Here is a 138,327-nt window from a genome sequence, read left to right on the forward strand (position 1 = left end):
AGAGGCCCTCCCGGGGAGGCAGCCGCGAGGACAAGGCTCTGGGAGTGAGAAAAGGGCAGGGGTACCCGGGGCGGGCAAGCAGGTGAAGGGGCACAGAAGCAGTGATGGGAAATCAGGGTGGGAAAGGCAGCCAAGGGCCAGGCCAAGGAGTTCCGGCTCAGTGCCCTCCGTTCAGAGGGAGGCAAAGGGTTTTTGCCCTGAGCATGATTGGTTGGTAACGGCTGCCCGAGGGCTGTGCTGAGTCGGATTCTGAGGCTGAAAAGGCGCAGCAACCACGGAATGATTTGCGCGGCGAATGCCTAGCAGTGGGCCGCGATGCCTGTGCCCTGGCTTTGTCACCCCGCTGGAGATGACGTTGCATCAGAGAAGGTTCGGGGAACAGGGATAGGACCCGGTCCAATTTGAATTCTGGAGCCAGAACTGGCAGTGATGTGGACAATGGCTTGGAGAGGCGGGAGCCCTTTGCAGCAACAAAAACGCCTGAGATGCCATGAACAGGGCTCTATTGTCTCATGTGTTTCCATTTACGTTCGAGCGGGAACTGCCTCTGGGGCTTGGTTGTTCTCCATAGGTGGTGAGAGCTGGTGTCCGCACGTCCTGAAGCCCTGCCTCTGTCCAGCCTTGCCCTGTTTGCCCTGGCACCCGTTTTGCCCCCAGCAGCCTCATTGCATTTACAGGGGCAGGGCCCGTGGCCAGAGCTTCTGTCCCCAGCTGGGCCCCTCCCGCCTCCCCTGGGCTCAGCAGACCGGAGCCACAGCCCCCCTTTCTTTGTGGTTCTCCGTATTTCAGACTCAGCTAACCCAGAAAAGAGAGACTGCAGAACAAAGTGTCCCTGGTGCCACTAATAAAGAAGAAGATTGCAGGGCTGATGGCTGCTTTAGGGAGAACATTTAAACCAAAGGAAGACTGTTTTCAGGTACCTCAGACACTCTACGTGCAAATAATCGCTGGGGTAATTCTGAGTCGTTCGTGGCTGTTCCTTAAAGTGCATCCAGCCTGGAAGAGACCCTCCTATTCAATGCCCACTCGCCCTTGTTTTGCTTCCACCAGAGGGATGGGCTTTCACATGCTGTGTCAGCTTCATTCCCCCTCTCCCACCCCACCACCTCCTCCTGACTCTGCAGTCCTGTCTCACGGCCCATCTGACCTCCCAGACACCCAGGCACCAGCCCATCGGTGTCCCCTTCTCCCTCACCCACTGCCCTCCATCAGCTGCTGGGTCCTATTGATGCCACTCCTCCGCTCAAGAACCGTCCTTGACTCCCTAGTGTTCATACACCCCCACCCAATAATCAGCCCATGTTTGTCTCTCTAGTCCAATCTGTGGCCAGTCTCCGCCTACATTGTGCTCCTTTTCTCTCAGTAAAATTGGGCTACTCACCTGCCCTGCCCACACACTGAAGTCTGACCTGTCACAGCCGCTCATGCCGGTTTGATATCTGTGTTCTCTGTTTCACACCACCCGTCTCCACCGCCCGCCCCCACACCCCCCTGGCCTACTACAGCATCCCTGCAGCTCCTTCCACCCTCCTCTCCTCCCACAGCCTTCTCAGTAGTTCTGCAGTTTGGTTTCTATGCTAACAGAATGCCTCGTGTGTGCTCAATGTATAATCCAGGCAAAACCACCTACTGGGACAAGTAATTTGTCTTCAAATGAGAAGTGAAAACAGACCAAAATGTGTACACCTGCAAAGGTTTCTCCCTGGCCACGATCATAAACCATTTGATTTCAATTCTGCAGGCGCTTGACAGCAAAGCTCAGAATGAGGCTCTTACAGAGAGGAGCTTTTGTGGGTTTCCAGCCGGGGAGAACCTTCCCCACCTACGAACCACACTGGGCAGCCTCACAGGCCGCCCATCCTCCAAGCGCACGCGCTGAAGCCAGCGGCTGCCTCCCACACCTGACCCTTTCCCAACATTCCCTGTCCTGGGGGGCGGCACCATCACCACATGGGCCCGGCAGTGGGCTGGAACCTGGCGTCTGCCCGGAGGCCGCTTTTGTCCTCATGTCCCATCAATCACCCGGCCCCACTGATCCCACTGCGCCGATTCCCTCCATCTTCACCACCGTCACTCCCGTTCAGGCTGCCACCATCTCCCACCTTATTCACATCAGCAGCCCCTAACGGGCCTCCCACAATCCCTTCTTCACCCAGAAGCCAGGTGGCCTTTTTAATATTAATGCATCACCCTAGTTAAGCATGTCAGCGCTTTCCATCGCACTTAGGATCGAGTTCACATCCCTAATGCTGCCTGCTGCCCCTTCAGGCCTCCCCTGAGCATGATCCCTTCTGCGTGCAGAGTGACACCTGTGATGCCTATGACACCTGTGATGCCTGGTGATGCCTGTGATGCCTGGTGATGCCTGTGATGCCTGGTGATGCCTGTGGTGCCTGGTGAGGCCTGTGATGCCTGGAGAGGCCTGTGATGCCTGGTGATGCCTGTGGTACCTGGTGATGCCTGTGATGCCTGGTGATGCCTGTGGTGTTTGGTGATGCCTGTGATGCCTGGTGATGCCTGTGGTGCCTGGTGATGCCTGTGATGATGGTGATGCCTGTGATGCCTGGTGATGCCTGTGGTGCCTGGTGATGCCTGTGATGCCTGGTGATGCCTGTGATGATGGTGATGCCTGTGATGCCTGGTGATGCCTGTGGTGCCTGGTGATGCCTGGTGATGCCTGTGGTACCTGGTGATGCCTGTGATGCCTGGTGATGCCTGTGGTGCCTGGTGGTGCCTGTGATGCCTGGTGATGCCTGTGGTGCCTGGTGGTGCCTGTGATGCCTGGTGATGCCTGTGATGATGGTGATGCCTGTGATGCCTGGTGATGCCTGTGGTGCCTGGTGATGCCTGGTGATGCCTGTGGTGCCTGGTGACGCCTCTGATCCCTGATGATGCCCGTGATGATGGTGATGCCTGTGATGATGGTGATGGCTGTGATGATGGTGATGCCCGTGATGATGGTGATGCCTGTGATGATGGTGATGCCTGTAATGTCTGGTGATGCCTGTGATGATGGTGATGCCTGTGATGATGGTGATGCCTGTGGTGCATGGTGATGCCTGTGATGATGGTGATGCCTGTGATGATGGTGATGCCCGTGATGATGGTGATGCCTGTGATGATGGTGATGCCTGTAATGTCTGGTGATGCCTGTGATGATGGTGATGCCTGTGATGATGGTGATGCCTGTGATGCCTGGTGATGCCTGTGATGATGGTGATGCCCGTGATGATGGTGATGCCCGTGATGATGGTGATGCCTGTGATGATGGTGATGCCTGTGGTGCATGGTGATGCCTGTGATGATGGTGATGCCCGTGATGATGGTGATGCCCGTGATGATGGTGATGCCTGTGATGATGGTGATGCCCGTGATGATGGTGATGCCTGTGGTGCATGGTGATGCCTGTGATGATGGTGATGCCCGTGATGATGGTGATGCCTGTGGTGCATGGTGATGCCTGTGATGATGGTGATGCCTGTGATGCTTGGTGATGCCTGTAATGATGGTGATGCCGGTGACGGTATTTGGTGCAGAGAGGCTGTAGGGGGCGGGAGCCACAGCCAGACCAGTGTGGGCATGGTGTGCTCTGGAAATCAGACAGCCAGTCAGCAGCTCGGACCCTGGGCTCCAAATGAAGGCATGTCCTGTGGGCTCTGTGGCCTATTTCAGGCATCCTGCTTCCCCAGAGGAGGGCTGGCTGGCACGTAGGAGAGGACCCTGGACATAAGGAAGCACCCAGCCCGTGTGGGGAGGGGTCGGGAGCCGGTATGAGCAGGGCTGCCGAGACACAGCTGCCCCCAGATGCCCCCCCACCCCGCCCCCGCCCTGGAAGGGCCTCTTCCTCAAGGCCCTCCGCTCCCCACTTCACAGCCTCCTGGGGAATTCTCTCAAGTTAATAATTTCTTCCCGTTTCCTCCCGAAAGCACTTCCAGATCCCCAGCCTCCTGGACGCTGCTGATAATGTGTTTCTCCTAGATCGGTGCTGATAAGGCCGCCCGGGTGGTCACTGGGATTTGTAGAGAAATAAAAATAAGGAAACGGAGGGTTCCGGAAAGGCAGAGTGCTGGGGCCAGAAGCCCCAGACTGGGAACCGGTCCCAGGCCCTGAGGGCTTAGCAGGGCACTGTCCTCTCTCGGGGCCTCTGCTTTCTCACGCGTAAGGAGAAGAGGCTTTAAAGAATAATGTGGACGTCTCTGGGAAAGGGGGGGGTGGCCCCAACAAAGCCCCCTCCTGGGCACACCCTGGAGAAACCACCCACGTGCGTGAGGGGAAACGTGTTCACCGCGGCCCCGTGTGTTACCGAGAAAAGGAAAGAAAACCTAAATATCTGCCAGTGGAAGAGTAGAGACATGTGGGCATTAAATCGAGGTACTTCCATCAATGAAATGCCATACACCATCTCACAGATGAACTGGACCTCCAGACCAAGCTATGCTATGGGTGAATCTCATCCTATGGGGCAAAAAGAGCAAATTACAATTAACTTTTACGATACAGTTAATAAATATAACATTAGAAACATATAAAACAACATGACACATTGTTCAGGAAATATATGCAAAAGCAATAAGTATGTGAAGAAATGCATGGGTGTGATAAATATCAGATTCAGTGGGGAGCGGGGATGAGGTAGAGATGGGGGTCCCTGAGGGGTTGGCTATATTGCTCTTAAGCTGGATGATGAGTATGCCAAGTTCATTTTTTTTATCCTCATCCAAGGATATGTCTTATTGGTTTTGGGGTAGGGGGGGCGGGGCAAGAGAAACATCTATCGATTGCCTCCTGTACATACCCTGAGCGGGGATTGAACCTACAACCTTTTGGTGTACGGGATGACACTCCAACCAACTGAGCCACGCAGCTACGGCCATTATGTTTTTTGTAACAACTGTATTGAGATATAATTTCATATACAACTCATCCATTTTAAGTGTACAATTTGATGATTTCTAGTATATTCAGAGAGTTGTGCGACCATCATCAAAATCAGAGAATTTTCACCGTTCAAAAAAAAATCCATGCCCTTTAGCAGTCATCCTCCATTGCCCCCAACCCTCCCACCCCAGGCAACCACTGATCTTTTTATTCCTGTGGGCTTAGTGTAGGGTTTTCAGGTTCGTCCATGCTGTAGCATGTACCCGTGCTTTATTCTTTTTTATTGTTGAATAATACATTATATTATTAAAAATATATACAGGGTACCTTTTTGAATGTCTAAAATATTTCAACATAAAGCATTTTTAATTCTGAAGTTGACGAGAGGATGCTTTGGGTGAGAGCATGTTGAACCAGCCTCCGGGCCTGACTCTATAGCACCCAATTGGCACCCCCCACCAACAAGGGTGTGTGATTGCTTGGAGCTTAGATCCCATGTGTGGGGCCTTCAGCCATCTCTGGGCTGCCAGCAACAGTTCCAGCCCTACCAGGACCCAGGGAGGCCAACCCTGCCGGGCTGGACTCCAACTCCCACCCCGCTCCTGACACTGGGCTGCCTCCTTCCCCTCCTCTGCCCTGCTCAGTGTCACCACCTCTGCAACGTCTCCCATGACTCCCAGGTACAGCTGGCGGCCCTTTCTCTGAGCTCCCTCAGAGTTGTGCTCCAAGGGCTGTTCGGCCCCACGGTGAGGGAGCACAGCCAGGCATTGAGGGCTGATTGCTCTGCAAGGTCCCTAACTTCTCTGAGCATCACCCGCCCAAAGGCCAGAGGCGAGGATTCGAGGAAACAAGCCATGTATCTACTGTCCACAGTCTTGTCTTGTTTAGGATCTGCTCTTATGTCTCTGATGCCCCTACAGGCAGGTGGTCCAGGGCAGGGCTGGGCTGTCTGCAGGGAGGTATGGTTGCCCAGTTTCAGGAGCAGTGGTGCCAGCCTGACCTGCCCGAGGAGAGGCTGGCTAACCCAGCAGTTACACGTCTGACTCCAGCAATCCTGGGTCAGATCCCAGGAATCCCATTCTACTCCCTATTAGTCATGGGAGTGTGGATGAATGACTCTCCTGACCTGGTGTGAAGGGAGGGGTTATGACAGTACCCACATTACTGGACCTGACACGTACTTGGCTCAAAACGATTCGTTAGTTGTCATAATGACGATAATTATGTTGCGTGGAAAGGGGCTTCTGGTGAAATGGGTTGTGAGGAGAAGTTACAGCCCTCACCCAGCTGCATCAGCCATGAGAGATCCGGAAGAGGTACCGGTTTGTGCCACCCAATGCAACAGGGAAATAGTTTAGGCTACAGAGGGCGCGGGCTTCCTCTCTGCCCTGTCAGAGGCTGTCATTCCAACTCGACGAAAAATCCCGGATGCCTCTACACTCAGCAGTGCCCTGCAGGAGATGCAGAATGGTCGCGATGCATGCCTACCCTCAGAGCTGGCCTCCCAGCTCTCCGTGTGTGGCTTTCGACATGGGAAACGCTGCTTAACCCCTCTGAATTTCCATGAGCTCATCTCTTACGCACACATGTCTTACAGGGTTATTGCAAAAGCTCTTGGTCAACTGCTGGGTACGATACAAATGAAAGCCATTAGGGAGAGGAATTAGACTTGCCCACAGTCCCGTTATGTAATAGAAGGTAGGCTGCGTTGAGGGCCGCACGATATGAATACAGGGCCGTGGACAGTGGGGGAGGGAGTGTTAATTACAAGTGGGGCGATGGCTGGCTCCTTGGAGGGGATGTTTGAGATCGCTGCTGATGCTCAGGGCCCGCGGGCCTTGGAACCCTGCTTAATGAAGCAAGACTCACCCGCTCTGCACTCCACTGTCTCCAGTCACAGCCTGGAGCAGGAGCCGCTGGGCAGTGGGGCTTTCCTTAAAGGTCGTGCCTGTGCCCTGTGTCCATTCAGAGACAGCACCCGGCCTCACTCTGTGCCCTGTGAGGGGAAGAGGCCATGTTTGCAGCAGCTGTTGGTGGGGTTGGGAGTGACTGAATTTTGCAGGAACTCCAACCACAAGGGACAGCTGTGTGTCTGGGTGGACTCGCAGGAGACGGCAGCACTGGCTGTGTGTTCATTTCCTCCTGTCCGTCCAGCTTCCAGCCTCAGAGAGGCCAGCAGAGACTCCCCAAGCCCCGGGAGGATTAGCCACTCTTGTGACGGTTCCACACGAGTGGATCACGCACTTACCTGTCAGAGCCTTTTCCTTAGCACCTGCCCCATGAGGACAGAAACTATGGCCAAAGCAAACCCCCACCTCCCACCCCCTTTATCCCAACCCAGGGAGACCAGGAACCAGTGGCCAGACTCTGAGCTGGCTGTGTGCTCGTCAGGGCTCCAGGCTGCCTGGACACTGTGTTGGCATGTGACTTGGGCCCTCCATGGGTTAACAGCAGCGCCAGGCCCAGGCTCAGTACCCTGAGGGTACAAGGAGCATCAGACACAGTCCCTCCTATCCAGAGCTAGGTCAGAGCTAAGCTGAAGCAGGGCATCACATTTGGGAAATGCAAGAGAAGGAGTGATTGCTTTAGAAGGGAGGAATCAGGAAAGGCTTCCTGGGAGAAGTGGCATTTGAAGCAGACTTCGAAAGACAAGTTAAGACGCCAGGAATGGAATACGTCCATAAGGTCATTGTAAGCCAAGGAAACAGTGTAGTAAAAGCATAGAGACCTAAGGAATGTGCTTTGTTAGTCCTCCTCACCCTGGGAGAGAAGGGATCATCTCGAATGGCTCCAGAAAGCTCACATGGAGGGATGTTGTCAGGGAGAAGTCTGGAATGAAGAGTTGGGGTACGGGAAACAGACCATGAGCAGAATTGAACACCGCCCTGGAGATGCCACGGGAGGTTTCTCCGAAAGGGTGTGGCAGCATCCAACTGTGCTCACTGCGGGGTAGAGGATAAACTCGAGTCAAGCAGAGGAGCCAGGAGGAGGCTGCAACAGTCCTGCTGAGAGGAGGCATAGAGCAGCGTGTGGACGGGGTTTCATTGGCAAGTGTTGGCCACATGGGAGGTGTGGGCAAGGGGGGAGGCGAGGCAGTGCGAGCCTGTGAGCCCAGAGGAGCCACCGTGATCATGGGATGTACTTGTTAAAGCAGCCGTGACTGTTCTACATTGTTTGTTAGGTAAACATTCACAAGCGTTCCATTGGTGGTAACTGGGGAGTGTTGCACCTTCTCTAGCTGCACAGCGAGCCACCAGTAGAGTCACGGCACTTGGGCCCTTTCCAAGGCCACGGCCGACAGAGGTCAGCCCTCACAGCTCCCAGTGCTTGCGGACGGCTTGGTGACCCACTGGTGTCAGGATGTCTGATGGCTTCATGGAATGGATCAATGAGGATAACCTCAAAGAGTCTGTACGTGGAACTTCACCCAACCAGTTAGAATTCAGGACTCTCAGGGCCTCCCAGCGGCGTCCAGCTGGCTGCTCGGCAGCAGACTGAAGGCTTCCAGCAAACTTTAGCTGGTTACCACCATGGTGGACAGGCTTGCCGTAGGCCGCACCCTTAGGAACAGGGCGTGTGCGGCCACCACTGTGCTCATGAATCTGATCTATGACTTGACCTTGCGTGACCTTGCATCCCAGCTTTATGAGGCCAGGTGGAGAGCAGAGAGCTGGCAGTAACGCCAGCAGCACACCCTGAGAGGAAAGCGAGTTATATCAGACTGTGTCTTCCTCCATGGCTCTTGGATGTACTTAAGTGCCCACTGTGGCTTACCTGATGGCTGCACTGGACGGACAGGGGGATCGTGGCTTGCATTTATATTAAGAGATGGCGTCATCCTCATGCTTTGCATACAATATGGCTTATATTACCATCAAGCACCCTGTGATGTAGGGCTGGGGTTATCCCCATTTCAAAGATGAGGAAACTGAGACTCTGAGATGTTCAAGGATGGCCCAAGGTCCATGGAAAAGAGCCAGAGCCAGGACTCAAGCCCAAGGCTCTGAGTGCCAGCACCTGTGCCCCGGGCACAGAGCAGATGGGAGTCAGGTGGGGAGGAAGGAGGTGGGGCTCTACTTCGGACAAGCTGGGGGGTGGGCGGTGGGGTTGCAGGATGTCTCTGGGGAAGTGCTGAGGGCCCTGGCGGGGAGAGTAGGGAGAGGGAAGCTCTGAGGCTGTGGCCTTAGAGGAGAAAAGCCTTACATGGAGCTGGCTGGCTGCGGAGCTCACTGCTCCGGGCGGAGAAAGGGCACGGCTGCATCTTGTTGGAGAGCCTGCTGGAGGCACCCAGGCCAGAGGTACCCACACAGCGCACATGGGGAGCCCTGGTCCCATCTGTGCTGCAGAGCTGAGAGCCTGGCACAGGCTGCCGAGGGCAGAAGGGCATTCTGCTCCAGACTCAGTAGAGGATCCCTGGTCTGTCTCTACCCACTCTACCCCCAAGGGTCCCAAAAGCAAGTCCTACCACCTGGGTGCCACTTGGAGGGAGGGGACAGTAAACAGCAAGGGCCCTGACCCTTATAAGGGACTAGAAGGTGGGCATGCTGGGCACATGGACACAGCTCTCCGCTCCTCCCGAGGCACCCTGGCCACCCACCCGCTCATGCTGCCCCGCTCCCAGTCTCACCTCAGTTTCTCCCTGGGGGTTCCTCTGCCACCGTCAAGACGGCTGGGTGGTCTCTGCCGGCAGCTAGCATGATCGCCTGCTCCGCACCCGGCAGGCCTCATTTCATCCTCGTCACTCCGTTTCCCGGATGAGGACCCGGACACTCAGTCCTTCACTAAGGATGCAGGTTAGGCAGTGGCAGGGTTGGGACTGAAAACCAGCTCCGAAACATCAGCAGGGACATTCGGAAACCCGTCTTCTGATATGCACCCTGCACGGCACAGCCTACCTCAGTCGGAGATGCCCGGGGCTCCGGGGGGAAGACTTGGCAGTGGCCGCGAGGCTGGTCTGGAGGACATTAGTGAGAAGTGATCATCACAGCTACGTGTAGGGCAGGCTGACTCGGTGCCAGGCACTGTTAGATGCACTTTGTTGCATTATCTCATGTAATCCTCATAATCACTTCATGTGGCAGATACTATCATTATCTTCATTTTGCACATCAGAACACTGAGACCCAGAGAGGTTATGTGATGTGGCCAAGGCCACGGAGCTAGTGGGTGCTGGAGCCAGAATTTAAACCCCAGCAGTCTGACTCGGAGCAAACCAGAGCCGTGTCGGAACATAGACGCGCTCTCCCTCTGTCTGTCTCTGCCTCTTTCATCAACTTACTGACCCAGCAAACAACTCCTGAGCCCCGCTCTGTGGCAGACCTGTCCTCGGGAAGCTGGGAGGAGCTCACAGCCCAGGGCGAGGGTGCCACAGGGAAAGCAGAGACCGAGGACCAGGGTGGGGGCAGGCCTGCAGGGGGTGGCAGGTGGGTGCCCCAGCTCCTGTGGGATGGGCCACAATCAATGCAGGGACCAAGATGGGGCCTGCAAGGCTGGCGTTTGTACCGAAGACCCCAGCTCCAGGGGCCATGGAGAGAAGCAGCAGAGACCCCAGCACAGAGGCAGTGGCCTGCAGGGAGGGGGCGGGCCGAGGTTGGTGGGCAGGCAGGCAGGGGAGGGCATTACAGACGGGTCAGACCCTCCAGGAGCTGAGTGGCAGCAGGGCTAGCCCAGGGCCTGCCTGTCATTCTTTTCAGCTCACTTCACACACTCATTTCAGCCTGATGCTCCCTCCCCATCACCACCCCCCCAACACACACACACACACACATACACACACCCAGCCTTTGCCATCTGTCCGTGTGTGGCAAGTATGGCAGGCAAGGTATTGCAGGAATGTCTCCGACGGGGCAGGTGTACAATAAAAGTGGAGGCCCAGGGAGGCTCCTAGGGGCTGGGATGAGGGTCGAGCCTGGGCAGAGGCCTCCAGCAGAGGGCTCCTAGCCAGAGGGCTCCGGCCCCAGTGGGGAGGAAGTGCCATGAGCCAGCCTGGCATGGAGCAGTAGGACATGCCCCACAGGCGGCCAGTTTTAAGCAGATGCCAGTTCCCCACTGAGTTACAAGCTGTCTCCAGGGGCCTAGCACACCGTGACAGCCCAGTGGGGAGGGGTGCAGGTCCCACACCTCCGGAGGGCAGAGTGGACCGGGCAGAGTGGCCGTGTGCCCCCGGCGCTGCCCACGAGCTCGCACGGAGGGCTCTTCGGGCTGCATCTCCAGGCTCAGGAACGCTCGGGGCCCAGGGCCTGGGCAGCTGCATGTCCTCTTCGGGTTCCTTAGCTGAGGACCAGGTGCCTTTCCCTCGTGGAGCTCCTGAGCCTGGACATGGTGGCCGCACCCACATCCCACAGTGGCCTGACCACTCCTCACGGCCGTGTGGGCTCTGGTCGGTGGGCCTCCGCATCCCTCTGGTCCCAAATATTTGGCAATAGTCCCCTGGCTGCGTCCCTCCTCGCCGGCCGGCCCTCAGGGGCACGGACCGGGGCTCCATGCTCTGCTTTGGTCCCAGGGAACGGGGTGACAACGGTGGGCGAGTCACGGACTGGGTGTGCACTGGCTCCGAGAAACAACAGCGGGAGATGGAAGCCCTGCTATGTTACCTTTTGAGGTCACCTGCCTCTTTCTCCCCAAAGCGTGGTCTTCTGGGTAAAAGGGTCCATTTGCCTAATGGAGGCTGTATGGTCCACAGGGCCCCGTGGGCCTGATTTTTTGCAGACACGGGTCCTTCTTTCTCAGCGCTTTGCTTCTTCTCCCCCAAGCATGAGACAGAACGTGACTTTGGACAGTCTCTTCAGCTCTGGAAGAATCCAGCTCCCATTCCTGACCATGATAATGCTGGCATCTGGCAGGCGTTCCCCAACGTAGCTGGGGAGCAAGGAGGAGCGAGCCAGGCACTAAGAGAGGAGGAGTGGGGGGCCTGTATGCTGAGGAGAGATGGTGGCCTCCTTCTGGCTCCTGACCAGAAATGAGGACGGAGCTCCTGCCTTCCCAGCCTCAGTCCTGCAGGGACGGAAGCGGGAACAGGCTCCCGCCTCACAGCTGCCAGATCCAGACTGCAACACCGAAGGGGTAGCAGAGGTCAGCGTGGGCAGCGGCAGGCCCTTTCTGTGCAGGGGATCTTCCATGCAGCCCAGCAAACGCCTCGTGCCCATGTCAGAGCAGAGCCCTCCTGTAGGATGGGGATGGGGCGGAGGGGATGGGGGTTCGGCGCCCAGGGTGTGTCCCACGGGGGTCCCCCTCTAGGCGCCTCAGAACTGGAGCAGCAAGATGCAAAGTCCTCTGGTGTCATCCAATCTGTCCCTTTTGCCGTTGGGGAAAATGAGACCCTCAGGGGGAAGAGGGAACGTGCTCCAACCTGCACAGCCAGATGGGAATGGCGGGGGTCTTTCCACCATGCCGTGTCCCCAGAATGGGTCTCAGAGCCATGTTGTCTCAGGGAGGCAAGAGAGTTATGGAGACTGAGGCCAGGCAGAGGGATGTGAGACAGCCCAGTGGCCAGTGCCGCCCAACGCCACGCCCTGATGCCTCCGGAGGCCAAGAGCTCGGGCCAGGCTGGGCGAGCGGTTCCGGATTCATCTGTTCGTAAGACAGCCCGTCCTTCCAACAGGACAAGAGATGCCGCCACCTCCCTAGAGCTGATTGGCCCCCGGAGCCACCACCCACTGCACAGCTATATCTAGGGATGAAGTCAGACCTGGTCCTTTCTGCGCCCTCCCAGCTTCTTCTCCCTTTCCCTCTCTTCTTTACTTCTTTACTTTCTCGAGAGTTAGAAATTGGCCCTGACTCTCACTTCTCCTCCACCCCCCGTGCCCACCCCCTGGTGGAATGGACATCTACACAGTAGGATCATGTTTCCGTAGAACAACAGTCTCAAAGCGTCTGCTAAAAAATATTTTAAAAGAAATAGACATATAGAGAAGAAGCCAGGTTTTATTATCCAAAGGAAACTCGGGCTGGAAACCCATTTCTGATGCTCATTTTAGCAGCTCTGCAGTGGGGCTGGATGTTAGTCACAGCATTTGCCCACCTTAAAATCCCCTGTGGGTATGAGTCATTTTCTTGGCCTTGGGAAACTGCAGCCTTTCTTTATTCCTGACTTGGTCATCCGGCCAGCACAGGAGGCCAGGGCCCTGTGGATGGGGTTCCCCTGGATTGCTTACACTCCATCCACGGTGCCCAGGGCAGTGTGGGGTCTGTCCTTGCTCCGAGGCATCCAGGCAGCCCCTTCCTCATGCTGCAAGGGGCCATTCTCTTCCCTTCCTTTCCCCTCCCTTCCCTTTCTTTCCCTTCCCTTCCCTTCCCAATGTGAGAGCCAGACAAACCTAGACAGGATCCAGCAAGAACTAGGGCTTCACAGACAGAGTCTAAGACATAGAGACGGCAAGAGGCACTTCCAGGGTCACCTAGCCATGTCTCTAGTAGCCAGTGGCAGGATTGTCAGCCGGCTGAGTTTTGGGATCCAACTGTGTTTCAATGGGCAAGCGGCTTAACCTCTCTGAGCCTCAGCTGGTTTTGTAATTCATTGTTTCACCAAAGTTCCAAGAACCTATCAATTAAGTAAGTGATGTGATCGCACAGGGCACAGGTGCTCAGTTGGATACAGGCCTTCCTAAAGGCTTCAGAACTGCCCTGGAAGATGCTGGGGCCGCTCGCGTGCACACTGCGTGGCCCTGCCTTTCCGGGCCTCAGCTCCCGCATCTGTAAAATGGGGCTATGGCAGCCTCACTGAGTGAGCCAACCATGCACAGAGTTAACAAATTATTTAGAACTTGAAGAGTTAAGCCTGGCATACCATAAAGCACTATAAAGTGTCTATTAAATACATTGATTAAATAATTAAAACAGAGGATAGCGAATGAGCATTCCAGTCAGCAAGAAGGTGCAAAGGCCCTGAGATGGAAACAGGCGTGAAGAAGAGAAAGAAGGTCCGAGCGGCCTGATGGGATGAGGGCAAGGGAGAGAGAGGGGAGGTCCTGGGCCAGCTCTGTGGTGCCTCCCATGACTCTGGCCTGTGGGGTTTGTAAATGTTGCCCTCGGTGAACCAGGAAGCTACCGGAGGGTTTTAAGAGGGAAAGCCACATGCTCAGATTACCTTTTACATTCCTCTTGGTGCTGGTTGAGAACAGGTTGCAGGATTGGGGGAGGGGGCGGGGAAGAGCCTGTGGAAGGTGTCCAGGTGAGAGGCGATGGTGACAGACTGGGGGCATGTTTGGAAGTGACGCTGGCAGGCCTTGCTGGTGGACTGCTTGTGGGGGCGAGAGACGGAGAGAAGCCAAGTAGGACTTGGAGGGTTTTAACTGGAGCCCTGGCCTGGTCTGGGCTCTGAAGGGGCTGGAGCTGCAGAATGGCTTCACCCCGAGGTGCTGGCGGGGGCAGGTTTCCTGGCGGGATGAGGCCGGGACTGGAAGCAGAGGCTGGAGGGACAGTCAGCGGCACTGAAGGAGCCTGGTGACTTAGGGGTCCTGTCATTTACATGTCAGTCACTTACACACACCCAGCTGTGGCCTCTGTGTGCTGGAGTGAGCAGTCCGCTGAACGGCCTACTTTCACTTCTTGCTCCTCAGCTCCTGCCTCGCCTAGTCCGGCACAGAGAGGGACTTGGGTTTGGGGAGAGGAAGGGACAGCCTGTCTGTGCTGCTGCGGTGGGAATACGCCTGGGGGGCTGATGAGATGCAGCGGCCCGGCCCCCGGAGCCAAGGGTGTCCTGAGTTCCCCTTCCCGCTGCGGCAGCGCCGGGTGCATCCGTCTCCACTCACTCCGAAACCCTAGGATGATGCCCCCGCTCTGAAACTTGAGCGAGGTAAGTTTAGGACAAATTAAAGGAAGTCCTGCTTCTTACAGCGCCTCTGGGGCTCAGGGCTGGTTACCCACGAGGTGGTCTAGCCTGGGAATGTCATTAGATCCCAAAGGGGGCTGAGTAAGAGCATAAAATGCGAGCCCTAAGTGGCTCCTGCGAGCAAACCTGGGATCTGTGTGACCTTTAAGTTGACGTCAGGGAGGAAACCAGTCCCGTGAGGCTTCTGCTGGCAACAAAGACGGGACCTTCCTACCCCAGCCCATGTTCCTCTGTCCCGTGGGTTTCATACCTCAGGCGCCTGAGCTGGAGGGACTCCAGTCTCTCCTTTTCCCCAGGAGGACAGGCCCTTGCCGCCCCTCTGCCTGAAACCCCACAGTGGCGCCAGCGCCTTCACAATCAAGTCCAACTGGGCCCATCTGGCCGCCTCTTCCCTCTCCCCAGCACAGCTCCTGGCCTCGCTATAGCTCAGCCCTCCTAGGAGTCCCTCCCTGCTGCACCCTGCCCTGCTCTGCCCTCTGCCAGGACGCCCTCTCTCCATCTCTGCCTGTTAACTCTCGCTTACCCGTCGGATGGGGCTTTAGTTGCCATCTCAGGGAGGTCCTCCCAGCCCCAGGCCACCCCCACCAAATGCCTCTGCTAAACACTTCCTGCTTGGAGCCAGCCTGTCCCCCCAGCATCACCTAATCTTATGCTATCGTGATTTCTTTGCATGCCTATCTCCCCTCTAGTCAGCCAGCTCTGCACCCTCCCCAGCACCTGGCATGGAGAAGACACTCTACAAATCATCATTTAAGGTATCAGGCCTTGCGCAAAATCACAATAGCATCCTTTTAGTTATCCATTTATATCTGCATTCCACTGTATTGTTGAGCACTCACTCTAAGGCAGACCTCTGCCACACCCTCACAGAGCGAGGGAGGGGACCTCCATCAGTCATACCAGCAAATGTAAACTTGCAATGGCGACCAGCCCTACCAAAGGGAAGTAGACACAGAATCCCATGAAAAGCTAGAAAAACATCACGAGGGTCAGGGAGGTCCAGGAAGGCTGCCCTGGGGGAGTTACCCTTGAGGCGTGGAAACTGACCAGGCAAAGAGGGAGGGCGAGCACTTCAGGCTAAGGGAACAGCATGTGGGAGGACTCCCAGGTGGAAAGGCGTGTGCGAGCATGAGGGACAGAAGGAAGGGCAGTGTGGCCCGAGCAGGGAGCGTGGGGGAGAGGGTGGCAGGGGACCAGGCTCAGAAGGTCAGCCGGAACTGGAACACGTGGGGCCTTGTAGACCATGTGAAGGTTTTGTTCTTTATCTTGAAAGCAATGGGGAGCCACCGAAGGGTACTGAGCAGAGCCATGCGCTGGTCAGATTGGTGTCAGGAGAAGGTCGCTGGCTGCTGTCAGCAGCAGGAACCAGAACCAGTCCTCACACTCAGTCGCCACGCGGTGTCCATATTCTGTAGCTACCCCCTCAGGGCTGCATCTGTCGGACTGGCCTCCCCCTCCCCACTCCCCGCCTCATCAGCCTATGCTCACCTGGGCACGAACATTATCCCCACTGTGAATGCCGGCTTTCCGTGAGACCATAGTCGTCTTTACACCTGTCTCCTGCGGTCAGGACAGGCTGTGGGTGCCCAGATGCTGACCGCAGTGTGCGCCAGGCCGCCAGGGTCTGCTTCACTCAGGGTTTATTCCTTCGGGGAGGAAAGAACCCTGACAAGGAGGAAAGAACCCTGACAAGCCCGCTGGGCCCTCCTGGGTGAGGGTTTCTGACAGCGACCCAGCAGTGGTTGGGCAGCGGCATTTACACCAGAGCAGAGGCCTTTATGTTCCTTGGGTTTGCACATATATGAGCTGGACCAAGCAGGCTTCAGTCCTCCCGTGGCTGGGCGGCAGAAATGCAGTGCGAGTAAATTGTTTATGTTCTCCAGCTGCAGAGCCTGTGACCAAAAGCCTCCTGCAAAGACATGGTGGCTGATGGGTGCATCTCCTCCACTGTCCACTGTTGCTGCAGTCACACTGCACAAACTGCCAGAGGATTCAACTGATGGTCAGGAGGTCATGGCCAACAGGGCCTTACCTCCCTTAACAGATGCTTGAATCTACGAAGTGCATATGCCGGGTGAATATAGACTGGAGGGAGGGGTGTCCAGACTACCAGTGACAGCAGCACTGGGGAGGTAAATGGAACTGGGCCTCAGCTTCTGGGTTGATTTACTGTCTGCAGTGGTTTGGCTCTGGAGGCCTGGGCTCCATTCTGGGAATCCCAAAGAAAGCAGATCTGCCTGGCCAGCATGGCTCAGTGGTTGAGCATCGACCTATGAATCAGGAGGTCACGGTTCGATTCCTGGTCAGGGTATATGCCCGGGTTGCAGGCTCGATCCCTAATAGAGTGTACAAGAGGCAGCGGATCAATGATTCTCTCTCATCATTGATGTTTCTCTCTCTCCCTCTCCCTTCCTCTCTCTGAAATCAATAAAAACATATTTTTTTAAAAAAAGAAAAAAAAAAGAAGAAGACTGTGAATCTAGAGAGACGAGTAGTTTACTGGAGGGGCCTGCAAGAGAACTATATTGTGGTTAGGTCTCATGCCTAATTAGGTATATGATTCTCTGTCCTACGGTCTCCTTATTTGCAAAGTGGGACATGTGGTGAGATGGCACCCAGGTCCTCTCTGAGACGCATCTTGGTTTGCTCCGTGGAAGGCTCAGGAGTTCCTCTCCAGGAAGGTGCCAGCCTGGGCAGACCACACTCTCCCCAGGGAAGGGCAGGCATCAGAGGACGGAGAAGTCCCAGGAGGGACACTCTCTCGGCCCCAGAGGGGAAGGATGAGGCCTGTGCAGCAGGGGCTGTGGCCCAGGTCTTTGGGGCTCTGGCAGCCTCTGAGCCACCAAGCACCTCCAGTCTCCAGCTCCCCACATCTGCCAACATTCAGGCCCAGGACAATGGCCCACTCAGTCCCGGAGAATCTGTGGAAAGTGGGGGCTAAAACTTCTTCCCCGGCCCCTAACAATCTGTCCTGCCTTGTGGCTGAGCTTTCTCCTACGCATTTTCCAGGTCTTAGTGGACACCTCCCACCCAAGGGGAACTGGCTCTAACCCCATGCCAGGCTAGGTTAGGACTCCCTGGGCTCTAGGCCCAGCATGGTGCCTGGCACATAGTAGGCCCTCAGCATATCATGATTCAGCGGAGCTAACAAAGGCCCTTGATCCTCAGCATACGTGTCCTCCTCAGCTCCAAGCAGATCTCCAGCACGAGCGAGGATGAGGAAACACATCGCTCCTAAGACCCCGAGAGACCACTGCGCTCCATGGAGATGGGGTAACAGAGGGGTAGGCTAGCAGCCCTCACAGGCCAGGGGTGAGGGGGCTGAGATAGGAAGGAGAGCACCACAGGTCTCCTTGGGCAAGTCCCCGACCTTCTGCAGGACTCAGTTTCCCTACCTGCAGCATGTCCCAGAGTCCCTCTGAGGCCGCTTCTTGTGTTGACCCTCCCTGAGTCTGATCCAGGGTCAAGGCTCCTTTGATCACTAGGCCATGCCCTGCTGGGTCCTGGGTGCTCTTCAAGCCTCATGCCACATGGCCTTTCTCTGCTAACCCCCTTTTTCCTCCAAAATGTCTCCTCTCTTCCAAGACACTGTCTCTCTCTCCTAGGTTTCTGGTTCCTTCCTTCACAGGGACCTTGGCTGCCTTCTCATCTTCCACCAGGCCTTTCCGTGTTGGGGAACCTACATTTGCATCCTAAACCCTCTCCCTAGGAACCTTATTCACCCCAATGACTTCCATTCCCATGGAGAGCAGTGTTTTTCAAATGGCAGATCAAAACCTATCAGTGAAATCAATTTAGTGGGCTGTGACCAGCACTGTTATTAAATTAAATGAAATCAAATGAAGAAAAATGAAGTACGAAATACCCAGTGCATTGCACATAGTAAGAGAACTGTTGTTTCATGAAGAGTTTTGTTTCTGTGGTTTCCAGCTGTGATTCTAATACTAGAAAAACTTGAAAGCCACAGACTTGGGTTCTGCCATCTCCCAAATCTACATCTCCAGCCCATTTTTCTTCCCTGGGCTCCAGATCTTCCAGTTCTGTTGCCTGCTGCCCATCTCTACTAGGATGGCCCACGACTCGACTAGGGGCTCCCAGGGACTGGGTCCGAGCAAAATGCCCACTTTCCTCTGGGACCAGCTCCTTTCTCTCATATCCCAGCCTCGGGGAGAAGCAGCCCTCCATGCACTACCAAGACTAGAAACTTGAGAATCATCACCGCTTCCTCCTCCTCCCTCGCTCCTCAGTCCACCAGGCACCATGTCCTGCAGACTCAGCCTCCTTGGCATATCCCATATCTGTCCCCTCCTCCCCGCCTCCCGCCATTGTCTTCCTCCCACCACCATGACTGCCCCTTCCTCCAGTCCGGTCCCCTCCACCCATTCTCCACTTTGCAGCTAGAAGGTCTATCAAAACTGCAAACCCAATCAAGACCTCCCTTGCCAGAGACATTAAACTTCTCCTGAATGCTCCCAAGACCTCACTTCTTGCTCAACCTGGTCTTTTTCTTGGTCCTCTCCCTCAGTCCGCTGCCCCCTCCCCAGCAGAAATCAGCTTCAGCCCAGCCAGCATGGAGCAGTGGTTGAGCATCGATCTATGAACACGGAGGTCGCAGTTCAATTCCCGGTCAGGGCACATGCCCGGTCAGGGGATGACGGGCTCAATCCTCAATGTGAGGTGTGCAAGAAGCAGCTGAACAATGATTCTCTCATCATTGATGTCTCTCTCTCTCTCCCTCTCCCTTCTTCCCTGAAAGAACTAAAAATATATTTAAAATTAAAAAAAAAAAAGAAATCACCTTCAGGTCACTTCCTCTGGAAACCTTCTCCCATCCCTAAACCCCTGTTTGCACTACCCCTGCTCCCTACATTTCAGCCTTGCTCCAAATCAACTCTGACATCCATCAGCACCGGAATCATCCTCTCTGCCCAAACATGCCGACGTCTAGTCCCCTCACCAGACCCGCAGCGTCAGAATCTCCAAGGATGTGGCCTAGAAATCTGCATTTGGATAAGCCTTCCAAGTCGTGCTTTTGCCCATCGAGTTCTGAAACCACGGCCATACGTTTTAGCATCATGGTGTTCTTTGCTCTTTCCCCAACTGGAGCCATTTCTGAGGGCAGGTACCGGGGCAAGGACAGGAGCGGTGCTTTGCTGTCTGTTTCCGCAGTGCCCGGCACAGGGCCTGGCCCACAGCCAGTGCCCGGCAGTTCTGAATGAACCATTCCTGGACATGGCGCCGTTCCCATGCCCCCCTCCTCCCAGCCCGTGCCGGAAATAACCTTTTATGAAGGCTTTTGCGACTGGTTTGTGATCTCTCTGGGAGGCCATGACTGTTTCCCTTGGTTCCAGGGGAAGCCTAGCTCAAGAGTGGCTCAGCCCTCGGTGACAAGGGGCAGGAGGTGGCCCCAGGACATGGGAGCCTGGCTGAGGTGGGGGTCTGGTTGGGCTGGAGGGGATTGGGGAAGAGTGTCCCGGTTCCTAATCAACAGGAAGGGCCTTCTTCCTCCAGGATCACTTTTCAGCCCAGCTGCTTGGACATAACCTGAGCTGGGGTTGGGGTGGTGGGGGAGGGGCGACGACAGACAGACAGACAGACAGGCTGATGTGGAGGCCAGAGTCAGGACAGACAGCCACAGGCCCTGCAAGCCCGCCTGACTCCTGCACCCCCCCCCCCCCCCCCCCCCCCAGTGCCCGGGAAGGCCTGTCCAGGGAGAAGGCTCAGCTGGTACGCGCATAACACCCTCCTGCTCCCCTCCCCCAGCCCTCTCCTCCCTCCTTCTGCTCTCTCTGAGCTCAGGGACATTCAATCCTTCCTTTGATGGACAGCCAAGAAAAGACTTCTTCCACATCCTAAATTTGTTAGCACCAGCTAATCATCTTAACCTTCCTCCTCCTGGGCTCCCAACAGGCGCCTCCTTAAAGACACAGGGTGCTTTTTTAATTCTCAGCAAGGAGCCCCAGGAGGGTCCAAATCCCTGGAGATCCGGCCTCTGTGCAGTGGGGGCTGGCGGAAGCCAGGGTGCAGGCACTTGGGCATTGCACCAGCGGCAGCTCTGCTGCCCGGAGCCCTCGGGTTTGTCTCCATCATTCCTAGCTGGGGCTTCCCTAGTGGGTGCGGCTAGAAAACTAGTGGTCACACCCCAGGTGGAAGCAAGCAGGCGAGTTCTCTTGCTCACTCCTCCTCTGCCATTTTCTCATCTTCTCTATGCCACCCCCGCCCTTGTCGTCTCCCTCTCCTCCTCCTTCTCCTCACAACAGCCACACCTATTGTGTGTTCCACACTGTGCCAGGCACCCTGCGCGGCTTTATTCCAGCTCCTCTAGAACCCCGGAAGCAGAAATTCTTATCCCCATTTCACAGATGAGAAACCAAGGCTCCGGCAAGGGAAGGAATGTGTCTGTGTGTATAAGCTCATCCCATAAAAGTCAGGGCTGGAGTTGGGACCCAGGCCACTGTACTGTCCTATCTCTGAAACACACACGTCCACGCCGCTCGCACACGTACACACATCAGTTGGGTACAAGGGACCTGCTGTGGTCTGTCCAATGAAGTCGCCCTGTAAGCACCTCATACAGGACCAGGCACAGAGTAGGCCCTCCGCACATGAGTGCTCCTTCCTCTAGCCCATCCCCTCATCTCTCTCCCCTTTCTCCTCCCCTCCCCGCTTCCAGCCCAGGTGAGAAGAGCCAGGACAGAAGAGAATGTGGCCCAGATTCATCCTGGCCCTAAGCCTCCCAATAAATTACGGGTCTGTGTATAAACCTCTGGCTCTGCAGCATCTCAGCCTGTGAGGACAGGCGTTCGCAGGGATTAGGAGCTCTGGGAGGGAGGGACAGGGGCCTCCTGCCAAAGAGGGAGGGGTGGGGGCAGGGACTTCATCACTCGCTCTTTACCCTCCCCATCTGTGACCCAAAAAAAGCCATCAGACAGGCCCCACAAAACCAGCCAAGAAACTTAAAGTTCAATAGGTTCTTCCCATCAAGGTCAGAGGGCTGGGACTGGCCCCCGGGAGGGAGGGAGGGGCCCTCTCCCTGCAGGATGAGAAGAATCAAGGTCAGAGGGCTGGATCCTGCCCCACAGGAATAAAGGGCCTCTGAGACCCAGGGTGCGTGGACGGGGCAGGAAGCACAGCCTCCTTGCGCCCTGGCTCCACTCTCCTTCTACGTCCCAGCTTGTCTCGGTTCCCCCCACCCTCCAGAGTGGGGACCTGTAGGCCCAATGGGTTCTAAGTCACAGAGGCGGGGAGGCCACTGGAGGAAGTGGGGGCAGATCTGAGGAGGGGGCAGTGACCAGAGAATGGGGCCGAGGCCTGGAAGTGCCTCTCCATCGGTTTAGGATCAGAAGCCTGTTCTTTGTAAGTTAAGAATCTTTTACACATTTAAGACATCTTTTAAAAATGATTTTGATAATTTTCTTTGTTTTTGGTAAGATTGTTAAGGCAATTCCAGTCCATCTGATCTGAAGGGGAGATGGAGATGAATAGCTTAGGCAGACAAGGGGGTTCAGGGGCTGTCCGTGATGGGGGACAGTGGTCATAGCAGGAAATCCCACGGCAACATGTCACAAGAGCAATGCCGGCTGGGCGTGGCAGCCCTGGCTGCACAAATGTCCCCTCTGCCTATGGCCGTATGGAGAAGGGGAGCTGTCAGAGGGGGCTGATCGGGGTGATGACATAGTCTTGCTTGTCTGAAAGCCCCACCCCAGTGCCTGTGTTTCTTCTCAATGCTTGTTCCCATGGCCCCAGGCAGCAATGCCATGCTCCTCATTCCCTCCACTCCACACAGAGGCCTACAGGCAGACCCAGCTCAGCAGTACTCCGCTCTGTCACTGGGGAGGATCGCAGGATCATTCCCCCTGGTGGCAAGTTTCTATTCTTACTTATCCTACATAATAAAGAGGTGATATGCAAATTGACCCTCACTCCATCACACCATCACAAGATGGCTGCACCCACAGCAGAGGCGGGGTTCCCGTAACGAGCCGTAAGGAACCTGAGGCTGCGCTCCCCTCCCGGCGGGGCTTGACGGGGGACCTCAGGCCATGCCCCCTGCCCCGGCGCCGGGCTGGGGGACCTGAGGCTGCGCCCCCCACCCAGTGGGGCTTGATAGGGAACCTGAGGCTGCAGCCCCTTCCTGGTGCCAGGCCAAGGGACATTGATGGAGGTGGGGCCCGCAGGGTCTGGATCTTGCCCAATGCGGGTGGAGCAGGCTGGGGCTGGGTCTCACGAGATTATGAGGTGCACACGTGTGGGCGGGGGCTTGACTCTGGTCCTGCGGCGTGCCCCAGACTCTGACAGGAGGAAGATTTTCCTATACATTTTACTAATTTTCTTTCGTCTCTGACACTTCTATTATAGAGAAAGGGCAAATAGCAATATTAAAATATTTCCTCTAATTAATTCCCTTTTAGTGTGCACAAATTTCATGCACTGGGCCACTAGTTTTTAATAAGGAGAGGATGCTGTTTCTCTTTTTTGTCACATCTCCTTTTGATCTTGACCCCAACCTTTCCCGGCCCCAATTCTGCAGGGCTTTCTGACCCTGGTAGCCTATGGGATGTTTCTTCAGAAGCCAACTGTGTAGTCTCATGTAGTCTTCAGGGGCTGGCCACAGGACGAAGTCTCCTGACATCTTCCTGGGCTGCCTCAACCTGTCCCAGGGCAGGTCACCATTGTCATCCTCAGGTCATACTTTTCAAAAAAAAAAAAAAATATATATATATATATATATATATATATATATATATATATATATATATTTTTTATTGATTTCAGAGAGGAAGGGAGAGGGAGAGGGAGAGAGAGAAACATCGATGATGAGAATCATGGATAGGCTGCCTCCTGCACGCCCCCTACTGGGGATCGAGCCTGCAACTCAAGCATGTGCTCTGTCCAGGAATCGAACGGTGACCTCCTGGTTTATAGGTCGAAGCTCAACCACTGAGCCACACCAGCTGGGCCCAGGTGACACTTTTATGGTTGTTTTTTTCCCCATCTGCTGAAATCACAATGTTCCTGGCCTCTTTCCAGGCCTAACCCACTGTGAGCTGCCTGGGGGATTTCAGATTCCCTGAATTCCAGTGCCTGGGATATAGTGGTCCCCCAGCCAGCTCCCAATGAGTAACAGGTCAGGAGAATAGCTTGGGTTGACCATCCTGGTCTCCATCAGGGGCTGTTATCACATCAAAGCAGTGTTTGTAGAGCCTGGGAAAGGAGTGACTATGACGGCATTAGGAGGCAGCTGTAGCTGCACCACGAAGGCCCCCTTGGGAGGAGAGCGTCGCTTTGGCAAAAGCAAGATGAGATCCAAATGTCCACATTCCTTAAAGGAATTTGTGCGCTGACTCATGAAATCCTAGAGTTTGGAACTCTGTGAGTTTAGGCTGCACAGCACAGTACAGGCAAGGGAGTGGGTTCCAGAATCAGCAAGGACTGGGTTCAAACCCCAGCTTCAGCCTCCGGGAGCTGTGAGCAATTGGGCTCGTCGTGAACTCGCTCAAAGCCTGGGCTTTGCTTCCAGAAAAATGAGAATTACAATCCTGCTTTCAGGGGCCCAGTGAGGGCACCTGGGACCGGATGTACAAACTGTGTGTCAGAAGGGGCACGCTCAGTAAATGTGATTTCTCACCCCAGGGGGCGTGTGCAATGTGAGGGCCCTTTGGGGACCTTCCGGCGGCCACCACCACTCAGAGGAAGCTGCCCCTGGTCAGGGTGTTGCTTGACTTACTGTTGTTACCATGGTGACTACTTCTTTTTTATGAGAGAGAGAGAGAGAGAGAGAGAGAGAGAGAGAGAGACATCAATTTGTTGTTCACTTATTTATGCATTATTGGTTGCTTCTTGTATGTGCCCTGACTAGGGATGGAACCAGCAACCATGGCATATCAGGGTGATGTTCTAACCAACTGAGCTACCGGGACCATGGTGACTGCTTTATCCCTGAGACAGGCTGTGTGTGACGCTGAGGGGCTGAGGCAGACGGGGTGCCCCGGGAAGATGACTTTAAGTGTGGGGAGGGAAGGGATTGGGCAAAGGGAAACATTGAGCTGTGGTGTGGCTTTAAGGAAGCCTCAGCAGACCCTCCAGGTAGCTCCGGGGCTGACATGGCCCTGCGGACTTGTCCCAAGTTTAGCGTGGGGGCCAGACCACCAAGGGGACCCTGGACCAGGTGGTTCTCTTCTAGGTACTTCCCGATGAGAACGGACAGTGAGGGTGGTGTGTTGGCAGCATTTTCAGCAGCTGGGGGACTAAGTCCTTCAGCCCTTGAGAGGGGAATCTGGTGGGCAGAGCACGGCACCCACCACCTGGGTCTTTCTACAGGTGCCAGCACATGGCCTGTGGCCTCAGGACCCGAGCTCACCTGTGCGTTCCCTGAGTGCATTGTGCCCCTTGTGAGCACGCCAGGTCCCGGGGATCCTATGGCATTTCTTTAAACTCTTCAGGACCTGCAGGCCTGTCACACTCAGGGAATGCATCTGTTCTCCTTCGGCGCTGCCTGCTGAGGATCCCTCCGGCTCAGAGAGTAGGCGATCGAGAAGGCGTTTTCTTCCACCCCTACGCCAAATGATTTTGCCAAAGTCTGGACACCCCAAAGGTTTCCCAGCGCACTTAGGACAAATGCCAAGCTCCTGGCTCTGGCCTTCAAGATACTTTGAGGTCTGGCCCTGCCTGCCTTTCCTGCCTTATCTCATGTCAGTCCCTCCTTGTATCCCAACGCTCAAGGGCACAGATGCTAGGAGAACTTCCTACAGCTACGAACATATTTCATACCTGTGCCATGCACTACAGAAGCCACGGGCACATGCGGGTCTCGTGGGTTGACATGTGGTGAGTGAGACTGAGGAACTGCATTTCTTATTTAATTTAAATGTAAATGTTTTCGTAGCTGGTGGCTACCGCATTAGACATCACAGCTCCAGCCACATGGGCCTTGTTCCTGTTTCCCAGATGCCCACGCTTGTTGCTACCTCAGGGCCTTTGCACTTGCTGCTGCTTGTGAAGAAGGGGGGTCCCTGGGATCTTCTCACACTGGCTGTTTCTCATTCTCCAGGTTCTGATTCCCACATCATCCCCTCAGAAAGGCCTTCCTCTGCCACCCACGCCAAAGCATCTTTGCATTTTCCCAAATTCCAACCCCCTTCTTTACATTTTTACATTATATTTTAACCTCTTCATACCAGGTATCCGTGCCGGAATTTTTCTCACTTACTTATTTCTGTTTATTGTTTATTGCCCAGGGCAGGTCGGGGTGATGGCAAATAGAAAGAAAAATAGCAATGTAAAAGCTAATATTTACATAGCACCTACTGTGTGTCAGGTACCAATTTAAACGCTTCACACATAGTACCTCCTTTAATTCTCACAACAACCCTACAAGGCAGGTGCTGTTTTAGCCTCCTTTAGGGATGAGGACACTGAAGCTCAGAGCGTTACTTGCCCAGGGTCACGGGTCAGCACTCACTCTGTCTCTTTCAACTCTGAGGCCCCAGCTCCAACTTAGGACAGTGCCAGACACGTAAAGCCAGGGCTCCAAAGTGACCGCTAACTATCTAAGACTTTGCCAGGTGTGGGTCCAGGTGAGGAGGCTGGGCTGGTGTGGGCCCAGGTGTGGAGGCTGGGCTGGTGTGGGCCCAGGTGTAGAGGCTGGGCTGGTGTGGGCCCAGGTGAGGAGGCTGGGCTGGTATGGGCCCAGGTGAGGAGGCTGGGCTGGTGTGGGTCCAGGTGAGGAGGCTGGGCTGGTGTGGGCCCAGGTGTAGAGGCTGGGCTGGTGTGGGCCCAGGTGAGGAGGCTGGGCTGGTGTGGGTCCAAGTGAGGGGGTTGGGCTGGTGTGGGTCCAGGTGAGGAGACTGGGCTGGTGTGGGTCCAGGTGAGGGGGCTGGGCTGGTGTGGGCCCAGGTGTGGAGGCTGGGCTGGTGTGGGCCCAGGTGTGGAGGCTGGGCTGGTGTGGGCCCAGGTGAGGAGGCTGGGCTGGTGTGGGCCCAGGTGTAGAGGCTGGGCTGGTGTGGGCCCAGGTGAGGAGGCTGGGCTGGTGTGGGTCCAAGTGAGGGGGTTGGGCTGGTGTGGGTCCAGGTGAGGAGACTGGGCTGGTGTGGGTCCAGGTGAGGGGGCTGGGCTGGTGTGGGCCCAGGTGTGGAGGCTGGGCTGGTGTGGGCCCAGGTGTGGAGGCTGGGCTGGTGTGGGCCCAGGTGAGGAGGCTGGGCTGGTATGGGCCCAGGTGAGGAGGCTGGGCTGGTGTGGGCCCAGGTGAGGAGGCTGGGCTGGTGTGGGCCCAGGTGAGGAGGCTGGGCTGGTATGGGCCCAGGTGAGGAGGCTGGGCTGGTGTGGGCCCAGGTGTGGAGGCTGGGCTGGTGTGGGTCCAAGTGAGGGGGCTGGGCTGGTGTGGGTCCAGGTGAGGGGGCTGGGCTGGTGTGGGTCCAGGTGAGGAGGCTGGGCTGGTGTGGGCCCAGGTGAGGAGGCTGGGCTGGTGTGGGCCCAGGTGAGGAGGCTGGGCTGGTATGGGCCCAGGTGAGGAGGCTGGGCTGGTGTGGGCCCAGGTGTGGAGGCTGGGCTGGTGTGGGTCCAAGTGAGGGGGCTGGGCTGGTGTGGGTCCAGGTGAGGGGGCTGGGCTGGTGTGGGTCCAGGTGAGGAGGCTGGGCTGGTGTGGGCCCAGGTGAGGAGGCTGGGCTGGTGTGGGTCCAGGTGAGGGGGCTGGGCTGGTATGGGCCCAGGTGAGGAGGCTGGGCTGGTGTGGGCCCAGGTGAGGGGGCTGGGCTGGTATGGGCCCAGGTGAGGGGGCTGGGCTGGTATGGGCCCAGGTGAGGGGGCTGGGCTGGTGTGGGCCCAGGTGTGGGGGCTGGGCTGGTATGGGCCCAGGTGTGGGGGCTGGGCTGGTATGGGTCCAAGTGAGGGGGCTGGGCTGGTGTGGGCCCAGGTGTAGAGGCTGGGCTGGTGTGGGCCCAGGTGTGGAGGCTGGGCTGGTGTGGGCCCAGGTGTGGAGGCTGGGCTGGTGTGGGCCCAGGTGTAGAGGCTGGGCTGGTGTGGGCCCAGGTGTGGAGGCTGGGCTGGTGTGGGTCCAGGTGAGGAGGCTGGGCTGGTGTGGGTCCAGGTGAGGAGGCTGGGCTGGTGTGGGCCCAGGTGAGGAGGCTGGGCTGGTGTGGGCCCAGGTGTGGAGGCTGGGCTGGTGTGGGCCCAGGTGTAGAGGCTGGGCTGGTGTGGGTCCAGGTGAGGAGGCTGGGCTGGTGTGGGTCCAGGTGAGGAGGCTGGGCTGGTGTGGGTCCAGGTGAGGAGGCTGGGCTGGTGTGGGCCCAGGTGTGGAGGCTGGGCTGGTGTGGGCCCAGGTGAGGAGGCTGGGCTGGTGTGGGCCCAGGTGTGGAGGCTGGGCTGGTGTGGGCCCAGGAAGGCCTCCAGCCCTGGGTGCAAGCCCTGGCCTTGCTGCCTTGTGGAGCCCCAGACTTGAATGGTGGGCTGGGGGCAGGACTGGTGGTGATGCAGAGTGTGGCCTGTAGTCATACCCACCCGATCCTGGGAGACCCCAGTGGGCTAGGGGAGGGAGAGAAGTGGGCTGGACTAAACTGACAACCTTCCTCCTGGGCAGTGAAGTGATGTTCTAGGCCAAGATATACTCTCCACAGCCAAGGCTGGGGCTGGACTGGGGCTGGGGCTTTGGCTGGGGCTGGGGCTGGACTGAAGCTGAGCTGTGACAGGGACAGGGGCTGGACTGGGGTTGGGGCTGTGACTAGGCTGAGCTTAGGCTGAGCTAGGGCTGGGATGGGGCTGGGATGGGACTGGGGCTGTGACTAGGCTGAGCTTAGGCTGAGCTAGGGCTGGGATGGGGCTGGGATGGGACTGGGGCTGTGACTAGGCTGAGCTTAGGCTGAGCTAGGGCTGGGATGGGGCTGGGATGGGGCTGGGGCTGTGACTAGGCTGAGCTTAGGCTGAGCTAGGGCTGGGATGGGGCTGGGATGGGACTGGGGCTGTGACTAGGCTGAGCTTAGGCTGAGCTAGGGCTGGGATGGGGCTGGGATGGGACTGGGGCTGTGACTAGGCTGAGCTTAGGCTGAGCTAGGGCTGGGATGGGGCTGGGATGGGGCTGGGGCTGTGACTAGGCTGAGCTTAGGCTGAGCTAGGGCTGGGATGGGGCTGGGATTGGGACTGGGGCTGTGACTAGGCTGAGCTTAGGCTGAGCTAGGGCTGGGATGGGGCTGGGATTGGGACTGGGGCTGTGACTAGGCTGAGCTTAGGCTGAGCTAGGGCTGGGATGGGGCTGGGGCTGTGACTAAGCTGAGCTAGGGCTGGGATGGGGCTGGGACAGGCCTGAGTCCGGGGCAGGGGCTGCTAGGCTTGTGTTTATTGTGCTTTCCTGGCGCTGCAGGCAGAAGGGACCAGAGCTTTGGAGACCACCCAGCCTTTTCCTCTGTGGAGAGCTCTCCCACCCGCTGCGCCCCTGGGGCTGTCGAGCTGGAGGCGGTGCGAGGGCTCCGTGCAGAGTTGCTGTAGGAGAGGTTTCTCCACCATAAGCTACTTCATGCGAATCAGCACCTGATAACACAGCCTGGTCTCCCTGTGGTGCCAGCCCCCTCCAGACAGCACCTTCTCTTAATTAAAAAGGCAGGCAGGGCCCCCTGTGGGGAAGGGACATTCCTGGAGGAGGGGGCGCTCAGAGGCTTCACCCTCCTCCTGATGCTGCTGCCCCGCTTCCTGTGGGCTCTGCATCCACCCCCTCCCAGTCTGCGGCTCCCCACCCTCACCTCTGAACCCCGCTTCTAAGTGCAAAGGAGCTTTGGCCGAGGAGCCTGAAACACAAGTGCTCTCCAAGGAGGCCTCTCTGCTGGGTGACCTGCAGCAACCTTCTTAGCCTCCAAGCACAGTGCTCTGGAGACTCCCCGGAGTTCACGCATGTGAGGTCAGACACAAGTGCAAAAAGTCACCACCATCTGCACCAGAGGTTTCAAGTTAACAGCCCCTCTCCTTCAGCCTAAGAAAATCATTTATCCAAAGAAAAGTGCCCGTCGCACAGAGATAGTCATTGTAGCGTAAAGTATAAAAACCGTGGAAACTTCCAGATCTAGTAACTGACAAATAGGGACACCATGCTATATTGCAGAGCCATTCAACAAACGTCACTTGGAAGGCTGCACGAATGCACGGCAGTGTCAACTCTGCAAATGTAGGTTTGCGTGTGGCCCGGGATCAGAAGGAAGAGGAGAAATGGAAACAGTTGTGTGAGAGCAGGGGCTGGGGGATTAGGGATGATGATTTTCTTTCCCAACATGTCCTTTAATGTTCTTAAAGAGCTGTTTTAACAATAAATAAATGTCAGAAAAACAAACTCTTTTTAAAAAAGCAAAGCCAAATAGAAGATCCAGAGTGTTTTCCCTGTTCTCAGCTCAGATGTATCCAGTTCTTTGGCTGCTTGTTCACCCCGGGACCCCACAGCCCCTACAAGTCCACGTGAGGTCATACCTAGCCATGCAAGTCGGGCCCTACCCCCAGCCTGTCTGGGCCGCTGTTTAAACTCCAGAGCCTCTGTCACCCTTTCCTTTTCCTACTGCTCCTTCCCCTGTCACATGGTTAAGCCTCTCTCCATTCAAAAGATAGTGGCTTGTATCTCTCTGCTGACCACAGACTCTGGTTAGAATTTTCACAGCCTCAGTTTGAATATCTTTTTACTTGTGGTTGTGCTAAGACCCTGCCCAGGGATGGCAAATATGTTTCCTCAGAGGTGCCAGCTCTGATTGATTTGTTGTGGCTGCCAGAAGTGCAAGAAGCGGCCCTGAAATAGATTAGTTATGTCTGCCACTGGCCTGGATAGAGGAGGAGTGGTATGTGTCTCAGGCATTTGCTCTCCCAGAGTAGCCTGGTTCTAAAAGTAAGGCTCTGACCTCTGGGCTTTCGTCTTAACCCTGCCAGGGCTTCTTTGGAGAATCCTGGGTCCTGGGCAACCTTGCCCCGTGTAAGGAAGGTGCTCCCAGTTCTCCAAGCAGCGTGCTGGTGGGGAAAGAGGGTGGGCTTTGCCGTCTGATGGACCCAGGTGAGAATCCCAGCTCCATCATTTATGAGCTGTTTGACCTTGGACAATCTATTTAACCTCATTGAGCCTTCGAGTTTTCATCTGTAAATTAGAATACTTTGCAGATAAGGTATGTTATTAAGATTAGGAATCGTGAATAGAAAGTGCCCAGCCTACTGCCTGGCACATGGTAGCTGTTATCCTGGCCACAGTGAGGCTTGGTGGTGCCCTTCAGGGAGGTGGCATCAGTCAGGCAGGTGGCATGGAACAGGGCCCATGTGGAGTCGCTAGGCTGCTGTCCATGAGGCTATGTATTTCTTTACGGCTCCCTGGCCCACAGTTATATATGCACACCTTAGTCTTGGCCTTGTGGGCAAATCATACAGCTGCTGGAGACATGATTACTTGAGAGACAGAGATAAGCAAATTTTTCACTTGATTATGCTATTATAAATTAAAACACTCTGTGTTATGATCAAGCATTAGCAGTTCATGGTATATAATTTTAATCTTGTATACTTTAAGTGGGATAGTGAAGTACCTCACTAATTATTAATTAATCTCAATCACTGCTCAACATAACCCTGCCTTACCTCCAGGCCAGAGTAAAATTCAGCTTTCTAACTCACCTGACACCCTGAGGCTTGGGCCTCATTCAGTGCATGTCCATATCTACTGGAAGGAAGGAGGCAAAAAAGGAAGGATGTAAACGTGCTTGAAGATGGTATAACCAAACAATCCCACACTTAGTGAAAGCTAACTCTCAAACACAAGTTCATTTTCCACTGTTACGACATTGTTTCTCCCCTGATCCTGAATTTAGGTGCCAGTCAGTGGGCCTACCCTACACTCAGCCGTGTATTCAGCAAGGATTTTCTGAGCACACATTCTGGGCCAGTAGTTCCGGGCTGTGGAATTGGAACAGATCAGGCCTGGAAGGTCCCCAGAGATTGTGTATTGTGAATTAGCAGTTTGAGGACCAAATGTAGCTTTGTTTGGCTTGTTTTTACATTTTCCTAAATTAGTAACAACATTTAAAAATCAGAAGATTTTACATCAAATACCCAATTTGGGGCTTTTCTTGAATATTTTCAAGATATGATAACAGTGGGTCTTCATCCCCACCTGGCAGTGTTTGGTTAGAGCTGATGGGTGGTAACTCCATGTTAGAAACACAAGCAAGCCCTTAGCACTTTGCCACAGTCTCTGCCACTCCCTATCGCCCTACACCTGGCCTGCTTCATTCACTTATGTTACTTGCCTGGCTCCTTGTAGGCGCCTGAGTTTGCAGCATCCAAATCTCCCTCGACTCCTTTTGGAGTAGTGACTAAAGAACAAATGACCACACCCCCATAGAAATCTTACAATCTAACAGAAAAGACAGGGAGAAAAACATGGAATTGGCATCTGCACCTAGAAATGAGAATGATAACTAATTGACGATTTGGGGGACTTGGGAGAGAAGTGAGCGTGGTACCAGGGGGTTGTGATAAGTCAAAGCCAAGTGCCTGGAGGAGGTGCTGGGGAGCGGCAGAGTACATGCTGAGACTTTTGCCGAGAACTGTTTGTGCCTTTTGGATGTGACAAGGGAGCATCCCTTGCTCAGCTGCTGGCTTCCTGGGAAGGACCCTGTGAGGGGTGCGGGTGGGGCAGGAAGTAACTCTCCTTGGAGATATCTTACTGCTTCTTGAAGATTCCCTCAAGGGTGACAAGTTCAAGTGAGACTCCAGATCCTTATCAGGACAGAGGGGAGGCCCTGATTGCTTTCCACCTGACCACAATGGGGCAGCTTGAGAGGGGGCCTCTCCGCATATCCCCAGGCCCACTTTCCCATCTGCGTGGCAGCCCTGCCCTCTGTCCTGTGCCCCCTCTGTCCTGTGCCGGAGGCTGTCCAGGAAACGGGAGGCCAGAGAACAATGCTTGCCCTTGGCCTGAATCTGCAAAAGTGGCCTGTAATCTCCACCAGCAAGACCTACCCCTGAGATTTCCTCACTCAGGGCTTCTGACTCTGACCCCCACCTGGAAGTGTCAGGGGCCCAAGGAAGTACGAAAATGCGTAATTTGTCCCACCAGTCCCAAGCTGGTGCCTTCCATCGGCACTATTGTATCCAGCGGTCACCAGCCCCGGCCATCCTGCTCTGCTTATCTCCGCTCACCCTGCCCCCTGCCTGTTTGTTTCTCATGGTTTCCAGGGTTTCGGGGGCTCATCTGAATACAGTGCAGCAGGGGGACTACCAGCCTGGGCCCTGGAGTCAGCCTGTCCCTCACCAGCCTGCGACCCCAAGCAGGAGCCCTACCTCTCTGTGCCTTGGTTTTCTCATCTGTAAAAGGGGTCCATCTCACAAGGCTTGTAGGGATTGGATTTGGTCTTATCCGTATCACATTAAGTATGGTGCTTGGCACATGGAAAGAGCTCTCTGTGTTGGCCGTTCTTCTGTTAGAATAGAGGAAGGTATCATACCCTTCTGGGCTAGGACATCATCATTCCCAAATTCATAACCATAAGCGTTGTCCTAGCAATCAGTTATTGAGCGTGCTTTCTTGAGCCAGGAATGGTATTCACCCCTTTAGCAGTATTCTCTCATTTACTCCTCAAAACTCAACTAGGTAGAGATATAATTATCCCCATTTTGCGGAAAAGGACACTGGAACTCAGAGAGGTTGAACAATTTGTCCAAGGCCACACAGCTAGTAAGTAGAAAACCCAGGCATTGACTGTGGCTGTTTGGTTCCAAAGCCCATGCTCTCACCTACGATTCTGGGCAGGAGCTCAATTTCATAAACTAAAGGTCCAAGTTGTCACATCCGGTTTCTATTTCATTATTTCCAAGTAAAGGGAGGGATAATGAGACCATGAGTTATAGTTCTTGCTCAGATAGGCAGTGTCTGGATGGTGTCAGCCATTAGCCCTCACTGAGTATGCTTGGGAACCCCCTTTAAGAAAGAGATGGGAGCCCTGGTCAATGTTGCTCACTGGTTAGAGCATCGGCCTGCACGCCGAAGGGTTCTGGGTTTGATTCCCAGTCAAGGGCACATACCTGGGTTGCAGGTTTAATCCCCAGGCTCAGTCCGAGCACTTAGAGGAGGCAACCAGTTAATGTGTCTCTCTCACATCGATGTTTCTCTCTCTCTCTCTCTCCCTCCCTTCCACTCTCTCTAAAAATCAGTGGGAAAAAAATACCCTTGTGTGAGAATTAACAAAACAAAACCAAAAAAAAAGACGAAGAAGACAAAGAAAGAGAAAGAGAAAGAGATGGGAGAGATCTGGAGGTAGCCTGTGGTTAAAGCCATCCTCCTCTGAGGACTCACTGCAGACTTTCTTTCTCAGCAATCTAGCTGACCCTCTCACCTACCACCTACGTTTTGTTGACTCATATTTGCTTTCACAGCTGAAGCAGTCACTGTGAAAGGATAGAAAGGAAAGCTTTAGGGGCCATCTATTCCAAATGCCGTCTCTGCCACCAGCCAGCTGTACGATGACTTAGACAAATTACCTAACTTCTCTGCCCCTCAAGGGCCCCATCTGTAAAATGGAACGATAACAGCACTGACCTGCCTGCAGGGTAGTTGTTGCTACTCAGTGAGATAATGCATAGTTTGGGGGCTCAGGATATGCCTGGGTTCTAGCCGTATAACCATGTAACTTGCCTCTCTGCCTCAGTTTCCTTGTCTGTTAGGTGTGAGTAATAGTGGTGTTACCTTGCAGGACTACTGTGAAGAGTACATGAGTTGATGTACAGTGTGCTTGGCTCTTGGTGGTGGTTGGTGAGTGCTCAGTCGATCTTAGTGTTTATGACAATGCTGAGACAGAGACTCGGATGCCAGTCCCATAATGAGTTCTCAAAAGCTAGGGCTTTAAAATAAAAAAGGCCCCTCCTGGGGAGGCACAGGCCATCTACCTATGAAGCCTGCAGCCTGGCCAGTGTGGCTCAGTGGTTGAACATCCACCTATGACCCAGGAGGTCATGGTTCGATTCCTGGTCAGGGCACATGCCCAGGTTTCGAGCTCGATCCCCAGTGTGGGGCATGCATGAGGCAGCTGATCAATGATTGTCTCTCATCATTGATGTTTCTGTCTCTCTCTCCCTCTCCCTTCCTCTCTGAAATCAATAAAACTATATATTTTTTAAATGCCTCTAGATATTGCCAACTGTCCTTGGGAGGGGGGGGGGGCGAAATCACCTCGGGTTAGAACCCCTGCTCCAGCAGATGGAGCGTGACAGGCACTGTTAGTCACCCGCTCCAAGGACAGCCCTGGACACAGGGCATTTGTCCTGGCACAATGAGTGGGCCGGCACGTGCAGAGCCCAGTGGCAGGTGGTCAGCTCCGAGCAGCCTGGCAGCAAGCACCAGGAGTGTGGGTCAGGGCTAGGACCCCATCTGCTGGGAGCCCAGCAGTCAAGCAGGGTCAGATCACAGCTCATATGACGTTAAACCTGGGCACACTCTGTCACTCTTTCCTTTCCTAACCAGGACCAGGACTGGGTCCAGGGTCTGGGCAAGACCAAGCCCTGGGGGAGGGAGGGGAGCTTACCTGGAAGGTCATCCCACCCCTGATGACCTTCATGACGTCTAGCTGAAGAGCACAGGCTTCTGGGCAAGAGAGACCTGGTTCAAATCCAGGCTCTGCTGCATGGAAATTAAACCTAAAAAGAAAAAAAAAACCCAGACACTGACCCTTAAAACAGGGAGGCCACCTCAGCCAGGTTGCTTACCCTCTGAGCCTCTGGCTTCTCGTCTGTATATGAAGATGATGGCGCCAGCCTCACCTGGTGATTGTAAAGAGTAAATGTCCTGTTGTAATGACCGTGGGTAGCATTACACCCGCCACGTAATGGGCGCTCAGTGAATGCTGTTGATTGAATGAATGAGTCCTTTTGCAGCAAACCTTGCTCCTCTAAATCCTCTTGTTATTTTAGTTCTCTTCCCTGGAATTTCTCCAGCTTTCTAACATAGGAAACTGTTGACTTCTCAAACGGAGGAAGTGAGTTATTCCTCTCTGTATAGCATCAGGCCTGGAAGATAGTCAGTGCTTAAAAAATGAAGTTTTCCTTTCTCGACGGGCAATGATTGTGCCTCGGTCATCTCTATGTAGTCATAGTCCAGCACAAAAACTGACATGGTAGGTGATCATTGAATGAATGAATGAATATACAAAAATGTTGAAGAAAGCCATGGCCCAGACACTACCCCAGGATCCTCCCTAGGAATCCATTCCTACAAGTCACTTAGGAAGGACATTGCTGCTTACCAGGAGGAGGTGTCCTCACCAAGGCACTGGGTGACAGAGGAAGATCTCGGGCAGAACTCCTGCGCCCCAGGCAGCTGCTGGGGACCCTTCCCTGGGGCCCATTGCAGGCTGTTCTCCCCGCCCCCTCCCCCCCCCTCCCCGCCCCTAGGAACTGGTCCAACCTTCATGATCCTCCCGGGGTGGGTCCTCCTCCCTCGGGATAGAGCAGTGTGGTTTGTACCCTGCAGGGTCAGCTACATAGACATAAGAGTGGTGTTTGTTACGAAGACCCACGGCTAGTGAGTCAGGAGACCTGTGTTCTGCTCCCATCCCAGTCACCCACCCACGCAGTGACCCTCCCTGGGCCTGTCTCCCCGTCTGTACAATGGGGACTTGGCCATGCTTGGAACAGTTATATCCTTTGGTGCGTGGCCAGGGAGACAGATCAGTCCACAGCCATGTCACTGAGCAAGTGACTCACATGGGACACCAACCAGTGACCTCAAGGCACTGCTGCGTTTCTCAAAGCCACCGGTTCCCCAGGCACCTGGGTGCTGCAGGGCAATGAACAGTGTCAGGTGATCATCTGCTCCGAAACCTGGACATCTGATGAAAGCTGCAGGGCAGGGCACAGGTAGATTGTCCCAAGGGGGCTAAAGATTTTCAAGGGGGACCCTCAGGGTCTCATTGATGGGGGTGTGGGGGGAATGTTTGTGAGAGCAGACGTCTTTTCTAGAACTCCCCCATCTCTCTTCCCTTCCACGGAGCAGAATTAACTGACAAATAGGTGCTTTCCCTTTGCTGAAGTCTGTGAGGACGGATGAGGGAGCTCCAGCCCTGAAGGAGCCAAATTCCCTCGCATCAGAACAGGAGCCCGGGAAAGAGGGGTGGGCGGGTGGGGTCTAGAGAGAGGAGCAGGGAGAGGTGTGGAGAGGGAACAGCTCTATACAATTTGGGGTGAGCTGAGTTGCTCTTTCACTGAGAGGCGTGGAGAGAGGTAGAGTAGTGCAGGGCCTTGGGGGAGTAACTCAGCATTTCTGTGCCTCAGTTTCTTCATCGGCAAGCTAAGGGTAATAGAACCTTCTCCCTAAAGGAAAACACTTAGAATCGTGCCTGGCAAGGAGTAGGGGCCGTGGAGATGTGTGCAGTGGTGATGGTGGTGGTGGATTTAAAAACCCGTGAAATCTTCCAGAGAATTTATATCACCTGGGGGGGTGGGGGGGGGACTGAGCAAATGGCTCTTCTGGGACCCGGCAGGGTGCCAAATCCCACGTGGGCTGCACAGCTGCATCTGCGGGTACCCATGCAGCCGAGATGGCCAACAGCAGGCAGGACCATCACCCGAGCTCTGCTGCATCACCAGGGACTCCCCAGAGCCAGCACTGAGGACCAGGGCCCTGTCAGGCCCGGAGGGCATGGGGCATCTGGCCTGCATGTGGCTAAACCGTCCAAAACTTGCTGTGGGCCGAACTTTGTCAGCAGCCTGCTTCCCATGAGGACACTTCCCCCAGCCGGAGGCTCGGACCTTCCAGCTGGGCTGGCTCCGCTGGCAGGCTGTACTCCGGGGATATTTTCAGACTCTGGGTGACATACCCCGGCCCCTCGGTCTAATAGGTCCCAGATGCTCCCTCCTCCTCAGCCTCCCTCCCTGCTGCTGTCCTGAACCCCCGTGCTGGCCTGCGAGGCTGCTGGGGCCACCTCGCCCAGTCACTACACCTCTTGCCTTTTTCTTTTTTAATTTAAAACATTTCGTTCCCCTTTAACACGATGGCTTGACAGAGGCCAGCATCAAAGAGGCTGTTTCCTCCTGGATGGGGACCAGGACAGAGAAGCTGGCAGATGAAGGTGGGGGAGAAGGAAGCCGCTTTGGGAACGTGAGGAGAAGGGGAAACATAAGGAGTCTTTATTGGCCGAGCATAAAAGAAGCAACTGGAGTAGCAGCTGTGTTACCGTGCCCAGGTCGCCAGGGGCTGGGCAGACGCACCAGCCCAGCTGGGAATCCCACAGGCCCTGGGGGTTTCATGACTCACGTTCTACAGAAATGCCTTCCCTACCTTCCCGCCCCACCCATCCTCCTGCCCCCTTTTGCAGAACATTTGAATTTGTCATTCTTGGGCATTGTCGGTAAGAGATAGGGCTATTGCTGAGGCCTGTGGGAGGGAGGGAGGCAAGTGGACACAACTAGAAGGAAAGGAAAGGAAAGGAGAGGAGAGGAGAGGAGAGGAGAGGAGAGGAGAGGAGAGGAGAGGAGAGGAGAGGAGAGGAGAGGAGAGGAGAGGAGAGGAGAGGAGAGGAGAGGGGAGGGGAGGAGAGGGGAAGGGAGGAGAGGGGAGGAGAGGGGAGGAGAGGGGAGGAGAGGGGAGGAGAGGGGAGGAGAGGGGAGGAGAGGGGAGGAAAGGGGAGGAAAGGGGAGGAAAGGGGAGGAAAGGGGAGGAAAGGGGAGGAAATAGAACAGAGAGGGGCGTGGAGGGCGGTGGGGCTGGAGCACAGAGGTGGGCGGTAAGAAAGGAGTAGTAGGCAGTGACCCAGGATGGCAGACGCCTGACTCACAGCTGAACAGAAACCAGGACAGGAGGACAGACAGGAGTCAGGGGACCCAAGGAGAAGCCTCCTTCGCTCCTGCTGCTTCCTGCTCCTTTCCCACTGCGTTTTGTGGAAGCGTGCAGAGGACACGCGTGTGATAATCACAGTCTCGTTCGGTTCCGTACACCCTTGATCTTCTCAGTGGGCCTGGGGGCCCCCCCGCCCTGAGTTCCGCAAAGCGGCTGTGTGATGAGCTGGGGTGCTTCCCGAGGAGCCCATTCTGTGGGGTGGGAAGCTGAGGCGGGACGGCAGGGCCCAGCAGGGCTGCGCCTGGGGCCCGGGTCTCTGGGTTTCTCACCCAATAATGAGAATTGGAGATGAAATAAAGGGAGAAGAGATGATGGTGGGGAAAGTGGGCCAGGGAAGTACAGGCGTCGAAGACCAGATGGAAACCCCGCAGCTGAAGGATTCTTGGACGCTGCTTCTAAGGCAGCCCTCCCCACACTTTCTTCAGCGACACTGACCCGGCATTTTCTCTCTCTTTCAGGACCTCCTGTAAGTAACCCCAGCCGCAGCCTGATCTCGCACATCCGAAAGACCTTGCTCCCTGCTGGTAACCGGGCCCTGGGCGGGGGGACGGACAGCTGGCCCTGCTGTCTTCCCGGGGAGCCCCTATACCCTCCAGAGCAGTCTGCAGGGCCCCTCTGTTACAGACAGGGGACCTGGCCCTGGGTGGGTCTGCCTAGGGCTGGCCCATAGTGTGTGGGTTCTTCATGCAAGAAAAATTTCACAGCATGAGAACAGGTGACTATGAGGGTACATTTATTACAGCTGGGGACAGTGGGACAGGAGGGGCTTAGCATAGAAGAAGCCACAGGAGACCCTAGGCTGGGCTGCTCTGATTCTCTAAAAATGTCACAGAAAATAAGTGAGTGGAGGTGGGACTGCTCACTGGGAAGTCAAAGAAAAGGGGACCTTGGAGACAGGTTCAGGGGGTGAGCCCAGGACTGAGCCGCCGCTGCCCATTGCTGCCCTGGTTGCAAGTCTCGTGGGGTCCCCTAGAGTTTAGGAGACACACGCCTGTGGGGAAGAAGAGGAGGAAGGGAATGGGGGGGGGGGGAGGCTCCCAGAGAGAGAGCTCACACTGGCCCCTTTGTCTTGAGGGTTATATCTCTCTTTTGCAGGCGGGGAATCTTAGGGGAGGTCTCAGGGGAGGGTGTCAGCAGAATATGCATCAGGTTCCAGGTCTGCGCTTTCAGGGTCCTGGTCTCTACTGATGGATCGGCGCCAGGGCCGGGTTCCTTAGTCACTGCAGCTGGTCCTGGCGTCGCCCCCCGGTTTTGCTGCTGTTCTGGGCCTGGAGCTGGAATACGGCTGAGGCTTAGATGTTCTCTAGGAGGTGACCCTCTGCATCTGCTGTAAATTGCCTGCCCAGTTTGTTCAGCTCTCTGCCTCCGTTCCCAGTTCCACTGGTCCTGGCTTCCTGGCCTGTCTCGCCTCCAGCAGGTTGACACAGGGGAGAGGGCCGCCATTTTGCTCTCCGAGCACCTCTGCACCCTCTCCAGGGCCAGACAGCGGCGGCCCCCAAAGCACGTCCCAATTTCAATCTGAAAGGCTGGCAGGCTCCATTGTTCGCCCAGCTCCTTTGTCCCTAAAGAGCTGGAGTCAAAGAAGCACCAGGTATTAAGAGAAGAAAGAGCATCTCTATTCAGCGCTGGTCCTTGGAGGCCTCCTGCCCATTCCGGGAGCAGGTCAGTGAGCAGCTCTCCGTGCGGACGGGTCCTGAGGACGTGATGTCCGCCCCACCGTGTGGGCAGCTCCGTTCTAGCCACGCCACTTTGGACCAGTGGTGGTTGCTATTAGGAGAGCAGTGTCGGCAGTTAGATCAGGAGACACAAATCACAGGCAGCACCTCGGCTCCTTCCCCTGGCGTCGCGAAGGCCAAGGGCGGGGCGGGGAGCCTAGGCGTTTCCCCTGGCGTCGCGAAGGCCAAGGGCGGGGCGGGGAACCTGAGAAGCGTTCAAGGAGACTGGCCCCCGAAGTAATAGATGCAGAGAACAGGAGCGTGTCTTCTTGAGGACAGCATTTGATACCCCAACAAAAGGCCCCGAGGTCACAGGGGCGGCTGGAGGCGGGAGTTGAAAGGGCCCGGCCCTCGGCATCAGATCTTTCTCAAGGTTACTGAAAGCAGCCGGTGCCATCCCTCCGCAGAGAAGGCATTTCAATCCTTTCTTCCTCTTGACCCGTGCCTGCGAGATCGCCGGCCCAGTCGGTAGTAAGACATGATTTACTCTTCCACGTGTGTCCCGAGCAGTGCATTGAGCCCATGCACCACCTCCCAGTTACAGGGAGGGAAGAAAATCGTGGTGCTCCCTGAAAGGGGGGTGATTTATCCTGACATGTCTTGGATGACAGATCTCAATTCCTGCCATGAATCTTCCAAAATAAACTCTGCCATCAGAGACCTCGGCAGACCACCTGCTGGAACTGGGCTGCTCTCCTCCTTCTTTTTGGACAAAGCCAAAAGGAGTCCTCATCTCCCCACTCCCAGGACTTCCCCATTCACTTCTCCCCACAGCCAGGCTGCTGGGCTCACCCGGTGGCTCAGCTCAGGGTCCCTGCCCGTCTGCCTGGAGGGCCTGCCCTCACCAGTAACAGAGCATTCTGAGAGCTCTGTTCCCAGCCAGAGAGGGCGCTGCCCCTCCTGCGGGGTCTGCAGTGCAGGAGCAAATGGGAGGGTTGCATCTGAATCTCCCCTTGTATCCTGCCCACCTGGGCACCCCCAGAGCCATCGAGTGAGGGGGAGGAGTCCCAGAAGCTGCCCCACATTCTCAGCCTGACACAGAGGAGTCCTGAATCTTTCAACCGGGCTGAAACCACAGGCAGGATGAGGAGGAAATGGGAAGCTGGCCAGGGTGGGAATCACCGCCTAGCCCTGTTTTCTCTGCTTCTGCAAAGAAAGAATGCCATTGGCCAGAGGTGAGGGGTAGGGAGACGGCAGCTGGTCGCAACGCCTGCCTGCTGCCCCCTGGTTGTGTCTCAGGGACCCCTCTTGGGGTGGCTCTGTACTCCAGTCGAAAGACCCACGTTACTGTGGGCACAAGGACTGCCAGTGGCTGGAGAACACAGCCTGGGAAGGTGGCTTTCGGTAGCAGCAGGAATCATTTAAGGGGTACGAAATGTGTGGCCACCACTGCCCAGCCCCTCATGCCCATGGCAGACATTGCTAATCAATTAGAAGGCCTTTTACCATAGTGTTTTTATTCAACCCGTTGGGGTCCACACTCATGCTGACATCTGTTGGCCATGCCTGCACTAGATGTAAGAGAGAATTCTTAATGGTGGGAACCATGAGACTGAAACAGATGACTGAGGGAAGAAGGGCTGTCTCTTTCTCTGGAGGAAGATAGGGAAATCTATGATGGCCAGCTGTCAGCCTGGATTGACTGTGATCCTTGAATGTGATCAAGGCCCTCCCCTCATGTTGTTCATGAAATAACAGAGGCTCGTAGAGCAGAAGCGACTCCAGGTCACATAGCTGGTGGGGCAGGTATACACTACCCTGACCTTCACACACTTCTCTCTCCCCCTTTATTTCAGGGTCCTATTGGAAGACCCGGCCTCCCGGTGAGTAGCTTTCATTTCTTCTTCTGCGTCTGTCTCACATGCTCTTCCTCAGCCCAAGCGCCGCGAGGTTGGGTGGCTGCTTTCCTCCAGCTGTGGCGGGACGAGCGGCCTCTCTCCAGCTTCTCTGGCCCATAGCTGAGGGGGAAGCTCCCCGGTACCTCCTGGGCCCAGACAGGCAGGTGACAGCACGCAGCCCCTCCCACGCTGGATCTGACTTCCAGACTGATGGCCGGTAATGGAGGCCTGAGAGGGGCAGCCTCTTGCACACCAGCTAGGAGTAAGACCACTGTCCCTGCCTTGTCCTAGGCCCTCTGGTGAGAGTGCACTCACTCAAAAACTTGGTTTTCACCCCAGTTACCTTATCTGAAAGCTAGAGAGGCTGTGCCAAGTAACCATAGGGGCTTTGAAATAAAAGCAGAAATCATACTAATAGTCAGCTCTCAGTGAGACCTTAATACGTGCCAAGCACTATGCCAATCACTCTTCATACATTTGATTTGTCAGCGACTCAGTGAAATGGATATCATTATGCCCATTTTATTGATGAGGAAACTAAGGCACAGAGAGGTGACATCCCTTGTCCAATGGTCCAAGCTTCCTTCGTAAACCTCTCGGAAGCCCCTGTTATCACACACCATTCCATACTGCTGTTTCCTGTGGTCCATGCTCCATGTCTGAGAACCGTCTTTAAAGTCTTCACAGGCATTGCTCTGTAGGATGTAGCCTGGGGCACATATGCATTGAGTACTGGAGACTGTGGGCCCCTGGGTGGAGAGGGACTCGGCAAGACGCCGTAGCCAGCCAGAGGGCGGAGGCGAGGTGTGGCCCAGGGCTGGCACCAGGTTGCCCTCTCTCCCTGCGCCGAAGGCCACATCCATTGAATTCCAGGCCCGTGTGCACCCCTCTTACCCCAGTTACTCCTCTTTGGACATGGATTATACTGTAACCTCGTGGCTAATCCAACAGCTTCTAGAATTCATGTCCAGCAGTGACTTTCTTAATGAAATGCATGTGGGAGAATATTTAGCCTTGAAAATGGAAACTCGCCCAGTAAGTCCGAGCCCCGAAGCAGAGGAGGACGGGTGAATCGGTCCCATGAAACCCAAGGAGGGGGAAATCAGATGACTGGGGGAACGTGGGCAGACTTTGTTTTTCTGACAACGTCCACCTTTAAAAAGCATTTGGGGGCAATTCACAGAGCAGGGGCTGCTGCACAGTTTCCAGTCTCTGGCCACTCCGCGCCTGTCCCGAACCCCAGCGTTTTATGGCCAGGACTGCAAAGAACATTAGTTTCAAAAAAGAAATGAAAAGAAACCAAAACACACATCCTGCAATAACATTCAAAAGCCCGAGAGTAAGTGGGCCACCGGGATGTCACACCCGACCGTCAGCGGGCCTCGTGCCCGCGGCAGAAAAGGGCCACTGAGCCACAGTCACGGTCCTGCTCCTGCATCTGCATGAAGGGACCTGGGAGTGACCCCCAGGGGATCTGCTGACGCCGGCCCATTGTGAAATGCAAAATGTGGGAAGGATAAACATGCTCACAAAATCCACTGGCCCGCTGGCCTCCTCCCCCTGGATGCCATTTACGCAACACTCCCCAGGTGCCAGCACCGGGAGGAAGCTTTCCAGAGAGGACATCTCAGGGCCGCCACCCAGCAGCCCATGAGCGAGGTGCAGATGCTCAGGGAGGCTAAGGAAACAGAGCCATGCGTAAGGCCAACGCCGCGGCCCTGCCACACAACCAAGGCCAGCGTTTCACTCAAGATGCCCTTGGTCTTGACAAGGCACACGTCACCAGAGCCTAATTTCAGAGCCAACTGCTACTCTCTGGTGCGTCCACGTGTATTTTGGGAACTACTTGTCCCTCAGGGCATTTGCCTCAGTGCAGTCCGCAGACACGGAATCGCCCCAGAAATGCCCGTACCTTCAGGAGAATCCACAGCCCAGCTTCGCCCGCTCAGCAGGACAAACACCATCTGAGTTTTGGCCCCCACTGCTTTCCATCTTTGCAGGCTCCCAGCAAACCCAGGCCCACCCCAGAATTTATGATGTCTGCACACGTGTAATTGCAAAAAAATGTTTTCTTACCAAAAGGAGGAGGAACAAAACTTAATAAGCAGATTTCCAGAGTGAGAAGATGTAACCCTGGCTACAAAACAAAGCATTTCCCCCTGGGCAGCTGCAGCTCGTGATGTGGCCACATCCACAGGGCTCACCGTCCCTCCTGTTGGTGCTGGCGGTGGCCGCATGGAGGGGTGTGGAAGGACAGAGGGCCTGGGAGGAGCCGGGGAGTGTGGGCACTGCTCCCCAGCTTTGGCAAAGGCAGATCTAGGAAAGTGCTTCACGTATCTGTCATATGGGAGCTGCCACTCACCCTGCTCTGTGCCTGGAAGCTGAGTGTGGCAAGGATCTAAGGGAAGAAGAGCCTGGGACCCCTAGTGGAACACATAGGGAAACCCAGGCTGGGGACCAGACTCCTAATGAGCGCTCTTACCGCAGCACCAGGCCTGAGTGCAGATAGCGATGGGGTGGCTGCTTGCAGAACAGTCCGTAGGGGTCAGATGGGCAAGTTCACTCACACGATGCCTGGGCACCATCCCAGCTGCCCATGTAAACCAGGTCTTGAGTGCACAGTTCCCAGGGGGCCCTTCACATACTGGCCCAGCTCCAGCCGCATCTAACTGTCTCTGCCTCCTTCATCAGGGGGACAAAGGTGCCATTGGGATGCCTGGACGTGTGGTGAGTTGGGGCATTTTTACCTGCTTGGGTGGCCATTGCTTGCTTCTCCACGCTGGCCTGTCCTCCAAACCGTGACAAGATGCTGCCTGCCCCAGCCAGAGGAGAGGGCAGGGGATTTGGACCTCTCCCTCTCCCCGCCCCCACCCCGCCCAAGTCAGCTGCAGGAGGGACAGGCCAGGAGGAGAGGAGTTTTATTTCAACCCTTCGGCTCTTCCAGCGTGGCTTTACTCTCCAGAGAGCTGCCATGGCAAAGGGAAACTCCAAGAAAAAGCATCGCTAAAGCTCTTTGCCCGTCACCCTAGGAGGACAGGGTGAAGCCTGAACCCCTCTTGATAGTGTGAGGATTCCCACCCTCTCCACCCCTGAGGCTGGCAGCTCACCCTCAGATGTATAGCGGCTCCTGCAGCCACCACCACCACCCCTAGCCCCCAGCAAGAGGAGCAAAAGACCCGGGGTGGGGGCGGGGGCAGGGAGAGAAATGCAGTCTCCAGGTGCTCTCTGGACACCACGTGGAGCGGCTTCTGGAGGCTTCTTCCCTAGACAGAGCCTAGAAGATGGTGAAGGCAGGGCTGCTCCAGGCAGTGCTTCCAAACCCTCACCAGGAGGCTGGGAGTCAAACACGTAACGGTTCCTGCTGAAAATTAGATGGTGAAAGGGAAACAGGAGTGTTTGACAGGAGAGTGTTCAGGGGTGGGGAGGCCGGCCCTGGGCCTGCAGGTCCCAGTGCTAGGACTTTCCTGGTGGCTTCCAGAGTCTGAGCGGCTAGGAAGGGCAGGACAGACTCGGGCTGGCCGCCCAGGGCCCTGATGGCCATACCCGGCCTCACCACCACCCTGTCTGGCCCCTAACTCCCCTCCTGCCATCAGCCTTGACCTTCAACCTGGCTCTCGGGTGCTCCCTGATTACCCCTCTGCCATCCTTCCGTGTCACTCACATGCTTTTCCTCATCACCTCACCGCCCGGGCTGGTCGGCTGTAGGCCTGGGCATGGCACCCTTGTGCAAGTTTGCTTGCTGGTGTGAGCCTGGTGCCCAGCGCGAAGGCATCCAGACCACAGCTAACGCTGGAGAGTGCTAACTGCATGCGGGCCTTGTGCTAAGAGCCTCCGTGCATCGCTCACTCTGTCCTCACTAGAACCGTAGGAGGTAGGCGCCGTTTCCACCCCCATTTTTCAGGTGAAGAAATTGAGGCTCAGATGTTGTGTCTTTCCCAAGGTCACATGGCCAGGAAGTGGCTGATCAGGGCTTTACTCCAGGCAGCCTGACTCCAGACCTGTGCCCTTGACCTGGCAATGCTATTTCCCCTCCCCAACACTGGCATCACGGCTCTCAGGAGGGTCTGATCCTTAGGGTGGTGCCTCAGGACCTAGGTCTAGGATCCAGGACGCTTCAGAGGGTCAGGACAAGTGGCGTTCCAGGTCACAGAGCTTTGAGCTCCCCAGGGCCCAGCCATGGGCGCTCCCCCCACCTCCCAGACCACAGCACTGGCCCTGACTCCCTCCTTCCGTTCTCTGACTCCAGACATGAGTCCCCCAAGCTGCACTGGGTCCTGCTCTGAGGAGAGCAGGGAAAGGACATTCAGCCAGCCTTTCTCAGGGGCTTGCTGTGGGTGGGCCTAAGCCAGGCACAGTCTCCACTGTAGCCCTCCAAGAGGGATCCCACTTTATTGATGGGAATGTTGAGGCTCAGGCCAGGGCTGGGGTGGAGTTGGCTTTTGTACCCAAACTGACGGTCAGACTCTAAACTCTTTGTGCCTAACAGGTAAGCTTCGGAAACTACACTCAGAGTGCAGCCACCAGGCTGCTGGGCAGATTGCCAATGAAAGCTGCCCCCTCCTGCTGCCCCTCAGGGCCTGTCCCTCCTGCTGCCCCTCAGGGCCTGCCCCTCAGGGCCTGCCCCTCCTGCTGCCCTCCTGCCCTCTTTCTTGGGGCCTGTGGGCATGTTCCCCCAGACAGTATCCATCTGAGCCTAGTCCTGCCCACAGTGGTGGGACTGGAGGCAGAGCCACGGGAGGTCTCCCCATTTCCTTCCCCACACAGCTATTTTCAAGCTGAGGGTTTCCTGCTGCTTGTGCTATTTTAAATGTGACAATGGGCCCATTTGGCTGCCCAGTAGTAGTCCCGGCAGGAGCCACCTGATAAGAACTGGGGTGGCCAGGAGGTGTGAAATGCCTGAGGAGTTGTCCCGTGGTTCACCAGGGGTGGCACCACTGGCTTCTAAGGATTAGGGTCCAGTGGGGCTGCCTATCCACTGGTCACTATGGTTACAGGGACCCTGGGCCATTACCCAGTTTCCTCTGCATCTCAGATCCATCCTCCATCCTTCCAGATGTGTGTGTCCTACTATCTGTCCTCCCATGTTGCTCCAACCCCTCGCCCGCCATCTTGCCTGGCCAGCCCTAAGGACTCCTGGTGTGTCTGCTGTGCTTGGTGCTCAGTTAGACCTTCACACCAACCAGATCCCAGTCCACAACGCAGTCCGTGGGAAAGTCTCCCCATGGCCACCCAGATGGGGCCATGACTTCTCAGGCAGATTTTCCAACCTGCGTGTTCTCTCTCTCTCTCTCTCTCTCTCTCTCTCACACACACACACACACACACACGCACGCACACATGCAAACACGTACGCAGGCTTGGAGAAGGCCTCTGTTATCTGGAAGGGCTGGGGCTGGCTGGGGCCAGACCAAGGGCTGAGGCAATAGCCATGCACACGCGGTGCTTGCCAGAGGCGGGACCTGTCATGTGTCAGCATCTGTGTTTTGTTTTATTTCTCATTTCACGGCGATTTCTTTTGTTTGGTTGTTGTGCCATTAACACAGATTCTTGTGTGTGCGCCTCTCTCTCATCCTTTCTTTTTCTCTCCCTCCCTCTCTCTCCCCTGCACCCTGTGTTGCATGTGGCTGCCCCAGGGAGTAAAGGGCCAACCAGGCGAGAAGGTGAGTCCACACTTTCCCCTCTGCCCTTCCGCCCTGGCCGTTGCGTCCACCCCATGGACTCTGGGGGCTTTCAGAGGCCCCAGCTCAGCCCTCCCGCTGGCATGGCCGGGGAGCAGAGCTGCCAGCTGGGCCTACGGGCCCTCAGCCTCTCACGCCGTTTCCTAACAGCTTCCACACCGTCAGGCTGGGGTCTTGGGATTCCTGGGCTGAGCCCCAAGCCTCCTAGCGAGTGGGTCCTCCCACCCCGCTGCCTGCTGAGCTGCCTGTGCCGGTGCCTGCAGCTCTGACTCTGGGCCTTGGGCAGTCGCCCTTCCCAGAGGCAGGGAGAGCACATCCCTGTTCTGAGTGGGATGCGGCCTCCTGCCCCGCTCCCAGCAGGCACTGCCTGGGTCCTTCTGTCAGAGCATCACCTCTCATCCCATCTGCTCCATACACCTTCATCCTCCTTCTGTTGCCCTCCCCTCCATGCAGAACCCCTCTGTGTCACCCTGAGCCAGGACTAGGAAGTTCCAGGCAGCTCGGCCTCAGGCTCAGGGTGCTGGGCCCACACGCTCTGTTTCAGCAGCTCCATCCAGGGGGCAAGCTGCTGTCCCTCAGTTGCAGGGTGGGCAGCCCCATGGGTATTTGGGGATGGGGATGGGGGTGGGGAAGAAAGCCTGGGGGCTGGACACTTGGGTGGGACAGGGGCAGGTCGGAGAGGTACTGAGGAGGGCGGTGGGGAGAGGCTTCTGGGGCCTGAGCAGCCATGGCTGAGCTGTGCTCCTCCCTTCTCTCTCCCCCTGCCTCCTCCCCTCCTCACCCACCCCTCCCCCGGTGCTGCCCTCTTGCCCACCACTGCACTGAATCCTCTTCTCCCACTTCTGGGCCTGGGCTCCTACCGCCCTGTTTCCTGGTCCCCACATCCTATGCTCTTGCTACATCTCCTCTTGCTTTGTCCCTCCCGCCTGCCCGCTGCTCTCCTCAAACTTTCCTGGATGCTTCCTCCATCCTGGGCCTCCTCTCCCCTGACCTCCCTCTTGCTGTGCATCCTCTGGCCCTTCTGTCCTCCCTCTCCTGCTGGCTCCACCCTGGCATGCTCCTCCTTCCCCACCTGCCAGCCCCTCCCTCTGACTCTTCTCTTCCCACCCTCTCCCCTCCTGCCTGCGCCCGGCTCCCTCTCCCTCTCCCTCTCTGCTTTCTCTCTTCCATAGGGGGCCCCAGGAGATGCCGGGATGTCCATCATCGGGCCCCGAGGCCCCCCTGTGAGTGGTCTTTGCTTTTCTTGGGGGCTGGGGGGGGGGGCGGGGGCGGGATGGGTGAGTTAATGAAAAGGACTTGGGGTGGAGGCTTTGCCTCTGGGTGTGGAGACACCACATGTGACGCGGTTGCCAGGCCTCAGGGCTGCTGTGGATGGTAGCGAGTGGCCTGACTAAATATACCTAAATTACAGCCTCTAGATTACGAAACTGCAGCAGCTGCCAGGTGGCCCTGCTGTTTCTAGCCAAAGGGGAGGACGTGCCCACTCCCGCCGGGAGGGGGTGCTCCAGCTCCCAGGGCACAAGCCTGGTTCTGGGAGCCCCTGGAGCAAATACCCACGCACAGAGTCCCTGATCCCCACCCACTGCTGCCCCGGGGAGGCCCGAGCCACCTCTCGCCCTCAGAGGCGCCTTTGTGCTTAGTCTGGCCCTGTGTCTTACTCCCTCCGCCCAGCGGCCGGGGCTGGGGAAGGTCAGAGAGGATTCCATGTAGATAAGTTCCCGTAGGGACCAGTGGGTGACGTGGGTGCTGATGTGGGAAGATGCGGTGACTCTGGAAAGAAGGCCTGGCTGCTTTTCTCAAAGAATGCCTGAGCCACGGGGCTGCCATAACATCACCAATCATTGCCCTGGCCAGTGTGGCTCAGTGGTTGGAGCATCATCCGTACACCAAAGGGTCACGGGTTTGGTTCCTGGTCCGGCACATACCCAGGTTGTGGGTCCATCTCAGATCAGGCAACCGATTGCTGTTTCTTTCTCACATTGATGTTTCTCTCCCTCTCCCTTTCTCACTCTAAAATCAATCAAAATCACCAGCCGTCAGAGTGGAAAGGACCTCAGCCGTAGAAGGCACAGCCCTCTGAGAAGGGGCAACGGGTCCAGGGAGGGGACGGGGCTTGGCCAGGGTCCCACACATAGAGGCTAGGGCAGGATCAGAACCCAGGACCCTGGCATTCAGGGCTTCCACCACAGCAGCAGGCCACCCTCTCCATGTTCTGCTATGTCAGCGGTTCTCAACCTGTGAGTCGAGACCCCTTTGGGGGTCAAACGACCCTTTCACAGGGGTCACCTAAGACCATCGGAAAACATATATAATTACATATTGTTTTTGTGATTAATCACTATGCTTTAATTATGTTCCATTTGTAACAATGAAATTGGGGGTCGCCACAACATGAGGAATTGTATTAAAGGGTCGAGGCATTAGGAAGGTTGAGAACCACTGTGCTATGTGCTTTTCCTGACCTGCTATTTACAATGAGAGGGCGAGGGGAGCTGCACCTTCTACTCTGGTGACAGCTTCTGGGAGTCTGAGGCTAGCCCCATAGATGGGGGAAGCTCAGCCTGCCACTCTCCTGCCTTCAATGGGGCAAGCCAATAGAAAGCAGGAGTCTTCTCTTTTACCCACAGTCTAAGGAGAGGGGTCAGAGAGGAAACTGCGAGGTGAGGTCCAAGAGAGGGAGTTATGATGAGCTAAGCAGCCAGGGAGGGGCGATGGTGAGCGCTGTGAGCTGAGAGGTGGAGCCAGGCGGGCTGCCTGGAGCCTGGGAAGGTCAGACAGGCTGTCCCCCCTTCTATTTTCAGCAGCTCCATCCAGGGGCAGGCTGCTATTCACAAGGAGACACCCTCATTAGGCCGATACACATGTTGCGTGTTTCGTGGTGTATTTATTCCGTTAACATGTGTTGGGCAGCTCCTGCATGCTAGGCAGGGCACACGAGGCAAACTGGCTGCAGCTGCTGGCCCCTTGACAGGAGACAGCAATGCCCTAGTGTTTACAATGCAGTCACTGCTCAGCCCGGGCGGTTAGGGAGCTGTGGGGACACGGAGGAAGCACCTGATCTGGGTGGGGGCAGGCCGGGAAGGCTTCTGGGAGGAAGGAATCACTAAATCGTGTGATCGAGGACGAGCAGAGGTGACTCGGGTACCAGGCTGGGGAGGAGCCCTGAGTCTAGAGGCGGGATAGCTCCTTCTAAACGACTGGAGAAATGAGGAAGTTCCTTCCAGAGCAAAGCAAGGGTGAGACTGGCAATGAGCAAGGCTGTGACCAGGAAGGACGGGGCAGGCGCCACGTGAGGAGTCAGACTTTCTCCTGAGGGCAGGGGAGAGCCCTGGGGCTGCGTTCAGCTGAGGAGGGACAAGATCAGATTTGCAGTTTAGAAAGATCTCCTGTGCCCACCCCCCTCCCCTCCCCAGCATGGAGAAATGGAGAATGTTTAGAAGAGGCAGCAGGTCGGGGCCTGGCTAGAAGGCACCTGCAATAGTCAAGACCCGGACTGGAGGACAGTCCCTGGGGCTGGTGGGAGTGCGAGGCTGGCGAGATATTTTGGAGGTGGAATTGGCGGAACGTAATAAAAATGGGGATTGAGGGAGGAGGAGTCCAAGGTGATCCCGTATTTCTGAGTTGGTAACAGAGTAGATGGGGTGCCTTCCCCGGAGGGAAGAGCAGAGTTTGCTGGGAGAAGTGAGTTTAATCTGAGCGTAATGAGTTGGAGATGTCCTCGCAACATCCCACAGGGGAGTGGCCCTCCATTTGCAGCTGGAGTTCCCAGGGCTGGCGTTCTGAGCTGGCTCACACTGGCTCACTAGAGCCAGTCCTTCACACCCCTCCCAGTTCAGTGCCATCACACTGGGAGCTTGAAACCAGCCATGGTGGGAGCATTTACACCACAGACAGTTGCAAATGCTGTACAAGCATGCGCCCTTGACCGGAATTGAACCCGGGACCCTTCAGTCTGCAGGCAGATGCTCTATCCACTGAGCCAAACCAGCTAGGGCAGCCGTGGGCAAACTATGGCCCACGGGCCGGATCCGGCCCATTTGAAATGAATAAAACTAAAAAAAAAAAAAAAAAAGACCGTGCCCTTTTATGTAATGATGTTTACTTTGAATTTATATTAGTTCACACAAACACTCCATCCATGCTTTTGTTCCGGCCCTCCGGTCCAGTTTAAGAACCCATTGTGGCCCTCGAGTCAAAAAGTTTGCCCACCCCTGAGCTAGGGCCAAGTTAATTTTTATGGGGTTGAGAGACCAACAAAATAATATTCAATTCATTTGGAAAAAGGAAGCTTGTGAGGATATCAGGAAAATTCTGATAAATAGAGTAAGGGTAATAGTGCAGAGGGGACTAGTTGCTCTACTAGATATCAAAGTGTGTCATAAAAACAGAGCAAGTATCACTACACATGAAACAGAGGGGAGGCCAGAAATAAAGCCAAATGCACCGGTAGGTTGGTCTGTGATAAAGCCTTGATTTCATAACAGAGAGAAACATAGATTGTTCAGAAAATGATGTTGGGCCAATGGACAAGCCTCTTAGAAAAAAAGCCATTTAAAACTAACGAAAAAAGCTGAGTATCTACCTCACTTGTTATATCAGAGCAAATTTCAAATGAATAAAACACTTAGATGCAAAACATGAAACCCTAACATGCAAGGACAAAGCATGAGCAAACATTTTATCATTTTTTAAAAATATATTTCTATTGATTTCAGAGAGGGAGAGGGAGAGATAGAAACATCAATGACAGGAGAATCATTGATCGGCTGCCTCCAGCATGAGCCCTATCTCCTGGTTCATGAGCCACGATTAGCCACTGAGCCGTGCTGGCCGGGTTCATGTTTAACTTGGGAAAGACCTTCAAAACACAACATAAAACCCAGAAGCCACAAGAAACTGTTGTTTGACAAGATGGATAAGTTTGTCAACATAAATGTAAAACTTCCATCTGGCACAAAGTAGTTCATTAGAAAGGCAAATGCCAATGGGAAGAATGCTTGCAGCGTGATTACCAAAGAGTCACTGTGCTTGACAAAGAGCTTTACTCAAATCAATGGGAAAAAAGACAAGCAACCTAGTCCAGTGGTTCTCAACCTTCCTAATGCCGCGACCCTTTAATACAGTTCCTCTTGCTGTGGTGACCCCCAACCATAAAATATTTTCGTTGCTACTTCATAACTGTAATGTTGCTACTGTTATGAATCGTAATGTAAATATCTGATATGCAGGATGTATTTTCACTGTTACAAATTGAACATAATTAAAGCACAGTGATTCATCACAAAAACAATATGTAATTATATATGTGTTTTCCGATGGTCTTAGGCGACCCCTGTGAAAGGGTCGTTCGACCCCCAAAGGGTCGCGACCCACAGGTTGAGAACCGCTGACCTAGTAGAAAATATTGGTAACGAATACAAACAGGCTGTTCACAAATAAATAGGGCCAGCAATAAACATCGGAAGAGCTGTCCAACCTCAGTATAGAATTTGTTGTAAATGAAAATCCAGTTCCAAGCCTCTCCAAGTGCCTTCCCCAGACCCAACCTCTTCCGTAAGGAGAGGCCCAGTTTCCATTTGGTCAATGACAACATTCTTCCCAAGGTCCCTAAAAAGCCCTTGGTCAGCCCTGGATTTGGCTTTGGGTTGGAGAGAGGCCTCCTGCTACCAGGCAGGCTCTGTCATTAGCGAACCATGTGATCGTCCCCACCATGTAAACATTAGCCCAACTGGGACTTGAAGAGGCTTCTTGGAACCCTCTCCTCCTGACCTCTCCTTCCTCTCGGCGTTCAGAGAAGTCCTAAGTTTACAGTGCGAGGTTTCAGAGGTCACAGAGCACGGGTTCCGAGTTTTCTGCTTGCTGCTATTCTTAGCATCACTTATCCTTGAGAGGAGAGAAGCCAGGGCCCCTTCTGATAGATGAGTGGCATCTCCTCCCGCTCGCCCTCCGGGATGCCTGCCCGAAGCCCGTCCTGAGCCTGCGGATACTCCGTGCCTGGCTAGTGCACTTGCAGGGCCAGGGTCCACATCCCACCAGCCATGCCTCCTGAGCAGAGGCTTCTGGGCACTCGTGTCCACAGCTTCCAGGACGACCGGAGCAGCTTGTGATGTTTCGGGGTCACAGCAGAGGGGTCCGGAGAAATCTTCCTCTGGATAGGGTCTGGTTCTGAAGCTACTGTTTGGCAAGGACACGCCTCCTTGGGTCCTAAGAAGTATCAGGCGCAAAAGCAACCTTGGTGCTTCTAGAGTCAGTTCAACCCAACATTCAGCCGATGGTGGCAGCTGCCATTTCAAAGGGCTTCGCAAACATAACTGAACATGCGTCCATGTCCCTGTGGTTATACTGCTATCCCCATCCTCCAGATGAGGTCACTGAGGCAGAGAGAGGTTAGAGGCATAGAGAGAGGTTAGGGAGAGGTTAGAGGTTAGAGGTTAGAGGCACTTGTTCAGAGGCATGCAACCATGGTTGGTGGAGGCAGCCAGATTCAAGAGCCCAAGCTTGGGAAGAGGCTGTGGCCATCTCAGTCGGGCGGGGGGGGGGGGGGGGGGGGGGGGACACTATAAGCTGAGAGCTAAACACGGGAAAGAGGTGGTGTGTCTGGGGGAGGCAGGGTAGCCCATTGCCTGCGTCGGTGGGGAGATGAGGCAGGAAAGGACCTAGGATGGCAGATGCGGATGAGCTGAGAATGGCCATGAATGGCGTGTGGGTAGACAAGAGCCATTATCGGTCTTGAGAAGGAGACCGACAGCACTGGTGCGTCTTAGCTCTCTGTGACCTGTGACCCTTGACCTCCCGATCAGCCTTCTTTCCACCCCCCACCCCCACCCCCAGCCCTGGATCTGCACAGCTTCATGCTGCTTCCCACCTGGCCGGGCACATCTCTTGTCCCGATGACTGACCATAAACCAGTGAACCTGCTTGTAGTCTCCAACTGAGTATCTCTATTTCCGCTGCACCCCCAGGAGAATGGGCGCGAATTGATCCTGCAAAGATGGGGGTATCCAAAATTGCCCAACTAGAAGAGGCCTGCTCAGAGGGAAGTGAGCAGGCGCCCCTAGTCCGGCCTGAACACACGCATCTCGGAGGCCAGGTTTCCGAACCTGCTGATAGCCAAGCTGTCCTTAGATAAGTGGCCGTGAGTCATGACCGTAAATAAAAGGACCTGGAAAACCACAGGTCAGGGGTTCAGCGCGCGCCGGCCGAGTCCCCGATGTCCTCGCTCTCCATCACCTGTTTATATGCTGAGGTTCAGGGTGTCCACAGCAGCGAGGCGCTCAGGGGGCTACTTCCCAGGAAGACCCAAAGGATGCTGGCCCTCTCCTTCCCCTCCCCCACCCCCAGCTCTGGGAGGAGTCGCTGCCTTTATCCCCACTCCACCTCCCACCCCCTCCACCCCCCACTCCCACCCCTACCCCCACCCCCGCGCAGCCAGCTCACGGTGGATGTTCGCAGAGGAGTGGGAGGACGCCCAGGCCCCTCTGGGAGCAAAGGCGAACCAGGGGGCTGAGGATTAGTTTCGTCTCCTCCTCACCATCCTCACTCCTCTCCATTCCTTTCAGGGCCAGCCGGGCACCCGAGGTTTTCCTGGATTTCCGGTAAGTGGGGAGAGCTGAGGTTAGCTGTGGATCCGGGGATCCCTGGGCTTGGCTGGGTGACCTTCATGCAGGGCCAGCCCTGCCCTCCCCACCCCGGTCAATAGGGCCCTCTCCTCCGGCCTTTCCCGAGAGCAGCCGAGGAGAAAGCGCAGTGCAAGTGAGGACCAGGAAATGAGCATGGACATGGAGGGGCGGCAGGACGGAGCCGTGAGAGCAGTCACAGGCTGGCAAACCCTGGGCACTGGAGTGTGGCACAGGTGATGCCTGCAGGGAGGCAGCCTCCGTCCTGGAGGCAGTCAGGTGGCCGTCTGGATGCCCTGGGACCCTCCCTGGGAGCCCAAGGTGACCCCAAGAGAAAGGGCAGAGGACCAGCTCTCTCCCACAGGCCCTGATGCCGGCCAGCCTGACTGCCTAGGAACACACTGCCACTGGCCACCGGGCTGGGGCTGAGGCCGAGGCCTGTGTTAGCAATGGTGACGGCCCCAGCGGGTCCTCGTGCGGGGCATCTCCCAGGCAACACCTCACTCACTCCTCACCAGGTCCCTCGGTAGAAGGCCTATTAGTCTCACCCCCATTTTAGGATGGGAAACTGGCTTAGCCGTGGTCACATCACCAGTCAGTGGCCGAGCAGAGACTCGAACCCTAGCTGGTGGGGTCGTACCCACTGCCCAGGCGGCCTCTTCGGCAGGAGAGCTGGCTGCTGGGCCTTCACATCTGTCCTCTTTCTGCTTTCAGGGTCCCATTGGGCTAGACGGCAAACCGGTGAGTAGACCCTCTTGGGCCTCAGGCTCCTCCCCCTCACTTGGTCCTGGTCACTAACGGGGAGTCCCTTAGTCCTTCGGCAAGACCCCAATTCCTCGGAAAGAAGCTTTGGACAGAATGACGGTTCCTGGGGCAGGAAGTTGTTCCCAGTGGGAAGGGAGGAGGGGCCATTAGATTGGGTTACCCCTGACCCCAGGGGGCCTCCACCGGGCACAAGTCCACAGCCGCCAAGAGGGGCCTTTGGCGTCTGGAGCAAGAGCCACCCTAGAATGTGGAGGTGCTGGGTGCTCCTGGAAGGGGGCTCGGTGGGACGGCCCAACAACTAATTCTAAAGGAGCCTGGCACGCGCTCACACTGTTGCTCCCAGCACCGCCAGGGCGCCTCCTGCGTCTCCCATCCTCCAGGGGCTCCCATCCTGGTGGACACACACACACACACACACGTCCGAGTCTGTACGGAGGCTGCTTCCCCATCCTGAACTCTCCTGTTCATTTCAGTCTTTTGGCTTGAATGACACAAATGTTCACGGGGAAAGGAGACCCCTCCCTACTCTTAGGAAGGAGTGACCTGGGGACAGCTCAACCTTCCAGCGCTCTCAGACGCCACCCACTCTCTCTCCCTGGGCAGCTGGCATCCTCTCAGATGAGGGGCCTGGCTGCCCGCCTGGTTACTCCCCTCTGCAGGCCAGAGCCAAGCATGGGGTGGCTGTGGTCATCATATCCACTCACCTCCCGGGACCTGGCGATGGAGGGAGGAGCCACGTGTGGCAGGGCAGGGGGGCTTCTGGGTTGCAAACCATGTGCCGGACCCTCATGTGCTTCTCCTTCCAGGGCTACCCCGGACCCAAAGGAGAGATGGTAAGAGCCCAGCTTTCCTGTCTTCCCTCAAGGGGTGGGGCATCAGCCCAGCACCGCCTGACCAACGGGGCAACAGGGACGCAAAGTAGCAGCCACCCCAATCACCACCACCACCACCACCACCACCACCACCCCCCGCTGTGTACAGTGCATGCCCCGAGAGCCCCACATCAGTGAAGGGAGGAGAGGTGGGCGGGGGCTTCTCCACGTGAAAAATGGGGAAAGGGAGGCCCAGAGGGAATCCATGCTTGGCCAATGTCGCACGGAGTTAGAGGTAGCTCCCTCGGGGATGAGCTTACATTCACCGCTCACGCTGGGGGTCTAGGGAGCCCTCCAGCACCTCATCCTTGGCCTGGTTTCCTCCTTCCTCCAGCCCCTTCTGCCCCTGCAGAGCCTTCAACCAGAATTTCCTCTCTGTATTGTCTCCCTCCCCAGGCCACTTCTTCCAGAAGGAAAAGGTCTGCCCCTGGCAGGAGCTGTCTGCTCTAGGGGAGGGGCCGGTTCTCAGAGGGACTGAGGGGCCAGTAGGAGCAGAGGGGCCAGCCCCGGCTGGGACCTGCCCTGCCTCCCGGGTTGGTCACCTCGGCATTGTGAGCTGCCAGCTTCCGCAGCCAGGCCTGGGGCTTGTGCCAGGTGTGAGAGCAACAGGGCAGGCTCCTGTCTCCCTGCCCAGAGGGCTCAGGCTGGTACTTTGCTCCAAGTGCTAGGTGAGGACACTCTCCATCCACACCTGGGGCACTGCCAGGGCCTGGGAGGCCAGAACCCTGCCCACTGAGGGAGGCAGATCACCTCGTAGATGGAAGCGAAGAGGGAGGGATGTCAGCTGGGAGGCCTGGGCTGCAGCCCCAGCTCTCCCTAACTTGCCATGGGACCCCTGCAACCCAGCTCCCTCGGACCTCAGCCTGTCCGCTTGACTTAGACTCAGATAACATTTAATGCGGGTTTTCTTCGTGGTGGCATGAAGCTAAGAACTGTACATACATTATCTCACTTAATCCTCAGCATGACCCTGTGCCAGGTACTAGGGATACAGACAGGAATATGGATGGCACTGTCCTTGCCATCCTTTAACTCCCAGTGTAATTGGGAGGCACACATTTAAATAATCCCTGACTTAATTAACAAATTCCCTTGATAACTAGTGCCATGAAAAGGCAGCTCCTGTTACCCTGAGCAACCTCAGTACTATGGCACCTCACCCAGGCTGAGGGCCAGAGCGGTGTTCCTGAGGATTTAACTAAGAGAAAAGGGAATGGGAAGCACATGGAAGATTAGCTTGTGCAAAGGTCCTGAGGCAGGAAAGTCCTTAAAATATCCGGAAGAAGGGCAGTGCAATACTGGAGGTAGTGGGTGGAAGAACTGGTGTTGGAACCCAGGTCCCCCAGCCAGCTTTCCTCTGCAAATGCGTTTCTTGTTGACCCCACCCTGTTCCTAAGAATGTTGTGCACATGTCTGAAGTAATAGAGACCGAGGCAGGAACAAACTTCCATGTTACCACTGTGGTCGAGGCTTAGGGGGTTTGGATGCCAGGTGTTTGGGTCATTCCTTCCTGGTGGCCTGGCGCTACCATAATAGTCTTGGCATCGAGAAGTAGTCATGATGGTCATGAACTAGCACCGTTCCGTAATCTTCATAATGACTTACTATTCCCACTCGACAGAAGGGGAGCTCGAGGCACAGAGTGGTTGAGTATTTTGCCCAAGGCTATACAACTTCTCAGTAACAGAGCTGGGACGAAGACCCACGTGGGGAGATCCTACCCCCTCACCAGGCCTCCTTTCTGCTGCCAGGACCCTTTGTCTTGAAGGAAAGGGCCCTTCTATGGGGCTCCCCTTCCTGCCATCTCTCTGCCCCACCCCAGTTAACCTGTCTGTTCAGAGGTCAGAGCTAATTCAGGGGAAGGGTGGGGCCACCCATCTCTCTTGAGCCCACACCGGTGTGATAGATGCCTTATCTGCCTCATAGTCATCCGTCAAAATCCGACAGGCCACAGAGCTATTAGACTCCTGTTTGACTTGGCACGGGGACGCCGAGCTATTAATTCAACGCTCTGTCTGGTGTAATTATCTTGGTCTGCTTATCATCTGTCCGTGTCCTACTCACCTTCCTCGCCAGCTGGTTCTCCCTCTGCTGGGCGTCCAGCACGGGGGCTGGGGCTCACCCTCACGTGCTTAACCCATGTCCTCACCTGTTAAAAGGCAGTCACCTCTGCCCACCCACCTCATAGTAGCCCCAAGAACTTGCTGTAGGGTGTAGACAGGATCAGGGTCCCGCTGGTGCCCTAAAGGAAAGTCGGGACTCTTGAACTTACAGGGCTATCTAAGGGTGGGAAGAGTTCATTCCCACCAAGTGCTGAGAACAGTGCCTGGCACACAGGAGTCACCACGAGCGCCTTAGCCAGCCAGCACGTCACCCGTGACCTGCCTTCAAGGGGCAGCTGCTTTCAGCTGGAGCTAAATGGGTGTCATGTGTTATTGGACCTTGAAATTTTTAAAAGAAACTTGAAATCCAGGTTTTTGTTGTGCTCTCCTTGCGCTTAAATGTTGGCAATTAAGTGAAATAAAACTGTGTAGGATCAACCAAATACCTCTGGGACCACGAGTGCCCCGTGGCCCACCATGTGGGGTGTCTGGACTCACTCCTGCGAGCCTGTGTAATCCCGAACCTTTGTTTGTTTCTTGGCCCCTGGCCCTCCCTCTCTCATCTAGCTCCTCTCTCTGGCCTGGTCACTTGCAGTCTGGTTCCTGCCAGATGCATCATGTTCTGTGGCTCTTGATACTAAACACTTGGTCAGCCATATGGGCTGGGGTGCCACATGGATTGCCCCAAAGGCCATTTGTCTCCCCTTATGAACCTGGGACTTTCCCAGTCCCGTGGTTGGTCCCGTTGGCCAGCCAGGGGCAAGAGAAGGCTCATCCCCCACCCAGAAGGACTGTCCTGGGAATCATGAGCTCGCCAAGCCCCAAAGAGATGGGCCCAGCAGGTGGGTTCCACAGGCCCTGAGGATGGTGGCCGGAAGGGACCTCAGGCCCCAGTAGCCGGGGCACTGCCTGGGCTCAGCCACGTCTAAAAGCCCAGGCCCTGCCTCCCGAGGTCCAGCCCAGTTCAGAGAGCGTGGCAGAGTGGAAACAGCTGGACCCGGATGGTCAGACAGACTTGGACTCACGTCCCAATGCCACCCCATGCCGAGCCTTGTCTCGCTCGCCGCACCTGGGAGATGGAGCTGATGTGAGCACCTTTCTCACGGGCCGGGGTGGGGGGGTGGAGGGGGCGGGGGGTGAGCTCAGCATATACTGAAAGCCAGCCTCAGGGGGGTCCTCAACGCCGGAAGTGCTTGTCCGCCCCACTCCCTCCAAACCAGCCGTGAGGCCTCCACACGGGCTCCGCTCAGGCTCCTGAGAGAGCCAGCTAGACGCTGTGTCTCAGAGAACATGGGTCCACCCTGAGCCCAGGCGCCTTTCTTAGCCCTGTAGCTTTGACAAGATATCCTGGAAGGAAACCCCAAGGTCCCTTATGTTCCTCCAAGGGGCCCAGGACCTGGCTTAAGTCGTCAACTTCCTGCTTCCTCTCTTTGGCCAGAGATTCCTCCAAAGCCATGAGATAGATGGGCATGAGTGAGGCCGGCGTCACATGCAAACGCAGCCTCCTTCCTAGCCAGGGGCCCAGAGGTGACGGTGGGAGACATGAATGAGGATGGCATCTGTTCTCGGCCATGCAGGTGGGGACGGCACAGCTAGCCGTGCCCACGGGCAGATGAAGATGCTGAGATGTGGGGTACAGGCCACACCCCAGGAGCATCTCGGGCACGGGAAGACCAGGGGTGGGTGTGTGTGTGGGGGGGGGGCAGCCCTGGCGACCCGGGCATTCTGAGAAGCACCGGGAAGCCCGGCTTCTAGCACATCCCCTGCCTGGGCCGCCGCCTCCCGCCTGCCTGCCTCCTGTGCGCCCACTGACCTGTGTGTTTCCTCCCACAGGGCCTGGCGGGTCCCCGAGGACAGCCGGTTGGTACCTCACCCCAATGTCCCCCCGCAGAGAGGCTTTGGGCTGCTGTGTGTTCAGCTTTAGTTTCTAACGCTCTCCTCTCCGTCTCTTCATAGGGGCCCCAAGGAGAAAAAGGAGAAAAGGTAAGCCCGCTGGAGGTTTTCTAGAATTTTCATCTCAAGTGGGACACATTAAAAAAAAAAACAAAAAACAGGAAAGAAGGGGTCCAGAGTGGTTATTTTTAAACTTTAGTTCTTATCAGAACCAGGGGGCCCCTGTGGTGCCTGGTATAGAAGAGAGAAAAGGGAAGCTGCTCTGGCTCCTGCTCTGTTCTTGGGGTCAGTTGAGGGGAGAGGGGGGCGGAAGGGGTTGGCCCTGAAGCCTGGCCCTCCTCAGCCTCTCTCAGCCCCTCCCACCTGCCACCCCCACATGTCTCCTGACCCACCTCCAGGAGCCGCTGGAATTTTGAGGTGTCAATATGTAAACCAATAGCCTGGCCCCTGCCTGGCCCCCCACATTTACTCTCCAAATTTCTGATGGAGATTCTGCTGGGCTTGCCCAGGCGGATGGCACAGGGACCTGGCACCCCCAGCTCAGAGAAGGCGTCTCCAGGGGCCTCGTTGCCCACAACCTGCCTCGCCGTCTGCTGTTGCCGTCCAGGGGCATTGGGTGGACCCACCCGAGGGCCAACCTTTTTGGAAGATCCCTCCAGCCAGGTGTGGAGCACAGCTCCTGCCTGTGTCAGGGCAGGTGGTACATGGCAGTGGAGTCCTGTCCAGGCTCCATGGGGCCACATCCAGGCAGGCTCCACCCCGGGGTTTCTTCCGTGCTGCCAGTCGGGGTGGGGTGGGGAGGGGAGGGGGGTTAGTTCTCCCACCTCAGAGAGCTCAGTCCAGGACTAGAGGGGGTCTGGTGGGTGGTGAGTGTGCATGGTGTGTACAAGCCCTGAGGTGCCCCTGACGGACAGCCACCAGCCAGTGCCTAACACCCTCCTCTCCTTCCCCTCCCCTCAGGGTCAGTGTGGAGAGTACCCGCACCGGGTAAGTGAACCCCTAAAACTGATCAGCCTCATCTCCCTGGGCCCCCAGCACCTACAGAGCTTGGGAACAGGAGCATACGACCCCCCTGCGGTCAGCAGCCGGAGTGGGGCCCTGGGTAGCCGTGTGTTTGCCTGGCCCGGGCGTGTGCCTGTGGTCAGTGTGAGTTTGTGCAGAGCGGTCTCCAGCTCGTGTCCACCCGTCCGTGCGTGTCTGTGTATCTGCCCCACGCTGTCCGGGCTGTGAGTCTCCCAGCAGGTGTGTATCTGTGACTCCGAGTGCCAGCTGCTCCCCTCTGCACATCGCCGCCTCCGGAAGGCCGTGTGGCTGTGCGAGTCTGTGTGTCTGTGTGCGTGTGACTGCGTGTGTGTCTGGCCGCCTTCCTGGCCGCATCAGAGGGACTTTTGGGTTAGTCATTGTTTCAGAGGAGCCAGCCTCAATGGGAGGAGCTAGCTGGGGGCGGATTGTACAATTCCAGGGTGAAGTCTCCGCTTTGCCTCTTGAAGAAGCGGTGCTGGGCTCTTTATAAGCAGAGTGGGAATTTGGGGGCTGGTGGTCTGCCACTCCCCCATCCCACCAGCTCCTTCCTTTTCCGGGCTCTCCCTCGGGCTGCACAGCCCAAAGCCTGCAGAGTGCACCAGCCGCCCTGCAGAGCCGTTCTAGAGGCGGGAGGGCTAAGGTGTGCATGGCTTCCTCCAGTGAGAGGCCCAGCGACCTGGAAAATGCCTCTTGTTTTGTAGAGCAGCCTCGCCACTCTCAGACCTGGGTAGGCATCTTTAGGTGCCATTCCCCTGTCCTGAGCCTCGTGGTACCCAGAAACACACACACGGTGTGGCTCACTGGCCGCCCACCTGTTGGGCAGGGGATGAGGGAGTGGAGACAAGCGCAAGCCAGACTGGGAGTGCACCAGGCTCCGCAGGGCCACCAGGAGGGCCTTGCTAGCAGGGTCCTGCCAATCAGACTCTTACCCCTGGATTCCTGGGGCAGGAAGAGGCATGGGGAGCCTTGAACATGAGTAGCAGGATTGGCGTGGAGGCCAAGGTTGGGCTGGGCCTGGGCAGGGGCTGCAAGCCAGCAGCCGTGTGGACAGAGCCAGCCTGTCAGTGGCATGTGCTCCAGGGACACAGGGGCCCTGGTGTTCCGGCCAGCCTGATCCTGATACAATAATAGAAGGTCAGCTGCGTTTATTTGGAACGATGGGCTCTCAGGATTGTCATGTTGCCTGAAAGAAAGACAGCTTCCCCCTGCACCGAAGACAACACAACTGCAGGCGCTTTGGGAGTGTTGTCCTCAGATCTGGGCGAACGCACAAGGGTGGGGGCAGGAGAGGGCTCTCCGCCCCTAAACCCAGCGTAAGAGGAGGGAGAGGGCAGGGACAGAAGGCTCCAGAAGCACCTTGGCCACCGGGTGCAGCCAAACACAGCATTATGACCATGGCAGTGTGGGGTCCAGGTCAGGCAGGGGTGAGAGCGGGGTGGGGAGCGGCACTTGCTCCTTATTTGGTAATGGGTAGGAAAGCAGGGGGCTTCTAGGGCAAGTGGTCGATTGCGGGCATGGTGGGAGGCAGGCCTCCACATCCACAAGATGCCAAGAGATCCAGGCTGGTCCCTGCCTCTGTTGCAGCCTGCAGCATCTGCAGGGAGGGGAGCAGGGGCGGAAGGTTGGGATGGAGTCCCCTGGGACGGGGAGCAAGGGAGCGGGGGAGCAGTGTCTGCGGCCCCGGCACTCACTCTGCCTCCGGCCCTGTCTCACCACCTCCATTGCCCTTCCCTCCCAGGAGTACCTAAGCGGCTCTCTAGCAGCTCTGCACTCCAACCAGATAATTACCCTGAAGGTTTGTAGGTTCTCTTCCGGGAGGCCTCTGGCCCCGCTCTGCTGAGAGGCTCCTGAACGCAGAGGCCACCATTGCACATCCTCGGGCCCCTGGTGGGTGGGGGCGCGGCTCTGGGTGCAGCAGCTGCCCCAGGAAGGTGGCCATAACCTAGAAAGGCCATGATTAGGCACCCACGCCCCCAGCTGGGCACATTCTCAGCCCAGGTGGCCTCTGGTTCTTAACACTCATCCCAGGGGCCTTGTGTGACTTAAAATGCTTTCCAAACAAAAGGTTGGTTAGATGCCATCTTTGTTTTAACTTGGGTCTTGCCACTTCCTAGAGCCGCTGGGTGCTCGGCTGCATGGGTAGAGAGACTGAAAGCAGCAAGATTTTCCAGAAATGAAAGTCACATGCGATACTGTGATGGCAAGCTGCCTCTCCCAAACAAGTGGTTGGACATCCTTGCCCAGCCTCTATTTTCCAAGCCGGCCAGCCCCAGGGTGAGACCTGGGTAGCACTTATCTTGTGCCCACACTGGCCACACCCTCGGTCGGTTCAGCCCCCGGGACCGGGCTTGCCCCTTGACCACCTCCCCAGATTCGCTGACATCGGCCTTTCTCATTCAACCAAAAAGAGCACCCAGAGGCAGCCACACACCAGCCTGGCTGCAAGTACCAATTTAGCTGGTCCTGTGGCTCCTACGTAACCAGAGCCTCTGAGTCGCCCACCCTCAGCCCAGCAGCCCTTGTCCGCCACCAGGAATGCCAGCAGTGCAATGTTGGGTTGTGTGTCAGGCGGCTTTTTCGGCCCAGCGTGGCCACCGAGGGCAGGCCCAGGCAAGGAGGACCGCTCTCCCTGTTGGGGGATGCTGCTGGCCAACACCCCAAGGGCCGCTCCTCCTTTAAGGGACGGTGTCCCCTCCCAGGGCAAGCTCAGCACTGCACCCCCTAAGCCTCGAGAGTGCTGGGCCCATGCCTCCCCTCCATGTGCCTCACACTCGCTAATCTCTCTTCTCTCTATCTCTCCTCCGTTCCCTCTTGGCTGCCCTGCCTTCCTGGTGACTTTTGGCATCCTCCTGAACACCTGCGACCTTTGGCCTTTGCCCTCTGGCCTTCCAACTCATCTCTCTCCTCAGCTGCTGCCTCTCCTCAATTCAGTGCGACTGGCTCCACCCCCAGTCATTAAAAGGCGGACCTTCCAGGTAGACCCCTTCCCTTTGCCCAGACCTCCTGGGGCCTCCCGGGGCTCTGAGTCTCTGGGCCTGAGAGGCCAGCGGGGGCTGCAGACGAAGACAGAACCTCACTGTCTTTTGGTTAAATTAAACCAGACAAAAATGGACCGGTGAATGCCATAGGCCCAGAGACACACACCACCTGGCCCAGCAGACCCCCAACTCCTGCTGCCCATTGCTACTCACAGGAGCCACCACCACAGCCGTCAGTGCTGCCAGCCACCGTGTCCCACATGCCACAGGCCTGATTCCACTTCAGCCGCTCAACAGTTTTCTGAACCGGGCTTGGTCATCCTTATTTCTCAGATGAGGAAGTCAAGGCTCAGAGACGTTAAGTGAGTTGGCCAACGTCACACAGTACATGACAGGGCACCCAGGCTCTCTGTCTCTTACCAGCTGTGTGATTTGGGGCAAGTTACTTAACCTTTCTGTGCCTCGGCTTTCTCATTTGTAAAATGAAGCTAATAACAGTTCCCACTGCCTCGGGTCACTGGGTATGCAAAGGACTTGAACTAGTTCCTAGCACAGTTTCATTGCTAGATTACATTGAGGCTCAGAGAGAAGGGAATTTGTGCCCCAAACAGCAAGAGGCAGGATGGGAATTGGCAGCAGGTCTTCAGACCCCCCACCCACCCAGGGCTCTCTCCATTGGCCCTACACCCTTTATATTTAGAAATGCAGTTTGCTCAGCATCTGATCACTTGTAACCTGAGTTTGAGGAGGGAGGGAGTTTGCAGAGGGACTGTAGCCCACAATCAACAGGTGTAATCACCGTGGGCAACTGATTCCTTCTTCCTGCCTTACCAACCCAATGAGGCTGGGTAGGACCAAGTCACACAGAACAAGAGACCTCAGACCCAGGGTTCAGGCTAAGGCACCCACACCCCTAGCCTTCCTTACACTGCACAGGGGGTACCCCCCAAGGCCACAGGGATGCTGGAAGGGACAGGGCTCAGAGATGCTCTCTGCGAGCCTGGCAGCATGGCCTGGCGCCGCCATCTGCCCTGACTCAGGAGTCCAGAGGCCTGCATGTCAGGCACCTGGTAGAACAAGGCTGAAAAAATCGCTCCAATTAACAACTAAAAATACAGAGGGACACGTGACGGGTGTGTCACCCGAGCCTGCGGATCCCGTTACACCAGCCAAACCCTCGAGAGCCTCCATGTGCTCCGAGTGCTTACCCCAAGCATGGTCATTCAGGTGGCCCGCTGGCAGCTCAGAGAAGCACCCGGCCCGCCCCACTGCCACCCACCCCCGCCCGTGCCAGACCCCACCCCAGGAGAGCCGAGCCCTTGCTCTCAGAGCGGCCATTCACCTCAACCCAAGCGGCCTCCTCCGGGCCTCAGCTGCCTTAGCTGCCTTTGCTACTTGTGGAGCCCTCGCTGATTCCGGGCACTGTCGTAAGAATTCTACGTGGATCATCTCATGTAATCCCACACCGGCCGCCGCCTGTGTCGGTCCAACCATCATCATCCCCACCTTTCAGATGAAGAAATCGGGAGGGGCCCAGGCATGTTACTGCCTCCCTTTTCCAGAGCAAGGGGTGGGCGAGCCAGCACTCTCTGTGCTGCCCTGGCCTGGTTTCCCAAGCAGAGAGAGAGGTGTAGCGGCCCCTGCTCTGCCTGCTGCAGCTTCGGCCCGTCAGCCACGGTGGGACATAAAAAGGTTTGTCCCCTTCCTGTCAATAAACCAATATTGATTTGACAGGCTCTGTACGATGCTTAAATACTGGGTCTAATATTAGTTGAAACAGGACACTTTATAAGAGAGACGATGTGCTTAGCAGGTGGTGTTGGAGGTCACTTCCAACGTGTAGAAAGTTGGGCGGTGAGCAGTGTTTGCTGGGGGCTTATTTGGAATGAATAGGAATAGTCTGGAGTTCCGAGTTGGGGTCCTGCCTTCCCCCTGAATTCTCATGTGACCTTGATGAGGGAACTCAACCTCCCTGAGCCTGTTTTCTGTAAAGTGGGACCCGTGACCCTTTTCTGCACCTGCCTCCTCCACCGGGAGCACTCAGTGCCCTCAAGCAGCTTCCCGGGGTGTGGCAGGATGAAGCCCGGGGCCCAGAGTAGCTCTGCCGGGTGCCATCTGCCCTAGGGTGTCCCAGCCAAGAGATGGCTCAAGCAGGTGCTGCTAAAACAGTGGTTCTCAACCTTCTGGCCCTTTAAATACAGTTCTTCATGCTGTGACCCAACCATAACATTATTTTCGTTGCTACTTCATAACTGTAATGTTGCTACTGTTATGAATCGTAATGTAAATATCTGATATGCAGGATGGTCTTAGGTGACCCCTGTGAAAGGGTCGTTTGACCGCCAAAGGGGTCGCGACCCACAGGTTGAGAACCGCTGTGCTAAAAATCTTACAGTTCTCCTCCTGCGTTTGTGCACTCCTGTTTATAATCATCATTTCCCGCTGTAGAGTTTGCAGGACGCATCATCAGCTCCCCTTTTATACAGGGAAGCAGGAATCAGACAGGCTTGCTGAGATCCCACTGAGCAGGGTGGGCGGGCCTGGAACTCAGGCTGCCTGCGTCCCCTGCAGCCCAGCCTGGAGCTCCCACACCTGCCGGGCTGTTCTGTTAGTCTGTCTGCAGGGTGGGCCCCTTTTCACAAGACCTGAGCCAAGAGCATCCCTGGAGCCCTCACTTAGGGTGACTCTGACTGGTCCCCAGCCCCAGGCTCTCTCTCCTCCTGAGGGAACATGATGCTGCCCTTGCCTCCCAGGCCCTCATCCATCCTGATGCAACTGGAGAACTCATGCCCCCCCTGAAGGGGGCGCCATTCCTTGACCCAGGCCTTGATTGCCCCCAGGAATGTGGGCCTCGCTGCCAGGGCTCCCAGTTTTTCGTCAGAACCCATCAATCCAATTCTTTTACTTAAAATCGCTTGCCCAATTGTTTAGTGAGCCCAACAAAAGTCTATGACCTCTGACCTAAGGATCGGATTTGATGCTCTGGGCCAGATCATCAAAAATGGCAAAGAGCTGCCTTAGGAAAGGAGGGGCCGCTGTTCTCGTCCAGTGGCTGAGAGGCCAGGATGCAGAGAGAGGACGGGGCTTGCCACACGGCGGGAGCGGCGGGAGCGGAGGCAGGCCCCGGTCCCAGACTGCCTCGGGGACTCTGGCGCCTGGCTAGGCTGGGAGCAGACCTTCCACCATCCACCAGGGGTCACCTCGCTCACCCCTCTGCCTCTGCCACCGCAGCAGGGCTGTCACACTGGGACCAGCAAGTCCTCTCTGGAAGCCCCTCCTCTTGGGGGCCCAATGTCTTGGCCGTCTCCTTGCTGCCACCGTCCCTGCATGTAGTCACCTCCGCAGCGGCCTCGCCATCACGCCACCACGCAGCAGCCTCGCCATCACACCACCTCCGCCTCCCCACCAGAGCCCACGCAGGCCTTCACCGGGTGCATGGCACTGGGGCGGGAACCGCTCTACAGCCTGGGGTCTCTCTCTAACACTCGTTTCCATGAATCTCAGGGTGAACAGGGCCAGGCCGGTATCCAAGGCCCACCAGGGCCACCAGGCCCTCCTGGACCAAGTGGACCTCTGGGGCAGCCAGGACTGCCAGGGCCCATGGGGCCACCTGTAAGTACCCCCTTCCTCTCTCCACGGCCTCCTCTCCCAAGGTTTGTTCTAAGAAGTCTCTAGAAGCATCCAAACTTTGCATAACCAACAGGAATCTGTGTCCCAGCCGAATGGCCAAAGGATCTTGGCAAGGCCATTGCACATGGGTGGCCTATGCAAGGAGCTGCCCATCCCTCCCACACGCACCTGCTGCACTCTGGTTCTGAAAACACACCTCCTGGGGCCATGTCCTCAACTCCAACCATTGCTTTCTAGGGAAGAAGTCACTAACAGGCTACCCCCAGCCCTGCAGAAAGGGAAAAACATCTCCAAGGTCACCTCTCATGCCTATTCCCTGACCCCTGGGCTTAGGAGAACCTGAGTTGGGGCCAGTGAGTTCTGACGGAGGGTTGTCCCACCAGCTGGCACCCCCTAACACACATGCCTTTTCTGGTGCAGGTTTCCTACTTCTAAGCCACCACCTGGATGCCAGGTCAGCCAGGGGTCCCTGCATCGAGCCTGAGGACTGGCAGGGGCCCAGGGGGGCTAGCAGGCACCCCACCTCCAGGCAAGACCACACATGGGTGGCTATTTAAGCCCAGTGGCCACCAAGTCACCCATTCCCAAGCCCTGGCTAAGCCCTGGGTCTTTCTCAACCCAATTTAGTGCAAAAAAAGCAGCAGGGCAGGAGAACAACCCAGCAGGCATCTGGACTTCTTTGGAGAAAATGGGTTCTCAATCCAGAGCTAAGACTAATGACATCTGTTCCTGGAGGGACAGTGTGAAGGACAAAGTCTGCTTAATGATGTTTTTCTATGTGGCTAACACACAAACCTGGGTTTCTTTCTTATGACTGAAACCTCATACATTCGTCAGGAAACGTTTGGGATATAGACAAAGAAAAGGTTTTCCATGGTCTCTTTTCCCATATTCAGAGTTCAGCATCATTCCCATTTTGGAGAGTCCTTCCATGTTCCTCCTTAGATGTATCTGCACCTGAACATTTCCAGGTTGATAATGTTCTGACTGATACAGCAGTTTGTACCCTGTTCCTTTCCCATTTGCCATCATAAACACGCCCTTTCCCACATCAGGCGTCTCCCAGGACATGGGTCTTAGGCCTGCCGGGCCTACTGTGAGCAGTTAATGAGTCCCTTCTGTGATAGGTCTCCTTGAACAAGAATGTCTGCACACCTGATTGTCACTGGGAAGGAGCCCCCAGGAGAAATTGCTGAGTCACGACCTCCCTGCCAAATGGCCCTCAATGAGTACAGTCGCATCCGAGTCACTTGGCTTCACCTCTAGCCCCTCAGCCGCCCCAGCTGCCAATGCTGAGGCTCCGTGTGGGGTCCCCCGGGCTGGGCAACAGCTCCGGCTGAGCGGCACCCAGCTTGGCCAGAAGGGGGCACAGCCGTCTGGAACTAGCTTGCTGGGGGCTTGGGTCGCCTGCCCAGCTTGACCCCCTGCACGGATTTTAAATATTTCCATCATTCCTCCCAGGACCTCAGGGAAGGAGATTGGTCTCACTTTCATGGGTTTCTAGATGGGAAAATGGAAAACCTGAAAGGAAGTGAAATTTAGGGAACTGAACCAAACCAAGCTGGGAAAACCAAAAAAGTGCTCAAAACCCACTGGCTGCCCTCCCCAAACACATTGGGCTCCCACTCACTGAACGCAAGCCAGATGGTTTTCTTTGTTAGGTTTTTTTATAAAGAAAAAAAAAGAAAACAGAGAGTGTGTTTTTAAACCAATTGAAACAGCCCAGACTCGGGCATCAGGGTTTTCTGAAGCCCGTGTTTGCCATCCAGACCCGCTCCCACCACCGCGTGGAGACAGCACCTCTTCCCTGGCCTCCCCCTCGGGCTCCTGCAGGCCCTGTGCCCGCGCCACCACCCCACTGCGGGCTGCCATGGTCACAGCGCCCGGTGGGACGGAGACGAAGGGCTCCCCCGCAGGCTGGCAGGGCCAAAGGCAAAATCATGACTGCTGGGCAGGGCCGGCTTTCCAGGGAGGGGTCCCAATTAGGAGGTGGGCGGGTGGGGATCTGGACCAAACCACACTGTCGACTTAACATGATGCCACTGACCTATTTTCCAGTGGGCAAGCCCAGAGAAGATGCCCACGGCGCCACATGGCTCCAGAGAGGGACACCAGCCTGGTGTCCCCATGTGCCCTCAGCAGGTTTCAGACACCCTCCCAGGAGCCTCCGATCTGTTCTCTAGCACATCCAGAGCCCCTTAGAGCCCTTCAAGCACCGCTCCACCCCAGCATCCCCTGTAAACATGACCAACCACAACTGTTTACCTGTAGAACCCACCTCCACTCACCTTTCTCTTGCTTCCGCAGGGCTTTCCTGGGCCTCCTGGACCGAAGGTGAGGGCCCTTCGGGGTGCCACACTGAGCGGGTGGGAGAGTTCCCTGCAGGAGGAGGGGCAGGCAGTACTGAAGGGTTCTGCGTAGGAGCTGAGAGGGAGCTGAGCTAAGAGATGGATCAGGCTTGGCTCACTTCCAAACCACTGCCCCGCTGGGAACTAGTTGGGTCCCGCAAGGATGGACCATTTGAGGGCTTGGCTGACCAAGTCCTATGGCTGGTCCCACCTCCAAGGAGCTTACAGTCTGGTTGGAAACTCAGGGTTGATGCCCAGGACACTGTCGCAACATCCCAATAAAAGTTTCATAAGGGGTCAGACTGGAGGGACCTTCAGGGTCATCTGGTCTCTTCTGAAACCTTATCTGGAAGCTCATGATGTCAAACAGACTCTCCCTCTGTAGCGGGGAACCTCGGGCTCTGAGGATGAGAAGCTGCGAAGCCCAACCATTTTACAAATGATGCTGAAGGCCCGGGGCAAAGTGACGGGTCCAAGTTTTCTACAGAGAATCGGTGGTGGAACCAAAACTGAAACTCAGGTCTCCTGCCAAGTTGACTTGTTCTGAGGAGCAGAACAGCCTCTGATATTGTTCCAGGGCTGGCTGTGCGTGGAGGTCGGAGGATTTAGACATGGGGAGGAAGAGGGATGGGAATGTGAGGGGAGCAGCAGGAGCTGAGGTTTGGCATTAGGAAAACCCCTCTCACCATCTTCTCTTTGTCTCTCCCCCCACCTCCAGGGAGACCCAGGGATCCAGGGCTACCATGGCAGGAAGGTAAGAAGCGGAGGGAGGGGAAGACCTCACCCCACAGCGATAACTCAAGTGGGATCTCACCATGGTGCACACACGCATAATTTTGCACAAACGCTCACCCAGCGTGAGCTTCGTAATGCGTGTGAGGTTGGCTGGACAGAGGTCATATCTCCACTTGGGGAAGCAGGAGGCTGAGGAGGGGACAGGGCCTTGGGCAAATCAGTGGTCCAGCTGGACCTCTGACCCAGAAGGGTCTCCCCCGCCAACCTGGTGGCGGTATCTGTACCGAGGCGCCTCGGGCTCTTCAGGAAGAGCTCCGTGTTGAGCAGGGTTGGGGAGATGGGGTAGGGTCCCAGCCCTGCTCTCTGGCAGCTCACAGGCCAGAGAGATGGGATTCCTGCACCAATAACCCTGGTGAAGGTTGTGTGTGCTGGTTGCGGCCATCACAAAGCGCTGTGAATACAGGGTGGTGGAGAGATTACTTCCAACCTGGCAGGAGTTGGGAAGTCTTCTGGGAGGTGACAGCCTATGAGCTCAGCCCTGGTGAATGGGTAGGTTAGCCATTGCTGTGTAACAAACCATCCCAAACGTACTGGCTTGAAATGACGATTTCTTTCTCATGATTCTGTGGGTTGGCCATCTGAGGGCACCGCTGGTCTCCCCTGGGCTCATTCACACATCCACACTGCATGACGGATGGAAAGGCCAAGACGGCCGCCTCCACAGGTCTGGTGATTGGTGCTGGCTGTGGGGGAGGTGCCTCTGTTCTCCCTCCACTGGCATCTCAGCCCCCAGTGGACTAGACAGGTTTCCTTACAGTGCAGCAGGCCCAGGGCAGTGTTCAAAATGGGCGAGTCCCGGTGCACTGGCATCACATTTTCTGATGTCCTATCGATCAGAGCAAGTCGCATGGCCAAGTCATGTGGGCGGCGGGAGGGGACTCAGCTTCCACTTCTCCTTGTGGGAGGAGTGGCAAAGCATCTGTGGCCATTTTTAATCCACCACTGGGGTCCTTCAATCAGCAAATTTCAAGGGAAATGGCATTTTAGACAGGGAAACCATTTGAACCAAGGCCCAGTGGTGGTCTTTACAGTAACTATGAAAACAAAAATAGCCTTAATAAAAGCCACCACTTACTGAATGCCCGCCATGTTGCCAGGCTGTTCTTCAATGTGACCTGCATCATTTTGGTCCTAAAACCTCCCTATGAGGCTGCATGTCCAGGTTTGGGCCCTTCTCATGCTACCACCTGCTACATGGAGCCCATCCGGCCTGCAGACCCTGGCTGGGAAGCCTCTATAGCAGTGGTTCTCAACCTTCTGGCCCTTTAAATACAGTTCCTCATGTTGTGACCCCCAACCATAAAATTATTTTCGTTGCTACTTCATAACTGTAATGTTGCTACTGTTATGAATCGTCATGTAAATATCTGATATGCAGGATGGTCTTAGGTGACCCCTGTGAAAGGGTCGTTCGACGGCCAAAGGGGTCACGACCCACAGGTTGAGAACCGCTGCTCTATAGGGAGATCCAGGGAAAGGAAAGAGGCTGGATGGAAAGGGGGACACACGGGGGCGGGGGGGGTGGGGGAGGGTGTGGAAAGGGAAGAATCATTCCTGAGAAGCACATTCCCCACACTCCGTAATCCGGATCGTTTTATGGGTGTTTGGTGGGTGAGATGGCGAGGCCTGAGTTCTGTAATTAGTTCTGCATAAACTGAGAAGTTTGCATTGTGTCAGGAAGTGGAAATTATAGCCCCCATGGTTGTCTCCGTCCACTCGCACAGACTCACAGAATTTACTGCCTCCTGGTGCAGAGCAGGGTCGGTTTTCCCATTAGCGGCCACACCGGTTCTTTCAAACGGTGGAGAGAGAAACTGTAGGGCCGGCAGAGGTGGCCCTAGGATCGTGGCGATGACCACAACCAGCATCCACACCATGGCCGTGTCTGTATTCTCCTGCCAACTGCGAGTCTGGTTCACCCAGAAAGGAGCTTGGGGGAGTGTTGTCCTAAGAGAACTCTGCTTAGGGCTGGGGTATCATGATGATAGAGGCCCTGGTCCCATGAGGGCCGCCACCCTGGGCTCAGACGGTGGGACGGATCATTCAACCTGACTGCATTGCATTTGCAAGAAAACCGCTGTGCTGCTGCTGACGGGGGCAGCTCCTGGCCCCAGGAAGCCTGCTCTGGGGAGAGACGGCTCGGGGCTGAGAGAGGGGCTCCAGCATGGAAGGACTGGCTCCAGTGCTGATGGGTACCTTTGCAGGGAGCTCCCTGTCACCGGAGGGGTTCGGGTAGGGTGTTGAGCAGCTTCTAGATCAGATGGGAGACAGCTCAGGGAAACTATGGCTTCCTGGGGACAGAGTTGGCTCCATCTCCATAGAGAGCATCCCTGGCTGTGGAAGGAGTGTGGGTCTCCTCCAGCCTTTGTCCAGGTCTTCCTTCACCTACATCAGGCTTGTGACAAGCATCACCACTTTTTTTTTTTAATCCTCAGCCAAGGACATGTTCATTGATCTTTAGAGAAAGGGAGGGAGAGAGAGAGAGAGAGGGAGAGAGAGAGAGAGAGAGAGAGAGAGAGAGAGAGGTGAGAGAAGAAACATAGATGTGAGAACAGGACATCAATTGCTTGCCTCCCGTATGTGCCCTGATGGGGACTCGAACCCAGGACCTTTCAGTGTATGGACAACGCTCCAACCAAGCCACCTAGCCAGGGCACAAGCGTCACCCCTTGTAGATCTACGAGGAACTGAGAAGGCCCTTCTTCTCCTGCTGGGTTCTTGCTCCTCGCCCTTCCTTTCTCTGTCAGACCAGCCCCTCTTCCCTGCCCCAGCGGCCTCTGTGGAGTCTGCAGGGCTGTGAGCCGGTAGCTCCCTCTCATGTCGCTCAGGTTTCTGGAAGGCTCCTCTGGCCTCCACTTCTCCCAGCCTGTCCTTGAGTCTGGTCAGTAGGTGTTCCTGGAGCCCGAGGCGATCTCCGCAACCTTATGTCTGGGCTGGCCTTCCCTGTGCCGGGATCCTCGTTCTGTCGTTACTTCAACAAAGCCCAGAGGGTATGCACTGGGGACTGGTGGCCAGCAGCAGAGGGCTCGCCCCCAAGCACCCTTCCTTTGCCCATCATTTCCCTGTTACTCTCTTCTCCCCTCTCTGCTCTCTGCTTGGAGTAAGGCACGGTAAGGAGGCCCCTGATTACAGGTGCTGAGACGAGTTGGCTCCCCACCCCAGGGAGGAGCGAGTGCTGGCAGGTGGGAACACAGGGCTGGGCCAGGGGCCAGGTTGTGCGGGGGACCTGCGGGGTAACCGAGGGACCCTCTGCATCTGCTTCGATTGCTGTGCCCCAGCGACGTGACACCATGTGGGGAGGCCTCTCTTCCAGCACGGGGTGGAACTTAGCTCTCAGCAGAGATGTTTCTCAGCCCATGAACTTTGCTAATGATTAGCTCCATCCACCCCCTTTCCCCCCAGCAACTGGACCCAACCTGGCAGCCTCCCAGAGGCCAGCCCGCCAGCAGGGCAGGCTCTGCCCCAGCTCCTCAGGATCTAAGCCCGGTGTGGCCAGCGGGCCCTGTGCTGCCCCAGCCCCACTCAGGGCCAGCCCCGCCGCCCAGACACTGCGAGTATTGTTGTGCGCCCATGTGGTACCTATTTGATCCAAATTTATGACGCCAATCTCCTTTAAATATGTTGCAAGACACAAAGTGTGTTTAAAACATTACAACCCTGGCTCTCTTTCACGGGGATTGACGAGGATTGTCAGACTGTATGTGGATCACAAACCCGGTGAGGGCTTATCTCTAAGCAATCGGAGCTGGTCAGTCTGTCTCCGCAGGGGGTGCGTCTGACGCATGTGGTGGTCTGGGTGTTAAGTCCCCGGGTTTGCATGAGGGACTGTGGCTGAGCGCACGCTCCCTTCCACAGCTGTGGGCTGTGCGTTTTCAGACCAGAGGAGGCGGGATGTGAGAACCTTGTGCTAGAGCCGCTGGTAACTGCAGTCACCCCTCCTGGAGGCTCCTGGCTCCCGAGAAACAGGGACTCCCAGGGGAGCAGGCCCATGAGCCCTGTGGTTGGATGGCTAGGACACTGAGGTGAGGGTGTAAGGAGTGGAAGCTCAGTCCTCATTTTCCAGCTACACCAGCCTCCCCACCGCTCCTCAGTCCTTCTACGAGAGGACGTGTCCATTCTGATCTGCCGGTCAGAGCAAGGGGCCATGTGGTGGACACACTCCCGTAGAATGGCGATTAGCATTATTACAGCTATGTTACGGGGCCTCTTCAACATGCCAGTTTGTGTGTGAGGAACTTGGCACGCATCAGCTTACTAGATCTTTATAACAGCCCTCTGAGGTGCTTTCTATCCTCATCCCCAATTGGCAGATGAACAAACTGAGGTTCACAAAGGTGAACCCTCGAAGGCCCACAGCCTGGAAGTGGTGGAGTCAGATCTGTCTGACCCCAAAGCCTTGCTCTGAATGACTACCACCTGGGCCTTACAGCCCTGGGGGTCCCCAGGATTTCCAGTAGGCAGGTCCCCCTCCACTAGGAGAAAAGGAGGTGAGTGTTGAGCTCTTTTCCTTCTTGTGAGGAAAGGTTGTGGCTGGATCCGGGCCTTTCTCTGAGCCCCCCAGCTCTCTGTGAGCAGTACGTGGAGTGTCGACGGCAGAAAGCATGGGGTGCACGGTGCATTTTAGTTGAAGAACCAAGGGAGTGTGGTGTTTTTTCCACTGGCACTGATTTCGCCTCAGTGATTCCTGCAGGGAGTTGGCATGGTCCCGGGGCTTCCAACAGAGCCAGGAGGAGGCAGCTTGGCTCAGCCGCACTGCAGCTATTCCGGAACCTTCCTGCGCCCCTCTGGCTCCCAGAGGACCTGCGCACCCCCAGGCTTCTCTCGGGCTCACAGGCAGAGTGCTTCATCCAGATGAAGCCATGGATACAGAAATGTCTGGGATGGGGACAGCACTCTTTCAAAGCCACGAAATCCCAGTGGGGACAGCCAGGCCATTTAAATTAAGGCCGATCAGGGAGCTGAGGCATGGGCTCCAGATCTGAGGCTGACAGGCTCCCACTCTGCCGGTTTCCAGCCCCAGCCTCCGCTCTCTGGGCCCCATTTCTCCTGCACTCCAAAGTCCACGGATTAATTAGAGCTGACTTTTCTTTTTGGAACTAACTACAAAATCACCCGATCTCAAATCGAGATTACAAGCCAGCCGCCCTTCCAAAGCCCTGGCCTTCGATGGGGCGCCTGACCCGGTAATTCCCCAGATCACTTCCTGCCAGCCCCAATTACCGGAGGGCCTGGCATTTCCGTGGCCCCGGGCCTCCCTGCTCCGGAGCCGCTAGAGCAGGAACAGGGCACTGAGCTGCCCTCTTCCCGGAAGGCAGTCCTGGGAACGCTGTAGGTGAGAGAAAGGCCTTGGCCCTCCTCACCCGGATCTTCCAGCCCAGGAAAGGGCCCGGCCCAGGCCTGAGGCCAGAGCTGCCTGCTGGCCTCCCCCCAGCCCTCCACTCCCCACTCAGACAGGTCTTCCTCCTCCCTGCAGAGAACAAAGAGTCTGTGTGTGGAGCTGCCTCGGCCCAGGGCCCCCCACCCAGCGTTAGGGAGGTCCATTCATCTCCCCGAGCTTCTCTGGCCTGACCTTTGCTGGGCTGGGGAGCTGACCTTGAAGCCCCCACCTCCTTCCAGACTACAGTTTTCTTGCCAAGTCCCTGCCCCGCTTGTTCCACAAACAGTAAATCACCAATTAGGAGGCCACTCCCCCTGGACGGGAGCATGGCCAGCTTGTGCTCCAAGGAGCTCGCTTCCATCCTGTCGTCTGGGTAAAGGATGGGCCCTCACCTGGAGGCCAGGACCAGCATAGAGCACCTATTGATGCTGCCATGAGAGCACAGGCAGGGCCCAGCGGAGAGTCAGTGACATTGTGAAGTCCTGGCTGGGACAGGTCCTCAAGGTCATTCAGGGCATTCCCCCCCCCCACCCCCCCCCCACCCCACCTGTGCTCACCCAGAGCTTGCTTAGCCTCGACGAATGGAACCCACCCCTCCCAGGCCGGCCATCAGGCATTGGTTCTCGGCACCACAGTTAAAGAACCAGGTGGTGGGTCGGCGCCGCCTGTGGGTCACAAGCCTGGTCTCACAGCAGCCTGTGCCACCCATGCTCTGTGCCCCTGGGGCAAGAGCCTTTGTAACGCCCAGGCACCCACTCCCCAGCTGGAGGACGCCAGACCCAGTGGCTGACACCCACCCAGAGGCTCCTGGTTGGGAGGACCTGAGAAGGCAAAGATAGAGGGGTAAAGGGGGCCGGGGGCTTTGACAGACTATGGGAGCTCCTTCCCACCTAAGATAAGCCGGTGAGTTAGTGGGTCTAAAGTCAGCACGATTCCAAACTTAACCTTTAAAAAGGAACATTTTTAAGAAGAAAGCCGGGAAAGGACCCTCTAGATGTGCCCTCGCTGAGATGGGCCACCAGGGAAAGCTGTGTGCACAGGCATCGGCCTCCTCCCTGCAGACAAGCATGCTCGCCACAGCCACCCTGAGTCCTTGACAGTGACTCTCACCCCTCTTTCACCTCGGCCACCGTCCAGGAACCAGCGCTTTCTGTTAGGACAGCACCGTCCCCAGTTCAGAGGTCAGGCTGGCGCACACCCATGGAGACAGGCCCTGGAGAAAGGAGGCTGATGAGAGTGGACTGAGCCCGCAGGGTGGGTCAGCGGAGGGCGCCCCTGCTTCCTGCCCAGCAAAGGGCTGGGAGTGAGGGAGGCCCTGAGAATGGGGATCAAGGGAGCCTGAGTCGTTTGCAGAATTAAGAGACTTGACCCAGGAGGGAGGGAGCGGGCAGAGGTCAGCCACGCTAATGAGGAGGGCTGCCTCCTTAGGAGGCTCCCAGGGGCCGGATTTCCCTGGAGGGCATGGCTGTGTCTTTACAGACAAACCCACATGCGCTGAAGACAAGCCCAATTAGCCGGAAGCCCTCACTCCCAGCGCCTGCTCTGCATGGCTCCTGTGGAGACGGGCGACAGGCGCCCCGAGCCCACCCTCTTCCCTGCTGAGGCACAGGAAGCTGTCTGTCTCTCGGGGGCAGGAGGAGAAGGCAGAGAGCCTCTGAGAGCCGAAGTGTTACCCAGAGCTAACCTGCTCCACCAGGGAGCCCTGTCCTGGACCTGCCAACAGACCCAGTGTCCCCTCCCTGACCGTGGCCTCTCTCCCTCCTAAGGGTCTCCCACAGGCAGGGCTGGGGACGATGGAGAAGATGGGGGAGCAGGAGTGGCTGGAAAGCATTTAGTCTAATCTCACTTTGCAGGTAGGGGTCCTGGGCCCGGAGAGAGAACAGGGTTTATCTGGAGTCACACAGCCAGCCTTTCCTGACTCCATCAGCTCCTCAACATGGAGGTGGAAAGGGGAGGCAGGGGCATGGAAGGAAAGACAGGAGCAGGGCAGGGCAGGGCAGGACCAATGGGAAATCCCTGGATAGTCAGGGACCCCCAAGCTGACCTCCCACTTGTACCTCTACCCCACCCCAGGGATTCTGTCTGATGTCCTAGGGGCTGAGTCAACTCATTTGGGTTGATTGGCATGTTAGCAGGGCCTCCTGGTCCTAAAGGAAAGAGTGACAGGAGCCTCAGCTGGTTCTCCTGGGAAGGGGTTGGAGGCCTGTTGCCAGACTCCTGACGAGGTCCTAGGGTGCCCTCTGCTGGCCACATAGCAGACCCGCACTTTTCTCTGGGCGCCTATGGTTAAAGACCACCCCAGGGCTCTGGGCTGAGCTGCCCTCACAGGCCTGGCCCACTCCTTCATGCCTGTGGGGCACAGACCCAGGGCCCTCCAGCAGATAGGGCGTTGCCTGCTTTCAGCCTGCAGAAGGTGTTTAACAGAAGCAGGTGGAACACCAGCCCAGCCGACGCTGGGGTTGGTCTGGAGAAATGGGTACCTGGGCTTTGGCCGACAAAAGACCTATGTTCACATCCCTGCTCTGCATGACCTTGACAATCGTACCTGGCCTCTCTGAGCTACAGTTTCTTCACCGGTAAAGCAGGAGTAACATCCACTCCCACACCCGAGTGGATTCCTGGACACTGAGTAGAAAGATGAAAAGCCCTTAGCCCGGTGCCAGACGCATGGCAGATGCAGTAAATGGCCGTGCCTTTCTCTGCTCTTTCCCGTAAGAGGCGGTCCCCAGAATTTGGTGGCTAGGGCAGACCTGGGCCACTGGCTTATCTGCTGTGGTCACTGCCTGTGGCTCAGGGGTCCTGGTGAGTCAGGATGAGAAAGGGGTCCTGGGTTTGGAGCTAAAGATTCTGAGCCTTTTGCAGAATTCAGAGACTTGTCCCTAAAGAATGGAAGTGAGCCATCCCAGGCCGACGTGGTTTTGTGCTCAGATTACAAATGCACAGGGTCCTTCTGCACTGAGGAACCAGCACTGGCTTGGGGCACAGCAAAAGGCTCCACAGAGCAGATGGTGTGTGACCATCAATGAGTAGGGTGTTGAGGAAATAACAGGAAGTCATGAGAGTGGGTGGTGTTTTCAGGGAAGCAGGAAGAGGTGTCAGGCTATGAGGAGATGAGGCTGGGAAGGAAGCGAGGATGGAAGGCCATGCTCAGGATCCCGGCCCCTTTTCCGGTCAGTGCCAGGCAGCGGCTGTTCTGAGTAGGGAGTGTTATTGTCCAGCTTACGTACAGGGAGGGCTCAGTCCTGGAGCAGAGTGAGAAGCCTCTCTGTCCTTGGTGAGCGCGGGGTGGACTGGGACTGCCTGTCAGATGCAGAGATGGGTGAGGACAGCTGAGGTGGGACCAGGTTCGCCCTCTGCCTGAAGCCTGTGGGAACGGCAGCATGGCCTGTGGCCGTGCCCGCTGGCCTGAGAGAGGAAGCTGGGCCTGGCGGGGTTGGGCATGGCCACCATCAGCGCTGGCTTCCCTCGCAGGAAGCTGCAGCAGGCCGGCCGTTGTCACCTGTAGCTGCATGGCATTCTGGGCCCTGCCTGGGGCTTCAGTTGGGGTTCAACTCCTGGAGACAGGAGCTGCTCTTCTTCCTCCCCTGGTCACCCTAACATGGCAGCCCCCATTGCCGCTGGCTGGCATCCCCACCCCCTCTCCTCCTGGCGTGACCTGAGCTCAGCCCCTCCCATCCGTGTGGCGTTTTCACGGGGAGGTACGAGAGGCTGGAGACACGGCTGAGCTGGTAGCGCACACCCACGAGATCCTGGAGCGGCGACAGCTGTCCCGGTGCCTCTGGAAGGTGCCAGGTGGCGCCTGGTTCATCTCCAGTCCCCCACCACCCAAGTAGAGGCAGACCCTCTGCCACGTGGGGCCAAGGCCCACAGGCCCTTGGGAGGAGTTAGACCCAAGGAACCTGGAGGAAAAGGAGCCCCAGAGGGAGATGAGGAGCAGGGCTGCTGGAATGAAAACGGGCAAGAAGTGCTAGGCGGGGCGGGAGGGAGGATGTGCAGTCGGTGCATGGCCCAGGCCCACTCCTACCCGCAGCACTGAGTTCCAGACCCGCTGGCAGTAGATCTTGAAAAGCTCCCTGCCCCGCATCCCCACAGGACTTGGCTCCTGTGGTGACTGCTCTCTCTGGGGGCTTCTCCCTCACTGTGCCTTGGACCCCTGTGCGAGTTCACATAGCTGAGTGGCCCTCGGTGACTGCCAGAGCTCAACTGTCCTGAGCTTCCAGACCAGCCATTCTCAGTGACATCCTCGGGGCCCGGAGTCTGGTCCTCTTCTCATCGTTTCTCTGTTTCTTCCTTCAGGGAGAACGGGGCATGCCGGGGATGCCGGGCAAACACGGAGTGAAGGTACCTGCCCCTCACACACCCAGGCAGCCCCTCCCCCACCCCGAGCTCTCTCCCACGCTCCTCCTTCCCACGTCCCACGGTGAAGACTGGGGGTGCATATCCTCCCAGGCCCTCGCCCCTCGCTGTGCAGCCGGTCCTTCCAGGCAGGGCTGCCCTGTTTGGCTCCTGTTTGGCCCCATCATGCACCGGTGCCCTTCTGATATGGCCAGGCCTCCTTCTGGGCATCTTTGGGTCATAATAATCTGCTTGCGTAACCCCAGCTCTGGCTGCAGTCCTGAGGCCCATGTGAGGAGTAGACACCCCCTAACATCACCTCCACGGGGGGTTTACTAAGCAGTGTGTTTGGAAGCCTATTCCCTTCAAAAGTCAGTGGTCTTGAGCTGATATGGGGTTCACTGCCAGCTGCTCCCCAGTCCCTGGGGGCGTAGATCCAGAGAGCTTCCTGTGAGGAGAGGCCTGCTGACACACACTGGGGGGGCACTGTACGTACGTGGTGACATCTCCATCTACTCTTCTCCCCTTCCCCAGGGCTCTCCCTGCTTCCCCTCCCCCATCTCCTCCTCCTTTTCTCCTATCCCAACGAAGCCCTCCCTCATTTCACCCCAGGGATGCCCATCTACCTCACCTGTGGGCATCCTGCCATGATGCCCACTGTGTCCCCCAGCACAGCCTAGGTGCTGAGCAGGTGGGTGGGACCCTGGGCATCCAGCTGTGCTGCACAGAGCCTCTTCCTCGGGGCCCACCCTCCCTGTGCCAAGCTCAGCATCCCTCCTTTCCCGTGGGTTTGGGTGGTACACAGGCGTGAGCCTCTCCCCAAGGGGAGGCTGGGAGGCTGGCCACTTCCTCGTGCTCCCCCTGACTGCAGACATCTCCATGCCTTTTCTTCTCTCTGCCAGGGGGCTCCTGGCATCGCCGTGGCCGGGATGAAGGTCAGTGAAACGCTGTAATTCAACACGGAGGGGTAATGTGGGAGAGATGGAGAGAGGAGGACAGAGTTGGGGCTTCAGAGGCCCTGAACCAAGGAGGAGGCAGACAGGGTTGGGAAACTTTTCTCCTGAAGCAGCATTGTTGCCAGATCCATGCACACATAACTTGAACAGCCCATGTCAGGTGCACGCACACATAACTTGAACAGCCCATGTCAGGTGCATGCACACATAACTTGAACAGCCCATGTCAGGTGCACGCACACACTTGAACAGCCAATGTCAGGTGCACGCACACATAACTTGAACAGCCCATGTCAGGTGCATGCACACATAACTTGAACAGCCCATGTCAGATTCATGCACACATAACTTGAACAGCCCATGTCAGATTCATGCACACATAACTTGAACAGCCCATGTCAGGTGCATGCACACATAACTTGAACAGCCCATGTCAGGTGCACGCACACATAACTTGAACAGCCCATGTCAGGTGCACGCACACATAACTTGAACAGTCCATGTCAGGTGCACGCACACATAACTTGAACAGCCCATGTCAGGTGCACGCACACACTTGAACAGCCCATGTCAGGTGCACGCACACATAACTTGAACAGCCAGTGTCTACCTAAGCTTACAAGGAAGTAGCAAAGGGTTACCATTCTCAGCTATAGGTCTCACCCTCCTGCCATGCCGTGGAGCCAGAGCTTTCATTCACACTGGAATGTCACAGCTACTTGCTTGCAAAGCTTCAGGGAGGGGAGCTGGATTCCTCCTCCTGAACCCACCCTAACTGCCATGTGGTTGGCAGGCGGACGGTGGAAACACCCAGCAGCACAAGTGCTCGGTGTGGCTCTCCGGCAGGTCCGCTTACAGGGGCACCTCTCCCTCTCCTGCGGGGCCTCACTGACACCCACACCAGCCACACGCCTCACCTGGTGGAGAATAGGGGGTGGTCCAGGAGGCCTCTTTGGCCTGTGGCTTGAGGTCTACGCTGAGGAAAGCCTGAGCTGGCCAGGTGCTTCGCCTCCCCCCAGAGTAGCTCTGCTCATTGGTTCCTGCTCCCTTCCCCGCTCTCTTACCTGAATCTTTTTTTTTTTCCTACACAGGGAGAACCAGGAACCCCAGGAGCCAAGGTACTGACACAGGGAATGTCTGGGCTGCAAGGAGCATCAGGTGTCAGGGGAGGTGGGAGGGGCCGCTGCTGTTTCTCACTCCTGATCCCCCTGAGGTGGGCCTGGGGCTGGGGACCTGACTGAGCAGAGGACAGCCTGCCAGGGAGGGGCCTGCTTGTCAGGGTTGCACAAGCAGCCCTGCTCCTGGATTCTGGCTGGACAGCTCGGCCTGTTCGCCTGCACACCTGCTCCAGCAGCCAGGAGTTGCTGTCCCCTGCACCTGGGGGCTGTCCCTCATCTAGTTCATGAAGGGATGTAACATGAAAAAAAGTTCCCATGGTCAAATATGTTTGGGAAATAGGGGATTAAAAATATTACAGGGTTTCTTTCGTGCAGGCCTTCTCAGAGCCTTTATCATGCTAAATGTGCATCGGAGAGCTCTGAAAAGGTTTTATCTTGTGAAGGACGTCAAACTTTTTTGACCAGGGCCTCCTTTTTTTCAGAGGAGCATCTTATGGGACTAGGGTTCTAGAAACACCCATCTATGATCGCTGTCCATTATACCCCTCATGACCCCCACCTCCATCCTCTTAGGAGTGACTTTCTCTTCTTACCCCAAAGGGAGACCCAGGAGCAGCAGGGAAGCCGGGGCCCCCAGGTTTGCCGGGAAAGAGGGGGCAGAGGGTAGGATATTGTGCCTTTGAGAGTGCCGCTCCCCCACTTCCTGCCCACCTCTCCCTCCCGTGACTAGGGTGCTGCCTGCCGTGTGTAATGGGTGCGTGTACCCTCAGGAGGAGGGCAGTGCGGGGACAGCCTGCAAAGCTGCAGAAATTCCACTCGAGAGCAACGCTCCCTCCCTGAAAGCCATGGGTTACCCAGGAGAACCCAGCAGAAGGAAGACCCTTCCTCACTCCGTCGCCACCCCCAGGACCCCCGCAGACGGCACTGCATCCCTTCCCGGCTGCTTCAGGGCATGCCCGCTAAGGCACAGCCCAGGCAGAGCGGGCCTGCTGGGCTCCCAGGACTTGCTGTCCTCCTGTCACGTGGGCACTCACCCAGCCTCCTTCCCTTCCTTGGCCAGCTCCAGGCCACTGTGCCATTCAGCTCCTCCCCAGGGACAGGTAGCAAGGGGATGACCCCCAGTGACTTCGTGTGGCTCCTTGTGTGGCTCCAGCTGGGCAAGTCAGTGAGACGTCTGAGCAAATTATGATCCAGGGCCCTCAGTTTATGTAACCACACACGTGGCTGCGGAGAGTGGAGCTCCCCGCGCTGACCTGGCCGTGCTCTGGGGGCTCCTGGTGTGAGACGCTGGGTCGGAGGTGGAGCCTTAGGAGACCTGCCTGTGAGACCAGCTCTGCCGCTGACACAGGGCGGCTGCTGCACCGAGGCGGGCTCTGTGGTCCAGGTCAGGGGGAGAGTTCTTCAGGAAGGAGCTGGCTACGAGGGGTGTTCCTTAGCGAAGGCGCCCCACAAAGGACCACAACCCACAGACGTGTATTGTCCCCCTGCCTGGGGGCCAGTGGTCTGAGGAACAGGTGTCAGCAGGGTCGTTCCTTCTGCGGCTGTGAGGGAGCATCTAGCCCAGGCCCGTCTCCTGGTTTCCGGGTTTGCTGCCATCCTTGCTGGTCCTCAGCTCATAGACCCCATCTCTGCCTTCACCCTCACTTGTGTTCCCCCATGCGCAAGTCTGTCCAAGTTTCCCCTTCTTGTATAGACACCAGTCATATTGGATTAGGGACCCACCCCCTCCAGCATGACCTCATAACATAGCTAATTACACCTCCATGTAATTACACCTCCACTGTCCCACTTCCAGATAAGGTCGAATTCTGAGAGAAGTCTGGGAGTTCAGACTTCTACATACAAATAGGGAGGAGGAGGCACAATTCAACCCATAACAGGAGGCAAGCTTCTCAAAATATTCCTCCAAAGGGAAGTCCTGGTTAGATGGTCTTGTCTTTATATATATATATATATATATATATATATATATATATATATATATATTATTGATTTCAGAGAGGAAAGGAGAGGGGGAGAGAGAGAAACATCAATGATGAGAGAGAATCAATGATCGGCTGCCCACACTGGGGATGGAGCCTGCAGCCGGGGCATGTGCCCTGACCGGGAAATTGAACCATGACCTCCTGGTTCATAGGTCGAAGCTCCTATGCCAGCCAGGCTTGTCTTGTCTTTAGAGGCAGGAGGAGGTGGGCAGAAGGCTCTCCCTGGAGACCAGGGGCCTCTAGTGGCTGGTCCCGATGAACATGAACATGGAAAGAGCACGGTGGTTAAAAGGAAGAGCTTCCCAAATGCCTGGCTCCACGCTGCTCATCCCTCCCCTTAAAAGGGCCTAAGTGCTCTTGGCTCCCCTCTCCCACGAGTGATGAGGGCCCAGCCCACCTGGGGAGAGGGGAGCACTGATGCAGGCTGTCCCCAGTGTGAAGTGGTCTTAAGAAGGAGTTGGGCCAGGTGGGGGCCCTTCAGGAAGTGGAGTCCTTCAGAAAACAGTGCACGGAGGGGCAGGGAGGTGGGAGAGAGGAAAGCCAAGGCCTGGCGCTGGCGGGGTGAGGCCTCACCCACATCCTAGAGGAGCTCTTCTAACCCACCTTGTCTGCATTTCTCCGCAGGGTGAGAAGGGCGCCACGGGCCTTGGCCTCCTGGGGCAGAAGGTGGGTATCGAGGAGCTCTGCATGGTGAGATGCGTAGAGGTCTGATGTCCATCCCCGCCCACATTCCCTCCCAGAGGAGGGGGGTAAAGAGGTACGACATGGGAGGCCCTAATTGGCCAAACAATGCCCAGATTCAAAGAATTCAATGGCTATGACCTGGTCAGACCTCTTTGCAGCAGCTCTGAAAATGTGCTCAGTGGTACATGAGCTCCATAAGATAGTGCACTTGAAAACAGACTAGAGGTCAGGTAAGTGTGGGAGAGCTGGGTAAGGGGCCCCTTGGATAGTCACAGGCACCGTCGCCTGTCAGAGCTCTGGGCACGCTGCATGAAGGAGCTCGCAAAGCTTCATTTCATTCCGCCTTTCCTAGCATTGTTTGGCCACCAGACCCCTTTTTTTCACATTTCAAAAATTTTCAACCCCCTGAAGAAGTGTTCCATGGAACACCCTTTAAAATATGTATTTTTTCAATTTATTTCAGAGAGGAAGGGAGAGGGAGAGAAAGGTAGAAACATCCATGATGAGAGGGAATCATTGATCAGCCGCCTCCTGCATGGCCCCCACTGGGGATCGAGCCGGCAACCTGGCATGTGGCCTGACCGGAATCGAACTGTGACCACTGAGCCACGCCTACTGGGTCCATGGAACACTCTTTCAGAAACGCAGTTCCAGACCCAGGTTCTGATAGGTCTCTTGTTTCAGCCTGTTCCCCTTCAATAGCCAGCTCTATTCTTTCCTCAAAACCTGCGGCTGGATCAGACTAGGCCAGGCTTCTGAAGGCCTCTGGAGCCCACAGCCCCCTAATGCCCACCCCCACCCCCTACCAAATTTAGCCTGAACTGTGAGGGAAGAACTAATAACTTTTCCTTTCCACCCCCAGGGAGAGAAAGGCGATTCTGGCAACTCCATTGGAGGAGGCAGAGCGGAGCCCGGCCCCCCAGGGCTCCCCGGGCCCCCAGGGCCAAAGGTGAGTCTTCCCCTGGGATCAGTGCTCACGGAAGATGTTTGCCTGAGGCCTTTCCCTCAGCCGGTTCTTGGGGACTCTGTGTCCTGGGCACCTTGCCTTCCCTAGTGTGTGTGGTTTTCCCGTGGATTCTGGAAAGGTCATTTGGCCTGACCGCCTACTTCCAAGCAGAAGCTGTTTGGCATCCAGAAGAGATGTCACCCAGGACAGAGGGTTGGTCCCATTGACTCAAATGGCTGTGATGTAACCGAGTCAGGGGCTGGCGACTGCAGGGCCTTAGGACAGCCAGAAAGGCCCCTCGCCTGGGCTCTGAATAGGCCTCAGGCCAGCGAGCTGCTGAGCCCCGCCTGTGCTGGTGCATTTCGGGGAGCAGGATGGTGGCCGGGAGACAGCTGGCTGACCACCCTTTCCTTGCTCTTTGTGGAAACTGCAGGGGTAAGACTCGGGCTTCCCAAAGCAGATGCTTCCTTGGTTTATTTTAGCAGCATGGGGAGGTGAGGGGGTCCCTTTCTTAGCTCATAAGGAAAAGATTAATTATGTGATTGGAATCAGCACACGCATTCCCCCCGCTGACTGGCGTTTATCAAGGGCTGCTATGGTGGGCTGGCCCGCAATCTGACAGGACAGACAGAGCCACAGTTCGCAGGAATACAGTGCAGGGAGCACGAGGAACCTCACAGGCAGACGCGGCTTCCCCTTCCCCGTGCCCATGTTCTAGGCCAGTGGTCGGCAAACTGCGGCTCTCGAGCCCCATGCGGCTCTTTGGCCCCTTGAGTGTGGCTCTTCCACAAAATACCGACTTCTGCGCATGGGCCACGAAGTTTCAATTGCACTGTACGTGCATGCCCGCACGTGGTATTTTGTGGAAGAGTCACACTCAAAGGGCCAAAGAGCCACATGTGGCTCGAGAGCCACAGTTTGCCGACCACGGCCCTATGCCCATCTGACTGTGGCGGGGACAGAGGCTCCCTGACATGAGCACCAGCTTTGCCAGAGGTAGCCCTGCCACCGGGTTCCCAGACACCCCAAGTTTTGGAGTTTGTCCCTCTGACCCCACAGGGCATGAATGGCTGGCACATTTGGGGTCTTCATTTAGGGTCGGAGAAACCTGGTCACTATTGTCCTCACGCCCTGGGACAAAAAAGGGGAAGCTCGAAGACTGTTCCCGAAATCTCATCCTCTTTCCAAGTCCAGGCAGATGTTTAATAAGTGATGTGTTTGGGATGGGCCTCTTCCTAGTTCCCCGTCCCCTCCTGTCCTAGGCCTCCAGCACTCCCCTTGTGTCCCCCCACATACACACAGGCCCAGGGTCTTCACCCCACCCCCCCAGGCAGGGTGAGGTGTGCCTTTGCAAGTGTTTCAGGCTCCAAAATGACCCGCCAAGGGCTGCTGGCATTCACATTTGGGGCCACAAGAGAACTGAGCACGTATATGTCAGCTGAGAACTGAGGATGGCCTGGTGGGGGGGGGGGGGGGGGGGGGGGCGTGGCAAGGGGTGGACACCAGCCAGTGGTGAGAACACCTCAGAGGAGGAAGGGAGTAGATAGAAAGGCTGCCAGGAGGAGCTGAGAGCCGGGCTGGGCCCAAGCGTGGGTAGAAGTCAGATAGGTGGAATGGGGTGAGTTCGTAGAATCCAGCAGAGAAAGACATGGAAGCCCAAAGACACAATAGCCAGGACATTAACAGCAGGACATCTTGCCCCCTTGAGTGACTGTCCAAGGTGCCCTGCAGGCCCTCACCCCATCTCTCTCCTTCCCCAGGGAGAAGCTGGTGTCCATGGCCAGGCCGGCCCCCCCGGAAAGCAGGGGGACAAGGTACGGAGGCCCCAGATCTGAAAGCTGCAGGATGAGGGTCAGCTTGGGAGTTCAAGCCCCAGCTCAGTGTGGCCACCCCTGCGGCTGGACCCCCGGGCACAGGCTGACCGGCTGGGACTCCTGCTGCTGTCTGTCCCCTGAGACAGCAGTCATGCGAAGGCTGGCCCGGGGGCCGGACGTGGGGGCTGGGAGTGGCCCAGAGCCCCTGCTCTGTTAGCTTCCAAGCCCTGGTACAGGGGACTCCCGCTTCCCACCAGCTGCTCCCCGTGCAGGGGTGGTGGGTGCTGTGTGCTGTGGCGGGAGGGGGAGGGACAGGTGACCTGGAGGTGGCAGTGGCTGGACGCTCCATGAGCTCCACCTCCAGTGTCCTCACGAGTTGAGTTACATTCAAAGGTTCATTTTTCCTTTATTTTCACTTTCTTTCTTTTTTAAATATATTTTATTAATTTTTTACAGAGAGGAAGGGAGAGAGATAGAGATTAGAAACATCAATGAGAGAGAAACATCGATTAGCCACCTCCCACACACCCCCCACTGGGGATGTGCCCGCAACCAAGGTACATGCCCCCTGACCGGAATCGAACCTGGGACCTTTCAGTCCGCCGGCCGACGCTCTATCCACTGAGCCAAACTGGTTACGGCTATTTTCACTTTCTATCTTATTTTTTTAAATTTCCTCAATGTTAACATTATCCCAGAACAACTGAAGTGTGGTTTGTTCTCACAACGTACACCACAGTTTCATTTATTCCCCACCCTTCTGTCCTGTTTCCAACAGGAAAAAGTCCCCTCATGTCCCCCGCTCAGGGAGGCTGGGGGCTCCTAATACCTTCCGTTCCCCACCCCTCCCATGCTCCATCCTGCGGTTCGGATCTTTCACAAACAGAGGGGCCCCTAAAAGTACCACATGGGCTCTTCATGGCAAATACTGACCCCGACGATTAATTGGCAAAAGGTTTCGGAGCCCTTGCTTCCTGAGCAGAATGGAAATGAGGAGACCCAGAGGGCTCATCTCTGCGCCCAAGGAGGTGCTGGCTGAGGGGGCTGGGAGGTGGCAGACGGACACAGGTGGAGTCACTAACAGCTAACGCAGGACAGAAAGAAGACCTCTCAGCGCAAGCTGGGGGAGCTGGGAAGGAGGGGGTTGCCTCTGGGTAGAGGGGAGCCTGCACTTTCAGGCACAGGGAGCTCTGCGTCCTCGAGGCTGAGCTAGGGTGAGCCTCCTGGCCGCCCCGTGGCCCTAGCGCGTGGCCCACCTGGAGGCATCAGGTTCTCTGTACCCAGCTTTATCCCCATTTCACCCCAGTTTTGTCGTGCAATAGGGGGACCCTGGAGCGCCTGGAGAACAGGGACCAGCTGGCCACAAGGTATGTGCATCTCATCCAGCGCATCTCACCTCCCTGGGGTCACAGAGTGACGTGGCTGGTCCCTGGGGTCTTGAGGGGCGAGGAGAAGAGCTTGATGGTCCCCGATAAGAGGTCTGGCGTTGCAGCCAGGACTGGGCTCAGTCTTCTCCAGGTCGGTCTAGTTCGGCGCTCATGGAGCCCAACTCCCAGGCTCCCTCTGAGAGCGCTCGGGTCCCCGATAGGCTCCCCTCTTGCTGCCCTGGACCCACCTGTGTGCAGCCAGGCGCAGCCAGTGCTGTCCACGGTCCAGTTGACAGACAGCGGGCGGCAGCTGTGGTCAGGTCCCTGCTGGCCCGGCGGCTGAGATCGTGTTTGCCTTGCAGGGCTCCAAGGGAGAGCCAGGGAAAGGAGAGGCGGTCGAGTGCAACGCCAGCATCAACGAGGCGCTCCAGGTGCGTGGGGCTGGCCCGGGGCTAGAGATGGGGAGGTGCTGGCTGCACGGAGGCCTGAGAGGGAGCTGCACACCTGGATGGATGCCCCTGAGGCCAGGCCACTGAGCCAGCCTCCTTTGTTCCCCTCCTTTGGCCTGCAGTTTGGGTCGCACTGCGCAGCCTCCGGGCAAATGGCCCGCTCATTTGCCATCCAGGTGGCCTGGCTCCCACCTGGGCCCATCTGGCCCGTTCTCCTGGCTCTGGGTAACTGAGAGCCATTCCTGAAGCATCCTGGCACCCTGCAGGGTGTTGGCCCATCCAGGGTTTGGGGGCCCTGTTTCTTCAGAGCACACACTCCCCTTTCACATGTCTTCCTAGAACACGGCTCCCTTTGGCATCAATTTTATCGTATTTCAAGTTCCTATGACACCCGCCCCTGAAAGCAGAGCTCCTCAGCCCCAGCACTGTCGATAGTGCTCCGAGCTGTGGGGGGTGGGTCCTGTGGGTTGCAGGGTGTTCAGCATATGCCTGGTCTCCACCCACCTGATGCCAGTAGCACCCCACCTGTTATGACAACCAAAATGTGTCACTGCCAAATGCCCCCTCGGGGCAAAACTGCCTCAGGTGGAGAGCCACTCCTTTAAATGAAACGTTCTAATGACGTGACTCCATTTACGAGCTGTATCATCCTTTTTTAATGCCAACAATTGTCAGTCTAATTATTTTTTTAGTGATTCCATAGTTTGCTATGCTGTCTGTTTGTCTGAAGGGCGGTGCAGTGGAACCTTGAAATCTAGGTGCTGGGACAAGAGGGAGAAGCAAGGGAGGCTCCCAGTCAGCGGCCAGAAAGCATAAGGGATGTTGCTTCCTCCCTCTTTGGCGAAGTGAAGGAAAGGCTGCAGGCTATTTGAGGGCTTGTCCGAGTCATAGGACAGCCTCAGAGCAGCATTCAGTGAGATGTGGGGTGCTTCCTGCCCAGTGATCACAAACCTCTGGGGGAGGGGGAAGGCACGGAGCCCACTCCTTAGAGCGGCCCAGCTCCCACGGTCCGTGACTGGGCCGAGGAGACCCGGCAGATGGCTCTTGACTTGCCCTCCACCTGATCGCATGGTGGTGGTTTTTTAGGAGACCCTGATGCTGACCTTGACCATCAGTCTTCCTCTTTCTTCACTTTCCCCGGGCACCAACGCTGGGGCCATGGGGAAGGGCGGGCTGGAAGCAAGGCCTGGAGGTCTTGCCTCACGAAAGCAGACGCTGGGCTCTTTGGGGTTAGGGTTGGCCATGCAGGGCTGGGGCAGAGGGTGACCTAAGTCTGAACAGGGGGTCTCAGGAGCTGTCCCCAGCCTGGATCATGGCTGCCTGATGGAGTGGCTCTTCGCTGATTCAGCTGGGCGCCTCCTCCTTGAAGCCTCCCCTGATCTACCAGGCAGAGTATACTTGGCACAGTATAAATGCTGGATTCCCATTGCAGCTCTGTCAAGGAAACAGGGGTATAGAGGAGGATGCTTTTGTGTTTCTCCTTTTTCTCCACCTTCAGTTGATAAAGTGCATAACCCTGAAACATGAGTAACGACCCTCTGCATTTCCTACAAATCAATTTTATTACCTGCACCTGGAAAGCCAGTGCATCCCAAGCCTGGGTTTTGCACACGCACCTACCAGTGGCCGCCTGCAGTGAATACTTGTAGTTCAAACTCCACCACCAGGTGGAGGGAACGGGGAGGGCTCCAAGTTCTCAAACTACTGGCGTGTTGTTTCACCCAATACTGTCGTAGCCATGTGCCACAGACACGCTTAGGGACGATGCGGACCCAGAACCAAGCGCCAAGCACAGGACGCCCCGGTCCCAGAAACTGGTGTTAACCACAGGATCCTGGAATCCGTGAGCTTCATTGGGACACATTAGAATGGATTATTCAAAATAGCTATTGGAAGCAAAACTTCCCTGGAAACACATGTTGTTGTTTTTCTTTTAAAAACAGCCTTGTATCATTTACAAACAATAAAATGCACCCCTTCTAGGTGTAGAGTTTGCTGAGTTTTGACAGATGTGTCCGTACACATGTATCCACCACCCCAGCCACTCCCGAGAGTTCCTCCATGGATGGGCCTGGGGGTCAGTCCCACACCTGCCCCAGCCCGGCGCCACCACTCGGCTTCTGTCGCCGCGGATTAGATGTGTCTTCCCTGAGCCTCCCAGGAGTGGGAGCACGCGTGTGTCGCTGTCTGCGTCCGGCTGCGTTTGCTCATCGCCGTGTGTCAGGGCCTCACCCTGGCATGGCGGGTGCAGTCCTTGTTCTTCCCTCACTGCTCCACTGCATCGATGTTCCAGACCTTCACCTGTGGCTGACGTTTGGCTGTTTCCTGGACACGTTGTTAAGTCACCGTCCAGGAGGTCAGATGTGTCTTCTGGGAGCCCAGGAGCCCCAGCGGTGCCTCAGAGGCAGGAGGACAGAGGCTGCTGGGCATGGCTCTGCATCCCACCACCTCTAACCCAGACACACTCCGTGCCTATCGCCCGTACATTGTGAAGTCCCCATATTGTCTCCTTTGCAAAAACAGTGTTCCTGCCACTGATAGAAGGTGTGAAAACGCCTGCTCTCTCTAAGCCAGCCTGTATCTATCCCCCTCTGGTAACAGGCCGCTCCTGCTCCTCAGAACATCCTTCCTGAGTCTGTTTTCTTTCCTAGGGGCCCCCTGGTCTTCCCGGGCAGATCGGCCCACCTGGAGCTCCAGGGATCCCAGGCCAGAAGGTAACACTTGTCTTGACCCTACAGAGCATGTGACTCTGAGCATGGGACCCCGTGGCCACCCCTCGTCCCGTGACCCTCTCATCTTCCCAGAGCACCACCTCGCTCTGGCCTGTAATTCCTCCCAGTGCACCAAGGCTCACCCACACCCCAGCTGCCGTCACTCCTCCCACCCTGGGCTCTGCCGCTCTTCCCTGGCTGCCTTCTTGGGCGCCTATAACCCTCTGATGTGGCGGAGCCTGCCCCACAGACCCTGCCCCAGCCACACCCACAGCACTGACCCCAGTCTGCTACCAGGGAACAAGGCCTTGAACCCATCCCCAATCTCACCCGTCCTCGCTCCCTGCCTTGGCTCCCTTTCATACTCTGCCCCAGCCCCTGTGGTTTTTCTCAGAAAGCCTTGCATGTTTGCCCCTCTGCCCTCTGCTCATGAGGCCCCCTACCCTGAAACCCCTTCCCCTCTTCCCTACCTTCCAAAGCTCACCTCCTCCTTGAAGCCTCCCCTGATCTATCGGGCAGAATTCACTGCCCTTTCCTCGCTTCTCTCATAGCACCTACAGCATTTTGCCTTGGTGGGGCAGCTGGCTGTCACCTGGGCTCCAAGACAGAGGCCACGCCTCCCTCATCGCCCTCTCTGAGCTAGAGAAGGGGCATGGGTTGGTGTGAAAGTGAAAGGAGTGCCCTGTGGGGCAGCCGGGACAGAGGGGCTGGGTTTGCAAGGAACACAGAGGCAGCGGCCCTCCCATGGAGCCATGGAGTGAGTGTCCAGGGCCCTCGGTGGCAGCGTGATTTGGAGCTAAACGAGGATTTCGGAGCCAGGGTGCTCAGACTCCAGTCCTGGTTCCACTCCTCACTAACGGGGGGCTGAGCACACGCTCGGTGTTGGGGACCTCACCCTGGAACGGAGACCATGCGTGTCCGTGCCTCCTGAGGGCTCCTGGCACAGGAAGTGCCGCTCGGTGGCAGCTGTCACCTCCTCTGCCTGGAGAGTAACCTGTCGTTGTTCTGCCACAGGGGGAGATTGGACTGCCAGGCCCTCCAGGCCACGATGGAGAAAAGGTGAGAACAGACACCCCCAGACAAACCTCTGAAGCTGGTCCCGGCCCTGGGGGTGATGGCAGGGGCTCCGGAGGAAGCCCAAGGTGGACCTTGTGGGGAAGGGAGAGAGGAGGGGAGAGGAGGCCCGCCCTGCACATGCCCAGCTGAGCCCCATGCTGCGGCCTCGGAGAAGCCAGCAGACCACACTGGGCTGGGCTGGGCTGGGGCTGGGGGCGGAGGCCCCTCGGGTTCCCACAGGGAGTCAGACTAGCTCTCTGCCTGGTCCAACCAAGCACAGAAGAGCCAGTCCTGCAGGCCACTCATTCCTTCATGTTCTCTCTCCTGTGTCCTCCTCTCGTGTATCTAATGAGTGGTGTTGATATTTCCTAAAGGGACCTCGAGGCAAACCAGGAGACATGGGCCCTCCTGGTCCCCAAGGCCCCCCAGGAAAGCCTGGGCCTGCAGGAATAAGGGGAGAAGACGGACATCCGGGGAGCTCGGGAGAGAAAGGGGAGAAAGGGGAGACGGGGCAGGCAGGCCCACCGGTAAGTGCCAGGACTGTCTGGACTGCTTTCCCCTTCTGCATGCGCCCCCCGCCCCAGCATGAAGTCAGCCCTGCAGCCTGGGCTGCTAACCTGGGAGTTGGGAGAAGGGGACTCACCTGGGTTCCCCTGGTTTACCAAGGCCAGTCTCCCCCCTCAAGAGACCTGGGTCCTGTTCTGTCGTCTTCTGTCTGTGTCCCCTGAAAGTCCCTGAGCCTGGCAGAGCCCCGGTCCCTGTCTCTGCAGTGGCTTAGAATGCCTCCCCTGCAAACCTCGCTAGGATGTTGGGAAGGAGAGGAAGTCATGGGTAGAAAACTGGCTCTTGGGAAAGTATGCAGAAGCCCTCTCACCACGGAGAATGCTCATACAAAAACGGGGTCATAGCCCACTCCAGCCAGGACACTGCCTTGACTGGGGTCCTTCTCTGGCATCAGTGGCTCCCGTCTGAATGGTCACCATCCTAGACACCGGCCTGTGGAGGAAGGGCGCGTGCGTGCATGCCACATTTGGTCACAGATGCTCAGCGTGACGACCTTGCGCTTGACTAACAGAGATCTTTGTCGGTCCTTAGGGTCTAGATGGCCCAACTGGGGAGAAAGGAGAACCAGGTGGCCCAGGGAGACCCGGAACGACAGGATTGCCTGGCCCAATCGGGCTCCCGGGATTTACAGTAAGGCCAGAGGGCTGGGTATCCAGGTGGTCAGCAGGCAGCTGCGGACAGGGGCACCTGAGCAGGGGTGCCCCTCACGTGGTTGGCAGCCTAGCAGGTGCCTGGCACTGCAGTGAGGCCGCACTAACTCCTGGCCGGCCCGGCCTGGGAGGGGGTCCTCTTGATGAGCAGATACTTCCTGAGGGCAGTTGAGTATAAACAAGGGAATATAAACTCCCTCGGCCCACAGCATGACTGCCTCTGTCTTCATAGCCAACATAGTGCAAAGGTGCCAGGACCTTAGACTCAGAATCCTCCTCTTACGAGTGGGAAGAACCTCAGAGGCCAACCAGTCCCACCTGGGATGGCCTGCGGCCGCCTCACTCAGCTGCAACAGGAGGCAGCTCATTGCCTCCAACACGTCCCCTTCTTGGGGGGGCATTTCCACGATGAAGGCAGTGCTCCTAGATTTGGGGTGCAAGTTCCCTCATCACCATCCCCCCATTGGCCCTCGCTCTGCCTCTGGAGCCTTATTCATTTCTGTAGCCGTTTTAAAAACCACCACTAATTCCGCAGCTTAAAACAACAGGTGCTTAAGATGACATGGTTTCTGTGGGTCAGGAGTCCAGGCCCGTCCCAGCTGGGTCCTCTGCCCAGGGCCTCTTGAGGCTGCGTCAGGGTGTCGGCCGGCTGCGTTCTCATCTAGACCTGGGACCCCACCCAGGCTCGCTGCTGTGGGCATCATCAGCTCCCTGCTATAGCAGGACCGGTCCTGCAGCTCCCAGAGGCTGCCACACGGCCTTCCCCACAGTGGGCAGTTCACATTATAGCAGCCTATTTCTTCAAGGCCAAGGCCAGCAGGAGTCTCTCCACGTGTGCTGGCAGGACAGAACGCTGTGTGTGTGTAACGTGTAATAATCTTAACATATGTCATAGGTTATCATTTGTAAACTATAAACATAAGCTGGTCACATAATCGCCTTTGCCTTATGCCATATTCTGTGGGTCCACCCCAGGGCCTGTGCCCTGCAGGACCCATAGAGAAAGCCAGCCTCTCCTTCCACATGCTGAAAACTCAGGTTCTTAAAAGCAGGGGTCACCGACGACCTGCCCCATCTCCGTCCCTCAGGCTGTCCACCCCCATAGCCTCTGAGGTGTTCCTTGCCAACGCCTGGGCCTAGTCTACCTCCGGTCTGGTTTGTCACAGGTTTGAGGGTGTGTCTGTCCCAGGCTCCCCTGAGTGCTGGCATCCACGCCATGGTGTTTTGTGCCCACAGGGGGAGAAAGGAGAACCTGGGGAAAAGGGTGACCCAGGAGTAGAGGTAGGTGGTGCCTGCTCTGCCTTGTGTGTCCCGGGGGTTCATGGGCAGGAACCTCATCACACCTGGTCTCTCCAGTGTGGGCAGAATTTCCATGATCTAGGATGAAACTCAGAGCTGCCCTGCTCAGGAAGGGGGCAAGGAGGGGAACGTTCACTGAGCACCGCAGTGGCCAGCCATGGAGCCTCCAGTCTGCTCCACGGTCTCCCCATTAATCAAGTCCCTCAGTGGCATTTCACCGGGCACCCACCATATTTCATTCCCGGGGCTGAGCCTGTGCAGCAAACTGTCCCCAGTAGCGGGTACTAGAATGGCACCAACTCAGGGAGACTGGTGAGCATGCCCAAAATGGGTCATTTTGCAGAATTTCGAAGACTCTGTAGGAATTTGCCTAGAAGCTGCAGAGTGGGCTTCCCAGAGAGGGAGGCATTATTCTCTGAGAGGTGTGGTGATGAAGGGAAGAGGAAGGAACAGTGGCATAAGAGGATAGAAGCCAGGTTCACATATGTAGCATCGAGGGAAAGAGCCAGGAAAGCAAGAGGTCAAGGACACATGAGGGAGAGGGTGCTTGGCGGGAAGACCTGGGCCCCCCAGACACCATGGCGGAGCTAAGGGAGAGACCGCCACGCCTTCTCAGTCCCTGAAGAAGTCCCCTGGCTCCTGTCACCTTCAGTGTCACCAAGCCCCGTCTGCATTAGTGACACAGACCTGATTGTATAGCATGTTACTTACTTACAGATGGATAGCCTCCTACAGAAATGCTCTGAAATTCAGGAAAAGCATTATCCCCCAAGTGTTCCTTCCAGACGTATTTAAAGTAAAAATTGGAAACAGCCTACATCTCTAACAAGAAGGAAGTGATTAAATAACTTATGGTAATAATGCTGATGGTAATAATAGTCCTCATGTTGGGAGCGTCCCTGTGCCAAGCACTGCTCCAAGCCCTGGCTCAGTAGCAACTCTGCACTCAATGAATAGCACATTGACATACAACGGAGGCTTGTGGGCACCATTCAAAAAATGGAAAAGCGGGTTTTGTGTTAAATGAAAAAGAACAGAGAATCAAGTTATACATACATACATACATATGTATATATATGTGTATATATATGTGAAATGAAATATATATATTGATATACAATATCATAAGTATGCACATATGTTCAAATATATTTTATGCATCAAAAGAGTGGAAGGAAATAAAGCAAAATATTAGCAGTACTCAGATATTCATGCCTTCGCCTCCTTTCAATTTTTTTTAATTTATAAAATACTTTAATGGGTTTGCATTACTTTAAATTTTTTAATATTTTAATTATTATATAGTAAAGTTGACTTTGGGGGAAGTGTGCGTACACATCTGTGAATTTTAATACATGCATAGATTTGTACGACCACTACCACAATCGGGATACATGACTTATTTATTTATAAGAAGAAGAAAAAGCAGTAATTTTTTTCTAAGTAGAGTTTCCAAAGATTGAGTTCCCTGCAAGGAGATTGTATGTCCTGGAGCTGAAAGGGCCACAGGTCCAAGCGATGTCAGGGTCTCCATCTGCCCAGTGCGGGGCCTCCCTCGATGGTGGCCTGACAGAGGGTCTCCACCATGGTCACACCCAGGGGATTCCATCCCTGGGGAGGTGAGAAGAGCCCCAAAGCCGAAGTGGGGTGACCAGCTCAGAGAGGAGCAGGCAGGTCTCCTTCCACCTCTTGGGTGGCTGCTTAGACAAGTGGATGTCCATCTTCCTCAGAGACAGAACCTGCACCGAATACCATGCCCTTAGGGAGGAAGACTGCCCTGGGGTCCCCAACTGCACTGTTCCATCCACATCTCTTCTACTTCAACCTGCCCTGAAGGGAAACAGAGACCAGCAGTCTCTGTTACAAATTTAGGGGGACTTGAGGCAATATCTCAGCCTCCCCCAATTCCAGATAACCAATCTCTGCTCCTCTAAGCCAAGGGTCTCAAATTCAGACGCCAACAAGGGCTAGGAGGTTTGGGTTAACTACAATAGGGAGGGGTGGGGCCTGGGTCGGATGGAAGACCTCATGGCCCACCTGGAGGGGAAAGCTCTCCTTCAGCTCCAGGCATTTGTTGACAGGCAGGAACGAAAACTTAGTGCTGCCAAATTTTCTAGTTTAAAAAAAAATCTAAGGAGGGTAGATGTTTCAAGGACATTTGCCAGCCATAGTTCGTTTGTTTGTAACATTGTAAAGGCTAATGAGCTGCCATGAGTTTGTGACATGTTCTAAGCCTTCTTTTGGGAGACTGCGTGCCAGGCAGTTCCGTCTTCGGCTTTGCAGTCTCCAGCCAGACCCCAGGCCATGTGGAAGGCGGGGCCACTTAGAGCATAACAGCCACGGTGGGCTAACCATCTCCCTCTCACTTCTAGGTTCCTGGGCCACCGGGGCCAGAGGGGCCTCCCGGGCCTCCGGTAAGTTTGGAGGGCTCATCAATGCTTCAGTTCCTGGTGACTGGGTCCCTAATGTCCCCTCCCCAGGGTAGTCACTGGGCTCAACCTCAGTACTAGGTCAGCCACCTCCCCCTCCCAGGTGGGGTTTTTTCTCATCCACAGACCCCTCCTCTTCCCCTCCCATGTCAGACAGACACCCTTCCAGTGACACTAAGCAGCCTGGGCATTGCCTGGTTTCTTGGAAACGGCTGACTGGCATGGCGGCCCGGGGTCAGGTCCCACTGCTCTGCAGAAGCCGCTGTCACTAAGCTCTGACCTTTGCCCTCAGACATCTGCTCCTGTTCTTCCCTCTTCCTGCTAACCAACCAGTAAGAAGACTGGGATTAAAATAGAAAGTGAACCATTTAAAACAAGCCCCACTGGGTGGGCCTTTCCGTGGTTACAGATAAGAAAAGGCCTTTAAAAAGACCCCCTTGCGTTGCACCTAGAGCTGTGGTCGGCAAACCGCGGCTCGCGAGCCACATGCGGCTCTTTGGCCCGTTGAGTGTGGCTCTTCCACAAAATACCACGTGCGGGCGCGCACGTACAGTGCGATTGAAACTTCGTGGCCCATGCGCAGAAGTCAGTTTTCAGCCTGGGCGAGTCTATTTTGAAGAAGTGGCATTAGAAGAAGTAGGGGTATGTTCGCTGAGGTCGACCCCTCAGATTGAGGACGTTTTTAGCAAAGGCCAGCTTAGGAGCACCCTAATTAAGTTAATAACAATGTACCTACCTATATAGTTTAAATTTAAAAAATTTGGCTCTCAAAAGTAATTTCAATCGTTGTACTGTTGATATTTGGCTCTGTTCACTAATGAGTTTGCCGACCACTGACCTAGAGGGCTCCCAAGCACCCAAACCAACATATGCTCATTCTTGCCTTTGGGGTTCATGCCTCTCTCAGGCACTTTGTCACCTGCTGTCACTGGTAGAGGTAGTAGTAGTAGTAATAACGATAGTAGCCAACATTTATTTTAACTTACTACATACCAGACTCTGCTCTAAGCACTTTGCATATATTAATTTATTCAACTTTTGCTGTGTTTCCTCTCAGTCTTTCATGAGACTCTGGTCAGCTGTGAGGGACACAGAAAGATTCTCCCTGTCTCTGGCTGGGGAAGCCTGGCTCAGACCCCACCCTAGGGAGCCCCAAGCATAACCACCTCCTGCCTCCCCTGGGCAGGGACCCAGGCCAGGCTCTGCACCCTGAGCCCTTGCACGTTTGTGGTCCAACTTGTGGACAAAGATTTTTGACTTTAACCAGAAATATAGTTCTGAAGCACCTTGTTTTCATTCCAAATGCAGGGGCTCCAAGGCATTCCTGGACCAAAGGTAAGAAGAGGTCATGTGACAGGTGCTGGGTGAGGGGTGGGGGAAGAGGACTCAGTGAGGGCAGAAAAGAGGGCAAGTGCTTCAGAGGCGGGCAGCCCAGCTGACCCCTTCCCTAAATGGAATCATATGACCCTCTGGCCAGTGGGGTACGATCAGGACACAGTGAAGGCCTAGGGTCTTTGTAACATCCATCATTGACCCCGGGCAGGCTTCGGATTTAAAAATGTCCCATCCACCAATGGACCTTACAGAATGACAAGTTAGGTGCTTGGCAAAGATGAAATCCTTTCCCACGTCACCGGCCCCAGACCCTTAGAGACAGAGGGGAGTGGCGTGGGACCCCTCCCAGGAACCACACCGCTGCACTCTGGCCTGGGGCTCTCCCCGTCTCCCCCTGAAAGCACTTCAAATGGATAGGAGGAGCTGGAGCCCGCTGGTCTGACATCCTGGTCTCCTGCCCTAACCTTTTCCAGGGGAGTATGGGGCAGTTTTTCTCCCAATTTGTTTGGGAGCCTCAGGGCTCCGGTGGTGGCATTTCGGGCATCTGCCAGCCAACCTCTGCAGGGTCCCCTATATCCTGCTATGCTGTCACCTATGCCAAAGCCTGGCGTGCAGCTTCCCTGTGGGTTTGTGTCCACTCCACCATCTCTTTTCCCTTTGGGGACCTTAAAGTCACCACAGGGATACAGGGGACTGCAGCTGAGGCAGAGATGGGCTAAGCCAGGGATCCCTGGAGTCCCCAGCCTGCCATCCCTGGGCCAGCCACCTCCTCCTCCTTCCCCTTCTCCCTCCCCATCCCTGCACCCACTCCTGTCCCCAGGACCTCAGAATTCAGGAATGAGTTGTCTGAGTCATGCCCATCTGTAATCTCCCCCCATCTCCCTTTCCTTCAGGGAGAAGCAGGACTCGATGGGGCAAAAGGAGAGCCGGGTGTCCAGGGAGAAAAAGGAGACCGAGGTCCTCTGGGATTGCCCGTGAGTATTGTGGACCCAGCAAGACGGTTGCGAGGAGCCCAGCCAGGGGCCCTGAAGGTGTCGGGCACTCCAGAGCTCCGTGTGGTTTTGCTTTCCCACCTGGGCGAGACCCTGGGCTCTGATTCTCTTACTGAGGCCTGCTCTGGCCAGGCCCTGGTCTCAGTGTGGGGGGATTATGAAGCTGAATGAGACAGGGCCCCAGACCCCAAAGAGCACCCAGCTGGAGAGCCAGAGGTGGCTTAAGCACAGCCTTGGGCCCTATGAGTGCCTGACTCAGAAGCAACAAAAGCGCCCTCCCAGGGGCCACACTTGGAGAACTGGGGAGCAGCGGGACAGAGGCGTCTACTCCATCACTCCTCTGTTTTCCCAGGAGGGGCCCCAAGAGCACCCCTGATCTCTCCCCTTAAGCCCTGGCCACAGCAGAAAAGCTTGTAAAAGGTCAGATTCTCCTGTCCCACTGGCTAAGGCCACCTGGATCCCAGTTCCCTGAAATCTCTCATCTCCGCCTGCCCAGGGCTGGAGGCCTCAGGTCAGGGGACGGGGCTCGCTCGGAAGGCCTTTCCAGGTGTGGCCTGGACAAACCCTTTTGCCCCAAGCTTCGGTGGGCTGGTGGGCTGGTCACCTTGTCCAGGAGACCACATCCCACCACCCTGGGCTCCACCCTCCCTCAAACCCAGTGAGGTTGGCACTGCTCTTGGTTTGTTTATCAAGAGCTGGACGGGATTTCAGTGGCCCGTCTGATCACGGCACTGAGGGACCCAGAGGAGAAAGTGGCTCAGTGAGGTCACATATGAAGTCGGTGGCCAGGCCAGGCCAGAGGCCGCTCCTCCACTGAGGTCCCAGCCACGCAAGGGGCTCTTTCCAGCCACCGGGGCTTCCTCTGTCCCAGGCGCCAGGCCAGTTCCCACCCCAGGAAGCCGTAAAGAGCAGGGGGCCAATGGGAAGCCCAATCACCCCAGCTTGGCAGAGCTTGAAGGTCTGGCTAATATAATCCCAGCAACCGAAAAGCAAGAGCAAAAGATACAACTACCTCCTATTAGTGCATCAAATGCAGGAGCATTTAAGGAGCTGATTCGCTTGACAGACTACAGAAAACTGATGACTTGAGCAGACATTTCCCCATGTCTGAAGCTGCATCTGGAATGATTAAGAACTCCTTCCTAGTAAAGAGCGACCCTGCCCCCACTCAACCATGAATTTCTCCTTGTCCACCTTCCTGGCCCCAACAAGCCTAGTGAACATGGAGAATTCCGCCAAAATGCAAATGGCAAGGAGACCAAACAAGTCATATCAACAAAGAAAATGCCAGAGGATAGACACGGTGCCCCGTCTATCTTTCATTTTTCTACTTTTGGTAATCTGGCCTTTTATGTGAAATCTCCCTAGTCTCTTACATTCAATCAAAATGACTTGCAGCACTACTGACCGTACAAAATATGTCAGTGGCCCACACAGGACCTGAAAACCTCCAGTCCGTGCTCCAGACCTCTCAAGATAACTCCGTACTAATATGAAGAGACAAAGTTTGTGGATATTTAGCTAATGTTCTGCTTTGGGGGCTTCACCTTGACATTATGTTCCATATACTAGCAGCATGTTTTTCCAGGCATATCCTGTTGACTTCTTCCTATTTGCCTTCTACAAGTAGTTCTCAACACTGGCTGCACATTGGGGCCACCTGGACTTTCTAGCTTGCCATTACCCCAGCCTCACTCTTAGAGACTGAGGTTGACTTGAGCTGGGGTGGGACCCAGGCACTTGTATCATTTCACATCCGCCTCAGGAAATTCTGGTGTTGCAGCTGGGGTTGAGAACCACAGCTCTCTAGGCTATGAGTCAAGATCATCCCAGAAGTATGTAGGGCCTCAAACTGAGAAGCAAGGCTCTGTAGGGTCCTACATCCAACACCCCTCCCCCAGGAGGAAGCAGCTCCCTGCCCTCTTTCCTGGGGGCATTCCTCCACCTTTAAATCCTAAGTCCGAGGCCCATTTGGAAGCAGCTTTCAATAACTTGGTCCTTACTGAGCTGGAGTGTCCTGCTTCCTTCTCCCTGGCTTGTCGCATTGGAATCCTCCGATAATTTTCCCCTGGTTCTCCGAGGTGGATCTCAGGGGTAGATTTATAGCCCAAGGTTGAGGAAGAGCTCCCATTCCCCGGCATATAACACTGGACACTGCATCGTGAGTGGGTCTTAAGAGCATCCCACCTTCAGCCAGTTTACTCCAGAGTATACATGGCCTTAGACCTCTGTCCCAATCAGCTGGGGATCTGGCCCAAAGCCCTGTTCTGTAAAAGAACCCTCATCTGGGATAACACGAATGGACTGAGCTTGTGTTGAGATCTGCCAACTGTGAAGGTCCAGAGAAATGCCAGGCATCATTAGCATTGTCATTTAAGGGCCAACTCTTCCCACCTGCTGGAGTACTAGTAGAAGCATCAATTCAGGTTTCAAAACCAGGTGCTGTAACTCAGTGATGAGCCTCTCAGGGTCCCCCCATGTTGCCCAGTCTCAACAGGTTTGCAAATGGCTGGGAAGCCCACCCTCACCAGGTCCCCACCCCTCAAGTAGGCTTGTCTCTCCCCAGTGAGACTGGACCCGGGAAAGAGGCACCAGCCCAGGTTCCAGGCACCTCCCCATGAACTCACTTTCTATATCCCTCTCCCCAGAGCACTGCCACCCTTTGGGAGGGGTTTCTGAGAGGGGATCCAAGGAGGAAGGGCAGCCGGGGGCACAGAGCATCAGAACAGTCACGTGCACTGATCTCCATCCAGCCTGCTCAGCAGTCGGCCACACTGCATTCAGTGTCTCCATGTTGTTGTTGGTTTCCATGTGAATACCATTACCTGTCCTCCCAAGCTTACTTCTCCCATTTTGTTTGATTACCAGCATTTGTGTCTGTCCAGAGTCACTGCTTCACTCACCTCTTCCCTCCCTGATCCCTTTTTCTCCCTCCCGCTCCTCCCTGACCCTTCTTTTGGTCAAACTGTTCCCTTTGTCCAGGGAGCTTCAGGTTTGGACGGCAGACCTGGGCCACCGGTGAGTGTCACTTCTCCATTACCCTTCACCCCACCCCACCCCAGCCTGTGCTCCCTCTCGTCTATCCCACTGTGGCCTCGTTTTCCCAGTGAGTTGTGACTGATCCCACTACTGACACCACAAAGGTACCACCTGTGTTCTGTTCAGAAGTGCTTATTCTGGCCTCTTGACCAAAGATGGCTGGCCCTCATCTAAATTTTCCTGCTCGTAGTATGCACCCGGGGCCCTCAAATATGAATTTCCTGGATGTGGAGTGGGAGTCCCACTCCAGCAGCAGACTCTTCCTAAGCGAATGCTGAGTTTGGGCTGGGAGCCCAGCCCTGGGGATCTGGGCCATGACTCATCCCCACCAAACACAACAGTGTCTGTATGTGCCCGTCATGCTGTGTTGTCTTTACACTGTGAGCTCTGTCCATGTCCTGTCTGCCCATAGGGGCTTCCTAGTTCTGCGTAGCCACCAGTTTGATGTAATGGGTGGGGACAGCATAGACGGGTGGGGGCAGGTGTAGCATTAGGAGCACACTGGCCAGTCCCAGCTCAATGTTCTGTGGGCATGTTGCACTTCCTGTGGCACCACAGTCATCCATTCCAACAGGGGGTTTATGCAGAGCTAATTGATGGACCCTTGGGCCCCCTCTTTCTTTGTTCTTCCTGATTCCAGAAGACACACATCACCTACTCTTCACTGGAAAGTCCCTGAACTTTTTTAACAACTGAAGCATCAGGAAAAAACGTCCCTCCTCTTCACCTTCCAGTCCTCCTCCCAGAGCTCCCATCAGGTCTTCAGGGCAGTGGCACTCCCAGCTGAAGCCTGTCCCTCTCCATGGTGTTGGGATCACTGGCCATCGGGGCCAGGAGGCTGGACTTCCCTCTCGGGAGCAGCTATAACCAGAGCTGTGTGTGTGCCCAGCCCCTGCCAGCCGATCTCAGCTCTGACCTTGCAGGACATTTTTGAGGCCACAGCTGCTTGGTCTGCCTAGAAGACAAGGTTCTAATGAGCTGGCTGGAGCAACACCTGGGGGAAGAGGAGAACTTGCAGGGCTCACTTGAGGAGGGAGGACATACGCTCAGGGTAGAGGGAGATGTCCAGTCACCCCGGCAACAGGCCTCCCAGGGGCCTCTCCCCACCTCGTGTTTATGGAGTTAAAATTATAGACTCTCATAAATGGAGAAGATGCCCCTTTCTGAGCATTATTACGGCTTTGCTCCTCCACCACAGGCCCTCCATTTCCATCCTCCTTGCCCCGAGCACACATTTCCCAGGCGCCCAGTCAGAGCTGGCAGATGATCTGTGGCTGGACTCAGAGAACCTGAGACTTCCCTCTCAGCTCCTTCCTCCATTCATGGTGGACAGAGGGCAGCAGTACAAATTCATATATTCTGTCCCCTTGGACCTGAGGATTTATTTTTTCATAAAATCACTATCACAACCTTAAAGGAACATTTATATGGGAAAAGTAACCCTGCCCTGCCAATACTGATATTTATTGGGTGCAAATGCGTGACATGTGTTCATCCATGTTAACCTGGCAGCGGCTTGAGAGGCAGACACTCGTGTTACCATCCCCATTTTACAGGTGGGAAAACTGAGCCTCAGAGAGGCCAAGAAACGTCTGCAGTATCGCAGAGTTCAAAGCCTTCAAGCGGGACTGGAAGCCAGCCAGTGACTCTGGAGTCCTGGGCTGAACCATCACTTTGATCTTTTTTGACGTGCCCTTGTCACCGATGTCCACGGCGCTCCTCCTTCCCTGGTAGCTGCAAAGGGAGCACCAAGAATAGCCTTTTGCCCCTCCCCTGCCCCCCCGCCCTCCCCATAAAGTAAATCAGCCTTCCCCACTTGTTCCTGCCCCCCCCCTTTCACAGCTGCACCTGGAACACGGGGGACTGTCCACAGGCCCAGCCCACACCCCCTCATGTCTGAGCAGGAAACACAAACACTGAGGCCGAGCAATGGGAAGCCCTGCAACATAGACTCCATCTAGCCCGGCTGTAACTGGGAACCTGGGGAAGATGTTCAATTACACCATAGCAAGCCCTGCTCCGTCTCTAAGCAACGCAGCTCCCATAGCTCCAGCTGCCCCCACTCCCCCTCGGCCCTGGGTGAGGAGCTCTGACACACCTCCCCTCCCACCAGTGTGGGCAGACCAGGCCTCGAGGCACACTAATGCACTCTCCAACCCAGCTGTTCCCTTGGGCCCGGGAGTGGGGACAGAGGTCCGGCCAGAGGCTGAAGGCCGGCCAGGCCGCAGTGGGGCAGGTGGGTGGGCGATGGCTGAATGACCCTCCCACGCCTGCCTCTGTGTGTGCGTCTGCATCGGTCTCCGTGGCATGAAGCCCCTCCCGCTGCATGTGGAGCTGTGACAGCAAAGGGGTGCCACCCTCGGGCCCCCATCCCTGGGCTGGTGTCGTCTCCCTCCCAAGCGCTTCTGGGAGCAAACTAAGCAACCGTTTTCCTATCGTTTTCAGCCTTGGCAAGCTTGGCTGTGGAGTGAAGGGGTTTTTTTCTTCCTCCAATCCGGCCCTGAGGCAGGGGAGGCTCTCTCTCCCCGAGGCCCCAAACCCAAACAGGAACACAGCTCAGTCGAATGACTGCCCTGAACGAGCCTGGCCTCGCCAACCCTGAAAACTGGCCACTGGACCTTGCTCCTCTCCAGGCGTCGGGCGGGTGCCCAGGGCTCCCCCGCCCCAGGACCTTCACCTCTGCTCTCCTTCGCCTCCCCAGGGCACTCCAGGACCAATTGGAGTTCCAGGCCCCGCCGGACCAAAGGGTGAGAGGGTGAGTGTTCAGGGAGCCGGGAGCCTGGGCACCCTCCTCAGCCTCAGGCCCTCAGCCCTGGCACCACGGCCCCAGGGTCACCGCTCAGCCCGCTGTCTCCGCCCTTACCCGTCCCTCCTAGAGTGCCATCCTCAGCCAGGGTGGCTGCTCTACAGTGTGACAGCTTTAAGGAAGAAATCACAGCTCTTTTCTCCTTTTTTCTTGTCCCTGCCTTTGTGTTCACGCCCGTTTCCTCCCTCCTTCTCCTCCCCTTGCTTCTGCCTCTGGCCAACCAGGACCCCCAGGACATTGCTCCCTCCTCCCAGAGGCCTTGGGAGACAGGCTCTGCTGGAGGGAGGGTGAGGGGCCTCCATCCGCCTCCCGGGACAGAGTCCACAACAGTAATGCCACCCTTCGCTCAGACCTTGCTTCCTGGACGGCGGCTGGGGGGACTGGCGAGGTGTCCTGGGTTTAAACCAGAAAGCAGTTGGTGGCAGGTTGGTACTATGTCCAGCAGGGCTCAGTGGCTTCTGTCTCCTGTTTCAGGGCAGCAAAGGCGACCCTGGGATGACAGGACCAACGGGAGCAGCTGGGCTTCCGGTAAGTATCACTGGGTCAAAGGTTTTCTTCATGCACCCTGTCCCCCAGAAACTGTCACGGCAGCATGCCCAGCGCCTGCAGCAAGAACTCTAGCACTAAGCGAGACTTAGCACTACTGTGGCAGAAGAAGCTGCCAACAGCCAACTGGTCGACACGCTGGAATATCCCTGCAGGGGGACCAAGTCCTCAACTGTGTGGACCATCTGCTGAGATGCAGCAAACACATCATGAGCCCCATCCACTACAAGGCTCCGTGTCCGACGCAGTGGGGGTCTCTCAGATGAATGTGCCATGGCCCTGTCCCGGGGGGTGGGGGAGCAGAATCAAATCCAAATCCTATCCTACAAGAAGGAGAGGGCAGCTTTCCCAAGGGACTGCTTCATGATTGAAGCAGATTTTCCCATTTCTTTGTTTTAAAAAGTTGATTACCTGAGAAAACCAGAATTTTACTTCCCACCCACTTGAAGATTGTCCATCTACCTGTTCATGGTTCCATGCGTGGCTGCCCAGGCAGCTCTGCTCTGGCTACGTGTGCAGCCCCTACCAGCCTTGGCCTGTGCTCATTGCCCCCCGCTGAGGCCATGGAGGGCAGCGTGCGCCTCACAGAGAGGGTCTGAAGAGCTCTGTAGCCACTTTTCTGGCAAGAACCTGGCTGGAGAGCCATGCAAACACCTCCTCTGCCAGGGAGTTCCCTCCCCAGACCATCCTTAGCACATGTCACCCCCAGCCTGAGTGATCTTGAAGAACACAGCAGGACGTTGGCCGAGGAGCAGAAAACCAGAACCACGCTCTTGGCTTTGCCCATAATTCATGATTTATCCCGAGGCTAAGTTCCTTGAGCCCCTTCATCCCCCTTCTGTAGAATGGGGATAATTAAATCTGTCTTGGAGAAATTAGGCATCAGAGAAGAACTTTATGAGCCTGGGAGGAAGCCCTGCACGGCCATCCCGTGTTTTCTCGTTAATGTGTTTCCATGGCTCTGATTTATTGCAGGGTTTACATGGACCACCCGGGGACAAAGGAAACCGGGTGAGTCTGACCCCTCACCCTTGGGCTCTGGTTACTAATGTTTTCATGATGTGGTGGAATGACCAACTGGGGATTCCTGACCCAACATGGCAAATACAGTTTTTCCTGATAAATCGTTGTAAATTGAAAGGCTTGCTAGTGAGGGGCTTAATCTGTGGCACACAGGGAGCCTGGGGCCTGAGCCTGAAATTGAAGCTTGTATTTTTCCGCCTGACAAGGGAAGACAGAATCCCACGGTGGCCATCAGATTAGCATTGCCATTCAGTGATGGGGGTCACGTGCCCAGCTCGCTCTACAGTGCCCTGATAATGGGCCCCTAAATGATGTTTTTAAATCCAGCGTTGCCTAGTCCTAGCCCCTGAAACAGTTTTGCCAGGCATCCCAGGCCACTGGTGAGAGAGAAAATAAATTCCCGTTCTGAGAACAAGCAGAAAGCTATTGTGAGCAGCCAACCCTTGCACGGCCATTATTTCCCTTGGAAAGCGCCAGCAGGACTCGGAAATGACCCGCGCCTTCAGAGGCCCCCAGCTCTCCCTTTGGTTTCTGCCATCTTCACCAGGACACAGTTACCAAATGCCCGCAGCACCCACAGACATGTCATGGCATATGACACATGCCATGTATATGACACATGACATATTTGGTCCCAGCAGGGACCATTTAATTCCGTCTGACCAAGAGATGACCTTTGAGGTCCTTCCTAGAATATCTCACCTGCTGCCCATCACAGTGAGTCTCAGTGTGACCCACACCCCCTAACGGCCAAGGGCATCTTCTAGTGCAGGGGTGGGGAACGTCCGGCCCGCAGGCTGTATAAGGCCCGCAAAATCATTTGGTCTGGCCCTGCCAAGGCATTAGAGGTGAGTTAGTTACATGTTTGGCCAAATATAGCAGGCTAATTTTTAAGTTGATAATTTTGTATGGCCCACAAATGATGGTGTAAATATCCAAATGGCCCTTGGAAGAAAAAAGGTTCCCCACCCCTGTACAATAGGTCAAAAGATCCAAGGAGCTTAGAGGTAGGAGAGGAGTGGGAAGAACACATGGAGAAATAGGCCCAGAAGGATGATAAAATGCACTGGATCCCCACAGAGCTGAAGGCAGAGCAGGTGGGCTCCAGCTGAGCGTTGAATACTGGTGATCATGATCATGAACAGACAGTGCCAGAATCCACACGCTTAAATCTAGCACTGATTCCAGTCTCTTCAACTTAGGGCGCATTTTTGGAGCACATCTATATCCCTAAATTCTCCTTTCTGGCAGCTGGCCAAAAGCAACTAGATTTGTCCCATATGTTTTATAAACGCGAGGGAACAGGAAGAGCTGCCGTACAGACTTTCCATGGGAAGACCAAGTCTAGAAACCACTGGAAGAGACAGGCCTACTCCCAGACATGTGCTAGCCTGTTACAGTCGGCTGGGAAGCCCACCTTCATTGCTGTGGCATCCAAGAATTTAGGCCACTAAAAAAATTGATCATTCCACCTCATTGGCATACTAACCTCCTTTCTAATTTATTTCTAACCTGTTCTGGTTTTCGTTATTATAGTCAATTAAAACCTCTTAAACCAATTTCTTAAGACGCTTTCAGTTGGCTTGAGGCACTGAGCTATTTGAGGGCTGCATCACCAGCCTACGTGGCGACTGTGTGGTTCTAGAGGTGGGGGCAGGGCAGGCAGACACCCTTGTCACAGATGGAGGGAGGTGGAGGCTGGAGGCACTGATGTTTAAGGACCCAAGCCACCGAATGAGGCAATAAAGCCCAGGGAATCAGTGGGAAAATATTTCTTCTCCACTTCCCCTTCCTGAGGTTTTGCACGCCCTCCCCGGCCCGTATATAAATTAGCAAATGTCACTTAGTAAAGTCCAGAGAGGGTCAAATTGCATGAGCCTTCTTTTGAGTGTGGCAAAGAACCCCTTGGCTTGTTCAGTTAGCGATCAAGGAGCAGCTGATTCTCTCCCTCCAAGAGATTTGACTGTCAGGATACCAGAATGTCCTGGAAGGGTCCCCCTACACCTCGCCTCCTCATTCAGACCTCCTTAGGCCACCAGCCTCTGAGGTCTTTGAGGGGAAGTGTGAGGGCTTGGAAACAAAGCCTCCAAAACAAAGAAAGGCCAGAGTAGAATCTGCACTGTGGAGAGGGACAGCTTTTATTCTGATGCCTGGGAGCTCAGAATTAACACTTTGGTCAATTAACAGAGGCCGGAAGGGCTTAGATGACAGTCCGGTTAGAAGTCTCATTGTTGCTGGAGATACTCTAAGCTCCTTGCCCCACCAGGTGTGGAGGATGGCTGCCTGAAGGGCTGCTCCCAAACTCTACCACCCATGCTGGGGACCCCATCAGAGGGGTCCCAATGGGTGCACCGGAAGCCCGCTGTTCTATCAGAGGGCGGCCTGAGATGCAATCTTAAAGCGCTGCTCCTTCGAGTCCGCCAGAAGACAGTCCTGAGCCTCTTCCCATTCATAGAGGGAGGAAGATCCTCGAGGTGGTGGGCAAGGCTCAGAGCCCCTAACAGGCAGTTTTCTGAGGGTTCACACCTGCCAGTGCAAAGAACGTTCTGTCCTTGTCACTGAGGACACCTTCTTGTCCCTTCACAGCCTGTGAATTTGGCCTAGGAGCCACTTTGAGGACGGAAAAAGTCCATCAAGGATAAAAGGGGGTGTGAATTTGGCAATTTGGGCACCAGGACAATTGGGTGTGAAGGTGGAGCTGCCTGCAAGCCACAGCCAACTGAAAGGTCTGCACGCATGTAGTGCTGCTACTGTCACTCTCTGAGATGTGCCGGGGGGGGGGGGGGGTGGGAGGGGGAGTGCATGCACATGTGTGCACGCATGCTTGTGTGTACGTGTGTGCATGCGTGTGTCTTGCTTCCCAAGCCCCCTTGCCTCCTTACTATCTCTTTTGGCCTGGGCCTGCCTCTTCCTTCCTTTACTTCCTCAATATTTACCCCCCTATATTGCACACTACATTATAGCAACCCCATCTCCCTCATCCTATCCCTTTCACTGCCCCAGCTTCCATTTCTTTCCTCTAAAAGCAGTTTTTACATATGCATTAATTTTGTGTAAGGGAACCTCTGCAGCTGGCTTTATCTGCCTTCCTTGTTCCAGCTGGAACCCTCTCTCTGCTGGAGCCTCGTTGGGAGCAGGAGGATGTAGGCAAAGCTACTACTCTCGTGTCTCCAAAGGGAACCCGAGATAAAGCCATTTCTTGTGCCCTTAGAACATGATGCTCCATAATGCAAGTCAGTCACCCATCCTGAAAGGCAGGACCCGCACACCCTCCGTTACCCACAGGCCGATCACCTGGGACCTGGAGCCCGAGACTTTGGGAAACTGTGCTCACTTTTCCACTGGCCCGACCCAAGGGGCAAGGGAGTCTCCTCCCTGAGAAAGTTCACGTGGGCTTCCCACCCACAGCGAGTGGTTTTGCTTGTCCGCTGCATGGGGACTACTCACACCACGACGTTCTCGTTGGTGGGAGTGTCTCAGAGCCAATGAGATTCTGCCTGGTATGCATCACACGTGCCCTCTTAAACTCTTTCATTTTCTAAGTAAACATTTGCACTTTAGAAAACTCACTCAGAACAATGCATTGGCAACTACAGGGGACCTCGGGAATCAAGAGATTTAAGCAATTTCCAAAGATCCTGGAAAACATCAAAAACATTCTTATCCTCTGGCTCCCTCTAACAAACCCTTCCCTTTCCACTACAGGAGCACAGTAAACACACGAGGCCATACCTTATACCAGCCAACAAGATGCAGTAATTGTTGTTGTCATCATATGAAGCAACTATCATTTACTGAGCATTTACCATTTGCCAGTATTAAGCACTTCACATACACAAAGACCTCAGATAAAGTTCTGAGGCTGGTGTTATTACCCGCACTTTACAGGTGAAGAAACTGAGGCTCAGAGAGGTTAAGTAACTTCCCAAAGTCACACTGCTGATAAAGGCAGACCCTCTTTGGCGGTAAGCTTTTGCTCTGACCAGTGTGCTGCCCTCCTTCGAGGTCTGTGGCCCTGGAGCAACACTGGACACATTAGACAATCGCAGGGGACAGGCATTCCCAGGAAGGCTCCCGGGGGCACGCCTGGCCCTCCAACCTGCGAAAATCCAAACGCTAATTCATTACAAAGAATCCCCACAGCCCTTCTTTAAACGGAGAGTGACTCTGGCACATGCAAAATGGGGTTCAACTGAGAAAGACAATGCTCACTGAAGCTTTTCAGAAACAAATGGATTCCTTGAACCAACTTGTCTGTTTACAAATAGCTGCCTATGGCTTCAGACCAGGAAGGACAAGAGACACAGAATGGAAGGACCCCGCTGAGGACCAGGGGCCACCCAGGAGCCCTGGACACACATGTACATACTAGCACAGACTCATACATGCACACATGCGCACAACCATGTACATGTACACATTCATACATGCTGTGTTCACTCACACACACAGACACACACACACACACACACACATGCATATGCACACGCATGGCTCTAAATAAAAGTTACCTTGCCTCCTAATAGATATAAAAGGGATGAAAACCAATTGGGACAAACGTTGTCAAGCCAAAATCTTTCAAAATGGACCCTCAAATAGAAGGAAGGGAGTCCCCCTGTTTACACTCTGGGCTCAATATTAGCAAAGCTGCCCACCAGTATCTTCCATTTGCATTCCCCCCCGCCCCGCCACCTCCACCTCCGAGCCCTCCTGCTCCCTGCTCCCAGGTCTCGCTCACCTCCCCTCCCCCTCCCCACCTGCCTTAGCCAAACCCTCAGGTCCTTAGAGGGGCGGCAGTGAGTACTGACCCCAAATGCTATTGGGGAGACCATCCTAATTGAGAGAAGCTATTTTCCCCTCTTTAATTTGCTCTATGTCTATCTCTAACCATAACACATGAATGATCCTAAAGTTTTGATGTTGTTTTTTCTCTTGGACTAAACTATTATTTACAGGGGGAGAGGGGGAAGAAAGGCTCTAGAGGGCCTAAAGGGGATAAGGGAGACCAAGGAGCGCCTGGATTAGATGCCCCCTGCCCGTTGGTATGTTTGCATTTATCACTTGCCTTGTTCTGGTTTTTCCCTTGAGGTTTGCAAGCTGGAAACAAAGAAGGCAAATAAACTAAGATGAGAGCCGAATGACTACACTTATGCTACCTAATCTATCTGTGCCTTTGGCTGTGGAATGCTTGCCTGCCGTTGGTGTGGCCGTAAAGCCACAGCTGCAAGTCATTCTGGCTAAATCCCTCTCCTTTGAAGCCGCACAACAATTGATGTGTGGATGTGGAGCGACCCGAGGAAAGGGATTTGGGAAAAGGCCTCAGCTCTTAACTCCAGGATGGCTGTGGAAGCCAGCATAGCATTTGTGAGCCATGCGTTTGCCTTCTTCGTTTCGTGGCCACCTGTGTAGCCAGCAGTTCACGCTGGTGGAATCCTCGCCCGATCAGGATGCAGGACCCCCGGGTTAGCGTCTCCTGAGGGCACCCTGTGCCCCCACTGGGCAAAGCAAGGCCAGACAGGTGGCCTTTAATACACAGACTCCCAATGCCCACCAGCCACCCAGCCAAAACCTGCAGACCAACATCAGTAAGCAAGCACCCCCAGGAAGCCCTCCCAAACGAGCCGGTAAGGAATGCCTCCTAGCACATCGGCCGGCCTCTCGAGTGCCTTTGCAGCCCACTTAAAGGTTCCAAAAACTCTGATGCATGGACATTGAAATTCATCTGTGTCCACTCCAAGTGAGTCTGTCAAGGGAGAGGGGGCTGCTGTCCATGCTCCAAAGCTAAAGTCTCCTGGAGGCCCAAGGAAGAGTCAAGGTTGGATTTAGGAGACGCAAATCAACTGTGGAGGTCCTGCATCCTGAGCAGGGTAGGACGGGCCTCTCGACGCCACAGGCGGAGCTGGCCAGCCTTGACCTGAATAACCATCATGGTTGGTTTTGTGAACAGGGACACCGAGGTTTTAAAGGAGAGAAAGGGGAGCCGGGGTTACCAGGGCTGGACGGACTGGATGCCCCGTGCCCATTGGTATGGCATCACCCTTCCTTGCCTGCATGGCCACTTTGGGCTTCCCCACGTGTGTGGTTCATGCCTGCATGCCTCCCACCACCCTCCACTTCCTCCTTCTCCATCCATCCAGTCTCCACTCCCCGCCTCTCCTCTCTGTAGACACCAAGGGTCACCTGCCTTGGCTGGCCCTCGGGGCTCCCGCCGCACCCACTCTTGCATGCAAAGCTTGCCAGGATGCGTTCTTGGCCTCGTCCTGCAGGCCTCACAAGCCCATCCCCTTAGTGGGGCCATCCGTGCCCACCCAGCCAGCGTGGGCTGTGCCTGATCCTCCTTCCACAACTGCTTCTAGACAAATCTGCTACCAGAGAGAAAACTAGGAGAGTGGTTCTCTGGGCAGGTTCGCAGGAACAGGGCCTTCTCTTCCTTTGCACCCCGCAGTTACTGGCTGAGCACCTGCCACAACATTTGAGACAGATGCCCAAGTCTGCCCACAGCCCCCCTGCTCCAGCATCTCACAATTTGGAGGGGCAGGTGGGCACACCTATAAACACGGGGTACACTGAGAAGGAGGCGCCCTAGCCATTCTATCCAGCTGCCCTGATGACTGCCATGGGGGGGGGGGGCGGTGTCCAGGGTCAGGATTTTAGACCCTAAAGGGCTCTTCCTTTTTGCTTAAGTCCCAAAAGACCCTCCCTGGGTTCCCCTTTCTTTTATCTGAGCTGGTTCATCAGCGAAGCGTCTGGAAGAGCGAGAAAAGGTTGAGAATGTAGTTAAGGAAGAGAAGAGGAGGCGGGGGCTAGGGGGAGCCATGTCCCAGACTAGGGCAGCAGTTCTGCTCCCAGCGGGCCCAGTCCCTCCCTAGGCAGGACCTGCTAGAGCATCCTTCCCGCTTCCTGCGGAGGAAGCAGACAGATCAAAGCTTCCAGTTCTCCTCAGCTTCCCCCGGAGGTCGGAGCCCCACACCCCACCTGGGGTCACACAGGAATTATCTTGGAACAGAAGAAGAAAATTATTTTTTAAATACGATGTGTGACCTAAGAGATGACCATAGAGCCCCTTCAAGGAGCTTTTAAGACCACCAACAAGGGTGAACAGTACGAGCACACACAGCAGCATGCCGCCTGTCCACTCTTCTCCAACCCTTGCTTGGCCCCCACGTCCCACTGGCCCGGCCTGTTGAACCTGAGCACGGCACCTTTCTCAGCTGTGGAATGTCCGTCCCTCCGATCAGCCAGGTCCTCTGCCACATCCTCCCACAGCCGCAGCCCGGCCTCCCTGCTCCTCTCACACTTGGCCCTTCTCCTCACCTGCCCCTCTGTCCCCCACCCCCACCATCCATGTGCCGATGGGATGCCACTGTGGCCAGCGGAGGCTCCTCTCCCTTCCAGAGTCCGTGTGCAGCGGCGCTCTGCGGCGGGCTGGGGAAGGGGCATGAGGTCGTCATGAACCCTGGAATGCACCACCTCCCCCTGCAGACCCTCCCACACCCAGAGGGGACAAATGAGGTCACGTTTATTTGACCCTTAATGCAAACTAGCATATTCTCCAATAACAGCCCATGTTGAGGTGTCGTGTGCATTAATTTTGCTGTGTAAGTGCAACTCACTCCCCTTTCCTCCTGGTTGCAGTCTCCTGCACGGTGTGATTATGGGTGTGGGGGCGGGGGGCGCTACTGATCTTGGGTTTTAGTACAAGATAACTAGACTTTAGGCCTCCAGGCCGGCTGGCCAGCTGCTGAACGCCAGGTGAGAGGTTTAGGCACCGTCATGGGTGGATGAAATTGGTCTGGGGCTCAGGGGGCTCTCACACCATCTCCCAGGGGCTGACCACTGCCTCTGGTCCCCTGGAATTCCTGTGTCCATCTCTTCCTCTGCCCTGGAGCCTGGAATTCTAGAATCTGGGTTTCCTTTCTAGTACACGATCTTAGCCTGGTTCAGCCTCCCACCCCCACCTTGTCTCCCAGAGGTCCCTAGATTCCCCCAGGGTGGCCAGAAAGGCAGGGCGCAAGACCCTAGAAGATGGGACACCCTGAGGCTGCCGGTGCTCCGGGGGTGCCTTCAGCAAAGGGAGCAGCAGTGCACAGTTCATCCCCATCCGGCCACTGCATCTTCTTCCCAAATTCCCTGCAAGCCCTTGTCAGTGCACGGAAGGCCCCTCAGAGCCATGTCCCTCTGTGCCCTCCTCCTTATTGCTTATCAGATGGGATCTACCTCCCTCTCCTCCGGCCACTGCTGAGAAAGAGGAGAGAATAAGAGAATGGGAGGGCTGGCAGCACCTGAGCAGGCACTTCCTGCAGCCCTGCCTTCCCCAGGCTTACGGAGGAGGAAGCAGGCTGCCCGGTGCTGAGGGACCTGCCCCTGAGCACGCAGCTCTCGGTGCAGCCAGAGCAGAGAGCAGGCGGTTCTTCCCATGGCTCTCAGGTCGCCTCTGCTCACCGACCCGCAGGCTAGGACAGCCCCTCTTGGGCTCGCACTGTAACTTCATGTGACCTGAGCCAATGGGAAGACGGATGGACTTGCTTCCTGCCTCCTCCCAAGGCCCTGACCGGGAGGAAGCAGGAATAGAAAAGAAATAGACAAGAGCAGGCAGGGGCCGGGTCCTGACCAGCTGCCACAGTGTGTGGTCCTGTTGCCCCTGTGCTGCCTGCTCGATGGGCCGTCCGGAGAGTCTGAGCCGTGTGCTTCCTTCCTCACCGCAGGGTGAAGATGGCTTACCAGTCCAGGGCTGCTGGAACAAGGTGAGTCTTCCCAGCGGCCCGCTGTGCCTGGGGCACAGGTGTCCTTGGGGCGCTGTGCTCCACAGTGTGATCCGCATGCACCTTTTCCATCCGGGCCTTTCTGCAGATGAGGCAGTAAGGTGTGAGTAGGAAAGGGGACGATCCCAAAGGCAGGGTGCCCATTGGACATCCCACGCACTGCACACACGGGGAGAACATTTAAACATGCTTTTTAAGGCACCAGCAAGCCCAGTGTATGGAATTTCCATGCAGCCACACAGATGACATCTGTGTGCTTTGTATGGTTAATGTATACAGTACCTTTTCTCCAAGGAGCTCTAGACCTTGTTTTAAAATTAGTCGTCATTAGCTATTCTCAGAGTGTTCATCTGAGGTCATTTAAGCCATACGATGACATTTATCCAGATGTAAGAAATCTAAGTTTCTTAAACTATAAATCCACATGGCTTCTATCCCTCCGCGTAGAGCCTGGCCAGCTCACCGCTCGCCCCTTCCCTTGAATGTAAGTGTCAGAGCTTCATGCTTCCACGTGAGATCTGCGGCCCAGAATTTCTAACAAGGAGCTGTCATTTATTCACACTTGCCTTGGGTTTTGCCATCATCAAAGCCATCTGACCTCAAAGGGCTGTGCCCTGGCACACAACCGTCCCACTCAGCCGCGGCCCCCGACACACAGAGCTCCCCAGCCAGGCCTGAGCCATCGGTATACTAATCCAGAAACCTAGCCTGGTCCCTGGCAAAGATAACACTGCCATGCTGTCCCCCCACAGCCTGCCTCCACCTTTCCCCCCACCAAAGACTTTTCCTTGTAACCCCCAGCATGGCCCAGAGTTTGTGCTTAGCTAAACCGGTCCTGTTCCCATGGCAGCAGGATCATACCGACAATGAGCTAAATATGCTCCTCTATGCTGAATGCCCAAACCTCATTCGTTCATGGCATTGGGTAAAAGTGGTGAAACCAAGACCCCAGGCCCTTGGTGAAGCACCTACTTGCCCAGGTACCTAAAGCACCCTCACCAAGGAGAGAAAAGCTCAGCACCCCAGGCCGATGCCTCCCCAAGAATCTGTCCCTCCGGCTGTGCATCCTCGTCCGGCGAGTCCCCCTAGACCAGTGATGGCGAACCTTTTGAGCTCGGCGTGTTGGCATTTTTGAAAAACCCTAACTTAACTCTGGTGCCGTGTCACATATAGAAATTTTTTGATATTTGCAACCATAGTAAAACAAAGACTTATATTTTCGATATTTATTTTATATATTTAAATGCCATTTAACAAAGAAAAATCAACCAAAAAAATGAGTTCGCATGTCACCTCTGACACGCATGTCATAGGTTCGCCATCACTGCCCTAGACCTAGTCACAGCTCCACAGAAGCAGGTAAGAGATGTGTTGAGTGAGACCCCTTTCCCCCGAAGAGTAAGAATTTCTCCTTCAAGGTTGCTGCTGATGGTTCGGGAACAGAGATGGTTGTGCTTTGCAGGCGACGAACAGCCTCTATCTAGAGCTACCGTTGTCTTGGAAGAGCAGCTAGAGAGCCTCCTGTCTGTTGGTTCATATCATAACTCCAGTCTGGGATGGTCAGGAATTCAACTGCCCAGCCTCCAGAGGCAGCATAGACAGAAAGTGCCCTCTAGTGGCCAGGAAGGGGAGGGACTGGAAGGCGAAAGCGGGTTCCCACCCTCAGGGTGCAGATGGTCAGAACCAGGGTTTTCAACCCCCATTGCCCATCCAGAACGCCCATCCCACCCAGGACAAAGTCTGCCTCCTTTCACACACGGGAGATGAACACCCAGAGACCCACTGGCACTAACTCTACGTTGTTCTGTGTTTGTTTTTGTTTTGCAGTGATGCCTCTAACCTGGAATTGGCCTGTGTGTGTGTCTGTACATAGAATATTTATTTTTATACAGTTTTTACTTTTGGAAAGTGCCCGAAGTATGATGCATCTTACAGATTATTAAAAAAAAATAAGTAAAAACCTGCATATTTTGTACAGAAAATACCAACCTCCCCTCTTTTGTTTACAAGATGTTTTGTACAAAAGTCTATGACTCTAATACACTTTCTGTTTCTGAGACGGTCACATGTTTGCATGATATTTGTGCACACTTATTAAGTATGGAAACTTAATAAACTACTGTGTTCTGCTGCCAAAGGGAGCCAACCAGCACGAAGGTGCTGGCTAGCCCATGTGTGAACCCACACAAACATGAAGGTCCGTGGTGTCTGCCAAGCCAGGTGTGTCTAAGTGCCTTTTAAACTCTTATGGATTTTCATTATTAAAAAAAAAGAAACATAGCAGTTCATGATCCTGGTTAGTCATTAAACTAAATACCTTACTTCTTGTGAAAGCAGAAGGTCCCAGAAGCAGGGTTCCCGGAAGTGTACTGTTCTGAGATGTGAAGTCCGACAGGAGGGAGGGGCCTCCGTTCAGCAATGTCCACTGTAACGTGTTCCAAGTTCGTGACGGTGTCATTCGAGCACTTAGGGTTCAGTTGTGACGAATGCACCCCCCGCTCCCCCACAGCCCCCAGACTTACTTACAAAGGGCTATTTGCTACTTTTGTTTGTGGTAGTTTTCTGTTTTTCTTCCTTGGAGCGTGTGACTAGCGTCAGCTATTGCTGGTGGTGGCCGTGAGTTGATACAGATCTGCAAGGTCCACCCACAACCAGCGGTTGAAAGGTTTGCCTCCGCTGCCATTCACTCCAACAAAGAACAGGCAGAAAAGAGTCAGGAATCTGGGCCAGACTGGGTCCATCTAAAGTTGCTTTTGTTTTTTAAGAAACAGAGTTTTACTGCTGCCTCTTCATAGCACCTTGCTTAGTAGAGGTCTCGGGAAACCTATCGTAGAGACAAAAGAATCAACCGGTGCAGCACACAAGTTTATTGCCAGACGCTTTGCAACATAAACTGGGGTTTCTACAGGTCTTGACAATAACAAACTACTTGAGTAGTTTAAACACCCTCTCATTTTGCTTCCATTTTCACTTTTCTTTCTATATCCTCTCCTTGTAGAGGGTACACAGGCAAACTTAAACTCACACCTGCCACACACAGTCGCAGGATTGCTACATGGTGGGCTTCACGTGCTGAGACCCTGCCACGCTGCTGGTGAGGTCTCACTCACAAACGCTCGTGTCAAAGCTGCCCAAGGCCGGGGACTGTCCCAGCTTTCTCACTCTGAATGTCCACTCGGATGTAGACAGCTTCCTCCTCTGAGTCCTGGCTTCCTCGTTTGAGAAGTGGAGCACTTGAACGAGAGCTGACCTCCATGGCCACTGAATGGAGCTCATCTGCCCCTCCCCACGTGACAGGGCAGGAGGGAGGGACCCAGGCCCACGCCACCAGCTGGCACAGGTGCTTTCCTACCGAGGGAGAGTGCCGGGGGCAGCGCTTTCCCGGTAACACTGACCAGCTCCTATGGCCCCGTCCGGGCCAGCCTCGCCACTCGTCACAGCCAAGTACTTTCAGGGACTGAGGAAATATTTTAGTTCTCATTTCTTTTAAGAAGAGAAAATTAATATGTAATCATGAACCCAGGCAGGGTTTGATTCACCTTCCAATCAGAGCAGTCATAAAATATAATTTATTTTCTATTTTACGGAGGGAGCAGCCCACTGAGGCCCTGCCTCGTCCTCAGCTCCGTGAGCTGAGCTCTCTGCCTTGAAGTGCTCTCCTCACCGCTTTCTCTGCTTCCTCATCCCGTCTGAGATCCTGAGGATCTGGCTGTGCTAGACCCCCTGCCTCATTCCCTTTCAGTCCTGGTCAGTCCTGGTCGGAACCCACTGATGATCCCAGCATTCACTGGGAAGCTTCCGACGCTGGGATTCTGTTAGCTGAATCCCCTTTGGGCCAACAGAAGCCTCTAGCTGTGCTTCAGTCCCACCGTTGTTCATTTGCTTATTACCCTCAGCTAATACGGCGAGGGTTTGAAGTCCCTCACAATAATCTATAATAATAAAAGCATAATATGCTAATTAGATCAGACAGCCGAATGACCTTCCAGACATCATTCCGGATGTCCTTCCAGATGAAGCCACCATGGCGGGGGCGAGGCAGAGGCGGTTAGGGGTAATCAGGCAGGCAGACCAGTGGTTAGGAGCAATCAGGCAGGCAGGCAGAGGCTAGGGGTCCCAGATTGTGAGAGGGATGTCCAACTGCTGGTTTAGGCCTAATCCGTAGGGATTCCTGCAGGATCCGACCTAAACCAGCAGCCGGACATCCCCTGAGGGGTCCAGGATTGCAAGAGGGTGCAGGCCGAGCTGAGGGAAACCCCTCCCCCCATGCACAAATTTCGTGCACCGGGCCTTTAGTATAGTTAATAAAATCTAAATGTGTGCAAAGAAAAGTTGAAAATTCAGATTCAGGGAAAGTAAGTACAGAGGAAGTGGCAGGGAACTCCAAATAGGTGGGGGGGGGGGGGGGGGGGCGTGGAGAGGCCCTCAGCACATTCCACTGCAGGCTGCCTGGTGCTCAGAGAAAAAAGAAATTTGCTTGGTTTCAGTGCCCATGCTGCCCTCCACAGGGGGGTGGCAGTACACAGGTTTGCCCCCCTCCCCAACCCTCCCCCCTGTGTACATAAGCTCCTTGTCTCCCCAAGTAGCCTGGTGCTTCCTCTGCCAAGACCTCCCTCCCATCACAGGCTGCGAGCTGCACACCCCCAGCCCCACCCTCCTGACTCCAGGGACCCCTGGGCCTCTCCACTTGGACCTTAACTCCACTCTGCATCAAAAGTGGTTCGGGGAGATTAGACATAGGGAAGCAAGTGGCAGGAAGCTGGCGGAGTAGCTGGGGATCAAACTCACACCAGCAGCCCAGTGGACAAGGGACAACCAGGTGCTGGGAGGACGTGCAGGTGCAGACCGGAGGGAAGGATCAGGGAAGGGCCGCTCAGGGTTGCGGGGCAGAGAGGGCTCACGGAGGTAAAGACACTCGGGCCCTTCTGGGGACCTGCAGCCCCTCCTGTTGAGACCTGCCAGCCCAGGGAGAAAGCCGAGAACCCAGCCCTGCCCCAGGGGCCAAATTACCCCCCGACTGGTGACGTCTGGAAGGCCCTGGCCCTCTGTGCTGGAAGGCCCTGGCCCTGAGAGCCGCTGCGTCCTCTGGCTCCCTCCATGGCCCGCGCTCTGTGCTCTGGCGCAGGGGACGTGCTGCCCAGCACTCTACCTGAAGACGTGCATACACCTGGCTTGACAAAGACTGAGCCAGTGCCCCGAGGGTGACAGTGGCTCTCACCAACTTGTGCCTCTGTAGTCATGTGAGCCAGAGGAAGCTACATACACACACACACACGCACGCGCATACACACACACATACACACACGCATACACATACACACACACACACACGCATACCATGCGCCGGCTCAGCCCCCTGCGTTTCCTCCCTGCCCGGCCCACGCTGGCCTCCCTTTGCGGGCTCTGCCTTCACCGGGCAGAAGGTAATGCCACGGACACGAGGAGAGTTGAGTTAGTCCACGAAAAAGGTGGGCACTGGCCAGCGAGCTGGAGGCTCAGCTCTAGTCCTTTCTCCACTGCCCGGAGCAGGCAACTTACTCCAGGTGTCAGTTGTCCTGCATGTCCAGTGAGGACGCTGTCTTGCGTGACCTCTGACTCCCTGAAACCTTCAGACTCCACTGACCACTCAGCTCCTGGTAGCATTCCGGCCCCTCCCCTAGAGCTCCTGGCTGTGATGCTGTTATGCATGGAGTTGGCATTGCAAACCTGTGTGGCATGCGTGTGCTTCCTAACTCTAACCAGCAGCATCCCCGGGGGCCCTGGCCACACAGGAGGTGACAGGTCAGAGCCCCCAGGGCAGGCCCGTGGCAGAGGGTGCCTCTCACATTGGTGTCCGGCTGCCAAATTCATCAGAGACTGAGCTCCACTGCAGGTCTAACCACCAGACTGGCAGGGGGTCCCCAACCTCCTATCAAGGTCAGGGCCACTGTGCTGCCATGGCCCGTTCACCAGCCTCCCTCATCTCAGGCTCTCTGCACCCCTCCATCGCCACCTCACACTCCACGGTTGGCCTCACCCCTGCCCTGCACCGGGACACATTCTCAGGCACTTGAGACGTGGAGCACATGAGACTCCACAGCCCTGAAAAGGAGAGGAGGACAGGCCGCTGGTGCGTGGATCGGAAAGGAGGAGCCGCGCACGGAGATGGAGAGCAGAGAAGGCAGGCAGGGGCAGGGAACCGCCGCTCATTTCTCCAAGGAGAATTCTGGAGCGTGGAGCTCCCTGGAATCAGCAGGCTCCTTGCTCGCTCGGTGGAGGGAGGCGCAGGAGGGCCAGGGAGGGGAGCTGGGCCTTCTACACTGAGCAGGCTTCTCCGCACAAAGGGACCCTCTGGCTCCCAGAAGAGCTCGGCCCCTGGAGAATAGCCCAAGTCTGTTGACATAGAAGCAGAACTGAGCTGGGGACAAGGCTTCAGCACTGACTGGGCCTTCCCTGAGGGGCTGCCAGGTCCACTCACTGGCCTTACCGGCCTCCTCTGCTTCCCCATCCTCCACGCCTGTGCCATGCTGGGCCTTGGCCTGGGATGCCCTTCCTTCTCGCCTGTCAAAATGCTACCCTCCTTTCAAGGCCCCGTGAGACACCACAGCTCCAGGGAGACTTTTCTGGACTCCTCGGTTGGATGAGTTCCCTCCTTGGAACAACCAGGAACTCTGTGTTCTTTGCTTCCTCCGCAGTCCCTTCGAATGGGAAAGCTGGCTTCTGTGTTAGACAGTGAGCTTGTAGAGGGAGGCTTACAATGGACCTAGGCTCCCAATGGACCTAGGTCTGGTCTCCCCCATCCCATGGTCCGGGCTCATAAACATCTACGACCTGCTGAATTATCGACCTACTTTACTGAGCAACTACTAGGTGCAGGCAGTGGGGAGGGGAGGATGAGGCTACTAAGGCACAGGAGCTGACTGGGATGCCCAGCAGGGTGAGGACTATGTACTAGGTGCTTCACGAGGACACTGGCAGCCAGCATGGCCGGAATGAAGAGAACACAGCACGGCCAGAGCGAAGAGCGAGCCCAGTGGGCCCAGCAGGGATTACAGAGCAGAGGGAGGAGCTGGCTGACACACAGGCAATCCCCTCCTTTGCCTCATGCTCCTCTGATAGCATCTTCCAGGGAGCATGATCCTGGGCCAGGGGATGATCCTGGAATCAGGGGACGGCAAATGGAATTGTGTTGGAAGAAAGTGGGCAGAGAGGGCAGGTCCAAATTAGGGGGGAGGGAGGTGCTGGACTTATGCCAAGGTCAGCCGATTCTGTGGGATCACCCGGCCCAGGCGGCACCCCCATGGGCCAATCACCCACGGGGTTCTGTCTGAAACATTCCCTTCTTTATACTCCCTCAAGGGCCAGAGTCCATGGTTAGTTGCCAAGAAGTGAAGCCAGCCCGCCCAGAGCCTTGGGGAAGCACCTTTCCCTGGAGGAGTGAGAAGACGGAGCTGCTCATGGACAGAGGATCGCCAGCCGAACCTTTCCCGGGGGCCTGGCTCGAGGGGGTGACCAGAGGGTGGCCTCAGGAGAACATGGCCGTCTGCCCTCTCCAAGAGCCAGAGCCCAGCCCGAAGAGCAAGGCTTGCACCCCTGTCTCCCCAGCTGTCTGCTGGGGCTTCTGCCGCGCCCACCGCTGGGCCCTTTGCTGCTGCTGCCGTCTCAGGGCTCTGGGGTGCCCATTCCTCGTGGAGAATTGCATTTCTTTGAGCAACCTCTCTGACGAAGGAGCTGCCAGGTCCTGACCTTGGGCAGTCTCCTCAGGAGGCGGGGCCGGAGGCCGGCCACCTCTCCCAACTCCTTCTCAACAGATTTCCTTTAACTCCCTTTGGTGCTGCCTCCGTTGACCCTTTGACTCCCTGGGCTTTTCAAATGTCATAAGCTGATGAGCGTACCAAGCTAGTAAAGCAGAGAACATCCGTCTTCAAGAGGAAGACACACGTTCTTTCCTGGGTTGGAACCCTGGCCTGGTCCTCAGAGCCAAGGGCCTCATGCGTCCAGTCTGGTGCCCTGAGATGCCCCAGCCAGGACTGAGCTGACACCGATGGAGAGGCAGCAATCTACATTCAGTATCTTCAAGAGGATCTTGAATAAACCATCTGCCGTTAGCAAGATTGTCAAAGGGACAGTGCCTGGAAATTAGCCACCCACTGCCTTCCTTCTCCCGTGGCCACCACGGGCAGACCACCCTGCTGCCCACTTCTTCCGTAGGGCGGCCGTGTTCTCTTGTTCAGTCCAGGACACTTTGCAAGTGAAGGAGGCACTAATCATTATGCCCTGGCAACAGAAGTCAACCTGGCAAACCAGGAGGTAGGGTCACACTAACCGTGACCCAACACACCAGCCCTCCCCCAGCCCCCAGGCCAAGCCCCAGCAATGACTCCTGGCTCCCTAGAGCTACAACCTGTTTACCGAGAGCCTGAGAAGTCAGGGGCCAGGTGCATATTGTTGGGGAACAAAGATAAACACCCCCCTGTTCTCACCTCCAGTCTCATCTGGTGGGGAGTTAAGATCAGAACTCAAATGACACCTGCATGGAAAGGGAAGGGGGACAGAGGAGGTGGGAACAAGGGGCCATGGGTGTTCCTGAATAACTCACTCTTAGAGGGATTCCTCGCTAAGCCGATTCCAGGCTGGGGAGGCTGGATCACCAGGGCCCATGTTCTCACTTTAAATCCACATCTTTTCTCAGCCCTGTAGGCTACAGAAAACGCATTAGAACAAGTTTACTATTTTTCCCATTCAGAGTGTCTGGTTCACAAAGCTTGTCAATCACAGTCCCACCTTCACTGACAACTCCACCTCTTTCCCTCCTTGGATGTGTATTGTAAGTAGGGACAGCAGCCTCTTTATCAGAATAGGAGTAGCTCATCCAGGGTTTCGGACAAACGGCCTGGGTCCATCTCAGCCCCCTGTGGGGACACGGGCGCATGTGCATAACTGGATGTGGCGGAAGTCATGGCTAATGGATCCAGTGGTGATCCAGACATGACATGGGGCACAGGGGGTGCCTCTGGCCTTTTTACAGCCCAGTTAACCAGCTGCCCAACTCTCCTTGCCATCCCCACATCCTTACATGACATGACACACAAGTGAATGGGCTTGAGGACTTTCGATGACTCACAGAATCCTGGACATTTGTATGCAGTCAAATGGTTTTCATTACCTGCCAGCAAGCCACCCGCTCTGACCCAGCAACCATCGAGGAAGACAGATCCATCACAGCCCCCTTCTAAGAGAGGATACCGCCGGTCCCTGGCTCACTTCCCTGTAAGACATGCAGTGAAACCGCCTGCTAAGAGATTTTTCTTACACTCCACTCATTCCAAAGACAAAGCGTTTTATTACAATGTTGGCCAAAATAAACGTGCCTGCAGTGCCCTCGGCCAGTGGGGAAGCACTCTGGCCTGGAGGCAGGAGGCCTGCACGCTGACCCTCGGCCCCTCCCCCACAGAGCGACCTGGAGCAGGGCCTCCGAGGCTCTGAGCCTCCACTCCCGCCTCTGTGGCCTCGGCCCTGCAGGTGATGGGAGAACATCTCCGTGACATGACTTGGCACACCCGAGAGAACTGTACTGTACGAAGGTTGGACAACGTGAGAGTTCGTGTTCACTGTTCTGAAAAAGCCTTGATTTTCATAGTCAAACCTCAATTAACTGGAGTAACTTGAAAAATGGTTCATTAAAACTTCTGGCAAAATTAGGTTCAAAGGGGGCTCTCGTGTGTGCACACAGAGGGCCTCGTTCACAAACACTGCGGACGCCGCATCACGAAGGAGACATGGTGGCTGATCTGGGGCGGGACGTGAGGACTGCCCTGAGAAGTTGCTTTTTAAAACTAAAGTCCATAACCATCCATAGGGGCTTTTTGTTCTTTTCCCTAAAAGAGAAAAACCGGCAATGTTTAAAATCTTGCTTTATCCGTATTTCTGGTGGAATGAGAATGTTTCCCATTTGGGCTCCAGCATCAGATGGGTGTGTGCTGTTTCTACGGGGCCTGCCTCCCCCTCCCCAGCAGCCTCCCGCCCTCCTCATCCTCCCCACCTGTGCCCTCTCCGACACGACACGGTGGGCGAGACCCCAGGTGGCCCATCCTTCACCTTGGGTTTAACAATCATCCCCGTAGTATTTCAGTAGAAAAAGTTCTATTTCATTGACGAAAAATCGTCATGCAGGAAACTTCAGTGCAGTTCATTGAGGTTTAAATGTTTTCTTGGTGTTGTTTTGTAAGTAAGTCAGAACCTAATTTTCAGAATTGCCTAAGGAAGGTCAGCAGCTTATCTCATCTGCTTATGTGGAGTAGGAGGTAGGGAAAAGGTTTCCCAGGCGAATCCCCAGATGAGAAAAGCACTAATTAATTACCTTTTCCCTGGAGGTAATTATTTTTGGTTAGGGCCTGTCCATACTTAGGGCAGTGGGGGGGTTTTTTGTGGAAGAAAACATTTACTTGCATATAGTTTGCTAATGGTTTAAGTTACTCTATCATTTCTGTCTTAATGTTATACAAGATGTCTTCTTTTTGCTGTTATATTTTTCCTATGACTTTTAAAAAGTTATTTCCCTTGAGCTCTCCTTTGGGTCAAAAGTGCCTCCTGTGAAGGCAACCTGGTGCTAAGCCCCGCCCCTCATCCCAGGTACCCCGCCCCCCCACAACACGCATGGCTGTCCCACCCTGACCCCCTCCGGAAGCCCTTTCTCCCAGGTGCCTGTCGCCAAGAAGAGGTCATTTTAACACAGGCCCTATCCTGGGCAGCAGGTCAGTGGCTGGTCTCAGGGGGCCTCATTCTTCCATCTCCCACCAGGCCCAGCAGATGGGGAGCGTTTGGAAGGTGCCTACCTTCTTGCTGTTTGGTGCTTTCCCAAATGGCTCCCAAAGCCTCTTGGCTATCTCTGACCCGGAGGGATCAGGCCCAGGCCAGCAGCTCAGATGGTCTTCCTGGCCAACCCCTTCTCCTTTCGGCACCCCCTGAGAACCTCTCCCCTCCTTATCTTGCATCTGCCCTTGTTCTGTTTTTGTTTTTGTTTTTTCCAGTTCTCCCTCCATCTACTTCTCACTCTCAGACCACGTGGCTCCCTCCGTCCTTGTCCCCATCTCTCAGTCCAGTCCCCTGAGCATCAACCTAGCTCACTTCCCTGAACGAGTCCCCTGGGGAGAAAGATCTGCCATCTCCTCTGATAGTTTTGTTTTCCGATCAAACACTCCTGGTGACTTCCATGTAAACAGAAAGGATGCATCATTATCTTATTATGTCCCCATAAGAAGAGAAATGCCTACTTTTACTTTAGTTTCTATTCTGAATCTGGTAAAACATTGTTATGAAGACCGACTGGTGAGGAAATGCTTTGTTTTCTTTGTGTTTTGGTTTCAGGGTTATAAGCAAAGTCTCCAGGGTTTCCTACTGGTTTTAAGTTCAATGTGTCACAGCAAACGCCTTAGCACAGACCCACGGAATGCTGCATCTCAGCAGAAGGCAGGGCTATCGTGCAAAGAGCGTCTTTAAAATGAAAGGGTGAGACTAAGGGGGATACGTTGTGATTCTATCATTCAATAACTTTTCGTTGATTTTTGTAGGTCAAATGCATTTTTCCTCATGCCTGTCAGGGATTGGTTGGTTTTGTTTTCACCGCACAGGTCCTACTTACTTCTAATTTAAAGATATGTTCTGGCTCAGGCCTGAGTTGATAAAGGCCCCTCCCCACCAAACCTGGATGGAAAGCTGCAGTGAACGAGGAAGAGCTAAAGTTCCCTGTGCTGGTTTTCTCTTTTCCTTCAGAAATCCGCTGGGTTTCCTCCCGTTCCTGGATGGATGGAATCTGAGGCGAGGTCTCTAACATGTGATGAGACCTTCAGAGAAACCCAGTGCCAGGTATTTGTGGCATAAAATAGAGGAGCTAATCTTTTTCTTAAAAACCAACTCTTTTCTTTATAGCTTAGCCCAAAACCAAGCAAGCCCGTTCCAAGGCCATCCAAGACCCCCGACGCGCCGCCCCCCCCCCCCCGAAGACACCCAGTATTTCTTTCCCATGAATGAGCGAGGTCTGCAGGGTTCCTGTTACCGGGCCTTGGCAGTCAGTGTGTGCTCTAGAATGACCAACTGTCAAGAATCTACGTGGTCCTGTAGCTGTCATCTGGCCGAAAGGGTTTATAGTAACTGTGTTGGAGAGAAAAGCAGTGCCTGTGTTTTATGTGCTACTGGAAGGCCTTGCCACAAGTTCGTGCAGGGGGACGTGTTGTCTCTGGGAACATGGTTGTTCGTGAACTACACAAAAACATGTCCTACAAACCCTCACCAAGAAGGAGTAGAGGCAGCACAGAGCAGCATTCGTCTGTACCTACTGGCCGAGAAACATGACATTACCTGGCACACAAACTCAATGGAACTGGCTGGTGCTGTGTTGGGGCACAGCCTCTGTCCCCCGCCCAAACATTAACCTAATCATAGACCAAGATGTCCCCACTTTGGAAGCAGAAGTCAGGTGTCTCCGGTTTACGTTTTCTTTTCTGAAATAGCCTCTCAGAAGTGTTCTTGTTTGAAATGTCCCTCCCCAAGGCCCGAGGCACTCACATTGGCTTCTCCAAACGCACATGGTTCTGACCATCAGGGCTCCAGCTCCCGGCTTGTCCACACCAGGCGGCTGGCCACGGCAGGAAGAAGCCTCCTGGGGCGTCTTGAGCTTCTCCTCCCAGCCTCTGAAACGCATTCCACTTTGATGTGACTCAAGAGCATGATGGCTGTTGTGAGCTTCCCAAGGTCCCACCCTCAGACTCAGTCTCTCATGCTGACCTGGTCAGCACCCCTGCGCCCAGACCATGGCTTTCCTCCAGCAGTCCTCTGTGACGCCAGGCTCCGCTGAGCACCGCAGCCTCTTCCGTGGATGATCTGAAGAACGGCTCCAAAGAATTTCAATGACTCCCTAAGAGCTTCCTTTGTAAGAAAGATTACAGAAACGCATATTTCAGTGATTCGGTAAAAAGATGTCATTTCACCAGAAAAACAATGCGAGGGGCAAGGTACCTGATTCCCGTATCCCCAACACTTCCTCTCCGCCCAACTGTACTTTGCAAACTTCCATGGCAATTCCAGGCTGATCTCCCCAGCCAGTTCATTGCAGCAACTGGATTTTATGCATTTGTTACCTTTACACTTTCTTGGAAGCTTTTTTATTTTCTTGTTATTTGGTGCAATGTTTAAACGCACCGCCTTTTATTTCCCTAATGAGTTTGATAATGGAACTGTTTCTCTTGCTTCTCACAGCTTCCAGATAATTTCAGAAATGTTTAAATCTTACACACCCATTTTATGGATGTTGTGCTGTAGCTAACTTTATATATGTAAATATCTTTTGACATATGTTGGTGTTTTAAGTACTGTCTCTCTTTTTATTGTGACCATTATCACTATTATTCTATTATCATTCTTAATTTTGGATTTTTTTTTGGTGCACTCAATTTATTTTTCTAAGCACCTTTGGTATTTGGAAGGCTGGTAATTACTTATGAAGATATAGGAAAGTGCTTTGCTTAAAGCAGGGAGCAAGCTCTCGGATAGATACTGACATTAAAAGACGGGTCCTTTTAAATGCTACCTTTATGCTTTTCTTCCCATTATCAGGTGCTATTTCAACAAAGCGTGTTTCTCTGTGGATTATTTTGTCCTTCTCATTTCTGACTTTGATTTTAATTACCCATGATTCAATTAGCCTTGCCTGAACATACCAGGACAAAGACAGCTTTTTCCCCCCTCAATGGTAGGGTCTCGTTTCATTTCAGTAACTTCCAGGCTAAAAGTGAACCCCAGGGAAAACATCCCAGGTGGGTGGGGTTTGCCTAAGGATCTATGACCAGATAGCTTCACAAGTGGCAAATGTTTTTGAAGTAGAGAGCCGAGCCCCAGCTGACCCATACCCATGTCTCTGAAACTGCTTGCCTCCCACTTCAACATATCTAGGTAGCCTGCAACCTGGAATTCTGAACAACTCCATCCCAGCCAGAGGGACACCAGGGAAGGGCCCTGCATGGGGTTCAGAAGACCCAGGTTCCAGTCTCAGTTCTGCTACTGGTGCACTAAATGTCAACCCTCTCTGGGCCTTGGCATTATAAAGAGCAGCGCTAGATAGTCTTTACAACTGGAATATTCTGTATCGATGTAGCTGAACAAATCAGCCTATTCCTTAACACGTAGCTTTACTGCTCCCACATGGGGAGAACTTTAGCAAATGAGTCCAACGGCTCCTTTAAGTAGAAGGCGCTGCCATCTGGAAACCCACAAGGGCCAATGGCCTGAACCACAGCGATGGAATAGGTATCCTAAGGATCAAAGGTGAACCCAAGAGAGTGGTGTGGGAAGATTAATTACTAATTACACTAAACAAGGGCTCTGTAGGAGAGACCATCAAGCTAAGAAGATGAAAGAGTAACGGGCTCAATTAGCAAAATGGTTGGGCAACAGTTAGTCTAATGCACTTTGACGTGTAAGGGGAAACGTAACCAGAAAATTCTCTGCTGGAATTGTGGTCCTTACTGTTTGTGTCCTAGAGTTTTCTATGCTATTTTGTACTTAATATCTATGGTGTAAATATGTTCCAATGTAAATACTGTAAATATGAATTATATATTTTGTTTCTGTCTTTTCTAAAATGGAAGTTGATCTAAGTAATAAATTATAAATCATCTACATCTTGGTTTTTGGAGTGTGCGTGTATGTGTGTGTGTGTTTGGAAATTATATACCTTTACTTTAATATCTTTCAGAAGGGAAAGAGTTTCATGATTAAAGGAAACCCTCATTCCTAACTAATGGAAGTAAGATGGGGCCATATAAAGAGGAAAAGATTAGGGGTCAGGAGAGTGGGTTTTAGTTCTGACTCTTTCATTAACAGATGTGGGACTGACTAAGTCACTTAACCCCTTGGAGCTTCATCTAAAAATGAAAACAGCTGTCACAGTTGTTTTAAAATCCAAAAGGTAACAGCTGCAAAATACTTTGAAAGTTAAAAAAAAACTGTACTCAAAGGAATGGAATTATTTCATCTTAATTTTCATTATGTCATTTGGTTGGAAGATGGACATTTTTATATAAGATTGTATTTTGCTTGAATTCTATTTTGAGACAAAGCGAAAAGAAATTGAGTGTGAAGTTAACTTTTCCTGTCGGTACTTAATAATTATTTTATTAGCTTCAAGAGCATTTAGGGAAGACATACGTTTCAAAAAAATTTTTTTTAATATTCAAACTTTGAGTATGTTCTTTGTTAGACACCAAAATTTCTTCATTGATGTCCAACATCCCATGAAGAAGACTTTACTGGATCAGAAATATAATCAAGTGACCTAGGATTGACAATCCATTTAAAGTGGGCAGAAACCACAAGGAATGTCCCATGCAGACTACTATGGAGCCAAGGAAATCCTGCGTATAACTCTATCACACTGAGCAGTACCCTCGGATCCTTTGTGGATGACCAAACTGGAGGTATCTAATTCCAAAGAAAGCCACACGAATAGCTGATTGCTTCCCACTTCAACAGACCAACAGACCTCCTACCATGTCTGAATAGAAATGAGCCTTAAGATTGTCTGTACCCACCTCGTCTTGTACAGAAGAGTCTGAGAATGTTTGTGAGTCACCCAAGATCACTCAACATCATGTCTCCGCCAGCTCATGAGAAAAGCAGTGAGGGACAAAGGGAGGGCCCTTTATCCACAGGCCCTTCTCTGTAGCTGTGGTCCTTCCCTTTCTTCCTGCGGTTCAAGATGGTGCACATGGCTGGCAGGTGAAAGGGAACTTGCATTCATCTTCAGTCACCTACGGCCGCTGTCTTCAGATTAAGGCGTCAGAGATACAGTCATTGCATTGGACAGTTTGGAGGTCTGGGTGGGGGTATACGGAGCAAAAGCAGAGAGGAATTTTTGGACACTTTAGACAAACCAATATGGAGTCACTGTCAGCCATGACCATTGTCAAGTACTATGTCTTGACATGGGAACACCTTAGTAGAGGCCCAGAATGCCCAAAACCACAAGTCTGGACACCTGGATAAGGACTCCATCTGGACACCCGTATGAGTGGGACCTCCACCCCTCTGGGCTATAAGAACTCAGAGCTCTGACCACACAACACTTGAGCTTGGCTGTACCACGGGTCACTCCACTGGACACGTGCCACCGCCGTAGCCACCTGGCTTGAGGGGGGCACCTACCTGTCCACCTGCGGATGCCGCCAATGACTGGAACTCACTTGGCTCACTTCTATCCTGTAAGCTCCCCCTCTCTGTGTGTTTCCTGTGTGTGACTCAATTGGCTTATTGGGCCGGTCTCCCCCAATAAAGTTAGCCATGGGAAGACATAAACACGTGTGAGTGACTGCTTCCTGGGACACTTCCTTGCTCACAACAGAAGGGCTTCTAAGCGTTAAGGCTTCTCTCTCCTCTCCTCTTCTTCTGAAGAAAAGGGCAGACTTGCCAACCAGGAAATATGGATGCCAGGTCTGGGTCTGCCATGAACTGTGCCATGTCCTGCTCTGAAATGCCTGCACTGGGGTGAAATATATAAAGAACCTCTTCCGTTTCCAGTTTCCTGACATTTTCTGTCCCACTGCCCTCTCCTACCACCACCAACTTCGATCAGCTCCTGGATGCACATGTGGCTCAGCAGGTAAGTACTTTAGATTTGTAGTCCTGTGATTTTAAATCAATAAACCCAACAGTGCCGAAAACAGCATCAAAAAAGTAAAAGAAAGGTCTCAGCTGTGTTTTGTTTTAAATGACTGATGTTTAAAAGTTCCAGGGAAGGAATCTCTAGAGCGATGATCTGCAGAACGAGACCTCAGAAAAACAAGGAAGAGGAGGGAGGCTGAACTGGTCCACAAACAACCAACCTCGGAGGATTTTGTGTTAAAAGATACTGTCAGGCCCTAACCGGTTTGGCTCAGTGGACAGGGCGTCAGCCTGCAGACTGAAGGGTCCCAGGTTCGATTCCAGTCAAGGGCATGTACCTTGGTTGCGGGCACGTCCCTAGTAGGGAGTGTGCAAAAAGCAACTGAATCGATGTTTCTCTCTCATCGATGTTTCTAACTCTCTATCCCTCTCCTTCTCCCTTCCTCTCTGTAAAAAAATCAATAAAATATATTAAAAAAAAAAAAAAAAAGATACTGTCAGGCCTGGCCGGTGTGGCTCAGTGGTTGAACCAGGAGGTCATGGTTTGATTCCCAGTCAGGGCACATGCCCAGGTTTGATTCTCAGTTGGGGCATGCAGGAGGTGGTCAATCAATGATTCTCTCTCATCATTGATTTTGCTATCTCTCTCTCCCTCTCCCTTCCTCTCTGAAATCAATAAAAATATATTTTTAAAAACACACACACAAAGAAAACCATAGAAAATTATGTTTAAAAATAAAGATACTGGTCAGGAAAAGGTAAAAATCTTGACTCTCATGTAGATATAAAAATTAACACATTTTAAATATTTTATTTGACTCACATGATGAGGGAACATTGAGCATAATGTATGAGTTGAAAATGTTTTAACCAGTCCAGGGGAAAAGTCAAAAAAGCACAAATTTGTATAGAATAAAGGTATGTTGAAAGACTTGCAAATAGAACAAAGTCCATAATCACTATCACCCAGGACGGAATTTACACATCTACCACATCCCTGCAACTTACAAAGCATTGTAAAATAGCTCTGAGACCATCAACAGATCTAGAATCTGACAACTCAGAAGGATACGCTATAGATGAGGCATAGTTTTCCACTGAAACAGAAGAATATTTTCTATAATTATACAGCAATGCTCTGCTTTATTTAATTCCCAGAGCTATTCCACAGACATGAAAGCCCATCATCATTTTCAATTCATACATTATGCTCATAAATGTGTAACCAGGAAAACCCTTGAGCAGATATTGATGGAGCCCTGTATCTGAGTATTAACCTTCTGACCCCTGTGAGCTCGGTGCCCTTCCCCTCTCTCTGTTCACTGTCTCTTCACCCCACCCCACCCCCACTTTGCTTGGGGCTAAGAACTCTTGACATAAATAACTAACTCTGCAGAGCTTATCAAAAGCAGATGTAGTGAAGGATGTTGACCCTAGATCTCATAACACTCATCGCTGGAGAGCAATAAATCTCCACGATTATGTGGCTAGAGTCCTACCTCTGAATTAGAGACCCCTGACCCCTCACATTTGTGGCTGTTAACTGAGAAGGACCTCTTTGCTACTGGCCCCTTAATTTAATGTGCTGACAGTTAAGATGCTCTTCGAATAATGAATTGCACTCAGTCTCTTTTTTTGACCTCCTAGAGCACCCTTCAATATTACTTTATGCAGATCACTCACCTGGCCTTTTTAATGCTCGCAAATTCACAGAGTCTTAGTCATGGAGACATGAACTATGCCCCTCCCCCTTTTTCAGTATTAATTTAATTAATGTGGCCACTGTATTCTTTCCACTGCTAAATAGTCATTTCCTTAGGATTGCTGGATCATTTCAAGTTTAAATAATAAGTCAGAATATTAATTCAAGATGTGGCTGTGGCATTAATAAGTTATGTGGCCTTCATTAGTTCTTCATCTCCCAAGGCTTCTACTTCTTCATAAAGTAAAGTCATGAAACTCTAACCCTCTTCTGATACTACTGTGGCCTACAGTGATAACTGGAGACACATTGTGACCACTGGTATTTTCTATATGACATGAGCAGAGTTGCTATTGACAGCTACAAGTGTGATTGACAAAAGTCAGTAGACAACCTCTCAGAGATTAGATTTGTAAAGTGGGGATGAGAAGAGATTGGTTGAGATAGCACCAAACATAGCATCACTCTCCCAGCTCATGTTCCATTTGAAAGAGCAGTAAATTCCCCAAAATGAGCTGCTAAATGGTATCTCCAGGGATTCTGAGCTTGAACAGGCCTGGAGGAGTTTTGGTACTGGATGTTCCAAAAGTAGACTTGTTTATCTCCCTGGCTTTTTAAGAATGAGGTTGGGTTATGCTAAGTTAAATGCACCCTTGTTCAGTCCTTCTACCTCCAAATTCTAACCAACAACACTGGATGCAGGAATACAATGTAATGGATGGAGATTCAACCAAAGCACTGTCCTATACTCTTCAAAAATATCAATGTCATGTAAGACAAAGAAAGACTGAGGAACTGACTCGGATTAATGAAGAATAAAGATTAAAGAGAGATAACCACAAAATGGATCCTGGTCCAGAAAGAAAAATGCTATAAATTTAACTATATGGCAATAGGAAACACTTGAATATGGTCTGAGGATTAGATAGTAGTATAGTATCAATGATAAATTTCCTGATTTTATAATGGCATTGTGGTTATATAAGTGAATACTCTTGACCTTAGAAAACACTGAAGTATTTAGAAGTCAAGGAGATGAGTATCTACAACTGTCTCTCAAATAGTTTAGAAAAAATAGGAAAGGATAAAGACAAAAATAAAATAATAAACAAATGTGAACATTTGGTAAATCTGGGTGAAGGATATGAAGTTCCTTATACTATTGTAATTGCTCATCGTTTAAAATTATTTCAAAAAATATATTTAAAAAGAAGATAGTGTAGAAATAATTTCAAAGTTTTGAGACAAAATAATTTTGAACCTAAATTCTATATCCAATCAAACTATTATTTAAGTATTAGAATAAAATAAAGACATGTTCAGAAATCTAGAACTCAGAATATTTCTTAGACTATAAACTCCTATTGAAATTACTAGAGGCCTGGTGCACAAATTTGTGCACTAGTGAGGTCCCTTGGCCTGGCCTGCGGGATCAGGCTGAAACCGACTCTCCGACATCCCCAGAGGGGTCCTGGATTGTGAGAAGGTGCAGGCCAGACCGAGGGACCCCACTGCACAATCGGGGCTGGGGAGGAAAGCAGGAGTTTGGCCAGCTGGAGAAGGACTGCAGGAGGGCTCTGGGGCATGTCCAGCCCATCTCACTCAGTCCCGATCAGCCAGACCCCAGCAGCAAGCTAACCTACTGTCGGAGCGTCTGCCCCCTGGTGGTCAGTGCACATCATAGCAAGCAGTTGAGTGACCTTAGCATATCATTAGCATATTATGCTTTGATTGGTTGAATAGATGACCAGATGACTGCACACTTAGCATATTAGGCTTTTATTATATAGGATTACTAGAAAATGTGCTCCAGCAAAAAGGGCAGCATGGGATATAAGAAACTGGATGTGCATAGAAATTAGTAAAATGTATAGTTAAGCCTAAATTGTTTTATTGATAGCAACAGAACAAACAGAATTATCAATTTTGAGAATTTTTTTTTCTCAACAAAGGAAGTATC

The 138,327-nt window shown here is 54.8% G+C and overlaps 1 protein-coding gene across 1 annotated transcript; it reads left to right on the plus strand.

The window, feature by feature from the left end:
* The first annotated feature begins 42,054 nt into the window (after positions 1-42,054).
* Positions 42,055-120,258, plus strand: COL13A1 (collagen type XIII alpha 1 chain). Its single transcript, XM_070431927.1, has 36 exons — positions 42,055-42,075; positions 44,782-44,817; positions 47,724-47,750; positions 48,941-48,991; positions 55,328-55,363; positions 56,099-56,125; positions 56,956-56,982; positions 60,957-60,983; positions 61,080-61,106; positions 61,977-62,003; positions 63,778-63,834; positions 68,522-68,629; positions 70,955-70,981; positions 71,714-71,749; positions 81,464-81,508; positions 82,405-82,437; positions 83,550-83,576; positions 86,186-86,227; positions 87,108-87,194; positions 88,952-89,005; positions 90,328-90,372; positions 90,735-90,803; positions 93,473-93,535; positions 94,547-94,591; positions 94,963-95,115; positions 95,684-95,782; positions 97,039-97,083; positions 99,474-99,515; positions 100,839-100,865; positions 101,759-101,839; positions 107,598-107,651; positions 108,177-108,230; positions 109,224-109,259; positions 114,227-114,313; positions 117,977-118,015; positions 119,861-120,258. Exons 2-36 carry the CDS (start codon positions 44,803-44,805, stop codon positions 119,861-119,863), a joined length of 1,722 nt encoding a protein of 573 aa, XP_070288028.1. The 5' UTR covers positions 42,055-42,075; positions 44,782-44,802; the 3' UTR covers positions 119,864-120,258.
* The last annotated feature ends 18,069 nt before the right edge of the window (positions 120,259-138,327 follow it).

This window comes from Myotis yumanensis, unplaced genomic scaffold (genome assembly GCF_028538775.1).
Source record: "Myotis yumanensis isolate MYYU_CA2020_CCGP unplaced genomic scaffold, mMyoYum1.0.hap1 SCAF_13, whole genome shotgun sequence".
Lineage (NCBI taxonomy): Eukaryota > Metazoa > Chordata > Mammalia > Chiroptera > Vespertilionidae > Myotis > Myotis yumanensis.

Coding starts and splice junctions, on each gene's coding strand:
- COL13A1 (XM_070431927.1), top strand. Junction 61,107..61,976: donor AAGGAGAAAAAGGAGAAAAG/GTAAGCCCGCTG, acceptor CCCTCCCCTCAG/GGTCAGTGTGGAGAGTACCC. Junction 97,084..99,473: donor AGGGTGACCCAGGAGTAGAG/GTAGGTGGTGCC, acceptor TCTCACTTCTAG/GTTCCTGGGCCACCGGGGCC.